General features: G+C 45.4%; 5 protein-coding genes and 3 pseudogenes across 5 annotated transcripts; all 8 read left to right on the top strand.

Moving 5' to 3' along the window:
* LOC147974237 (ACT domain-containing protein ACR10-like) overlaps positions 1–2,533 on the top strand; it is a 3,660-nt pseudogene extending 1,127 nt beyond the window's left edge.
* Positions 2,534–26,210: 23,677 nt separating this feature from the next.
* LOC125554510 (U-box domain-containing protein 33-like) lies at positions 26,211–46,209 on the top strand. Its single transcript, XM_087519426.1, has 9 exons — positions 26,211–26,547; positions 27,175–27,299; positions 27,401–27,546; positions 27,988–28,092; positions 28,227–28,617; positions 43,885–44,016; positions 44,272–44,763; positions 44,887–45,615; positions 45,904–46,209. The coding sequence occupies exons 1-9, from the start codon at positions 26,211–26,213 to the stop codon at positions 46,090–46,092; spliced, it is 2,646 nt and encodes an 881-aa protein (XP_087375552.1). The 3' UTR covers positions 46,093–46,209.
* Positions 40,256–43,959, top strand: LOC147974236 (U-box domain-containing protein 33-like). Its single transcript, XM_087519427.1, has 5 exons — positions 40,256–40,641; positions 40,753–40,877; positions 40,985–41,097; positions 42,920–43,024; positions 43,155–43,959. Exons 1-5 carry the CDS (start codon positions 40,425–40,427, stop codon positions 43,609–43,611), a joined length of 1,017 nt encoding a protein of 338 aa, XP_087375553.1. The 5' UTR covers positions 40,256–40,424; the 3' UTR covers positions 43,612–43,959.
* Positions 46,210–62,500: 16,291 nt separating the features above from the next.
* LOC147974234 (U-box domain-containing protein 33-like) lies at positions 62,501–82,503 on the top strand. The gene is made up of 9 exons (XM_087519424.1): positions 62,501–62,837; positions 63,465–63,589; positions 63,692–63,837; positions 64,279–64,383; positions 64,518–64,908; positions 80,179–80,310; positions 80,566–81,057; positions 81,181–81,909; positions 82,198–82,503. The coding sequence occupies exons 1-9, from the start codon at positions 62,501–62,503 to the stop codon at positions 82,384–82,386; spliced, it is 2,646 nt and encodes an 881-aa protein (XP_087375550.1). The 3' UTR covers positions 82,387–82,503.
* LOC147974235 (U-box domain-containing protein 33-like) lies at positions 76,550–80,253 on the top strand. Its single transcript, XM_087519425.1, has 5 exons — positions 76,550–76,935; positions 77,047–77,171; positions 77,279–77,391; positions 79,214–79,318; positions 79,449–80,253. Exons 1-5 carry the CDS (start codon positions 76,719–76,721, stop codon positions 79,903–79,905), a joined length of 1,017 nt encoding a protein of 338 aa, XP_087375551.1. The 5' UTR covers positions 76,550–76,718; the 3' UTR covers positions 79,906–80,253.
* A 16,290-nt stretch (positions 82,504–98,793) lies between the features above and the next one.
* LOC147974232 (U-box domain-containing protein 33-like) lies at positions 98,794–118,910 on the top strand (annotated as a pseudogene).
* Positions 112,806–116,538, top strand: LOC147974233 (U-box domain-containing protein 33-like). Its single transcript, XM_087519423.1, has 5 exons — positions 112,806–113,220; positions 113,332–113,456; positions 113,564–113,676; positions 115,499–115,603; positions 115,734–116,538. Exons 1-5 carry the CDS (start codon positions 113,004–113,006, stop codon positions 116,188–116,190), a joined length of 1,017 nt encoding a protein of 338 aa, XP_087375549.1. The 5' UTR covers positions 112,806–113,003; the 3' UTR covers positions 116,191–116,538.
* Positions 118,911–142,405: 23,495 nt separating the features above from the next.
* LOC125554509 (ACT domain-containing protein ACR10-like) overlaps positions 142,406–144,179 on the top strand; it is a 2,064-nt pseudogene continuing 290 nt past the window's right edge.

The following is a 144,179-nucleotide window of genomic DNA, read 5'->3' as shown; positions in this document are numbered from 1 at the left end:
TACGAGTTAATAAAATGCACTTTAATGAATAATAGGTAGTTGCGGCAAAACAATTCCCAGCCGCCACATTCCACCTGTCTCTCTGGCCGGTTGGTAATCCTGTGAGGATAAGAAACATGGCCAACTTGTTTCCTTTCAGATCTCCTATGGCTGGTTCTCCTATCAGCGAATCAAATCTCCTTTTTGTCTCAGATCTCCTACGGCCGGTACGACGTGGGGAGAAAGGGTGACTACGAGGTGGACCTGTTCGTGGTGCGCCCGAACGGGAAGAAGATCATCGATGAGATCGAGAAGAGCGCATTGTGCTCCTGCCTACGGGTGGAGCTCCGACACCCGCTGCATGTGGCGATGGTGAACCGGGACCGCAACACAGAGCTCCTAGTGGCAAACCCAGTGGAGGACCCCGGGAAGGGTCGGCCGCTAGTGTTGCACGACATAACCCTCATTCTTAAGAACCTCGAGAAGCGCATCTTCTTGGTGCGCATGCATTGGAAACGGCGAAGCTGCATCTCTATACACACCCATGACCATCCATTTCTAGTGACTACAATACACACCTATTATCGTAGCATCGATGTGATTCTTGTGGTGGATGGTGGTTTTGTAAGCGGAGATCGGAAGGCATGTGGTGGATGACGGAGAGTGGGAGGTGTAGAGGGTGCACTTGGGTGAGGACGACTGCAAGCTCACTTGTGCAACGAGGAGTAGGATCGTCGACAGTATCACCAGCATGCTCATGGTTTGGGACCGATCTCGCTTGCTGCGCCTCTTCTTTGTACATCCTGATATCAGTGGCTACTTTGCTGAGCTGCTCATGCTTGGGTTTGTTAACTTGTCCTCTACAAACATGCTTGCAAGCGTGTTATCTCGTGTTGATATTTCATGTGGTGTCACACCAAAATATCTAAAGTCGGTATCCTACCAGGTTTTGGTTTAAAACAGACATGTACGGTGTAATTTGTTTGGCATGTAGATAATAATACTACGAAGGTTCTTCGTTATGGAGCAAACATAGGTCGCTGGTCAAGGAACTCGTTTGTGCAGTGTCGTATGTGTCCGCCGGGATCAGGAATGTCGCGCAAAGATCCTAATATAATATGGAAAAAATTAGGAGTGAGCTAGTCAAAGTAGTCACTGGAGAATGCATGAGGTGCAACACACACACACACACACAGAGACACACACACACACACACACACACACACACACACACACACACACACACACACACACACTTGTACACATCCTCCATAGGAAGAAGACATCGCCACCAATCCGCACATCCTTCTTCATGCTGGCATGAGCACCAGTCATGGGGATGGGAATGTGTGGGAGGAGGGCTAGATGGAATCCGACTGCCGCTATGGCCGTTCCATCCATCTTTATTTTCCCTCTCTCATCCTGGTTGGCCCCGTAAGCATCGTCCTCATCGCCCAGGGAATTGCATTCAAATAAGTCAGCGTGGCCGGAGCTGGTGGTGATGCATGGCGGCGACGCTTATTGGAATTATCGACATGGAGCGGCCAGACGTGTTTGCTCTTCTGAGGATGGAGGGAGAACCGGAGCCGCCGACCATTGAACTTGACCGGGTCTACGTCTGGTGCTACTGCGTCGGGCAGCCAATTGTCTCCCGGACTCCGGTCATTGGATAGACTGCATGTTGTGTCGTTATGGATCAAATAAACTACATGAAGGAGTAAATCCAAGTTACAGAGCTTTGGTAATAATGCAAGCAAATCTGATACCATTTGCCATGCATTCAGACTTTATTTCTAGTGGACCTAGTTATAGCTGCTTGTAGGCTTGAAGTACATTGATGGTTTGTGGCACCTAATTAATATGTATGAAACAATAAATAAATTTCCCCTTCTCCCATTTGAGAGCTACTCTATTTTATCTAGATTTATGATTAGGTTGAGTGACAAGTGCAGTTTGTCAATATTTCTCTAACTCGTTGGGTGTGCAACCGTCTAGAATGAATTTCTATGACATACTACCGTAGCCATAAAGAAATTCAATTGTGAAGGCGCAAGAGGAGATAAAGGAGTTTAATGGCGAGGTATTTTTCATCGTTAAGTGTAACACGTGTTGTCAGATGAAAACAAGTAAAATGGTGCATCTAAATATGTGAATTTCCAATATATTATAGGTACAAACACTTCGTAGGATGAGGCATCCGAACCTTGTGACCCTGATAGGAGTGTGCATGGAGGCCAAATCATCGATCTTCGAATTCTTGTTGAACGGAAGCCTAGAGGACTGTCTACGGTGCGATGAAAAAATCGCTGCTGACATCTGCACTCGACTTATCTTCCTCCACTCCAACAAGCCAAAAAGCATTGCACATGGTGATGTCAAGCCTGAAAATGTGCTTCTCGACGCCAGCTTTCTATGCAAACTGGCAGACTTTGGGATCTCTCATCACTTGAATGTAAACAACACCACTATCACCCCGTATCACCAAACAAACCAGCTCAAGAGCACAATGGGATACATGGACCTGGCATACATGGCCTCTACTCCTATGGAGTAGTGTTAATGCGGTTGCTAACTAATAAGAGTCCCCTAGGCCTTCCGCATGTTGTGGAGGCAGCCATTAGAGAAGGCACGTTGCGAGATCTAATTGATACTTCTGCAGGGGAATGGCCACCTGAGTGTGCTGAAGAGTTGGCAAGACTAGCACCGCGTTGTTACTGGTTAGAACGAAAGGAGCGGCCTAATCTTGCAAAGGAGGTCTGGGGTGTCTTGCAAGCTATAATGAAGTGTCAAGACCAGAAATGTGGGCCACCAATATTTTTCATCTGTCCGATGACACAGGTCCGTTAACTAAACAAAGAAATGAAGCACCAGAAGCGCGTGAGTCGATTTTCCACTGAGAGTGGATTTTCTACTCCCGGGTGCACCTACACCCCCATGAGCAGTAAATTTGAAACAAAAAATACAAAACAAAATTGAAAAAATCTGGAATGTCAGGACATGAAGCATGATCAAACATTTCATGCTCTTGCAAAGTTTCAACTACAAAAAATATTCAAAGGACCTTCACCCAAAAAACAAAATCAGTGTAGAAAGGTTTTATGAACTTTTGAGCAGTAATTTTGTTTTGATTTTTTGGTGAGCGGAACTCATTTTATTTGTGGCTGAAAAAAACTCAGTGTAGATAGTTTTATGCACTTTTGAGCAGTAAAATGTTTGATAAAGTTTGATTTCCTGAAATTTCAGACTTGTTTGGTATTTTTGGTTTTCTTTCCGAATTTACTATTCACTTGGATGCACCTATATCCGGGAGCAACCACACATTTCTCTTGCCCGATTAAGCACTTGCAACCTTTACGATCCAGTCATTGACTTGGTTTGATATAACCTTGCATCCTTACATAATATTTTCAGGAGATCATGAGGGATCCACACATTGCTGCTGATGGATTCACATATGAAGGTGATGCCATAAAGAACTGGTTTCAAATGGGGAATAAAATTTCCCCCATGGCCTACTTCAACTCTGCGCACCATGAGTTGATACCGAACAATGCCCTTCGTATTGCAATTCAAGAATGGCAAAGGCGACAACAAACGTGACATTTTAACCTTCCATTTTATTTATATGATGCCATGTTTATGATGCGAAACAAATGACTCTTATATTAAGTGTGTACAGACAACTTTTTACTGTGCCTTCTTAATTGGAAGCTACCATTTCCTGATTGTTTAGGACCACAAATTAGGAATTATGCACATGCTTTCACTAACATGTGACTGGAAATTGGAATGAACTGGCATGGTTGGTTTTCAAGTTGAATGAAAAAGTGATGTGTACACCCATTATAATCTCCAATCCTTGGCTTCTCCGAAGCTAGGGGTTACGGCAGATCAGCACGGTTTCTAAAAAAACACAATGGATCAGCAATCAGATAAACTAGAAGTTGGATGGTTGAGCATAGGCGGCTTATAATGATGGGGTTGGTTACATGAGAAATAAGCTATGAATGTTGGATCCTTGCCGTATATACTGGCAGCGTATGCTGCCATTTTATAAGAGATAATAAGTACTACCAGGTCGGTGGGAACTGTGTGGGCAAAGTCATTTAGCTGCCCATGTCCGCTCGCTTCAACTTCCAAAGGAAACTGAGGAGCATAGTGACACGGGAATGCCCACTAGGGAGGCCCACGACGACTAGGTCCGGTCCTGAGGATTCGGTGGCCCGGGGCCAAACTAGAACCCCAGGCCCTTAAGTAAACAATCAATAACAATAAACATAAGTTTTATGTGAGGATTATCAATAAACACTTAAAAGTGTATCCAATAGCTATATTTGTATGAAACATATGTATGCCGGCTTACGGAGAACACCTAGCCCAATACATGGGTTGAAGATGTGCCAAACAGAGCAATTGTTGATTCTTCTGGAGCAAGACATAAATCCAGCTGGTATGCTTGTTAGGTTAACATTAGGCCTGTGTTCACAATAATTTGAGGTGTGTACGGATGCTTTGTGAATTTTAGCTAGGTTCCAATAATTTTACCTACATGAAAACCCAATAATATAGACCGGGTTCTACTAGGACAGAGTTAGGACCCAAAAAAATCGAGGCTGAAATAAGTAAGTTGCTATTGGGGGAAGTATATTGCTATCTTGACGTTATTCAGGCTGAAATTTTACTTGATGAAAGCATAACGACTAGCATGGCATTAACAAAATAATTGGTTGCAGTTGATTAACCTGAAAGCCGACATATTTATCATACCTGTCCGAATTTATAGACATTGGTGGATATGTTTTCAGAGCAAATGGATCCACATGGCTACCAAACATTGCATGCCCAGTCAATTCCAATCCTAGTAGATGAGCTTGACATGGTGATGGGGCGTTTCCAGCTCCGCACAGACCAAGCATCGATGCAGCCACCTACGGCGATCTCATCTTGGCTTGAAGCTTTCTTGCTCCTAACCATGTGAGTATGTGACACATGTGGTAAGCAATCAAAACTATTCAGAAAAAAAAAACAGAACCAGCCTACTTGGCCTCCCGCTAGCCGGCTTGTGTTGTGCTGATTTGGGCCAGACGTTGTTTGTAATGCAGAGTGCATCCAAGGCCAGGCTTGGCGCCGACATATGGCCCAGTTAAAGGCTCGGGCAAATGAAGATTGCAAACCATGGGACAACCTAGCAGGGGTCACTTTCCGGTCGAAGTCAGGCCTCGTGTTGGGCATCTTTCCTCCAGACGGTCCAAGATAGACAAACAACGAGTCGACTATCGGAGGCGTCGCCCAACGACAAACGGCCAGTTGATGATTTTCACCACGTTTTAAACACAGGTGTTACCCAACGACTATATTGCTTGTTAACTACAACTGCTATTTCTTAGTTACGCTAGAAATAATCGGATGTTCATGGGCCACTATTACCCGCAATAATACCAGCCTATCATGGAACCCCTCCTGACGCACTCTATATAAGATGGGAGAGGTGCACCGGCTCAGCATTGAACATCATTGTAAGCCTTTCATGCAAGAGCAAGAACAGCACACAAGAGTAAAGTATTACCTCTAGAGACGACTTCAACCTATAATTCCTGATGCGTACTACCATCTACATCTTTCCGTAGTCACTACGCTCCTCCCTACACAGTCCGTCCTAAATGTATTTTCAGTGAAATAACCATGACACATAGCGTATATAAACTTGTAAGTTAACAATGACCACAACAAAAATGGTTTTCCGATGAGTTCTGACTTCTGAGTAAAGATAGGATATGTTCATTGGTGGCATGACAAGGCAAGTAGGAGCATAGGAGGTGGAGCATCCATGGGTGATGGTGATGAGAGCAGCAGCTCGCACCATCAGAAAAGAAAACAATAGAATTTAGGATATATTTTCACTAGGAACGCTGTTTCCCTCCCTCTCTGCTTTTATTTCACTAGGAACGATGTTCCTCTTGGCTGTGAAGCAATGCCGGAAGATACGCAAGACCTTTTGGTCAGCTCGGGCATGCACGGCAGGCACCCATGGTTGAGCACGACCGAGGCATCGGACCTCGCTGGAGCGAGCCCACCAGTGGGTTGTGGCTGCCCATGCACAAACAGCAGGGCGCACCGGAGTGCACGAGGTGCAGGTTGCGGAGGACTGGGCGAGCTTGCCCAAGGCGGCTATGGCCATGGCAAGCAGGCGCTTGGTGAGCTCGGCAAGGGACAGGACGCATGTGTGTGTGTGTGTGTGTCAGAGTGTGTGTGTGTGTGTGTGTGTGTGTGTGTGTGTGTGTGTGTGTGTGTGTGTGCCGGCGCGATGCACATGTGTGCACAGGTGTGCGTGTGGGTACGAGCATGTATGTGGTGAGGTGGGCCGGCGTGGCCCGACAACGCGGCAGCGGAGGCTCGGCGGTGCGGCGGTGGCCTGGCATGGCGGCTAGGCGCGCGAGGGTCTTCTGTGAAATTTCAGGCGGATCTCCAATCTGCCAAATTATACGTAAAGGATCATCTTCCCGTAAACACAGAGAAAGTTTCAAAAAATGTATGGAATCCCGTAAAAGAAATTGAATATACGGAAGCTGTTGGAGGGCTGTTTTTTGCTCAACCCTCTAAACGGTAGTTTTTTTTAGGATACGGTGGAGAGGCAGTTTCATCAACTTTGCTTGGAAATTAAGCTGTAGCTGCTAGTTCCGGCTTGCTTAGAAGCTAGAGATCGTACGTGCTGCCAAGGTGATTCGTTTCCGGTGGTGGCACAATTGAATTGCTTCTGTGGTGGAGTTGTGTTCCTGGCACTGATTAAAATCGCCGGAGAAAATATTTAGCAGCAACATAAATTGCAGCAGAAGTTGCATCTCAAAAAGAATACACCATTAGAAACTGCATATGTTATATTTTTTGATGGTATAACTTTTGTGATACAAAATTTGTATTATATGGACCAAAATTGAGTATCTAGGGATACACGTGCGTCTTTTAAACCGGAGGAAAGGAGGAAGTAAAAAAACCCCGCAGATTTGGGCCCTGGGAGTGGATACGCGTTGCAGGTATAAATTGTGTAGAGAAAACACATGCAAAACTCGCGGAAACAGCTCAAACGGCAAAGGTACCCAACAATTTATGCATGCATATGCATGGAGGGTTTGTTGGGATTGTTTTCTGCAACCAATCCAACGGCACACCTGGTTTAGGCAAATTACAAAAAGCCGTTCTGGGCAGACTCCATTCTAATCAAGAAGCAGAGTCCTGCCGTGTCCCTAAAAACAATCTCGAGAAGCCAACGGATACTTTCTTTTTCCTTTCCTTTTTGCGATGGAGCAGCGGCTTTATTGCCCGTGGTAATCGGCGGCCAAAAGGTGTGCCAGAGGAGCATCCTCCAGTCACGAATCGGTCCGCTGCGAAATGTACAGCTATGGCGCTTCCGAGGCCAAGCAAAGGAAAGAATCACACTTGGCCAGGCACTCCCGGCGCTCGGCACACAGAAGAGCTAGCCTCGATACCGATGCCAGAGACGAGGAGGCCACCGCCATCTTGGAGGGTGACGGGAAGACCGAGGAGGATGGTGGTGGCGACGGAGGCGGAGGCGGAGGAGGAGGAGGAGGGAGGCTGTATGTAGCCGTCGGGAAGGACGAAGAGGATGGTAGGTCCAACCTCCTATGGGCCGCTCGGAATCTCCTCGCCGGTGATGAGAAGCTTGTGTTGCTGCACGTCCACCAGCCCGTACACAGAATCATGACTGGTAAAATTAAGATCCAAACTCTCTGCACAAAGTAGTGAAGATACACAATAAAATGTTTTGCTTCTCCACACTGCATAGTACTTATATTGCTGTTGCTTTTGTCTTCAGTCACTTGCTTAATTAGTACTTCCTCCGTTTCTTTTTAGTCTGCATATAAAATTTGGTCAAAGTCAAGCTTTGTTATCTTTGACTAAGTTTGTAGAAAAAAATGTTAAGATTCACAATATGAAATCAATATTGTTAGATGCATCATGAAATTACTTTGCATACCATATAGCTTTATTATTGTAGATGTTGATATTTTCTTCTACAAAGTTGGTCAAACTTTAGAAAGTTTGACTTTGAACAAATCTTATATGCAGACTAAAAAGAAACGGAGGGAGTACTACAATCTATCTCTCAGTTCCTAAATATAAGTCTTTCTAGAAATCCCAACAAGTGACTACATACGAAGCAAAATGACTTATGTTGTACTCCATTTAAAATGTCTAAAAAGACTTATATTTAGGAACGGAGGGAGTATATGTCTGTCTCTCTATCTATGTATCTATCTATTTATATGTCTGCCTGTCTGTCTATATATGTATTTATCTATCCATCTTTGCTGATCAAATTCTTCTGTCGCAGGATTCCACACGGTTGATGCAAGCCAGCTCCATGAGAAGGAGCTCAAGGCGTACAGGATGGATGAGCAGGAGGAGATGAACACACTTTTGAACCACTACCTCGACTTTTGCAGAGATTCTCTCATGGTCTGCTCAGCTTAAAACCGGCCAATTCCATTCTGAAAATCATGATGCATGTATTTTATTCACTTCTTGTTGATTCAGATGAAGAATTTTTTTTTTTTACAGATGCAAGCCGAAACGCTGGTGACCGAGAAGAACAGTACTGCGAATGGCATCATCAAGCTCATCGAACAGAATCACATCACAAACCTTGTCATGGGAACATCCTTATTCTCACCTGACATCCAGACCAAATACACCTTCGTAATGAGGTTTTCATTGATAAACACACACACTGCGGTCTAAGCTTGTTTCTGTGCATAGATATATAGGGGAAAGGACCGCGATAGTTGTGCAATTATATGTAAATTTCTTATTTCCTGTACGTGAATTAATGTCTGCGCTATTGTAAACAAGCGGCCATAAAATAGCTAGGCTGCACAACCAATTAATCGGTATAATTCGCTGCCCTTGTGTAAGTTGCCACACAATCCAAAATGTGTCTTCCTTGTGTAGTAGTATTACTTACTTAGCAAATAACAATTAATCACAATAAACTCCCAATACCAAAACACTACTAGTATATATGGTAATATGGCTTTACTACTTATCATCTCCCCTCCCCCACTCTCTGCAGTATAAATTACAAGTCAAATACTCCATTTAGTAACCTGATTTATGTATGTTGATTGTAAAATCTTTCATGTGGACAGGAAGAGCAAAGCACCAAATTCAAGAGTTGCAGCAATTGTGCATCAACAAGCCAAACCATATTGCCAGATCTTCTACATTTGCAACGAGACTCTTGCTTGCTCTAGGTATGACTGTCATGCATGCATTGGAGCCCTCAAGTCAACATAAAAAATATTGCTACATAGAATCTGCAAATTTCAGCTCGAGCGACTACCCAAAGTTATTTCCAGATGACAAAACAATGGTTCATCATTTTCAGGGAGGCCACTCTGTGTTTGACAAAAGTAGAGTTAGCGCAAAGCAACTACACGAGCAATGATTCAGACAGATCCGAGTTCCCTGCAAGATCCCAATCACTATCACCAGGGCATACGGGTTTCTTCGGCTCTACAGATCAGCAAGCCCTTGAACGACGATCCAAGCAGATAGTTAGCTATACATATCCTCTGTTAGCAACGATAACAAATAGCAAGGACAACATATCAGGTGCAAAGGGACAGTCAATTCATACGACGACGACAGAGTTCTCCCTGAATCCCAGCCAGCAAAGCTTTGGAGGACCTTCACCAGCTCTCAAGGATTTCAACAGCATGAATGGTTCATTGATGCCTGTTTCAGTTGCAAGCTCTAAAGAACATCAACACTCTATGGTAAGCCATTTTGGACCGAGCAAGTTTATCTAAGCATAGCCACACCTTTTTCATTTGAATTGTCGTATTTATAGCGAGACATATTGGTCGCCCATTATCCAAAAAACAAAAACTACTAATGGGAATCAAGTACTGCATTGTTCAAAATGTGTACACGATATAGTCCGCTTGCTTATGTGAACATCGGAGATGTGCCACTTGCTTCTAATTATAGTAAGGTAGTTTTATAATTGATGTATTCCATAAGCAACAACAGTCAATATTAGAACATTTTTTCAAAGTCCTCATTAGTATCGAGATGTGCATGTCGTTTTTCAGAGGCACAATCAAGGACTGAATTGGAGACACCTAGTTCTGAAAAGAGACATTTGGGTGTTGCTTGTTGGTTTTCCTTTTGATAAAAGAGATATTCATGAAATAGAGAATGCCATCAGGAGCTTTGGGAAGATGCTGCTTTGGGACAGAGCTAGGAGTACTAAGGCTGCATTGATGGTTCAGATTAGAGTGGATGAACTCAGAGATGTGCCAGTTAGCATTGTGATTGGAGACTCTGAAAATCCGAACTCTGAATCCTGGATAGTGCATGTTGTTATGGTGCAGCAAGAGGCTTTGGGGGAGGGACCTCCAGATGAAGATCCTATTCCCATAGATGGCAACTCTCATCCACAACCTGTAAACCCTTTTTTTCACCCAAATGAGCTCAACCACTTTCTGGGACCTGTTGCTCTATACCAAGCTCAGGATATCATGCATAACAACCAGGGCAACTTCCATCAGCAAGTCCTGCGGAAGGCTGATGTAGGTGATGACAATCATGAAGAAGAGGAAGAATATCTGCCTGGGTGGGGACACTTGGCCATGGGAGCAGAAATTGATCATGAACTTGAAGGAGAATTTCTGGAATTAGCTGAGTTAATGCAACCACTAGATGAACAGCAAGTACCTGAGGAAATGCCAGACATGGATGCTAACGATGATATCACCATATCTGTTGGCTCAAATGGGGCTGATCTTGCTCACCAGGAGGGGGATGTGCCACAACTTTTGGTGGGAAATGATAACTTAAACCCATTGGGCCCTGTTCAAGAAATTCTCAATGGCCCTCCAGACCTCAACTTAATGCTTGGGCCACCTGAGGCCCATCAACTAGTCCAGAATGTGCTCCCCCCACTACAGAATGTGCTTTACCCATATGTTTTCCATTTGGAGCCACAGAATGTGCTCCCCCCACATGTTCTCCATTTGAATCCAGCAGTGCCTGCTGTAAGTTCTCAGCTGCAGTCCACTGATGCATCTTATGCAGCGGAGCCACCCCTTGGATCTAAGAAGAACTTTCTAGTTGATCTTAATTTAGACTCAGAAACTAATCAACCTGTTAATCCACCTCAGCCTGTCCATTATGCTGCATCTGAAGAGGACAATTCTTTCTTTGCTCTGAACTTAGCTGCAGGAGATGACACTGTTATTCAGCTTGCTGATCTTACTTCTGTTCCTCTGAACTGGGAGGTTAAATCTGAAGATAGCGAATCTGTAGATGAAGAGATTGAAATCAATGAGCTTAGCCCTGACATCAACTCCAGACTTTCAGCCAACTCTACAAGCAATGAGTTTTCTCAAGAAGGTTCCGATTCTAGCTGCTCTCCCCCACCAGGTTTTTCCATCAAAGGCAAACATAATTTTGTACCCCCACTTAACACTATTTCAGCTAATCACATTATTGTTGCTGAAAGCCTTGGGGCTTGGAAGCCTCACTTTGCTGATGCTGCTAAAGATCTGCCAGCCACCAAGGTACCATTGGATTGGATTAACTTTTTTTTGCTCCATCTTGTTAACCCCAGATACATTTGATTGGGCGAAAATGTTTCTGCAATCCTCAATGTGGCAGATTATATTAGAAGGAAGCAATTGCAAAGAATTCCTAGATTTTTTCATTACTAATTCATGCCCTACTAACTTGGCTCCTGTCTATTCCCAGGCAGTCATAGAGAGTAATAGGAGCCCCTTCTCCACTCGAGGAAAAGATGGAGCACCATCTCCACCTAGCAACCAAAAGCTCAAAGGGAAGAGAAAGGAACGTCCTCTTGTGGTGGAATCTGAGGTAAGGAGAAGTGAGAGATTGCAACACATTAACAAAGGTTTAAAAAAAGACTTGCCAAGATGTCAATTGTATGGCCTGTCTAGCTCAACCTCCAGCTTGCAATAGCAAAATCATTAAAAATCTAAATATCTCTTATTGCAAGGTTGATGCAAAGAACTGCACCGAAGAAAACCTTCAGAAGAAAAAAGTTACGAAAGGAGGAAAGCCACCAGCATGGAAGGACTAAAAAGATGCATGATGCTGTTGAGAAGAAGAAGAAACAAGCTGCTGTTGGGTGCCAACAATAGCTTTAGGGGACATACTTTCATATGCCCTATTTCTGCCCCTGTACTAAGCACTTTTGCTTGCATGTTTCTGATAGTTTGGACTATACTTATGTGGAACCTTATTTTGGCAACATGGACCATGAATGTTGAACATGTCTGTTGGACTGTTGGATATATGTTTATATGGAACCACTTATTATCTGTCTGGTGCTCCTGGTCTTTTGGGGAACAGTGTCCAATCATTGGTATAATGAGCTGCTATACAAATGGTTTTTAACCCCTTTCCGCAAAGGCATTTTAAACCGTCGCCAAGTGAGTGTGGGAGATAGGGGGATCCTTCCCACACGACCCAAAAACTGTCAGGGATAGGTAGTAGGAATGCGGGCATCTATCCCAAACGCCATTCTTCACACAACTGTTTGTGATATATCGAATACCCCAGATGCTCCATACTTGCTACTCGTGTGTGCTGGCATTACCATCGCAGTCGGTATTTTGTGGTGCTACATTTACGATGCGCGAACCGTCACAAACAGTTCACGGTTATAGAACATGTATGATAACTAGACAATCACACACATTCACTTTTCACTAACCGTACGCGCTAACTAATTAAGAAGATTAGCTCATCATCATATGAGTGTCGGATAGGATTACAAAACATCAAACCGTCGTAACAGTGTTGTACATGATAACTATCACACACGCTATTCTTTGGTGCAATGTTTGCGATGTGTACCACATCAGAAACAATTCATGATTGTAACTCATGTACGATATGACAACTATCACAAATATTTAGTTTGCTCAAACTGTTTGTGATATTATCTGACATCACACACGCTTTGCAAATGGCAACTGTGTGCATGCTCGCACACTTTTCCTCTTTGTGAACTGTGTCGGATTATGGTGTATATCACACATGTTTGTATTTTACCGATCATGTGCGTTGTAATGACCTATAGAGTGTAATTTCACCCAAATTTAATTGTCGCTATTTAAAAATGTATCAAATTTGAATTTGAAAGTATGTTATAGCTTTATTCATATCCATCAGGTTCAAACAACCAATTCATTATTCGATTCATGGGTACGTATGTTCAAGAATTACATAAGCACCAAATAAAGAATGATGAACCACAGTTGTATACTTGTACTATTAAAGACGATAAAGAAAGAGGCGAAATACGTTATGGTTACTGAACAGGGTGAAGTGGAATGCCCATATTGTGCCCTCCTCCATGCAGAAAGCATGCACGACTCTAGTCCAACCGCTTGTTATGGCCGACCTCCCATCATTTACTGTCTTCATGAACACATCTAGATAGTCATCGTGTTCTGGTACAAATACTTTAACCTTTGGATGCTCATCAATCATGTAGTTTGAGAGGTAATCTTGAGTAAACTGTTTTGGGAACAACTACAAAGGAAAAGGATCGAGACGTTGTCATCTAACACAACTCATTATGGGTAGTAAAAATAAGGTTGCAGTGTTCTTACAATCTTACTTACCATCTTGCAGTTTGCTATTGTCTTGGATAAAGTGTATATAAATAGTTTAATTGCCTTCTTTTCACCCATTTTACTAACAATTTTTATCAGCTTCCTCACTAGATGATGGTTCATCAATATCTCAGTGTCCATACGTAGAAAGGGTCGAAGCATGGATCTTTACCGATGACATATGTACCTAAAAGCACCAAGTTCATATTAGAAGATCAACAACCACTACTACAGAAACATGCATTAACGACAGTGCCCAAAAAACTGTTGGTCGTTAAACACCCGAGTTGAGTTCCCGCATGATTGGATCAGTCTACGTAATACCTTCAACAACCACCAGATTGCCCGTTGCTAAGTAAGCGGTTGTTATTGTTGTGATATTGTTTTGCGCGTACAATGCTCTAACAAACTCACCTCTCAGTGTGTTAAAAAATATTCACCTCTCCTTTATCTCTCCTCCCATCTAAAAGAGAGCGGGACAGTTGAATATTTTTAGCGCAAAGTGCTGGCAATTTCCATCAGATAACCCTCTATAACAGCCAACAAATATTTATAATCTGTTAGGATCCCATCCCTCTGCATCTCTTTCTCCTCGCCTCCCCTACCGTGCTCAATCCACGACACCTCTACAATCCATGGATCGCATCTTCCTTCTGTTCTACACCTATCCGTGCTGCATCCTGCACCTCGCCGGTCGCCTCGACCCTGGCCCAGGAGCGTCCGCGCTGCCGTCTGAACGTTGTCGGTAGCCTTGACCCCGTAGCGCCCGCGCTGCTGCCTGTACCTCGCCGGTCGCCTCAACCCTAGCCTGGTCAGGCGCGTCCGCGCTGCCATCTGTACGTTGCCCTCGACCCCAGTGTGCCCGTGCTGCCGTCTGCACATCCACCAACGCGATTCCGTTGCAGGTTTGTTGGTATTCCAGTATTCGTCCTTTGTTTTTTTGTTGCACGGGGTCTTCATGTACTGTATTGATTGGTCGGTTAATTTATTTTTCTACATAGTCAACTAATTTTTGCATTACCATATTAATTAATCTTTGTATTATTGTAGTGAGTACTCCAGTAGTCATGATGGATATTCACTGCAACAATTTACCACCATGTGGAACCAGAAGTTCAATCAGTGGTTCAAAGAGAAGGTAAGACAAAATGTTCCAGAATAATGTGTGTATTTACGCACATATGCAAGTACATTTCTGTATCTCCGTATGAAGATGGTAGCATAGCTATCTATTACTCCATAGGTAGCTAGCTTGCACGAACATGATAACATGTTTTACTGGCTATGGCATGAATAGATTTAGATATCGTGTTTAGATTTGAGATAGACTCCTCTGCACACAGAACAATGGGGTGGTTGTACTTTTAGAAGAAGGGGATAATGGTAATACAGTAGAATATTCTGGCATATTGACACTTTGACTGGATTCACGTATTTAACAAAGAGCATGGGATGAAGAAAGACAACAAACATGGAATCCTTAGTCTTAACCTGCAGTGTTTGCTTCGAACAGATGAGCCTTTTAGTCTGGCTAGCCAAGTTTCCTTTTTTTTGTCAAGGACAATCTTATTAATTCTCTGGTTACTTTCCTTTAGCTTACTGCTTAGGGTGTTCATAGCCTTGCTAGTTTGCTTGTTTTTTGCCGCTAACTTGTACTTATACCCCCCCCCCCCCTGATAACTCCCTCACTAGTCTCTTGTAAATATGTGACCCTCTATACGTTGTTGCTTTATTTTAAAGGTCAGTGGGAGCCACTCCCACTGTCACAAAGTTCCAAAAAAAATAAACGTATGGCATGCGGTAATGAAACATCCATCACGCCATTCTTATAATGTACCACATGGATAGTCCAATGATGAAGCCTCTGAACCCGAGCCTGACGACAATGGCGACGAAGATGACTTGCTTCAAAATTCGACAACAACATCGCATAGAAAGAGAACAACATGATGCCACGAATTTATGCAAGTCTTAATCTGTAGTAATCAATTTGCTTCATATTTTTTCTTTCACCTTATTAATAAATAGTGACACAAGTAGTTCTGTACTTACTTTATTTGATTTAGCATTCAGTAATTCATTTTCAGTACATAAATATTCACTATTTAATTTAACTATACTTTGTACAACCTTTGTGCACACTTTAGAATAACGCTTTATGTATAGGTTATCCGACTGAGTTAGCAAAGAAATCAAGTGAGTAGCAGATTTTAGTAGAAAAAGGGTTACACACAGGCTCATATGCAAGAAGAGGAAGTGGTCAGAAGAAGTACGAGTTGGCTACAAAAGGTACTAGTCAAACATAAAAATATTATTCAAGCTATCTTCTACTGGATGATATAATGTGGTTGCTTGTTTTCATAGATGTGATTGATGCACCGACAAATAGACAAGGCTTGTTTAGTACAAATTGGGATGCAGATGATTCTGAAAGTGAGTTTCTAGGTAGCATGTATTGTCCCTAGAATTATTTCTATGCTTTATTGTCTTCAAGTTACTCATAATATATTACAGGTATGAATGATGAAGTTGATGCCAGCAATGATAGTGACATGGGAGATGATATGGATGAATTTTATGGTATGAAAAATGTCATTTTTTATATTTTATTCCTTCATCCACCCTACTACAGATTGGTTGTGTGCTTCCAGACACTGCAAATGGTGTAGATGAGTTAATAGTTGATGAAAATATTGAATGTGAATAATCCCAGGCTAACCATGGCCTTGCAGCTACCACCAAGACTAGTAAGCACAACAATGGAACTGGATCTGTTTACGAAAATCTGGAATTAGAGCAAGATATTTGTGAGGACCAGCATTAAGTAACGCTATTTTGTTCTTCTAAACTAAAAGCTTCCGAGCAAGACAAACAAGTACTTGTAGAAAAGTACAATGGCATGGTGCAAGAAGTGTCAGAAACTAAGCGTCTTATGTCTGAGTTCTCATGAAAGGCAACATGATCAAGTTGTTCTTGTACATTGATTTTCTATGCATTTATAATTCGTGCCAATTTATTTACAAGGACTGACTTTCATAAACTACTCAACATTTTGTAGGATTGATGGTCCACGGCAAGATATAGAAGCATCAGACGGTGTTGTATTCACCGATGAAGAATGATATCCATTCAAACAATGATGGTGTCCCATGATTGAAGATTGATTAATATTATATTTTCTAGTTGTCTTGTTTTCCAAATAGATATGAGCAAGTATATTGGTCATATAAGGAGTGCTTTTGACTCAAATGTCTTAAATGACATTTTAATTGAAGAATTGTATGTCAGAATTTTTGTATTTCTATTAATAAAGAGGCTATGATCCTTTCAGTTCAGATTATTGTGTTTCTATATTATTATGGATGTTAAAATTCAAATGTTGGATGTTGTGTAAAGCGGTCGTTGAACGGAAAGTTATACTAAATATAAATGGTTTTCAAGTATATCAAAGTGGTGAAGAGAGTGGTCGGCAATGATACTTTGGTCCCCATGATAATATTATTAGCATCCTTTGGTCACCATGATAATATTATTAGCGATGGCAAAACTTGTTGTTAATACCATAATTGTGGTTGTTATTGCCTTGGGATTGACGACGACACACCCTCTCGTCGTTATAAGAATAACGACTGCAAAAGGTATGTGGTCGTTATACTTTTAACGACGGGGCCTACTATGACCAGCAGATTGTGGTCGTTATTGACCTTTAACGACCACAATCGGACTTTCAGCGACCACATTTACCGTTGTTGAAGACTGTTTTCCTAGTAGTGAACTATTGCACAATGATGTAGTATAACACTCCCTCCGTCCCATTACATAATACTCCCTCCGTCCCAAAATAAGTGTCTCAACTCTAGTACTAAAGTTAGTACAAAGTTAAGACACTTATTTTGGGACAGAGGAAGTATCTTACAACATTGTGGTATTGATCCATGCTCTTTCGTGCCCATCCCTGTTTTCGTTTCAAGCAGGAGAGGCGTCCGACGACTCTGACAAGTCCCAGTCTGAGGTGAGCGACGAGGACAACGAAAGCAATGTGAGACCATCATGATCCATCTGCCAACTTTTTCCCCATGATCCCCTAACTGCTCAACATGTTCTGAATATCTGAAAACTTGTTGTGGTTAGGGGGACTTGTGATGCGGCACGCAAAGCAGCAGCTGGGGGAGGGGGTCTCTAAAATGTCGCCGCTTTCGCTCATTGCTAGTGTCACCGATTGATTATGGATGGTTGCTGTTAGTTTAGCTCCTTAGTAGTACCTCCTAGTCTTTCAGGAGGCTGATGCTGGTAGCTATAGTCTGTTCACCGATTGATGATGGGTTGTTGAATGTACTTACTGTTGTACCCGTGGCTGTTTAAGGAATACTTTCGCGTTGAAAGAAATAAAATGGTCTTGATACATGCTTGTTTGAAATCCTTGTATCTCACTGTCGCTGGAACAACGCTCGTCAAGTTTGTGAATGTTTGCTATGGAGCCCAAAATTGAAATGGACTACAAAAAGTTTGAGGCCCAAAAAATAAATGAATCATATAAGGCCGCGTCCTATAAAATAAAAAGGCTGAATTCTTGGGCTCGGCCCATGTAGTTGACACAAATTGCTTGAAAAAATATATAATAAATGGGCTTGGCCCACAAAGACGGTTGAACTGGACCGGGCTGAATATTGTCAGTGATCTTTTCAATTGGTTGCAATTTTGCCACGTCAGATTGCCACGTCGGATCCGACATGGCCTGGGCAGACAGCCAGTGACCAAAACAAAAGGTCATGGGTTCAACGACTTTCTGTTTTGGTCGTAAATGTCTACGACCTTCTCACAGAGAAGGTCGTTAATTTCAGTTTACGACAGTCAGCTTTTGACCTTCTATTTTTGGTCACAAAATGGTCACAAATGAAAAACAATGACCTTTCAGTGACCAATAGTCAAGGTCACAAGTTGACATATTTCTTGTAGTGATTTCACCCACTTATCCTGCCAGTGGCACGTCATTGGACGATGTTGGGCGAGCCAATCCATCCCCAGAATGCCGTCGTACGCTCCTATCTCCAGCTCGCGCATGGGTGTCGTGAAGGTGTGGCCCTGCATCCACCACTTGAGGCCGGGCACCATGAGGTTGCAGGTGAGTTTGTCGCCATTGGCCATGCGCACCTCCGTCGGCGGCATCTCTTCGGTGGCGAGGCCGAGGCGATCGACGAACGCCTTGTTGACGAAGTTGTGGGTACTACCCGAGTCGAGCAGCAGCAGCATGACCTGATTTCCCACGAGCGCGCGCAACCTGATCGTGGTCGCCGAATCCGTGTCGTCGAGCGCCTGCGACGAGAGGAGGCAGCACTCTGGCGCGTCCATGGCCTGAGCAGGGGGTTGCGCCACTGGGCTCGGGTCGTCGAGCAACTGCAGGGCGTGGATGGTGTCGTCCGAGAGCACCTCGCCTTGGTCGCCCACGTTGATGGTGTGCAGCTGCACGCGTTTGGCGCAGCGATGCTCTCTGGAGTAACGATCCCCGCACTTGAAATAGAGGTTGTTCGCACGACGGAAATCGCGCAGCTGCCGCTCCCGCGCGTAGTCGTCTCCTTGTGCACGGATCGGCGTGGCCGCGGCGCGCTGTGGTGGTGCCACTATGGCTGCTGGAGGTGGTCAACCCGCCGGCGTGATGCGAGGGCGTGCACGGGTCGTGCCCAGTTCTTCCTCTTGGATGCGTGCGAGCACCGAGGCGCGCGTGATGCTAGAGGGTGCCTGGAGGCACACCGGGGCGCGCGGCTCGTCCTTCAGGCCGAGGAGGAACTGCGTCACGAAGAATTTGGTGTTGATCGACCGATCGAGCGCGAGCAGGTGCTACATCTGTTCGTCGAACGCGGCGCGCTACTCGGTGACGGTGCCTGTTTAGCGTAGTTGCAGCAACTTGTGCATCACCACTTCAAACTCGTCGATGCCAAACTCCTCCGGGGTCGCCGCAGTGAAGAGATCTCACGTGATGTCGCGATGCGTTTGTTGGAACGCCTGGAGCCAGTGTGCAGCCTGGCCGTTGATGTAGAGCGCCGCGGTGGCGACCCAATGGTGGGCGGCCACCTTGTAGAGCTCGAAGTGTAGGCGAGGCAGCGGTTCAGCCACAAATATGACGCCGTGCCGTCGAACTTGGGAAAATCGTGCTTCGGAGGCTTGTGGTACTCGTTGGTGTGGTAGACCGTCGGAGACGCGGTCCCCGCAGCGACGAATCCGCCCTGTGGCGGCAAAGGTAAGAGCGGCGGCCGGTGGTCGCCCAGGCACGTGTCCGACGAACACGGGGGCGCTGGATCCGGCACCGGGCGCGGGGACGGTGGAGGAGGAGGAGGCGGAGGAGGTTGCTGCTGCGGGTGGGCGGGCTAGTGAAGGTGCGTGGTGACCGAGCCCGTCGGAGAGGCCGACCCTTCCACCGTCTTGCGCGTGAGATCGAGGTCCGCTTGGGTCAGATCGAGTTGCCGCGATAGACCGCGCACCTCCTGTGAGATCTGGGCGTTGAAGGCGGCCTGGAGCTCGATCTGCTTCTCGTGTGCCACCTTCTAGGCGTCGACCTTGGCGAGCAAAGCCTCGAGCAAAGCCTCGAGCATCTGGACGTGCGGAAATTTGTCTTTTTCACGAGAGGTGGATCAAAACTTTTTACACCCAACCATTTTGTCAATTGTGCAATAAATATGTCCTAGTATTTTAGAAAAATGATTTGGTCCAATTTTGCAACAATTATTTTGGAGGTCCTTCACAAAAAAAAACTCCTTTTGGGCACTCGAATAATGGAAAATGGTTTTTTCGTCCAAAGAAAATGAAAACTTCCTTAGGCAACATTGTTTGCCATTCCAATATGCACCCTTGTGCACAATATGAGACCATTTGAACAAACTATGCCATGAATGTGGCCATAAGATTGATCATTTGGCTTGAAAGCCATTGATCTCCACACGTGATAGCTCGTTTTTGAGAACACTTTTTTTAAAATAATTGTCGTATTACAAGTTTGTTATTTTTCCTGGGAACTTGGCCACATATAATGACACAATGCGAAGGTTTCCCAATTTTTTAAATTTTTTTGATTTTTTTATGCCCGTTTCAAAATGCGGTCAAAACGGCGGGAATGACCGTTCCTAGCTAGTGGTTGAATCTTGGAATTTTTTTGGTGTTTCTATGATTAAATAGATACTTATGTACCTAGAAATGTTTTTTGGAAAAAATAAATAGCAAACTATGAGGCAGCTGCAGTTCAAATTTGACCCGCTTCCTTCTAAATCGACGGAATTTTGTCTTTTTCACCAGAGATGGATCAAAACTTTTTACACCCAACCATTTGGTCAACTGCACATTAAATATGACCTAGTATTTTAGAAAAATTATTTGGTCCAATTTTGCAAGAATTATTTGGTAGGTCCTTCACAAAAAAACCTCATTTGGGGCACTTGGAAAATGGAAAATGAATTTTCCGTGCATAGAAAATGAAAACTTCCTTAGGCAACATTATTTGCCATTCCAAGATGCACCCTTTTGCACAATATGAGATCATTTGAACAAACTATGCCACGAATGTGGCCATAAGATTGATCATTTGGCTTGAAAGCCATGAATCTTCACGCATGATAGCTCATTTCTGATAATACTTTTTTAAAATAATTTTTGTATTACAAGTTTATTATTTTTCCTGGAAACTTGGTCACATATAATGACACAATGCGAAGGTTTTCCAATTTTTTGATTTTTTTGAATTTTTTATGCCCGTTTCAAAATGCGGTCAAAACGGTGGGCTCGACCGTTCCTAGCTAGTGGTTGAATCTTGGAAAACTTTTGATATTTCTCTGATTAAATAGATATTTATGTACCTAGAAATGATTTTTGGAAAAAATAAAGAGGAAACAATGAGGCAGCTGTAGTTCAAATTTGACCCGCTTCCAACTGAATCGGCGGGAATTTGTCTTTTTCACCAGAGGTGGATAAAAACTTTTTACACCCAACTATTTGGTCAATTGTGCATTAAATATGGCCTAGTATTTTATTAAAATGATTTGGTCCAATTTTGCAACAATTATTTGGTAGGTCCTTCACAAAAAAACCTCATTTCGGGCACTCAGAAAATGGAAAATGATTTTTTCGTCCAAAGAAAATGAAAGTTTCCTTAGGCAACATTGTTTGCCATTCCAGTATGCACCTTGTGTACAATATGAGATCATCTGAACAAACTATGCCATGAATGTGGCTATAAGATTGATCATTTGGCTTGAAGCCATTGATCTCCACATATGATAGCTCGTTTCTGAGAACACTTTTTTTTAAAGAATTGCCGTATTATAAGTTTATTATTTTTCCTCGTAACTTGGTCACATATAATGACACAATGCGAAGGTTTTATAATTTTTTGATTTATTTTTGGAATTTTTATGCCCGTTTCAAAATGCGGTCAAACGGCGGGCTTAACCGTTCCTAGCTAGTGGTTGAATCTTGGAAAAAAAATTATGTTTCTCTTATTAAATAGATACCTATGTACCTAGAAATGATTTTTGGAAAAAATAAAAAGCAAACAATGAGGTAGCCGCAGTTCAAATTTGACCCGCTTCCAACTAAATCGACGGAAATTTGTCTTTTTCACCAGAGGTGGATCGAATCTTTTGACACCCAACCATTTGGTCAATTGTGCATTAAATATGTCCTAGTATTTTAGAAAATTGATTTGGTCCAATTTTGCAACAAATATATTATAGGTCCTTCACAAAAAAACTCATTTTGGACACTCGAAAAATGAAAAAATGATTTAAGAGAACTCATTTCTCATAACTCTTTAAAAAATATTTGCCTTATTTCAATTTGTGATTATTCCTGAAAACTATAGTCAAATTTGCTGACACAATGAGAAGTTTTTTTTTCATATTTTCAGGTCATAATAAAATAGCTAACATGATTTAGCACCTTACTTTTAGTCAATTATGACCAATTTAAATGGTCAAAATATCATACCTGTATACCACGTTTTGATTGGTCCAAAGGCCTCTCACGCGGATCATGGATAAACCACCGTCGGATCCTCCTGGATCCAACGGCCCTCACCTCACCCACCGCGAGTTACCCCTCAAAAAAAAACCACCGCACACCACTCCACTCTCTCCCCACGCACCAAACCCTAGCGCTCTCACCCTCTCCCTCTCTCTGGATCCACCGTCGCCGCACACCACTCCTCCTTCTAGATCCCCCGCCGCCGTCCCCAACCTCACTCCCTCCCTCTGGATCTCGACGCGCCGCCGCCCCCGCCCCACTCCTCCGGCGTTCCCCCCACATGGTCACCGCTCGGCCCTCCCCATGGCGCTCCTGATCCAGATCCCTTCCCTCCCCACTCTTAGATCCAACTGGCCCGAGAAGGAGGCCGTCGTGGACATGGTCACCACCACCGACCGGGAGTGGGGGTCCTGGTCCTCTCCCTCGTCGTCCTCGGCGGCGGCATCTGGCTGAGCCACCGGACGTGACGCCGGCTAAGTTTTATGTGAGGATTATCAATAAACACTTAAAAGTGTATCCAATAGCTATATTTGTATGAAACATATGTATGCCGGCTTACGGAGAACACCTAGCCCAATACATGGGTTGAAGATGTGCCAAACAGAGCAATTGTTGATTCTTCTGGAGCAAGACATAAATCCAGCTGGTATGCTTGTTAGGTTAACATTAGGCCTGTGTTCACAATAATTTGAGGTGTGTACGGATGCTTTGTGAATTTTAGCTAGGTTCCAATAATTTTACCTACATGAAAACCCAATAATATAGAACGGGTTCTACTAGGACAGAGTTAGGACCCAAAAAAATCGAGGCTGAAATAAGTAAGTTGCTATTGGGGGAAGTATATTGCTATCTTGACGTTATTCAGGCTGAAATTTTACTTGATGAAAGCATAACGACTAGCATGGCATTAACAAAATAATTGGTTGCAATTGATTAACCTGAAAGCCGACATATTTATCATACCTGTCCGAATTTATAGACATTGGTGGATATGTTTTCAGAGCAAATGGATCCACATGGCTACCAAACATTGCATGCCCAGTCAATTCCAATCCTAGTAGATGAGCTTGACATGGTGATGGGGCGTTTCCAGCTCCGCACAGACCAAGCATCGATGCAGCCACCTACGGCGATCTCATCTTGGCTTGAAGCTTTCTTGCTCCTAACCATGTGAGTATGTGACACATGTGGTAAGCAATCAAAACTATTCAGAAAAAAAACAGAACCAGCCTACTTGGCCTCCCGCTAGCCGGCTTGTGTTGTGCTGATTTGGGCCAGACGTTGTTTGTAATGCAGAGTGCATCCAAGGCCAGGCTTGGCGCCGACATATGGCCCAGTTAAAGGCTCGGGCAAATGAAGATTGCAAACCATGGGACAACCTAGCAGGGGTCACTTTCCGGTCGAAGTCAGGCCTCGTGTTGGGCATCTTTCCTCCAGACGGTCCAAGATAGACAAACAACGAGTCGACTATCGGAGGCGTCGCCCAACGACAAACGGCCAGTTGATGATTTTCACCACGTTTTAAACACAGGTGTTACCCAACGACTATATTGCTTGTTAACTACAACTGCTATTTCTTAGTTACGCTAGAAATAATCGGATGTTCATGGGCCACTATTACCCGCAATAATACCAGCCTATCATGGAACCCCTCCTGACGCACTCTATATAAGATGGGAGAGGTGCACCGGCTCAGCATTGAACATCATTGTAAGCCTTTCATGCAAGAGCAAGAACAGCACACAAGAGTAAAGTATTACCTCTAGAGACGACTTCAACCTATAATTCCTGATGCGTACTACCATCTACATCTTTCCGTAGTCACTACGCTCCTCCCTACACAGTCCGTCCTAAATGTATTTTCAGTGAAATAACCATGACACATAGCGTATATAAACTTGTAAGTTAACAATGACCACAACAAAAATGGTTTTCCGATGAGTTCTGACTTCTGAGTAAAGATAGGATATGTTCATTGGTGGCATGACAAGGCAAGTAGGAGCATAGGAGGTGGAGCATCCATGGGTGATGGTGATGAGAGCAGCAGCTCGCACCATCAGAAAAGAAAACAATAGAATTTAGGATATATTTTCACTAGGAACGCTGTTTCCCTCCCTCTCTGCTTTTATTTCACTAGGAACGATGTTCCTCTTGGCTGTGAAGCAATGCCGGAAGATACGCAAGACCTTTTGGTCAGCTCGGGCATGCACGGCAGGCACCCATGGTTGAGCACGACCGAGGCATCGGACCTCGCTGGAGCGAGCCCACCAGTGGGTTGTGGCTGCCCATGCACAAACAGCAGGGCGCACCGGAGTGCACGAGGTGCAGGTTGCGGAGGACTGGGCGAGCTTGCCCAAGGCGGCTATGGCCATGGCAAGCAGGCGCTTGGTGAGCTCGGCAAGGGACAGGACGCATGTGTGTGTGTGTGTCAGTGTGTGTGTGTGTGTGTGTGTGTGTGTGTGTGTGTGTGTGTGCCGGCGCGATGCACATGTGTGCACAGATGTGCGTGTGGGTACGAGCATGTATGTGGTGAGGTGGGCCGGCGTGGCCCGACAACGCGGCAGCGGAGGCTCGGCGGTGCGGCGGTGGCCTGGCATGGCGGCTAGGCGCGCGAGGGTCTTCTGTGAAATTTCAGGCGGATCTCCAATCTGCCAAATTATACGTAAAGGATCATCTTCCCGTAAACACAGAGAAAGTTTCAAAAAATGTATGGAATCCCGTAAAAGAAATTGAATATACGGAAGCTGTTGGAGGGCTGTTTTTTGCTCAACCCTCTAAACGGTAGTTTTTTTTAGGATACGGTGGAGAGGCAGTTTCATCAACTTTGCTTGGAAATTAAGCTGTAGCTGCTAGTTCCGGCTTGCTTAGAAGCTAGAGATCGTACGTGCTGCCAAGGTGATTCGTTTCCGGTGGTGGCACAATTGAATTGCTTCTGTGGTGGAGTTGTGTTCCTGGCACTGATTAAAATCGCCGGAGAAAATATTTAGCAGCAACATAAATTGCAGCAGAAGTTGCATCTCAAAAAGAATACACCATTAGAAACTGCATATGTTATATTTTTTGATGGTATAACTTTTGTGATACAAAATTTGTATTATATGGACCAAAATTGAGTATCTAGGGATACACGTGCGTCTTTTAAACCGGAGGAAAGGAGGAAGTAAAAAAACCCCGCAGATTTGGGCCCTGGGAGTGGATACGCGTTGCAGGTATAAATTGTGTAGAGAAAACACATGCAAAACTCGCGGAAACAGCTCAAACGGCAAAGGTACCCAACAATTTATGCATGCATATGCATGGAGGGTTTGTTGGGATTGTTTTCTGCAACCAATCCAATGGCACACCTGGTTTAGGCAAATTACAAAAAGCCGTTCTGGGCAGACTCCATTCTAATCAAGAAGCAGAGTCCTGCCGTGTCCCTAAAAACAATCTCGAGAAGCCAACGGATACTTTCTTTTTCCTTTCCTTTTTGCGATGGAGCAGCGGCTTTATTGCCCGTGGTAATCGGCGGCCAAAAGGTGTGCCAGAGGAGCATCCTCCAGTCACGAATCGGTCCGCTGCGAAATGTACAGCTATGGCGCTTCCGAGGCCAAGCAAAGGAAAGAATCACACTTGGCCAGGCACTCCCGGCGCTCGGCACACAGAAGAGCTAGCCTCGATACCGATGCCAGAGACGAGGAGGCCACCGCCATCTTGGAGGGTGACGGGAAGACCGAGGAGGATGGTGGTGGCGACGGAGGCGGAGGCGGAGGAGGAGGAGGAGGGAGGCTGTATGTAGCCGTCGGGAAGGACGAAGAGGATGGTAGGTCCAACCTCCTATGGGCTGCTCGGAATCTCCTCGCCGGTGATGAGAAGCTTGTGTTGCTGCACGTCCACCAGCCCGTACACAGAATCATGACTGGTAAAATTAAGATCCAAACTCTCTGCACAAAGTAGTGAAGATACACAATAAAATGTTTTGCTTCTCCACACTGCATAGTACTTATATTGCTGTTGCTTTTGTCTTCAGTCACTTGCTTAATTAGTACTTCCTCCGTTTCTTTTTAGTCTGCATATAAAATTTGGTCAAAGTCAAGCTTTGTTATCTTTGACTAAGTTTGTAGAAAAAAATGTTAAGATTCACAATATGAAATCAATATTGTTAGATGCATCATGAAATTACTTTGCATACCATATAGCTTTATTATTGTAGATGTTGATATTTTCTTCTACAAAGTTGGTCAAACTTTAGAAAGTTTGACTTTGAACAAATCTTATATGCAGACTAAAAAGAAACGGAGGGAGTACTACAATCTATCTCTCAGTTCCTAAATATAAGTCTTTCTAGAAATCCCAACAAGTGACTACATACGAAGCAAAATGACTTATGTTGTACTCCATTTAAAATGTCTAAAAAGACTTATATTTAGGAACGGAGGGAGTATATGTCTGTCTCTCTATCTATGTATCTATCTATTTATATGTCTGCCTGTCTGTCTATATATGTATTTATCTATCCATCTTTGCTGATCAAATTCTTCTGTCGCAGGATTCCACACGGTTGATGCAAGCCAGCTCCATGAGAAGGAGCTCAAGGCGTACAGGATGGATGAGCAGGAGGAGATGAACACACTTTTGAACCACTACCTCGACTTTTGCAGAGATTCTCTCATGGTCTGCTCAGCTTAAAACCGGCCAATTCCATTCTGAAAATCATGATGCATGTATTTTATTCACTTCTTGTTGATTCAGATGAAGAATTTTTTTTTTTACAGATGCAAGCCGAAACGCTGGTGACCGAGAAGAACAGTACTGCGAATGGCATCATCAAGCTCATCGAACAGAATCACATCACAAACCTTGTCATGGGAACATCCTTATTCTCACCTGACATCCAGACCAAATACACCTTCGTAATGAGGTTTTCATTGATAAACACACACACTGCGGTCTAAGCTTGTTTCTGTGCATAGATATATAGGGGAAAGGACCGCGATAGTTGTGCAATTATATGTAAATTTCTTATTTCCTGTACGTGAATTAATGTCTGCGCTATTGTAAACAAGCGGCCATAAAATAGCTAGGCTGCACAACCAATTAATCGGTATAATTCGCTGCCCTTGTGTAAGTTGCCACACAATCCAAAATGTGTCTTCCTTGTGTAGTAGTATTACTTACTTAGCAAATAACAATTAATCACAATAAACTCCCAATACCAAAACACTACTAGTATATATGGTAATATGGCTTTACTACTTATCATCTCCCCTCCCCCACTCTCTGCAGTATAAATTACAAGTCAAATACTCCATTTAGTAACCTGATTTATGTATGTTGATTGTAAAATCTTTCATGTGGACAGGAAGAGCAAAGCACCAAATTCAAGAGTTGCAGCAATTGTGCATCAACAAGCCAAACCATATTGCCAGATCTTCTACATTTGCAACGAGACTCTTGCTTGCTCTAGGTATGACTGTCATGCATGCATTGGAGCCCTCAAGTCAACATAAAAAATATTGCTACATAGAATCTGCAAATTTCAGCTCGAGCGACTACCCAAAGTTATTTCCAGATGACAAAACAATGGTTCATCATTTTCAGGGAAGCCACTCTGTGTTTGACAAAAGTAGAGTCAGCGCAAAGCAACTACACGAGCAATGATTCAGACAGATCCGAGTTCCCTGCAAGATCCCAATCACTATCACCAGGGCATACGGGTTTCTTCGGCTCTACAGATCAGCAAGCCCTTGAACGACGATCCAAGAAGATAGTTAGCTATACATATCCTCTGTTAGCAACGATAACAAATAGCAAGGACAACATATCAGGTGCAAAGGGACAGTCAATTCATACGACGACGACAGAGTTCTCCCTGAATCCCAGCCAGCAAAGCTTTGGAGGACCTTCACCAGCTCTCAAGGATTTCAACAGCATGAATGGTTCATTGATGCCTGTTTCAGTTGCAAGCTCTAAAGAACATCAACACTCTATGGTAAGCCATTTTGGACCGAGCAAGTTTATCTAAGCATAGCCACACCTTTTTCATTTGAATTGTCGTATTTATAGCGAGACATATTGGTCGCCCATTATCCAAAAACAAAAACTACTAATGGGAATCAAGTACTGCATTGTTCAAAATGTGTACACGATATAGTCCGCTTGCTTATGTGAACATCGGAGATGTGCCACTTGCTTCTAATTATAGTAAGGTAGTTTTATAATTGATGTATTCCATAAGCAACAACAGTCAATATTAGAACATTTTTTCAAAGTCCTCATTAGTATCGAGATGTGCATGTCGTTTTTCAGAGGCACAATCAAGGACTGAATTGGAGACACCTAGTTCTGAAAAGAGACATTTGGGTGTTGCTTGTTGGTTTTCCTTTTGATAAAAGAGATATTCATGAAATAGAGAATGCCATCAGGAGCTTTGGGAAGATGCTGCTTTGGGACAGAGCTAGGAGTACTAAGGCTGCATTGATGGTTCAGATTAGAGTGGATGAACTCAGAGATGTGCCAGATAGCATTGTGATTGGAGACTCTGAAAATCCGAACTCTGAATCCTGGATAGTGCATGTTGTTATGGTGCAGCAAGAGGCTTTGGGGGAGGGACCTCCAGATGAAGATCCTATTCCCATAGATGGCAACTCTCATCCACAACCTGTAAACCCTTTTTTTCACCCAAATGAGCTCAACCACTTTCTGGGACCTGTTGCTCTATACCAAGCTCAGGATATCATGCATAACAACCAGGGCAACTTCCATCAGCAAGTCCTGCGGAAGGCTGATGTAGGTGATGACAATCATGAAGAAGAGGAAGAATATCTGCCTGGGTGGGGACACTTGGCCATGGGAGCAGAAATTGATCATGAACTTGAAGGAGAATTTCTGGAATTAGCTGAGTTAATGCAACCACTAGATGAACAGCAAGTACCTGAGGAAATGCCAGACATGGATGCTAACGATGATATCGCCATATCTGTTGGCTCAAATGGGGCTGATCTTGCTCACCAGGAGGGGGATGTGCCACAACTTTTGGTGGGAAATGATAACTTAAACCCATTGGGCCCTGTTCAAGAAATTCTCAATGGCCCTCCAGACCTCAACTTAATGCTTGGGCCACCTGAGGCCCATCAACTAGTCCAGAATGTGCTCCCCCCACTACAGAATGTGCTTTACCCATATGTTTTCCATTTGGAGCCACAGAATGTGCTCCCCCCACATGTTCTCCATTTGAATCCAGCAGTGCCTGCTGTAAGTTCTCAGCTGCAGTCCACTGATGCATCTTATGCAGCGGAGCCACCCCTTGGATCTAATAAGAACTTTCTAGTTGATCTTAATTTAGACTCAGAAACTAATCAACCTGTTAATCCACCTCAGCCTGTCCATTATGCTGCATCTGAAGAGGACAATTCTTTCTTTGCTCTGAACTTAGCTGCAGGAGATGACACTGTTATTCAGCTTGCTGATCTTACTTCTGTTCCTCTGAACTGGGAGGTTAAATCTGAAGATAGCGAATCTGTAGATGAAGAGATTGAAATCAATGAGCTTAGCCCTGACATCAACTCCAGACTTTCAGCCAACTCTACAAGCAATGAGTTTTCTCAAGAAGGTTCCGATTCTAGCTGCTCTCCCCCACCAGGTTTTTCCATCAAAGGCAAACATAATTTTGTACCCCCACTTAACACTATTTCAGCTAATCACATTATTGTTGCTGAAAGCCTTGGGGCTTGGAAGCCTCACTTTGCTGATGCTGCTAAAGATCTGCCAGCCACCAAGGTACCATTGGATTGGATTAACTTTTTTTTGCTCCATCTTGTTAACCCCAGATACATTTGATTGGGCGAAAATGTTTCTGCAATCCTCAATGTGGCAGATTATATTAGAAGGAAGCAATTGCAAAGAATTCCTAGATTTTTTCATTACTAATTCATGCCCTACTAACTTGGCTCCTGTCTATTCCCAGGCAGTCATAGAGAGTAATAGGAGCCCCTTCTCCACTCGAGGAAAAGATGGAGCACCATCTCCACCTAGCAACCAAAAGCTCAAAGGGAAGAGAAAGGAACGTCCTCTTGTGGTGGAATCTGAGGTAAGGAGAAGTGAGAGATTGCAACACATTAACAAAGGTTTAAAAAAAGACTTGCCAAGATGTCAATTGTATGGCCTGTCTAGCTCAACCTCCAGCTTGCAATAGCAAAATCATTAAAAATCTAAATATCTCTTATTGCAAGGTTGATGCAAAGAACTGCACCGAAGAAAACCTTCAGAAGAAAAAAGTTACGAAAGGAGGAAAGCCACCAGCATGGAAGGACTAAAAAGATGCATGATGCTGTTGAGAAGAAGAAGAAACAAGCTGCTGTTGGGTGCCAACAATAGCTTTAGGGGACATACTTTCATATGCCCTATTTCTGCCCCTGTACTAAGCACTTTTGCTTGCATGTTTCTGATAGTTTGGACTATACTTATGTGGAACCTTATTTTGGCAACATGGACCATGAATGTTGAACATGTCTGTTGGACTGTTGGATATATGTTTATATGGAACCACTTATTATCTGTCTGGTGCTCCTGGTCTTTTGGGGAACAGTGTCCAATCATTGGTATAATGAGCTGCTATACAAATGGTTTTTAACCCCTTTCCGCAAAGGCATTTTAAACCGTCGCCAAGTGAGTGTGGGAGATAGGGGGATCCTTCCCACACGACCCAAAAACTGTCAGGGATAGGTAGTAGGAATGCGGGCATCTATCCCAAACGCCATTCTTCACACAACTGTTTGTGATATATCGAATACCCCAGATGCTCCATACTTGCTACTCGTGTGTGCTGGCATTACCATCGCAGTCGGTATTTTGTGGTGCTACATTTACGATGCGCGAACCGTCACAAACAGTTCACGGTTATAGAACATGTATGATAACTAGACAATCACACACATTCACTTTTCACTAACCGTACGCGCTAACTAATTAAGAAGATTAGCTCATCATCATATGAGTGTCGGATAGGATTACAAAACATCAAACCGTCGTAACAGTGTTGTACATGATAACTATCACACACGCTATTCTTTGGTGCAATGTTTGCGATGTGTACCACATCAGAAACAATTCATGATTGTAACTCATGTACGATATGACAACTATCACAAATATTTAGTTTGCTCAAACTGTTTGTGATATTATCTGACATCACACACGCTTTGCAAATGGCAACTGTGTGCATGCTCGCACACTTTTCCTCTTTGTGAACTGTGTCGGATTATGGTGTATATCACACATGTTTGTATTTTACCGATCATGTGTGTTGTAATGACCTATAGAGTGTAATTTCACCCAAATTTAATTGTCGCTATTTAAAAATGTATCAAATTTGAATTTGAAAGTATGTTATAGCTTTATTCATATCCATCAGGTTCAAACAACCAATTCATTATTCGATTCATGGGTACGTATGTTCAAGAATTACATAAGCACCAAATAAAGAATGATGAACCACAGTTGTATACTTGTACTATTAAAGACGATAAAGAAAGAGGCGAAATACGTTATGGTTACTGAACAGGGTGAAGTGGAATGCCCATATTGTGCCCTCCTCCATGCAGAAAGCATGCACGACTCTAGTCCAACCGCTTGTTATGGCCGACCTCCCATCATTTACTGTCTTCATGAACACATCTAGATAGTCATCGTGTTTTGGTACAAATACTTTAACCTTTGGATGCTCATCAATCATGTAGTTTGAGAGGTAATCTTGAGTAAACTGTTTTGGGAACAACTACAAAGGAAAAGGATCGAGACGTTGTCATCTAACACAACTCATTATGGGTAGTAAAAATAAGGTTGCAGTGTTCTTACAATCTTACTTACCATCTTGTTTGCTATTGTCTTGGATAAAGTGTATATAAATAGTTTAATTGCCTTCTTTTCACCCATTTTACTAACAATTTTTATCAGCTTCCTCACTAGATGATGGTTCATCAATATCTCAGTGTCCATACGTAGAAAGGGTCGAAGCACGGATCTTTACCGATGACATATGTACCTAAAAGCACCAAGTTCATATTAGAAGATCAACAACCACTACTACAGAAACATGCATTAACGACAGTGCCCAAAAAACTGTTGGTCGTTAAACACCCGAGTTGAGTTCCCGCATGATTGGATCAGTCTACGTAATACCTTCAACAACCACCAGATTGCCCGTTGCTAAGTAAGCGGTTGTTATTGTTGTGATATTGTTTTGCGCGTACAATGCTCTAACAAACTCACCTCTCAGTGTGTTAAAAAATATTCACCTCTCCTTTATCTCTCCTCCCATCTAAAAGAGAGCGGGACAGTTGAATATTTTTAGCGCAAAGTGCTGGCAATTTCCATCAGATAACCCTCTATAACAGCCAACAAATATTTATAATCTGTTAGGATCCCATCCCTCTGCATCTCTTACTCCTCGCCTCCCCTACCGTGCTCAATCCACGACACCTCTACAATCCATGGATCGCATCTTCCTTCTGTTCTACACCTATCCGTGCTGCATCCTGCACCTCGCCGGTCGCCTCGACCCTGGCCCAGGAGCGTCCGCGCTGCCATCTGAACGTTGTTGGTAGCCTTGACCCCGTAGCGCCCGCGCTGCTGCCTGTACCTCGCCGGTCGCCTCAACCCTAGCCTGGTCAGGCGCGTCCGCGCTGCCATCTGTACGTTGCCCTCGACCCCAGTGTGCCCGTGCTGCCGTCTGCACATCCACCAACGCGATTCCGTTGCAGGTTTGTTGGTATTCCAGTATTCGTCCTTTGTTTTTTTGTTGCACGGGGTCTTCATGTACTGTATTGATTGGTCGGTTAACTTATTTTTCTACATAGTCAACTAATTTTTGCATTACCATATTAATTAAGCTTTGTATTATTGTAGTGAGTACTCCAGTAGTCATGATGGATATTCACTGCAACAATTTACCACCATGTGGAACCAGAAGTTCAATCAGTGGTTCAAAGAGAAGGTAAGACAAAATGTTCCAGAATAATGTGTGTATTTACGCACATATGCAAGTACATTTCTATATCTCCGTATGAAGATGGTAGCATAGCTATCTATTACTCCATAGGTAGCTAGCTTGCACGAACATGATAACATATTTTACTGGCTATGGCATGAATAGATTTAGATATCGTGTTTAGATTCGAGATAGACTCCTCTGCACACAGAACAATGGGGTGGTTGTAGTTTTAGAAGAAGGGGATAACGGTAATACAGTAGAATATTCTGGCATATTGACACTTCGACTGGATTCACGTATTTAACAAAGAGCATGGGATGAAGAAAGACAACAAACATGGAATCCTTAGTCTTAACCTGCAGTGTTTGCTTCGAACAGATGAGCCTTTTAGTCTGGCTAGCCAAGTTTCCTTTTTTTTGTCAAGGACAATCTTATTAATTCTCTGGTTACTTTCCTTTAGCTTACTGCTTAGGGTGTTCATAGCCTTGCTAGTTTGCTTGTTTTTTGCCGCTAACTTGTACTTATACCCCCCCCCCCCCCCGATAACTCCCTCACTAGTCTCTTGTAAATATGTGACTCTCTATACATTGTTGCTTTATTTTAAAGGTCAGTGGGAGCCACTCCCACTGTCACAAAGTTCCAAAAAAAAATAAACGTATGGCATGCGGTAATGAAACATCCATCACGCCATTCTTATAATGTACCACATGGATAGTCCAATGATGAAGCCTCTGAACCCGAGCCTGACGACAATGGCGACGAAGATGACTTGCTTCAAAATTCGACAACAACATCGCATAGAAAGAGAACAACATGATGCCACGAATTTATGCAAGTCTTAATCTGTAGTAATCAATTTGCTTCATATTTTTTCTTTCACCTTATTAATAAATAGTGACACAAGTAGTTCTGTACTTACTTTATTTGATTTAGCATTCAGTAATTCATTTTCAGTACATAAATATTCACTATTTAATTTAACTATACTTTGTACAACCTTTGTGCACACTTTAGAATAACGCTTTATGTATAGGTTATCCGACTGAGTTAGCAAAGAAATCAAGTGAGTAGCAGATTTCAGTAGAAAAAGGGTTACACACAGGCTCATATGCAAGAAGAGGAAGTGGTCAGAAGAAGTACGAGTTGGCTACAAAAGGTACTAGTCAAACATAAAAATATTATTCAAGCTATCTTCTACTGGATGATATAATGTGGTTGCTTGTTTTCATAGATGTGATTGATGCACCGACAAATAGACAAGGCTTGTTTAGTACAAATTGGGATGCAGATGATTCTGAAAGTGAGTTTCTAGGTAGCATGTATTGTCCCTAGAATTATTTCTATGCTTTATTGTCTTCAAGTTACTCATAATATATTACAGGTATGAATGATGAAGTTGATGCCAGCAATGATAGTGACATGGGAGATGATATGGATGAATTTTATGGTATGAAAAATGTCATTTTTTATATTTTATTCCTTCATCCACCCTACTACAGATTGGTTGTATGCTTCCAGACACTGCAAATGGTGTAGATGAGTTAATAGTTGATGAAAATATTGAATGTGAATAATCCCAGGCTAACCATGGCCTTGCAGCTACCACCAAGACTAGTAAGCACAACAATGGAACTGGATCTGTTTACGAAAATCTGGAATTAGAGCAAGATATTTGTGAGGACCAGCATTAAGTAACGCTATTTTGTTCTTCTAAACTAAAAGCTTCCGAGCAAGACAAACAAGTACTTGTAGAAAAGTACAATGGCATGGTGCAAGAAGTGTCAGAAACTAAGCGTCTTATGTCTGAGTTCTCATGAAAGGCAACATGATCAAGTTGTTCTTGTACATTGATTTTCTATGCATTTATAATTCGTGCCAATTTATTTACAAGGACTGACTTTCATAAACTACTCAACATTTTGTAGGATTGATGGTCCACGGCAAGATATAGAAGCATCAGACGGTGTTGTATTCACCGATGAAGAATGATATCCATTCAAACAATGATGGTGTCCCATGATTGAAGATTGATTAATATTATATTTTCTAGTTGTCTTGTTTTCCAAATAGATATGAGCAAGTATATTGGTCATATAAGGAGTGCTTTTGACTCAAATGTCTTAAATGACATTTTAATTGAAGAATTGTATGTCAGAATTTTTGTATTTCTATTAATAAATAGGCTATGATCCTTTCAGTTCAGATTATTGTGTTTCTATATTATTATGGATGTTAAAATTCAAATGTTGGATGTTGTGTAAAGCGGTCGTTGAAGGGAAAGTTATACTAAATATAAATGGTTTTCAAGTATATCAAAGTGGTGAAGAGAGTGGTCGGCAATGATACTTTGGTCCCCATGATAATATTATTAGCATCCTTTGGTCACCATGATAATATTATTAGCGATGGCAAAACTTGTTGTTAATACCATAATTGTGGTTGTTATTGCCTTGGGATTGACGACGACACACCCTCTCGTCGTTATAAGAATAACGACTGCAAAAGGTATGTGGTCGTTATACTTTTAACGACGGGGCCTACTATGACCAGCAGATTGTGGTCGTTATTGACCTTTAACGACCACAATCGGACTTTCAGCGACCACATTTACCGTCGTTGAAGACTGTTTTCCTAGTAGTGAACTATTGCACAATGATGTAGTATAACACTCCCTCCGTCCCATTACATAATACTCCCTCCGTCCCAAAATAAGTGTCTCAACTCTAGTACTAAAGTTAGTACAAAGTTAAGACACTTATTTTGGGACAGAGGAAGTATCTTACAACATTGTGGTATTGATCCATGCTCTTTCGTGCCCATCCCTGTTTTCGTTTCAAGCAGGAGAGGCGTCCGACGACTCTGACAAGTCCCAGTCTGAGGTGAGCGACGAGGACGACGAAAGCAATGTGAGACCATTATGATCCATCTGCCAACTTTTTCCCCATGATCCCCTAACTGCTCAACATGTTCTGAATATCTGAAAACTTGTTGTGGTTAGGGGGACTTGTGATGCGGCACGCAAAGCAGCAGCTGGGGCAGGGGGTCTCTAAAATGTCGCCGCTTTCGCTCATTGCTAGTGTCACCGATTGATTATGGATGGTTGCTGTTAGTTTAGCTCCTTAGTAGTACCTCCTAGTCTTTCAGGAGGCTGATGCTGGTAGCTATAGTCTGTTCACCGATTGATGATGGGTTGTTGAATGTACTTACTGTTGTACCCGTGGCTATTTAAGGAATACTTTCGCGTTGAAAGAAATAAAATGGTCTTGATACATGCTTGTTTGAAATCCTTGTATCTCACTGTCGCTGGAACAACGCTCGTCAAGTTTGTGAATGTTTGCTATGGAGGCCCAAAATTGAAATGGACTACAAAAAGTTTGAGGCCCAAAAAATAAATGAATCATATAAGGCCGCGTCCTATAAAATAAAAAGGCTGAATTCTTGGGCTCGGCCCCTGTAGTTGACACAAATTGCTTGAAAAAATATATAATAAATGGGCTTGGCCCACAAAGACGGTTGAACTGGACCGGGCTGAATATTGTCAGTGACCTTTTCAATTGGTTGCAATTTTGCCACGTCAGATTGCCACGTCGGATCCGACATGGCCTGGGCAGACAGCCAGTGACCAAAACAAAAGGTCATGGGTTCAACGACTTTCTGTTTTGGTCATAAATGTCTACGACCTTCTCACAGAGAAGGTCGTTAATTTCAGTTTACGACAGTCAGCTTTTGACCTTCTATTTTTGGTCACAAAATGGTCACAAATGAAAAACAATGACCTTTCAGTGACCAATAGTCAAGGTCACAAGTTGACATATTTCTTGTAGTGATTTCACCCACTTATCCTGCCAGTGGCACGTCACTGGACGATGTTGGGCGAGCCAATCCATCCCCAGAATGCCGTCGTACGCTCCTATCTCCAGCTCGCGCATGGGTGTCGTGAAGGTGTGGCCCTGCATCCACCACTTGAGGCCGGGCACCATGAGGTTGCAGGTGAGTTTGTCGCCATTGGCCATGCGCACCTCCGTCGGCGGCATCTCTTCGGTGGCGAGGCCGAGGCGATCGACGAACGCCTTGTTGACAAAGTTGTGGGTACTACCCGAGTCGAGCAGCAGCAGCATGACCTGATTTCCCACGAGCGCGCGCAACCTGATCGTGGTCGCCGAATCCGTGTCGTCGAGCGCCTGCGACGAGAGGAGGCAGCACTCTGGCGCGTCCATGGCCTGAGCAGGGGGTTGCGCCACTGGGCTCGGGTCGTCGAGCAACTGCAGGGCGTGGATGGTGTCGTCCGAGAGCACCTCGCCTTGGTCGCCCACGTTGATGGTGCGCAGCTGCACGCGTTTGGCGCAGCGATGCTCTCTGGAGTAACGATCCCCGCACTTGAAATAGAGGTTGTTCGCACGACGGAAATCGCGCAGCTGCCGCTCCCGCGCGTAGTCGTCTCCTTGTGCACGGAGCGGCGTGGCCGCGGCGCGCTGTGGTGGTGCCACTATGGCTGCTGGAGGTGGTCAACCCGCCGGCGTGATGCGAGGGCGTGCACAGGTCGTGCCCAGTTCTTCCTCTTGGATGCGTGCGAGCACCGAGGCGCGCGTGATGCTGGAGGGTGCCTGGAGGCGCACCGGGGCGCGCGGCTCGTCCTTCAGGCCGAGGAGGAACTGCGTCACGAAGAATTTGGTGTTGATCGACCGATCGAGCGCGAGCAGGTGCTACATCTGTTCGTCGAACGCGGCGCGCTACTCGGTGACGGTGCCTGTTTAGCGTAGTTGCAGCAACTTGTGCATCACCACTTCAAACTCGTCGATGCCAAACTCCTCCGGGGTCGCCGCAGTGAAGAGATCTCACGTGATGTCGCGATGCGTTTGTTGGAACGCCTGGAGCCAGTGTGCAGCCTGGCCGTTGATGTAGAGCGCCGCGGTGGCGACCCAATGGTGGGCGGCCACCTTGTAGAGCTCGAAGTGTAGGCGAGGCAGCGGTTCAGCCACAAATATGACGCCGTGCCGTCGAACTTGGGAAAATCGTGCTTCGGAGGCTTGTGGTACTCGTTGGTGTGGTAGACCGTCGGAGACGCGGTCCCCGCAGCGACGAATCCGCCCTGTGGCGGCAAAGGTAAGAGCGGCGGCCGGTGGTCGCCCAGGCACGTGTCCGACGAACACGGGGGCGCTGGATCCGACACCGGGCGCGGGGACGGTGGAGGAGGAGGAGGCGGAGGAGGTTGCTGCTGCGGGTGGGCGGGCTAGTGAAGGTGCGTGGTGACCGAGCCCGTCGGAGAGGCCGACCCTTCCACCGTCTTGCGCGTGAGATCGAGGTCCGCTTGGGTCAGATCGAGTTGCCGCGATAGACCGCGCACCTCCTGCGAGATCTGGGCGTTGAAGGCGGCCTGGAGCTCGATCTGCTTCTCGTGCGCCACCTTCTGGTCGTCGACCTTGGCGAGCAAAGCCTCGAGCATCTTGGTAATGTTGGTGTTCCCTCCGCCCATGGCGATGAGAACTTGCCGCGTCGCCACCGAGGCCTTGGAAGGAGCCGTGGTCCTATGCTGAAGGGGATCGAACCCCACGACGAGATTTTGTGCGGCTCGCCGAGGCATTTCGCGCCGGCGCGGTGGATGTTACCCATCCTCAATCGAACACCAGGAAGAAAAAAATTCGGCAGAATTTGGCTTTGATTACCAGCTATAATACCCCAGGGAGAGGGAGAGGATCTAGATCGAGCAACAGGACGCGAGGAGCAGGAGAAGGCTTGAAGAGGAAGGAGGATTCGATTGCAGAGGGAAGTTAGATACAGAGAAGTGTCAACACACGCATGCCACTCACGGCCTCCTTTAACGTCACCCACACTCGCCACTTGGCCGGCCAGCTGGCTGGGCCCACCAGTCAGCTCTAGTGCACACCAACCATAGGTTAGGTGTGACACCTGGGGCCTCCTCAAGGAGAGGCTGGCCGAGCTTTGCCCTGTGCCCGTGCCCTTGGGCATCGACAGCTCCTACCTTGCTGCTGCCGGCCTCCTTGACAACCACATGCCCAGCGCGCCACAGCTCTTCTTGCTCAAGTTCTGCTGCTATGACCGGATGGGCCTCCTGCACGGTAGGTGTCAATTTAACCACATAACCATGCTACTGCTCAATTTTTTATGGATACGCGTTAAAAAAAATTAAAAAAATCTAACGGCTACGAATTTCGAAGTCTAACAATCAATGATCAGATCTTTCTGATTATTGTGGGAATTTCTAGCTAATTTCTCTATTTTTTATCCGTATTTTCTTTTAATATATTAATAATAGATTAGTTTGTTTCATTATGCTTATGGTGGAACCCAGCTTCTGTTTTGGAGGCGTCCTATAATTATGAGTATAAAAATTGCACTTGAGAAGAGAAAAACACGTGAAATTAAATGTGGGCTGGCCAAACTGAGAAACGGCAAGGGTGGCGTGTGCAGCCACTGAGCTGCATACTCACGCCAACCCAACAATGGAGATGGAGGGGTTTGTTAAGACAGTTTTCTGCAACCAATTCAACGGCACACCCACTCTAGGCAGATCAGTTTCTTCTTCATCGTCGAAGCGGCAATCTTTTTAATTGAGACAATAATGGCTATTCTTTTTCTTTTTGCGACGAAGCCTCACGAGCTTTACTAGCCGCCGTGTCAAAGTGCCAGAAGAGCATCCTGCAACCACAAATCGGTCGGGTGCTTGATCTTGTGATCCAGCTGGGAGGGCTCTATTGAGAGAAATTTATCCATCTATTTGACGATCTTGGTCCTGCGAATTTGCAAGAGTTTGTAAGCCTAAGCCTGCTTCATCATCATCTGGCAGCGTGATGTACAGCTACGGTGCGAGGAAAGAATCCTACCTGGCCAAGATCAGGCACTCCCGGAGGTCGTCGTCCAGCAGCCTAGGGAAGCTATATGTGGCCGTCGGGAAGGATGAAGAGGACGGTCAGTCCAACCTCCTGTGGGCGGCTCGGAACCTCCTCGCCGGCGGCGACAAGCTGGTCCTGCTACACGTTCACCAGCCCGCCGACAGAATCATGATCGGTAAAAGCTCCAAACTTTGACAATCCGCATAATTAAATGTTTTCTATCCGTCTGTCTATCTATCTATCTATCTATCTATCTATCTATGCTGATAAAATTCTTGTGTCGCAGGATTCCGCAAGATCGATGCAAGCCAGCTCCAGGAGAAAGAACTCAGGGCATACAGGTTGTCTGAGAAGGAGAAGATGAACACACTTTTAGACCAGTACCTCGATTTCTGCATTTCTTCTCTCCAGGTCAGTAAGCTAACTCATTCTGAAAGCATAGAGCATAGACTTGGTGATTGCTCTTCTAGTTCATCTCATCTCGCGCATGACTGTTCTCTCAACAAACAAATTTACAGATGCAAGCTGAAGCGATGGTGATCGAGAGTAACAGCCCCACGAATGGCATCGTCAAGCTCATCGATCAGAATCACATCACAAACTTTGTCATGGGAACATCTTCCTTCTCACCGTATGTCCAGACCAAATACAGCTTCATAACGAGGTTTCATCGATAAACACGCACATCGAAATTGTCAGCGGGTAGCGCTGCAGTTTCTATATATACACTAGAGCAAATCACTGTGTTAGTTATATGTATATGTAAATTTCTTATTTCTTATGAATTCTCTGCTATTCTAACAAGCTACAAGAAGTGACGATAAAATAGGCGGATTAACTCCCAATAATTAGTTAGCAAAGGGCAATCATGAATTGACATTAAACACCGAATAAACAAACACTACTTCCTCCGTTCCATAATGTAGTGCATATAGATTTTATGAAAAGTCAAACTTTACAAACTTTGACCAAGTCTATAAAGAAAATTATTTATATCTAGAATGAGTTCTTTTACTGTACCCTGGAATCAATATAAGCCCTCCATTTCGCCTAATCCAATGGCTGATCTTATCTGATACTCCAACCTAACTACTAAGGAGTACTACCAGAAGACACTTGGGAGTACCTTGAGCTTAGGGGTAAAAACGTAATCATTTAGGCAGTTATGCCTGATCTTTTTATCCACATTAAATCTGAGTGCGTTACGGCTGATGCACATCACCTAGACTCAGTCAATCGCTGTTGGTTATTTCTGAACTCTTTACGAAGCGGGAGAGACGCCAGCGATCAGCCTGTTCTACGCGCACTGGAACCGTAGAATCTGCGCCAACCATGGTTGGCCGTCGGCGTGCTTGCTTGAGCGACGACTACCGGCTGGGCAAAAGATTGGCGTCAACCGTACCGTCGCCACCAGAATAGGGCCGCGCTAAACGGTGATGGACACAACGACATGAGGTCGCATGGCTGGGGCTCTGTCGCGTGGGCATCTGCGGGAGTTGAATTGTTGTAGCTTCCACGTATAGACGCACACACCAGACTCTACCTAAATTTAATTGGACCGCGAAGACAATTTCTGAACACATTGACTAGAGAACTGATGAGCAGCGCAAACGAGTTCACTATTTTCCTCTGTTCTTCGCTGCAGATTGTGAATTTCTGTTTCAATTTCCCATGTACATGTTAATATCCACTCATCAATTTTGTCTACGGAGCAAATGATGTGATTATTAAACTGCACACAATTATCTAGTAGTGGCAGACTGCTGGGTATATCGCATGATTGAGATCCAGCAATGGCAGGCAGAAGGGTATATCACTTGATTGTGATCCAACAATGGCGTGCACGAAGGAGATTTGGCGGCTGCGGGGTGGTCGCCATAGGTTTGGGATTAGGGAGGACGATGCAGACACGCGTGCAAGTGGCACCGGCCCGTGTGGCCATGGTGGCGCAAAAGAACAAACAGGTGGCCATGAGCGATACCCTGGAGTTTCGCTTCTGGGAGCCGAGATTTATGATCAGATTGGGATTTTTTTTCGAGATAGATCAGCGATTAGATGAGGTCAAACAAAAATGACTAAACTGCCCTTTTAAATAAAGGGCTAGATTTAAGTGGTACTTCTGCCTCTGCTTAGGGAGTACCAGGGTACCGTAAAAGTTCTCATCTACAATACCAAATATATATAATATGAGATTATGTCTTGTAATGTATCCAATGTTTTCTACGTATTTGGTGTTATAGATGTATATTTTTTTTTCTCTCCAAATTTGGTCAAAGTTTGTAAAATTTGATTTTTCAAAAATCTAGATGCACTACATTGTGGAACGGAGGGAGTACTAGCTAGCATGGCTTCCTTTACTAACTATTATCTCCCACTCTGTCTAAAGTCTTAAGTCGAGTACTCTAGTTAACAATCTGAGTTATTTATGTTGATTCTGAATCTTTCACGTACAGGAAGAGGAAAGTGCCGAAATCAAAAGTCGCAGCCATCGTGCATCTACAGGCCAAACCATATTGCCGGATCTTCTATGTTTGCAACGAGACTCTTGCTTGCTCCAGGTATGACGACTGACATGCAGCCCTCAAGCTAACATAAAGAAAACACCTTACGTTATTTCAGCTCGAGCGACTACCGTAAGTTATTTCCAGCTGACAAAAAAATGGTGTCATGGTTCATCATTTTTGTTAGGGAGACCACTCAGCTTACTTCAAAAGTAGAGTCACCTCGAAGCAGCAGCAGCAGCACTGATTCCTATCAATCTGAGTTCCCTGCAAGACCCCAGTCACTATCACCAGGGCATCCAAGTTTCTTCGGCTCCACCGATCGACAAGCCCATCAACGACCGACCATGCCAGTTAGTTATACTTATCCCTCGCCTGGATCGACAACAGGCGTAGTGGAAAACATATCGGGTGCAAGGCGGCAGTCAGTTGATATGACACAAACAAGTTGCTCACTGATTTCCGGGCAGCAAAGCACTGCAGGATCCAGTTCATGTTTCTCTCTGAAGGATTTGAACGGTATGAATGCTCCTCCCGTACATGCAAGCTCTAAAGAACAACGACACTCTATGGTAAGCCACATTAATTGGACTCAGCAGAGTTATCTAAGCATAGCCACACCGTTTTCGTTTGAATCATATTAATTTTATGGCTGTGTGCAGAAGCTGCAGCTAGGATAATTTTATGTATGTCTGTGTCTGTGTGTACAGACGCCAGGAGAACTATTCTTCCATTATCTGAAACCAAAAACTGTTATGCGGAAATCAAGTATGCTTTTAAATATAAATATGCATTATAGGCTAATAATAAGATATGAACATCAGAGATGTACCATTTGCTTCGTACTTTTAATAATACTTATTTGGATAATGTTGTCATGCATACCTAGAATTCAAAGCAAACACAATGTTTTATAGGTAGAAACTGATGTGCAACATGATGTGATTGAGCAACTGCGCCGAGTCCACAATGAGCTGGAGCGCTCAAAAAAAGAAGCATCCGAGGGCCAGCAGAAAGGCGAGAGGAATATGTTTGAAGCTTCTATGATGGTATATATGTTATTTGTAATTGCCACATGCCTTTATGTATCCATTATTGATGCCTAATGCACTATATTTTTTTCCCGAATTTTCTCTTGTCTAAACACATACTCCCTCCGTCTAAAAAAACTTGTCCCAAGCTTATCTCTCTGGTGCTAGATACATTCATTTGGGGGACAAGCTATTTCGGACGGAAAGAGTAGCATTTATATTCCATGGTGCATCTGTCTCTCAGTCTCAGCTAAGTGAACTGTTTCCTTGCAGTTCATGGCACGGGAGAATGCACTCCGCAAAGAAAAAACGGAGGTAGAGGAGAGACTGGGCAGAGAAAATACTGGACTCCGGAAGGAGCACCTCCAAATATGCAACGAACTGCACAAGGCAAATGAGAAAAGAGCGGAGCTGGAGGAGATGCTTCTCCAGAAAAATTACCTAGTGGCAGAGCTCGAGCAGTCGCAAGGAGAGCTGCAACGCGAGAAAGACCATGTCACAAAGCAAGTTGAGCAGATGTGCCAAGCAAACAGTAGCAGCGTCTTTGTATTTGGCTCTGCCTCTACCACTACTACTAGTGCCATTCCATTAACAGAGTTCAGCCACATGGAGATAAAAGAAGCGACAGCCAACTTTGATGACTCCAAAAAGATCGGGCAAGGTGGGTGTGGAACCGTCTACAAGGGATTTCTCCGTCATACTACCGTAGCCGTAAAGAGATTGAACCGTGAAGGCACAACAGGAGATAAAGAGTTCAATGACGAGGTATGTAATTTAATTTTCATCATCGTATATATTGAGAGCAACACATGCTGCGAGATGAGGAAAACTAGTAAACGGTGCATCTAACTAACTATGTGATTTTCCTCTGATCGATACATGTTACAGGTAGAAACACTTTGTAAGATGAGGCATCCGAACCTTGTCACCCTGATAGGAGTGTGCAGGGAGGCCAACGTGCTGGTCTTCGAGTTCTTGTCAAATGGAAGCCTAGAGGACTGCCTGCAGCACGACCACCAAAGAGAGGCGCTCTCATGGCGAATGCGCGTGAGAATTGCTGCCGAGATCTGCACGGGACTTATCTTTCTCCACTCCAACAGACCAAAAGGCATTGCCCATGGTGATCTCAAGCCCGACAATGTCCTTCTCGACGCCAGCTTTGGCTGCAAACTGGCAGACTTTGGGATCTCCCGTCCCTTGAATGTGACAAACACAACAATCACCCCTTACCACCGAACAAACCTACTCAAAGGCACAATGGGATACATGGACCCGGCATACATTGCCTCAGGGGAGCTCACAGCACAGTATGACGTCTACTCCTTTGGGGTGGTCCTTATGCGGCTGATAACTAATAAGAGCCCCCTAGGCCTTCCTCATGCCGTGGAGGCAGCCCTAAGAACTAACAAGTTGCCAGATATAGTTGATACTTCTGCAGGGGAATGGCCATCTGAGCCTACTGAAGAGTTGGCAAGACTAGCACTCAGATGTTGTCGGTATGAGAGAAAAGAGCGACCTGATCTTGAAAATGAGGTCTGGGATGTGATTCAAGCTATGTTGAACTATCCAGAGGATAAATGCAAGCCACCAACATTTTTCATCTGTCCAATGACACAGGTTCGTTAACCAATCAAAGAAACGATGAAGCACTAGCTAGCTTGGATCGTGTGATGCCTTGAGTCTCATCAACAATTATCTTATGTTTGCCTACAGTCTTTACAATTCAGTCAACACTTTTGTCAATGTCTACTAGCTACTCCCTCCGTTCCGAATTACTTGTCGCAAGTATGGATGTATCTAGATGTATTTTAGTTCTAGATACATCCATTTCTGCGACGAATATTTTGGAACGGAGGGAGTAGTTTGATATTAAGCTTGCATCATTTCTTATACTAATATTTTCAGGAGATCATGAGGGATCCATGCATCGCTGCTGATGGATTTACATATGAACGTGAGGCCATCAAGGACTGGCTTGCAATGGGGAACAAAATGTCCCCCATGGCCTACCTCAGTTTGGCACACCATGAGTTGACACCGAACAATGCCCTTCGCTTTGCAATTCAAGAATGGCAAAAGCGACAGCAACAATGATTTTTTAACCTTCCATTTAATTTGTATGATGCCACGTTTATGGTGTGAACCAAACGATTCTGAAGTGTGTACAGACAGTGTTAGAACGGAGAGAGAGGGATTGTTGCGGAATATAATGGATGTGTTATTGAGCCTCGAGGGTGAGTATATATCAAAGTTTTAAATCGCGGGCTAAACCATTTCGCGGCAAGCTCATTCAAACGCTACAGGCGCTATAGCTGGAGATAGCGGCCGCTAACCCGTTTCGCGGCTACAGTGCATGTGCACGCATATCCCACGTTCAAACTAGTACATGTGCACATTTTTCTCAGAAAACAGGGGATTTTTTTACAGAAAACAGAGGATTTTCAGGGTAAATTCAAACATAACAAGTATAATAGAGTTCTGCACCAGTTCAACACATACATATCAATATAAATCAAAGTCTGCAGCAGGCATAACATCACCAGTTCAGCAGTTAAGTTCAGTTACAGAATAACATCACAGCACGTCCATTACCCGAACCTAGACGTCTGCAATGCAATCTCCAGAGCCTGTCATGTGCATCTGTTGAATCAACAAACAAATAAAAGATGGATAGAATCAGAGGGCTCCTGTACCTCCTGGCGATGTCGACAGAGCGAGTGTTGGAGCCGTGTGAGACTGAGATGTCATGGTCGTGGCCGGCGGCGTGCCCATGGTCGCTGCCTTTGCCTCCTCCCCATAACTGAATCCGGCTTGCGGCAAAGAAGAAGCCTGCCGGCCGCCGTAGCTAGCAAGAACAGCAGCCGCCGCAACCTTTTCAGATGGGAGGCGGAGAAGGGAATGGGGACTGGGACACGCTTCTATGTTTACTGGAGGAGCTGCTATATGTATCTGGAGATATTTGGGCCGTTTCTGGTCTGTTTGGGCCCTTTTGGTTCAGACTTTTGGCCCATCCTGCGAAACTGCGGCGACCGCGACCCCAAATCGCGCCGTTTCGCGCGCGATCGCCCGGTTAGCGGCAGATCGCGGAAATTGATCGATTGCGTCGCGGGGAGGCTCCCAGCCCGCGATAGCGGCGCTATCGCGCAATTTTCGCCGGCGATCTTAAACTTTGGTATATATTGAGTACAAGACTTGGAGGGTGAGTATATATTGCCAGACGGTCGGACTGGAGAGAATAACGGCCGACGGGCTGACATCCCCCGCCTGTCGTAGCGGGAGCAACGTGGACGGTGTCGCGTCGCGGACGCGTTGACTGTAGAGGAAGCCGGCGAGTTGCTCAAGTGGATAATAGCCCTTTGTGCCGATGGCGAGGTAGCCGAGAGCTTAGGATGGTGTAGCCGTGGTCGAGGTAGCCGTGCAAAGAATGCTGGGGGATGTCGAGTCGGGGGTGACCGGTGTCGAGGAAGTCGCCGTGGAGCCACGGGCGCAAGGAGGCGTTGTGTTAGTCATGGGCGCAGTAGTGTCGAAGTAGTGATGCACCGAGTAGAGGACGGTGTTGATGAGGCATCGCGCCGGGTTTGCCAAGCCCAGGGACACGTCGTGGACGAAGGCACACATCGGTGTTGCCAGCACCGGGCATGCGTAGACAGACGAAGACGAAGTTGACAAAGCGCCGCACCAGGCTTGCCAGACCCGGGGACATGTCGTGGACGAAGGCACGCATCGGTGTTGCCAGCACCGGGCATGAGTAGACGATGGACCTGCACGAGCCGTACGCCATGTCGAAGAAGCCGGAGAGGACAGCAGAGAATGACTCAACGACGGTTGCCGCGCCAATCAGCGCGGGGCCAAGGTCGCCCGCTGTTGTCGGAGTAGACGAAGTGGTCGGGGTAGATGATGGCGACGCTGGCGACAAGCTGATGCTGGACGAAGACGAAGGAGGTGGACAGGCAGCGGCGGCTATGGGGATAGCGGCGGCATCGCCCAAAGTAGAGCGGCGGCGGCGGCCTGACGGTGGCAGCGGCTAGGTTAGGAGCGCGGCGACGGTGCTCGAAATAGGCGAAGAACCCTAACAGCGTGACGAAGACCAGCGCGGACGGTTGCGTTCCTGCACCAAAGGAGGCGGAGCGGCGCATGCCACGGGAAGTCGACGCGCGGGTACGGCGGTGGACCGTGGGCCGCGACACTACGACCCGAAGGGGCGACGCAATGGCGGCGGGTAGGTCGGCGCGACGGTGGGAAGACCTCGGGGTGGCGGTGGGGACCGCGGGCCGCGGCGCTACAGCCTGAAGAGGCGGCGCAGCGGCGAAGAGCGGGTCGATGCAACCGTGGGGACGGCCTCGGGGCGACGGGGACCGTGTATCGCGGCACTACGGCCCGAAGGGGCGACGCACGAGTCGTTGCAGTCGTCAGGAGAATCACATGGCGGCGGCGCTGCGGCACGACGGGGGCGACGCGGCGGCAGCCTGTTGCTCGATCGGTGGAGGGGTGCGCTGAACTCAGGGACGATCTTCACGGGATCTGCGGAGACGCGCGCAAGCAACTGGCCAGGTCGGTCACACGATGTAGATAAAACGAATCATGGGCGGACGAGTAATCAATCCGATCGCTCGCGAGATCGAAGTGTCTACTGGATCAGATGAGGTGGCCGGTCATGACAAAAGCAGGCAACCGAACAGAACACACGTTATACAGGAACGCGATCACCATGGCCAAGCCAAGACGTGTACGAACAGGTTGTCCGGGCCAACACCTGCACATGAACACACACCTGCATGAACATGTGAGCTAGTCCAAGCGGCGTGGATCGGTCATTGGCCCATCGCCCATTGCACACCTGCACGTTGCGAGGGCGGCCGGAAGCAGACCTAGCCTAGCAGACGTTCCAGTCCAATCCGGCGCGCGCCACTCAGTCGCTGACGTCACGAAGGCTTCGGCTGATACCACGACGTCGAGTGTCCATAATTGTCCCCGCGTAGATGGTTAGTGCGTATAGGCCAGTGGCCAGACTCAGATCAAATACCAAGATCTCATTAAATGTGTTAAGTATCCGCGAACGTCGACCAGGGCCAGGCCCACCTCTCTCCTAGGTGGTCTCAACCTGCCCTGTCTCTCCGCCACAAAGTAACAGTCGGGGGCCGTCGGGAACCCAGGCCCACTTCTGCCGGGATGGAGCCACTGAAGGAAATATGCCCTAGACGCAATAATAAAGTTATTATTTATTTCCTTATATCATGATAAATGTTTATTATTCATGCTACAATTATATTAACCGGAAACATAATACATGTGTGAATACATAGACAAACAGAGTGTCACTAGTATGCCTCTACTTGACTAGCTCGTTAATCAAAGATGGTTATGTTTCCCAACCATGAACAAAGAGTTGTTATTTGATTAACGAGGTCACATCATTAGTTGAATGATCTGATTGACATGACCCATTCCATTAGCTTAGCACCCGATCGTTTAGTATGTTGCTATTGCTTTCTTCATGACTTATACATGTTCCTATAACTATGAGATTATGCAACTCCCGTTTGCCGGAGGAACACTTTGGGTGCTACCAAACGTCACAACGTAACTGGGTGATTATAAAGGAGCATTACAGGTGTCTCCAAAGGTAGATGTTGGGTTGGCGTATTTCGAGATTAGGATTTGTCACTCCGATTGTCGGAGAGGTATCTCTGGGCCCTCTCGGTAATACACATCACATAAGCCTTGCAAGCATTGCAACTAATGAGTTAGTTGCGGGATGATGTATTACAGAACGAGTAAAGAGACTTGCCAGTAACGAGATTGAACTAGGTATTGGATACCGACGATCGAATCTCGGGCAAGTAACATACCGATGACAAAGGGAACAACGTATGTAGTTATGCGGTCTGACCGATAAAGATCTTCGTAGAATATGTGGGAGCCAATATGGGCATCCAGGTCCCGCTATTGGTTATTGACCGGAGATATGTCTCGGTCATGTCTACATTGTTCTCGAACCATAGGGTCCGCACGCTTAACGTTGCGATGACAGTTATTATGAGTTTATGCATTTTGATGTACCGAAGTCAGTTCGGAGTCCCGAATGTGATCACGGACATGACGAGGAGTCTCGAAATGGTCGAGACATAAAGATTGATATATTGGAAGCCTATGTTTGGATATCGGAAGTGTTCCGGGTGAAATCGGGATTCTACCGGATTACCGGGAGGTTACCGGAACCCCTCGGGAGCCATATGGGCCTTATTGGGCTTTAGTGGAAAGGTGAAAGGGGCTGCCCATGGTGGGCTGCGCGCCTCCTCCCCTAGTCCTATTAGGACTAGGAGAGGTGGCCGGCCACCTCTCTCTCTCTTTCCCCCTTGGGAATCCTATTTGGAATAGGATTGGGGGGGAGTCCTACTCCCGGTAGGAGTAGGACTCCTCCTGCGCCTCCATAGGGCTGGCCGCACCCCTCCCCCTTGGCTCCTTTATATACGAAGGCGGGGGGCACCTCTAAACACACAAGTTGATCATTGATATCATTCCTTAGCCGTGTGCGGTGCCCCCTGCCACCATATTCCACCTCGATCATATCGTTGTAGTGCTTAGGCGAAGCCCTGCGTCGGTAGAACATCAAGATCGTCACCACGCCGTCGTGCTGACGGAACTCCTCCCCGAAGCTTTGCTGGATCGGAGCCCGGGGATCGTCATCGAGCTGTACGTGTGCTAAGAACTCGGAGGTGCCGGAGTAACGGTGCCTGGATCGGTCGGATCGGGAAGAAGACGTACGACTACTTCCTCTACGTTGTGTCAACGCTTCCGTTGCGATCTACAAGGGTACGTAGATCATACTCTCCCCTCGTTGCTATGCATCACCATGATCTTGCGTGTGCGTAGGAAATTTTTTGAAATTACTACGTTCCCCAACAGTGGCATCTGAGCCTAGGTTTTATGGTTTGATGTTATTTGCACGAGTAGAACACAAGTGATTTGTGGGCGATATAAGTCATACTGCCTACCAGCATGTCATACTTTGGTTCGGCGGTATTGTTGGACGAGACGACCCGGACCAACATTACGCGTACGCTTACGCGAGACCGGTTCTCCCGACGTGCTTTGCACACAGGTGGCTTGCGGGCGACTGTCTCTCCAACTTTAGTTGAACCAAGTGTGGCTATGCCCGATCCTTGCGAAGGTTAAAACGGAGTCTATTTGACAAACTATCGTTGTGGTTTTGATGCGTAGGTGAGATTGGTTCTTGCTTAAGCCCGTAGCAGCCACGTAAAACTTGCAACAACAAAGTAGAGGACGTCTAACTTGTTTTTGCAGGGCATGTTGTGATGTGATATGGTCAAGGCATGATGCTAAATTTTATTGTATGAGATGATCATGTTTTGTAACCGAGTTATCGGCAACTGGCAGGAGCCATATGGTTGTCGCTTTATTGTATGCAATGCAAACGCGATGTAATGCTTTACTTTATTACTAAGCGGTAGTGATAGTCGTGGAAGCATAAGATTGGCGAGACGACAACGATGCTACGATGGAGATCAAGGTGTCGCGCCGGTGACGATGGTGATCATGACGGTGCTTCGGAGATGGAGATCACAAGCACAAGATGATGATGGCCATATCATATCACTTATATTGATTGCATGTGATGCTTATCCTTTTATGCATCTTATCTTGCTTTGATTGACGGTAGCATTATAAGATGATCTCTCACTAAATTATCAAGAAGTGTTCTCCCTGAGTATGCACCGTTGCGAAAGTTCTTCGTGCTGAGACACCGCGTGATGATCGGGTGTGATAGGCTCTACGTTCAAATACAACGGGTGCACAACAGTTGCACACACGGAATACTCAGGTTATACTTGACGAGCCAAGCATATACAGATATGGCCTCGGAACACGGAGACCGAAAGGTCGAGCGTGAATCATATAGTAGATATGATCAACATAATGATGTTCACCGATGAAACTACTCCATCTCACGTGATGATCGGACATGGTTTAGTTGATTTGGATCACGTAATCACTTAGAGGATTAGAGGGATGTCTATCTAAGTGGGAGTTCTTAAGTAATATGATTAATTGAACTTAAATTTATCATGAACTTAGTACCTGATAGTATCTTGCTTGTTTATGTTGATTGTAGATAGATGGCTCGTGCTGTTGTTCCGTTGAATTTTAATGCGTTCCTTGAGAAAGCAAAGTTGAAAGATGATGGTAGCAATTACACGGACTGGGTCCGTAACTTGAGGATTATCCTCATTGCTGCTCAGAAGAATTACGTCCTGGAAGCACTGCTGGGTGCCAGGCCTGCTGCTGGAGCAACACCAGATGTTATGAATGTTTGGCAGAGGAAAGCTGATGACTACTCGATATTTCAGTGTGCCATGCTTTACGTCTTAGAATCGGGACTTCAACGACGTTTTGAACGTCATGGAGCATATGAGATGTTCCAGGAGTTGAAGTTAATATTTCAAGCAAATGCCCGGATTGAGAGATATGAAGTCTCCAATAAGTTCTATAGCTGCAAGATGGAGGAGAACAGTTCTGTCAGTGAGCATATACTCAAAATGTCTGGGTATAATAATCACTTGATTCAATTGGGAGTTAATCTTCCAGATGATTGCGTCATTGACAGAATTCTCCAATCACTGCCACCAAGCTACAAGAGCTTCGTGATGAACTATAATATGCAAGGGATGAATAAGACTATTCCCGAGCTCTTCGCAATGCTGAAAGCTGCGGAGGTAGAAATCAAGAAGGAGCATCAAGTGTTGATGGTCAACAAGACCACTAGTTTCAAGAAAAAGGGCAAAGGGAAGAAAAAGGGGAACTTCAAGAAGAACGGCAAGCAAGTTGCTGCTCAAGAGAAGAAACCCAAGTCTGGACCTAAGCCTGAAACTGAGTGCTTCTACTGCAAGCAGACTGGTCACTGGAAGCGGAACTGCCCCAAGTATTTGGCGGATAAGAAGGATGGCAAGGTGAACAAAGGTATATGTGATATACATGTTATTGATGTGTACCTTACTAATGCTCGCAGTAGCACCTGGGTATTTGATACTGGTTCTGTTGCTAATATTTGCAACTCGAAACAGGGGCTACGGATTAAGCGAAGATTGGCTAAGGACGAGGTGACGATGCGTGTGGGAAACGGTTCCAAAGTCGATGTGATCGCGGTCGGCACGCTACCTATACATCTACCTTCGGGATTAATATTAGACCTAAATAATTGTTATTTGGTGCCAGCGTTGAGCATGAACATTATATCTGGATCTTGTTTAATGCGAGACGGTTATTCATTTAAATCAGAGAATAATGGTTGTTCTATTTATATGAGTAATATCTTTTATGGTCACGCACCTTTGAAAGAGTGGTCTATTCTTATTGAATCTCGATAGTAGTGATACACATATTCATAATGTTGAAGCCAAAAGATGCAGAGTTGATAATGATAGTGCAACTTATTTGTGGCACTGCCATTTAGGTCATATCGGTGTAAAGCGCATGAAGAAACTCCATACTGATGGACTTTTGGAACCACTTGATTATGAATCACTTGGTACTTGCGAACCGTGCCTCATGGGCAAGATGACTAAAACACCGTTCTCCGGTACTATGGAGAGAGCAACAGATTTGTTGGAAATCATACATACAGATGTATGTGGTCCGATGAATATTGAGGCTCGTGGCGGATATCGTTATTTTCTCACCTTCACAGATGATTTAAGCAGATATGGGTATATCTACTTAATGAAACATAAGTCTGAAACATTTGAAAAGTTCAAAGAATTTCAGAGTGAAGTGGAAAATCATCGTAACAAGAAAATAAAGTTTCTACGATCTGATCGTGGAGGAGAATATTTGAGTTACGAGTTTGGTGTACATTTGAAAAATTGTGGAATAGTTCCAAACTCACGCCACCCGGAACACCATAGCATAATGGTGTGTCCGAACGTCGTAATCGTACTTTACTAGATATGGTGCGATCTATGATGTCTCTTACTGATTTACCGCTATCGTTTTGGGGATACGCTCTAGAGACGGCCGCATTCACGTTAAATAGGGCACCATCAAAATCCGTTGAGACGACGCCTTATGAACTGTGGTTTGGCAAGAAACCAAAGTTGTCGTTTCTGAAAGTTTGGGGCTGCGATGCTTATGTGAAAAAGCTTCAACCTGATAAGCTCGAACCCAAATCGGAGAAATGTGTCTTCATAGGATATCCAAAGGAAACTATTGGATACACCTTCTATCACAAATCCGAAGGCAAGACTTTTGTTGCTAAATTCGGAAACTTTCTGGAGAAGGAGTTTCTCTCGAAAGAAGTGAGTGGGAGGAAAGTAGAACTTGACGAGGTATCTGTACCTGCTCCCTTATTGGAAAGTAGTACATCGCAGAAAACTGTTTCTGCAATGCCTACACCAATTAGTGAGGAAGCTAATGATGATGATCATGAAACTTTAGATCAAGATACTACTGAACCTCGTAGATCAACCAGAGTGAGATCCGCACCAGAGTGGTACGGTAATCCTGTTCTGGAAGTCATGCTACTAGATCATGATGAACCTACGAACTATGAAGAAGCGATGGTGAGCCCAGATTCCGCAAAATGGCTTGAAGCCATGAAATCTGAGATGGGATCCATGTATGAGAACAAAGTATGGACTTTGGTTGACTTGCCTGATGATCGGCAAGCAATTGAGAATAAATGGATCTTCAAGAAGAAGACTGACGCTGATGGTAATATTACTGTCTACAAAGCTCGACTTGTCGCAAAAGGTTTTCGACAAGTTCAAGGGGTTGACTACGATGAGACCTTCTCACCCGTAGCGATGCTTAAGTCTGTCCGAATCATGTTAGCAATTGCCGCATTTTATGATTATGAAATTTGGCAGATGGATGTCAAAACTGCATTCCTGAATGGATTTCTGGAAGAAGAGTTGTATATGATGCAACCAGAAGGTTTTGTAGATCCAAAGGGAGCTAACAAAGTGTGCAAGCTCCGGCGATCCATTTATGGACTGGTGCAAGCCTCTCGGAGTTGGAATAAACGCTTTGATAGTGTGATCAAAGCATTTGGTTTTATACAGACTTTCGGAGAAGCCTGTATTTACAAGAAAGTGAGTGGGAGCTCTGTAGCATTTCTGATATTATATGTGGATGACATATTACTGATTGGAAATAATATAGAATTTCTGGATAGCATAAAGGGATACTTGAATAAGAGTTTTTCGATGAAAGACCTCGGGGAAGCTGCTTACATATTGGGCATTAAGATCTATAGAGATAGATCGAGACGCTTAATTGGACTTTCACAAAGCACATACCTTGACAAAGTTTTGAAAAAGTTCAAAATGGATCAAGCGAAGAAAGGGTTCTTGCCTGTGTTACAAGGTGTGAGATTGAGTAAGACTCAAAGCCCGACCACTGCAGAAGATAGAGAGAAAATGAAAGATGTTCCCTATGCTTCAGCCATAGGCTCTATCATGTATGCAATGCTGTGTACCAGACCTGATGTGTGCCTTGCTATAAGTTTAGCAGGGAGGTACCAAAGTAATCCAGGAGTGGATCACTGGACAGCGGTCAAGAACATCCTGAAGTACCTGAAAAGGACCAAAGATATGTTTCTCGTATATGGAGGTGACAAAGAGCTCATCGTAAACGGTTACGTTGATGCAAGCTTTGACACTGATCCGGACGATTCTAAATCGCAAACCGGATACGTGTTTACATTAAACGGTGGAGCTGTCAGTTGGTGCAGTTCTAAACAAAGCGTCTTAGCGGGATCTACATGTGAAGCGGAGTACATAGCTGCTTCGGAAGCAGCAAATGAAGGAGTCTGGATGAAGGAGTTCATATCCGATCTAGGTGTCATACCTAGTGCATCGGGTCCAATGAAAATCTTTTGTGACAATACTGGTGCAATTGCCTTGGCAAAGGAATCCAGATTTCACAAAAGAACCAAGCACATCAAGAGACGCTTCAATTCCATCCGGGATCTAGTCCAGGTGGGAGACATAGAGATTTGCAAGATACATACGGATCTGAATGTTGCAGACCCGTTGACTAAGCCTCTTCCACGAGCAAAACATGATCAGCACCAAGTCTCCATGGGTGTTAGAATCATTACTGTATAATCTAGATTATTGACTCTAGTGCAAGTGGGAGACTGAAGGAAATATGCCCTAGAGGCAATAATAAAGTTATTATTTATTTCCTTATATCATGATAAATGTTTATTATTCATGCTAGAATTGTATTAACCGGAAACATAATACATGTGTGAATACATAGAGAAACAGAGTGTCACTAGTATGCCTCTACTTGACTAGCTCATTAATCAAAGATGGTTATGTTTCCCAACCATGAACAAAGAGTTGTTATTTGATTAACAAGGTCACATCATTAGTTGAATGATCTGATTGACATGACCCATTCCATTCGCTTAGCACCCGATCGTTTAGTATGTTGCTATTGCTTTCTTCATGACTTATACATGTTCCTATAACTATGAGATTATGCAACTCCCGTTTGCCGGAGGAACACTTTGGGTGCTACCAAACGTCACAACGTAACTGGGTGATTATAAAGGAGCATTACAGGTGTCTCCAAAGGTAGATGTTGGGTTGGCGTATTTCGAGATTAGGATTTGTCACTCCGATTGTCGGAGAGGTATCTCTGGGCCCTCTCGGTAATACACATCACATAAGCCTTGCAAGCATTGCAACTAATGAGTTAGTTGCGGGATGATGTATTACAGAACGAGTAAAGAGACTTGCCAGTAACGAGATTGAACTAGGTATTGGATACCGACGATCGAATCTCGGGCAAGTAACATACCGATGACAAAGGGAACAACGTATGTTGTTATGCGGTCTGACCGATAAAGATCTTCGTAGAATATGTGGGAGCCAATATGGGCATCTAGGTCCCGCTATTGGTTATTGACTGGAGATATGTCTCGGTCATGTCTACATTGTTCTCGAACCGTAGGGTCCGCACGCTTAACGTTGCGATGACAGTTATTATGAGTTTAGGCATTTTGATGTACCGAAGTCATTTCGGAGTCCCGGATGTGATCACGGACATGACGAGGAGTCTCGAAATGGTCGAGACATAAAGATTGATATATTGGAAGCCTATGTTTGGATATCGGAAGTGTTCCGGGTGAAATCGGGATTTTACCGGATTACCGGGAGGTTACCGGAACCCCCCGGGAGCCATATGGGCCTTATTGGGCTTTAGTGGAAAGGTGAAAGGGGCTGCCCATGGTGGGCTGCACGCCTCCCCCCCTCCCCTAGTCCTATTAGGACTAGGAGAGGTGGCCGGCCACCTCTCTCTCTCTTTCCCCCTTGGGAATCCTATTTGGAATAGGATTGGGGGGGAGTCCTACTCCCGGTAGGAGTAGGACTCCTCCTGCGCCTCCATAGGGCTGGCCGCACCCCTCCCCCTTGGCTCCTTTATATACGGAGGCAGGGGGCACCTCTAAACACACAAGTTGATCATTGAGATCGTTCCTTAGCCGTGTGCGGTGCCCCCTGCCACCATATTCCACCTCGATCATATCGTTGTAGTGCTTAGGCGAAGCCCTGCGTCGGTAGAACATCAAGATCGTCACCACGCCGTCGTGCTGACGGAACTCCTCCCCGAAGCTTTGCTGGATCGGAGCCCGGGGATCGTCATCGAGTTATACGTGTGCTAAGAACTCGGAGGTGCCGGAGTAACGGTGCCTGGATCGGTCGGATCGGGAAGAAGACGTACGACTACTTCCTCTACGTTGTGTCAACGCTTCCGTTGCGATCTACAAGGGTACGTAGATCATACTCTCCCCTCGTTTCTATGCATCACCATGATCTTGCGTGTGCGTAGGAAATTTTTTGAAATTACTACGTTCCCCAGCAGCCACCTGGCCCTTCAGCCCCCATCTCCGAATAGTATCATAAGTAATGTAACAGTATAAAGTGTATAACATATGCCCGTGATCACCTCCCGAAGTGATCACGGCCCGGTAGTATAGCATGGCAGACGGACAAGAGTGTAGGGCCACTGATGGAACACTAGCATCCTATACTAAGCAGTAGGATAGTAGGTAAAGGTAATAACAGTAGTAGGAAGGACAGGCTATGCAGCAGTATAGGATTAACTGAAAGCAGTATCATGCTACACTACTCTAATGCAAGCAGTATAGAGAAGAGTAGGCGATATCTGGTGATCAAGGGGGGGCTTGCCTGGTTGCTCTGGCAAGGAGGGGTCATCTTCGATGTAGTCGAACACACGGACATCGGCAGCAGTCTCGGAGAGTACCGGAAAGGAGTAACGGAGAGGGAAAACAATAAATAATAGAGCAATCAAATGTAACACAAAGCAAGTCGCGGCAATACATTGTGCTAGGGGTGACCTAACTTAGGGATAGGCGATATCGGCGAAGGGGGGAAACATCCGGGAAAGTATTCCCGGTGTTTCGTGTTTTCGGACCGGTGAACCGGAGGGGGAAAGTTGCGTGTCTGCTATGCTAGGGATGTGTGGCGGACTAACGGGTTGCGTATCCGGATTCGTCTCGTCGTTTTGAGCAACTTTCATATACAAAGTTTTTTTATCCGAGTTACGGTTTATTTTCTATGATTTATTAAAGTTTTATGTATTTCTGAAATTTATTTAATTAATTAAATCGAACATTATCCAGAACAGTGAAAGGTGACGTCAGCATGACATCACCATGACGTCAGCAAGTCAAACCCAGCTGACCAGAGTCAAACCTGACCAGTGGGTCCAGTGGGACCCACCTGTCATTGAGACAAAGGTGACGGACCCACCTGTCATTGACTGCCTAGTTAACTAACAGTTTTAGTTAGACTAATTCGGTAGTTAACAGGTTAATTAACAGGATTAATTAGAATAATTAATTCATTTAGTTAATTAATCAACTAATTATTTTAATTATTATATCTTTTATTTATTTATTGTTTATTCTTTTTAACAGTGGGCGTGGGGCCCCACGGTCAGTGGCACAGGGGCCAGTGGGCATGCGGTTACGGGCGAATGGGCACTGGGGTTCAGGCGCTGGGCGTCGGATGCCGGAGCGCTCGATGCGCGCGGTCGGGCGCTGGAGGCGATGGCATGGTGGAGCAACGGCAAGCCAGAGCGGGGGGGGACGCGGGTGGCTAGGGGTCGAGCGGAGCAGAGGGAAGGGGTGGCCGGCGCGCTGAGCACGGCAATGCAGCGGCAGCGGCCGCGGGCATGGGCGAGGTCACGGGGAGCGAGGCGTGCGGGCTGCGGGGCTGGCGGCGGCCGAGAGCCACCACGGTGGGCTAGGACGCAGAGGAGGCATCGGCCACAAGTAGCGAAGGGCAGGGACGCGGACACGACCAAGGCACGGGCGGCACGGGCAGGGCTCAGGGGGGCGTGGCCGGAGCGCGACGCGGACGGCGGCGGCGCGAGCATGCATGGGAGACATCGAGGAGGGGGTAAGCTCACTTTCGTTGCAGGGGAACAGGGGGCGGCGAGGCTCGTTGTAGCCATTGGGGAGGAGGACGGGGACGGCGACGCGGTGGCGGTGACGACGGACGACGGTGTCAGATCGACGACGACGCGAGGCCGCGGCCTCAGGCGGGCGTTGCGCGAGGGAGAGGATGGGTGAGGGGGAGTCCGGGAGCCGGCTGGCGGCTTGCATCGGCCGCGGGCGTGCGGGAGTTGGGGACGAACAGGGGCGCCCCGGCGAGGGCGTCGATCCGTGCGGCGGCAGCATCGAGCGCCGAGGCGCAGTCGTTTCCCCGATCTGGATCGGGGAGGAGGGGGCGAACGTGGGGGAGGAGTGGACCGAGAGGGGTAGGGTTTCCCTCCCTGGTGGGGGGTTATGGAGGGGGGGGGTGGGCCGGTTGGTGGCCTGGCCAGCTGGGCCGTCTGGTGCAGTGGGGGGCTGCGTTTCCTTTTTGTTTGTTTTTTATTTATTTCCTCTTTTCTGTTTTCTTTTATTGTTTTATTTTAGTTTCTCTCTTACTTTAGTTTTACAAATTATAAAAGTAGCCCCTAAACTAGTGTTAATAAATATGCTATGACCCCAAACATTTTGGCACCTTAAATAAAGTATATTTCATTTATTATTATTTTAAATGCATTTTAAATAATTGTTTTATCATTGTTATAATTAATTTAGTGCATTGGAACATTTTATAAATAGATGATTTCTCCACCAATATTACTTCCGATTTATTTGCCACGTTTCGAACACTTTAGTTTTGACTTTTGAAAACTTTAATTGTTTGACTTGATTTTAAATTTGAAATTTGACGGGATTTGAATCATCGCAAGATTAACAACAGTAACCGTGGTGACGTGGCATCATTAGCGAAGGGTTACTGTAGCTCGAATATCCGGGCGTCACTATTCTCCTCCACTACAAGAAATCTCGTCCTGAGATTTAAGAGGGGGGCAAGGGGGAAGGGATTTGGTTACGAAATTCTAACGGGTCTTCTCGGTGTTGGTTGCTCTTCTCGAAGAGGTCAATCCAATACGTTGATGTTTTCATTCCTCTGCTCCAGGTCATCATGATGAAGTCGTCCTCCTTTCTTCGGAGTCTTCATTGTATGTATCAAGGACAAGGGGTAACTTCGGAAGAACGGATTTCTGAAGGGTTTACTATCTGGGTGATAACATCGGGATGGTGGCCAAAAGTAACTCTCGACTGGAAACTTAAGATAATATCGAGAGCAAAGTAAGTAGGTACCATGAGAAGTTTTGAGCGGGTAGGCAATTGTTCGATGCCTGAAACAAAGTGTGAAAGGGGTCCAGAGCAACGAGAATAAGTATTGCGTCTGATACCAGATTAGATCGTCTCTAGGAAGGTGGTTGGTGATCTTCATACGAAGCCAATCGTGAGGAATAACTTCGGAGATATGGGTGTACCGGAGAGTCAGGTTTCGATCCTGTGGAACTGTGGGTTATGGGCCCACCATGTGGGTTAAAAGAAGGAAGGGCATTGACATCTTGCACGGTCGTGATAGCAAGGCATGTCAGAGAATAACCGGTCAGTTATGTTGGCAACATCATTGGTACCAAGGGCGAGGGACGAAGAGAACCATTTTCCTGCTCGTTGAAACGAGGCGGACCAATAGGCAAAGTTCTCGGTGGTTACCGAAATGTCATCAACAATTGCAACAAGGTCTTATTGACAGAGTGGTACAACGAGGTGTTTACATAAGCAGGGAAATATTACTGCTTATATAATATAGATCACAAGGAGGTTTAAACAAACCAATGGAAAGGAAAAGTAATTATCAGGTTTAAACAGAACAATGGAAAGGAAAATGTGTATACACACATATTTCAAGGGTATATCCTTCCCAAGGACAAGCAGAGCATAATATCCATGACATGATAATATGTAGAAAACTCTTTAGGTACGGGGAAGAATTTTCATGACATTACCCATACAACGGTGTTTGGATGATTTGATAAAGAAGTTTAGCATTGTGCTTCAAATGTTCTTATTGAAAAATCGGAGTACCAAAGACATGCTTCGAGATAGCATTGACATTGTCATTGGGTAAAGATCATACTTTGGATACACAAAGGATCCATCAGGAACAACTTATAGAATAAGTCTTACAATTTCCTCATGGAAGAATGAATAACCTTACTAAAATGAAAACTATAACAATAGGTCCTCCCGCCAGGTGTGCTAGGCATGACATCACCTTATCGGAGGGCTGTTTTTTGCTCAACCCTCTAAACGGTAGTTTTTTTTAGGATACGGTGGAGAGGCAGTTTCATCAACTTTGCTTGGAAATTAAGCTGTAGCTGCTAGTTCCGGCTTGCTTAGAAGCTAGAGATCGTACGTGCTGCCAAGGTGATTCGTTTCCGGTGGTGGCACAATTGAATTGCTTCTGTGGTGGAGTTGTGTTCCTGGCACTGATTAAAATCGCCGGAGAAAATATTTAGCAGCAACATAAATTGCAGCAGAAGTTGCATCTCAAAAAGAATACACCATTAGAAACTGCATATGTTATATTTTTTGATGGTATAACTTTTGTGATACAAAATTTGTATTATATGGACCAAAATTGAGTATCTAGGGATACACGTGCGTCTTTTAAACCGGAGGAAAGGAGGAAGTAAAAAAACCCCGCAGATTTGGGCCCTGGGAGTGGATACGCGTTGCAGGTATAAATTGTGTAGAGAAAACACATGCAAAACTCGCGGAAACAGCTCAAACGGCAAAGGTACCCAACAATTTATGCATGCATATGCATGGAGGGTTTGTTGGGATTGTTTTCTGCAACCAATCCAACGGCACACCTGGTTTAGGCAAATTACAAAAAGCCGTTCTGGGCAGACTCCATTCTAATCAAGAAGCAGAGTCCTGCCGTGTCCCTAAAAACAATCTCGAGAAGCCAACGGATACTTTCTTTTTCCTTTCCTTTTTGCGATGGAGCAGCGGCTTTATTGCCCGTGGTAATCGGCGGCCAAAAGGTGTGCCAGAGGAGCATCCTCCAGTCACGAATCGGTCCGCTGCGAAATGTACAGCTATGGCGCTTCCGAGGCCAAGCAAAGGAAAGAATCACACTTGGCCAGGCACTCCCGGCGCTCGGCACACAGAAGAGCTAGCCTCGATACCGATGCCAGAGACGAGGAGGCCACCGCCATCTTGGAGGGTGACGGGAAGACCGAGGAGGATGGTGGTGGCGACGGAGGCGGAGGCGGAGGAGGAGGAGGAGGGAGGCTGTATGTAGCCGTCGGGAAGGACGAAGAGGATGGTAGGTCCAACCTCCTATGGGCCGCTCGGAATCTCCTCGCCGGTGATGAGAAGCTTGTGTTGCTGCACGTCCACCAGCCCATACACAGAATCATGACTGGTAAAATTAAGATCCAAACTCTCTGCACAAAGTAGTGAAGATACACAATAAAATGTTTTGCTTCTCCACACTGCATAGTACTTATATTGCTGTTGCTTTTGTCTTCAGTCACTTGCTTAATTAGTACTTCCTCCGTTTCTTTTTAGTCTGCATATAAAATTTGGTCAAAGTCAAGCTTTGTTATCTTTGACTATGTTTGTAGAAAAAAATGTTAAGATTCACAATATGAAATCAATATTGTTAGATGCATCATGAAATTACTTTGCATACCATATAGCTTTATTATTGTAGATGTTGATATTTTCTTCTACAAAGTTGGTCAAACTTTAGAAAGTTTGACTTTGAACAAATCTTATATGCAGACTAAAAAGAAACGGAGGGAGTACTACAATCTATCTCTCAGTTCCTAAATATAAGTCTTTCTAGAAATCCCAACAAGTGACTACATACGAAGCAAAATGACTTATGTTGTACTCCATTTAAAATGTCTAAAAAGACTTATATTTAGGAACGGAGGGAGTATATGTCTGTCTCTCTATCTATGTATCTATCTATTTATATGTCTGCCTGTCTGTCTATATATGTATTTATCTATCCATCTTTGCTGATCAAATTCTTCTGTCGCAGGATTCCACACGGTTGATGCAAGCCAGCTCCATGAGAAGGAGCTCAAGGCGTACAGGATGGATGAGCAGGAGGAGATGAACACACTTTTGAACCACTACCTCGACTTTTGCAGAGATTCTCTCATGGTCTGCTCAGCTTAAAACCGGCCAATTCCATTCTGAAAATCATGATGCATGTATTTTATTCACTTCTTGTTGATTCAGATGAAGAATTTTTTTTTTTTACAGATGCAAGCCGAAACGCTGGTGACCGAGAAGAACAGTACTGCGAATGGCATCATCAAGCTCATCGAACAGAATCACATCACAAACCTTGTCATGGGAACATCCTTATTCTCACCTGACATCCAGACCAAATACACCTTCGTAATGAGGTTTTCATTGATAAACATACACACTGCGGTCTAAGCTTGTTTCTGTGCATAGATATATAGGGGAAAGGACCGCGATAGTTGTGCAATTATATGTAAATTTCTTATTTCCTGTACGTGAATTAATGTCTGCGCTATTGTAAACAAGCGGCCATAAAATAGCTAGGCTGCACAACCAATTAATCGGTATAATTCGCTGCCCTTGTGTAAGTTGCCACACAATCCAAAATGTGTCTTCCTTGTGTAGTAGTATTACTTACTTAGCAAATAACAATTAATCACAATAAACTCCCAATACCAAAACACTACTAGTATATATGGTAATATGGCTTTACTACTTATCATCTCCCCTCCCCCACTCTCTGCAGTATAAATTACAAGTCAAATACTCCATTTAGTAACCTGATTTATGTATGTTGATTGTAAAATCTTTCATGTGGACAGGAAGAGCAAAGCACCAAATTCAAGAGTTGCAGCAATTGTGCATCAACAAGCCAAACCATATTGCCAGATCTTCTACATTTGCAACGAGACTCTTGCTTGCTCTAGGTATGACTGTCATGCATGCATTGGAGCCCTCAAGTCAACATAAAAAATATTGCTACATAGAATCTGCAAATTTCAGCTCGAGCGACTACCCAAAGTTATTTCCAGATGACAAAACAATGGTTCATCATTTTCAGGGAGGCCACTCTGTGTTTGACAAAAGTAGAGTCAGCGCAAAGCAACTACACGAGCAATGATTCAGACAGATCCGAGTTCCCTGCAAGATCCCAATCACTATCACCAGGGCATACGGGTTTCTTCGGCTCTACAGATCAGCAAGCCCTTGAACGACGATCCAAGCAGATAGTTAGCTATACATATCCTCTGTTAGCAACGATAACAAATAGCAAGGACAACATATCAGGTGCAAAGGGACAGTCAATTCATACGACGACGACAGAGTTCTCCCTGAATCCCAGCCAGCAAAGCTTTGGAGGACCTTCACCAGCTCTCAAGGATTTCAACAGCATGAATGGTTCATTGATGCCTGTTTCAGTTGCAAGCTCTAAAGAACATCAACACTCTATGGTAAGCCATTTTGGACCGAGCAGGTTTATCTAAGCATAGCCACACCTTTTTCATTTGAATTGTCGTATTTATAGCGAGACATATTGGTCGCCCATTATCCAAAAAACAAAAACTACTAATGGGAATCAAGTACTGCATTGTTCAAAATGTGTACACGATATAGTCCGCTTGCTTATGTGAACATCGGAGATGTGCCACTTGCTTCTAATTATAGTAAGGTAGTTTTATAATTGATGTATTCCATAAGCAACAACAGTCAATATTAGAACATTTTTTCAAAGTCCTCATTAGTATCGAGATGTGCATGTCGTTTTTCAGAGGCACAATCAAGGACTGAATTGGAGACACCTAGTTCTGAAAAGAGACATTTGGGTGTTGCTTGTTGGTTTTCCTTTTGATAAAAGAGATATTCATGAAATAGAGAATGCCATCAGGAGCTTTGGGAAGATGCTGCTTTGGGACAGAGCTAGGAGTACTAAGGCTGCATTGATGGTTCAGATTAGAGTGGATGAACTCAGAGATGTGCCAGTTAGCATTGTGATTGGAGACTCTGAAAATCCGAACTCTGAATCCTGGATAGTGCCTGTTGTTATGGTGCAGCAAGAGGCTTTGGGGGAGGGACCTCCAGATGAAGATCCTATTACCATAGATGGCAACTCTCATCCACAACCTGTAAACCCTTTTTTTCACCCAAATGAGCTCAACCACTTTCTGGGACCTGTTGCTCTATACCAAGCTCAGGATATCATGCATAACAACCAGGGCAACTTCCATCAGCAAGTCCTGCGGAAGGCTGATGTAGGTGATGACAATCATGAAGAAGAGGAAGAATATCTGCCTGGGTGGGGACACTTGGCCATGGGAGCAGAAATTGATCATGAACTTGAAGGAGAATTTCTGGAATTAGCTGAGTTAATGCAACCACTAGATGAACAGCAAGTACCTGAGGAAATGCCAGACATGGATGCTAACGATGATATCGCCATATCTGTTGGCTCAAATGGGGCTGATCTTGCTCACCAGGAGGGGGATGTGCCACAACTTTTGGTGGGAAATGATAACTTAAACCCATTGGGCCCTGTTCAAGAAATTCTCAATGGCCCTCCAGACCTCAACTTAATGCTTGGGCCACCTGAGGCCCATCAACTAGTCCAGAATGTGCTCCCCCCACTACAGAATGTGCTTTACCCATATGTTTTCCATTTGGAGCCACAGAATGTGCTCCCCCCACATGTTCTCCATTTGAATCCAGCAGTGCCTGCTGTAAGTTCTCAGCTGCAGTCCACTGATGCATCTTATGCAGCGGAGCCACCCCTTGGATCTAAGAAGAACTTTCTAGTTGATCTTAATTTAGACTCAGAAACTAATCAACCTGTTAATCCACCTCAGCCTGTCCATTATGCTGCATCTCAAGAGGACAATTCTTTCTTTGCTCTGAACTTAGCTGCAGGAGATGACACTGTTATTCAGCTTGCTGATCTTACTTCTGTTCCTCTGAACTGGGAGGTTAAATCTGAAGATAGCGAATCTGTAGATGAAGAGATTGAAATCAATGAGCTTAGCCCTGACATCAACTCCAGACTTTCAGCCAACTCTACAAGCAATGAGTTTTCTCAAGAAGGTTCCGATTCTAGCTGCTCTCCCCCACCAGGTTTTTCCATCAAAGGCAAACATAATTTTGTACCCCCACTTAACACTATTTCAGCTAATCACATTATTGTTGCTGAAAGCCTTGGGGCTTGGAAGCCTCACTTTGCTGATGCTGCTAAAGATCTGCCAGCCACCAAGGTACCATTGGATTGGATTAACTTTTTTTTGCTCCATCTTGTTAACCCCAGATACATTTGATTGGGCGAAAATGTTTCTGCAATCCTCAATGTGGCAGATTATATTAGAAGGAAGCAATTGCAAAGAATTCCTAGATTTTTTCATTACTAATTCATGCCCTACTAACTTGGCTCCTGTCTATTCCCAGGCAGTCATAGAGAGTAATAGGAGCCCCTTCTCCACTCGAGGAAAAGATGGAGCACCATCTCCACCTAGCAACCAAAAGCTCAAAGGGAAGAGAAAGGAACGTCCTCTTGTGGTGGAATCTGAGGTAAGGAGAAGTGAGAGATTGCAACACATTAACAAAGGTTTAAAAAAAGACTTGCCAAGATGTCAATTGTATGGCCTGTCTAGCTCAACCTCCAGCTTGCAATAGCAAAATCATTAAAAATCTAAATATCTCTTATTGCAAGGTTGATGCAAAGAACTGCACCGAAGAAAACCTTCAGAAGAAAAAAGTTACGAAAGGAGGAAAGCCACCAGCATGGAAGGACTAAAAAGATGCATGATGCTGTTGAGAAGAAGAAGAAACAAGCTGCTGTTGGGTGCCAACAATAGCTTTAGGGGACATACTTTCATATGCCCTATTTCTGCCCCTGTACTAAGCACTTTTGCTTGCATGTTTCTGATAGTTTGGACTATACTTATGTGGAACCTTATTTTGGCAACATGGACCATGAATGTTGAACATGTCTGTTGGACTGTTGGATATATGTTTATATGGAACCACTTATTATCTGTCTGGTGCTCCTGGTCTTTTGGGGAACAGTGTCCAATCATTGGTATAATGAGCTGCTATACAAATGGTTTTTAACCCCTTTCCGCAAAGGCATTTTAAACCGTCGCCAAGTGAGTGTGGGAGATAGGGGGATCCTTCCCACACGACCCAAAAACTGTCAGGGATAGGTAGTAGGAATGCGGGCATCTATCCCAAACGCCATTCTTCACACAACTGTTTGTGATATATCGAATACCCCAGATGCTCCATACTTGCTACTCGTGTGTGCTGGCATTACCATCGCAGTCGGTATTTTGTGGTGCTACATTTACGATGCGCGAACCGTCACAAACAGTTCACGGTTATAGAACATGTATGATAACTAGACAATCACACACATTCACTTTTCACTAACCGTACGCGCTAACTAATTAAGAAGATTAGCTCATCATCATATGAGTGTCGGATAGGATTACAAAACATCAAACCGTCGTAACAGTGTTGTACATGATAACTATCACACACGCTATTCTTTGGTGCAATGTTTGCGATGTGTACCACATCAGAAACAATTCATGATTGTAACTCATGTACGATATGACAACTATCACAAATATTTAGTTTGCTCAAACTGTTTGTGATATTATCTGACATCACACACGCTTTGCAAATGGCAACTGTGTGCATGCTCGCACACTTTTCCTCTTTGTGAACTGTGTCGGATTATGGTGTATATCACACATGTTTGTATTTTACCGATCATGTGTGTTGTAATGACCTATAGAGTGTAATTTCACCCAAATTTAATTGTCGCTATTTAAAAATGTATCAAATTTGAATTTGAAAGTATGTTATAGCTTTATTCATATCCATCAGGTTCAAACAACCAATTCATTATTCGATTCATGGGTACGTATGTTCAAGAATTACATAAGCACCAAATAAAGAATGATGAACCACAGTTGTATACTTGTACTATTAAAGACGATAAAGAAAGAGGCGAAATACGTTATGGTTACTGAACAGGGTGAAGTGGAATGCCCATATTGTGCCCTCCTCCATGCAGAAAGCATGCACGACTCTAGTCCAACCGCTTGTTATGGCCGACCTCCCATCATTTACTGTCTTCATGAACACATCTAGATAGTCATCGTGTTTTGGTACAAATACTTTAACCTTTGGATGCTCATCAATCATGTAGTTTGAGAGGTAATCTTGAGTAAACTGTTTTGGGAACAACTACAAAGGAAAAGGATCGAGACGTTGTCATCTAACACAACTCATTATGGGTAGTAAAAATAAGGTTGCAGTGTTCTTACAATCTTACTTACCATCTTGTTTGCTATTGTCTTGGATAAAGTGTATATAAATAGTTTAATTGCCTTCTTTTCACCCATTTTACTAACAATTTTTATCAGCTTCCTCACTAGATGATGGTTCATCAATATCTCAGTGTCCATACGTAGAAAGGGTCGAAGCACGGATCTTTACCGATGACATATGTACCTAAAAGCACCAAGTTCATATTAGAAGATCAACAACCACTACTACAGAAACATGCATTAACGACAGTGCCCAAAAAACTGTTGGTCGTTAAACACCCGAGTTGAGTTCCCGCATGATTGGATCAGTCTACGTAATACCTTCAACAACCACCAGATTGCCCGTTGCTAAGTAAGCGGTTGTTATTGTTGTGATATTGTTTTGCGCGTACAATGCTCTAACAAACTCACCTCTCAGTGTGTTAAAAAATATTCACCTCTCCTTTATCTCTCCTCCCATCTAAAAGAGAGCGGGACAGTTGAATATTTTTAGCGCAAAGTGCTGGCAATTTCCATCAGATAACCCTCTATAACAGCCAACAAATATTTATAATCTGTTAGGATCCCATCCCTCTGCATCTCTTTCTCCTCGCCTCCCCTACCGTGCTCAATCCACGACACCTCTACAATCCATGGATCGCATCTTCCTTCTGTTCTACACCTATCCGTGCTGCATCCTGCACCTCGCCGGTCGCCTCGACCCTGGCCCAGGAGCGTCCGCGCTGCCGTCTGAACGTTGTTGGTAGCCTTGACCCCGTAGCGCCCGCGCTGCTGCCTGTACCTCGCCGGTCGCCTCAACCCTAGCCTGGTCAGGCGCGTCCGCGCTGCCATCTGTACGTTGCTCTCGACCCCAGTGTGCCCGTGCTGCCGTCTGCACATCCACCAACGCGATTCCGTTGCAGGTTTGTTGGTATTCCAGTATTCGTCCTTTGTTTTTTTGTTGCACGGGGTCTTCATGTACTGTATTGATTGGTCGGTTAACTTATTTTTCTACATAGTCAACTAATTTTTGCATTACCATATTAATTAAGCTTTGTATTATTGTAGTGAGTACTCCAGTAGTCATGATGGATATTCACTGCAACAATTTACCACCATGTGGAACCAGAAGTTCAATCAGTGGTTCAAAGAGAAGGTAAGACAAAATGTTCCAGAATAATGTGTGTATTTACGCACATATGCAAGTACATTTCTATATCTCCGTATGAAGATGGTAGCATAGCTATCTATTACTCCATAGGTAGCTAGCTTGCACGAACATGATAACATATTTTACTGGCTATGGCATGAATAGATTTAGATATCGTGTTTAGATTCGAGATAGACTCCTCTGCACACAGAACAATGGGGTGGTTGTAGTTTTAGAAGAAGGGGATAACGGTAATACAGTAGAATATTCTGGCATATTGACACTTCGACTGGATTCACGTATTTAACAAAGAGCATGGGATGAAGAAAGACAACAAACATGGAATCCTTAGTCTTAACCTGCAGTGTTTGCTTCGAACAGATGAGCCTTTTAGTCTGGCTAGCCAAGTTTCCTTTTTTTTGTCAAGGACAATCTTATTAATTCTCTGGTTACTTTCCTTTAGCTTACTGCTTAGGGTGTTCATAGCCTTGCTAGTTTGCTTGTTTTTTGCCGCTAACTTGTACTTATACCCCCCCCCCCCCCCCCCGATAACTCCCTCACTAGTCTCTTGTAAATATGTGACTCTCTATACATTGTTGCTTTATTTTAAAGGTCAGTGGGAGCCACTCCCACTGTCACAAAGTTCCAAAAAAAAATAAACGTATGGCATGCGGTAATGAAACATCCATCACGCCATTCTTATAATGTACCACATGGATAGTCCAATGATGAAGCCTCTGAACCCGAGCCTGACGACAATGGCGACGAAGATGACTTGCTTCAAAATTCGACAACAACATCGCATAGAAAGAGAACAACATGATGCCACGAATTTATGCAAGTCTTAATCTGTAGTAATCAATTTGCTTCATATTTTTTCTTTCACCTTATTAATAAATAGTGACACAAGTAGTTCTGTACTTACTTTATTTGATTTAGCATTCAGTAATTCATTTTCAGTACATAAATATTCACTATTTAATTTAACTATACTTTGTACAACCTTTGTGCACACTTTAGAATAACGCTTTATGTATAGGTTATCCGACTGAGTTAGCAAAGAAATCAAGTGAGTAGCAGATTTCAGTAGAAAAAGGGTTACACACAGGCTCATATGCAAGAAGAGGAAGTGGTCAGAAGAAGTACGAGTTGGCTACAAAAGGTACTAGTCAAACATAAAAATATTATTCAAGCTATCTTCTACTGGATGATATAATGTGGTTGCTTGTTTTCATAGATGTGATTGATGCACCGACAAATAGACAAGGCTTGTTTAGTACAAATTGGGATGCAGATGATTCTGAAAGTGAGTTTCTAGGTAGCATGTATTGTCCCTAGAATTATTTCTATGCTTTATTGTCTTCAAGTTACTCATAATATATTACAGGTATGAATGATGAAGTTGATGCCAGCAATGATAGTGACATGGGAGATGATATGGATGAATTTTATGGTATGAAAAATGTCATTTTTTATATTTTATTCCTTCATCCACCCTACTACAGATTGGTTGTATGCTTCCAGACACTGCAAATGGTGTAGATGAGTTAATAGTTGATGAAAATATTGAATGTGAATAATCCCAGGCTAACCATGGCCTTGCAGCTACCACCAAGACTAGTAAGCACAACAATGGAACTGGATCTGTTTACGAAAATCTGGAATTAGAGCAAGATATTTGTGAGGACCAGCATTAAGTAACGCTATTTTGTTCTTCTAAACTAAAAGCTTCCGAGCAAGACAAACAAGTACTTGTAGAAAAGTACAATGGCATGGTGCAAGAAGTGTCAGAAACTAAGCGTCTTATGTCTGAGTTCTCATGAAAGGCAACATGATCAAGTTGTTCTTGTACATTGATTTTCTATGCATTTATAATTCGTGCCAATTTATTTACAAGGACTGACTTTCATAAACTACTCAACATTTTGTAGGATTGATGGTCCACGGCAAGATATAGAAGCATCAGACGGTGTTGTATTCACCGATGAAGAATGATATCCATTCAAACAATGATGGTGTCCCATGATTGAAGATTGATTAATATTATATTTTCTAGTTGTCTTGTTTTCCAAATAGATATGAGCAAGTATATTGGTCATATAAGGAGTGCTTTTGACTCAAATGTCTTAAATGACATTTTAATTGAAGAATTGTATGTCAGAATTTTTGTATTTCTATTAATAAAGAGGCTATGATCCTTTCAGTTCAGATTATTGTGTTTCTATATTATTATGGATGTTAAAATTCAAATGTTGGATGTTGTGTAAAGCGATCGTTGAACGGAAAGTTATACTAAATATAAATGGTTTTCAAGTATATCAAAGTGGTGAAGAGAGTGGTCGGCAATGATACTTTGGTCCCCATGATAATATTATTAGCATCCTTTGGTCACCATGATAATATTATTAGCGATGGCAAAACTTGTTGTTAATACCATAATTGTGGTTGTTATTGCCTTGGGATTGACGACGACACACCCTCTCGTCGTTATAAGAATAACGACTGCAAAAGGTATGTGGTCATTATACTTTTAACGACGGGGCCTACTATGACCAGCAGATTGTGGTCGTTATTGACCTTTAACGACCACAATCGGACTTTCAGCGACCACATTTACCGTCGTTGAAGACTGTTTTCCTAGTAGTGAACTATTGCACAATGATGTAGTATAACACTCCCTCCGTCCCATTACATAATACTCCCTCCGTCCCAAAATAAGTGTCTCAACTCTAGTACTAAAGTTAGTACAAAGTTAAGACACTTATTTTGGGACAGAGGAAGTATCTTACAACATTGTGGTATTGATCCATGCTCTTTCGTGCCCATCCCTGTTTTCGTTTCAAGCAAGAGAGGCGTCCGACGACTCTGACAAGTCCCAGTCTGAGGTGAGCGACGAGGACAACGAAAGCAATGTGAGACCATCATGATCCATCTGCCAACTTTTTCCCCATGATCCCCTAACTGCTCAACATGTTCTGAATATCTGAAAACTTGTTGTGGTTAGGGGGACTTGTGATGCGGCACGCAAAGCAGCAGCTGGGGGAGGGGGTCTCTAAAATGTCGCCGCTTTCGCTCATTGCTAGTGTCACCGATTGATTATGGATGGTTGCTGTTAGTTTAGCTCCTTAGTAGTACCTCCTAGTCTTTCAGGAGGCTGATGCTGGTAGCTATAGTCTGTTCACCGATTGATGATGGGTTGTTGAATGTACTTACTGTTGTACCCGTGGCTGTTTAAGGAATACTTTCGCGTTGAAAGAAATAAAATGGTCTTGATACATGCTTGTTTGAAATCCTTGTATCTCACTGTCGCTGGAACAACGCTCGTCAAGTTTGTGAATGTTTGCTATGGAGCCCAAAATTGAAATGGACTACAAAAAGTTTGAGGCCCAAAAAATAAATGAATCATATAAGGCCGCGTCCTATAAAATAAAAAGGCTGAATTCTTGGGCTCGGCCCATGTAGTTGACACAAATTGCTTGAAAAAATATATAATAAATGGGCTTGGCCCACAAAGACGGTTGAACTGGACCGGGCTGAATATTGTCAGTGATCTTTTCAATTGGTTGCAATTTTGCCACGTCAGATTGCCACGTCGGATCCGACATGGCCTGGGCAGACAGCCAGTGACCAAAACAAAAGGTCATGGGTTCAACGACTTTCTGTTTTGGTCGTAAATGTCTACGACCTTCTCACAGAGAAGGTCGTTAATTTCAGTTTACGACAGTCAGCTTTTGACCTTCTATTTTTGGTCACAAAATGGTCACAAATGAAAAACAATGACCTTTCAGTGACCAATAGTCAAGGTCACAAGTTGACATATTTCTTGTAGTGATTTCACCCACTTATCCTGCCAGTGGCACGTCATTGGACGATGTTGGGCGAGCCAATCCATCCCCAGAATGCCGTAGTACGCTCCTATCTCCAGCTCGCGCATGGGTGTCGTGAAGGTGTGGCCCTGCATCCACCACTTGAGGCCGGGCACCATGAGATTGCAGGTGAGTTTGTCGCCATTGGCCATGCGCACCTCCGTCGGCGGCATCTCTTCGGTGGCGAGGCCGAGGCGATCAACGAACGCCTTGTTGACGAAGTTGTGGGTACTACCCGAGTCGAGCAGCAGCAGCATGACCTGATTTCCCACGAGCGCGCGCAACCTGATCGTGGTCGCCGAATCCGTGTCGTCGAGCGCCTGCGACGAGAGGAGGCAGCACTCTGGCGCGTCCATGGCCTGAGCAGGGGGTTGCGCCACTGGGCTCGGGTCGTCGAGCAACTGCAGGGCGTGGATGGTGTCGTCCGAGAGCACCTCGCCTTGGTCGCCCACGTTGATGGTGAGCAACTGCACGCGTTTGGCGCAGCGATGCTCTCTGGAGTAACGATCCCCGCACTTGAAATAGAGGTTGTTCGCACGACGGAAATCGTGCAGCTGCCGCTCCCGCGCGTAGTCGTCTCCTTGTGCACGGATCGGCGTGGCCGCGGCGCGCTGTGGTGGTGCCACTATGGCTGCTGGAGGTGGTCAACCCGCCGGCGTGATGCGAGGGCGTGCACGGGTCGTGCCCAGTTCTTCCTCTTGGATGCGTGCGAGCACCGAGGCGCACGTGATGCTGGAGGGTGCCTGGAGGCGCACCGGGGCGCGCGGCTCGTCCTTCAGGCCGAGGAGGAACTGCGTCACGAAGAATTTGGTGTTGATCGACCGATCGAGCGCGAGCAGGTGCTACATCTGTTCGTCAAACGCGGCGCGCTACTCGGTGACGGTGCCTGTTTAGCGTAGTTGCAGCAACTTGTGCATCACCACTTCAAACTCGTCGATGCCAAACTCCTCCAGGGTCGCCGCAGTGAAGAGATCTCATGTGATGTCGCGATGCGTTTGTTGGAACGCCTGGAGCCAGTGTGCAGCCTGGCCGTTGATGTAGAGCGCCGCGGTGGCGACCCAGTGGTGGGCGGCCACCTTGTAGAGCTCGAAGTGTAGGCGAGGCAGCGGTTCAGCCACAAATATGACGCCGTGCCGTCGAACTTGGGAAAATCGTGCTTCGGAGGCTTGTGGTACTCGTTGGTGTGGTAGACCGTCGGAGACGCGGTCCCCGCAGCGACGAATCCGCCCTGTGGCGGCAAAGGTAAGAGCGGCGGCCGGTGGTCGCCCAGGCACGTGTCCGACGAACACGGGGGCGCTGGATCTGGCACCGGGCGCGGGGACGGTGGAGGAGGAGGAGGCGGAGGAGGTTGCTGCTGCGGGTGGGCGGGCTAGTGAAGGTGCGTGGTGACCGAGCCCGTCGGAGAGGCCGACCCTTCCACCGTCTTGCGCGTGAGATCGAGGTCCGCTTGGGTCAGATCGAGTTGCCGCGATAGACCGCGCACCTCCTGCGAGATCTGGGCGTTGAAGGCGGCCTGGAGCTCGATCTGCTTCTCGTGCGCCACCTTCTGGTCGTCGACCTTGGCGAGCAAAGCCTCGAGCATCTTGGTAATGTTGGTGTTCCCTCCGCCCATGGCGATGAGAACTTGCCGCGTCGCCACCGAGGCCTTGGAAGGAGCCGTGGTCCTATGCTGAAGGGGATCGAACCCCACGACGAGATTTTGTGCGGCTCGCCGAGGCATTTCGCGCCGGCGCGGTGGATGTTACCCATCCTCAATCGAACACCAGGAAGAAAAAAATTCGGCAGAATTTGGCTTTGATTACCAGCTATAATACCCCAGGGAGAGGGAGAGGATCTAGATCGAGCAACAGGACGCGAGGAGCAGGAGAAGGCTTGAAGAGGAAGGAGGATTCGATTGCAGAGGGAAGTTAGATACAGAGAAGTGTCAACACACGCATGCCACTCACGGCCTCCTTTAACGTCACCCACACTCGCCACTTGGCCGGCCAGCTGGCTGGGCCCACCAGTCAGCTCTAGTGCACACCAACCATAGGTTAGGTGTGACACCTGGGGCCTCCTCAAGGAGAGGCTGGCCGAGCTTTGCCCTGTGCCCGTGCCCTTGGGCATCGACAGCTCCTACCTTGCTGCTGCCGGCCTCCTTGACAACCACATGCCCAGCGCGCCACAGCTCTTCTTGCTCAAGTTCTGCTGCTATGACCGGATGGGCCTCCTGCACGGTAGGTGTCAATTTAACCACATAACCATGCTACTGCTCAATTTTTTATGGATACGCGTTAAAAAAAATTAAAAAAATCTAACGGCTACGAATTTCGAAGTCTAACAATCAATGATCAGATCTTTCTGATTATTGTGGGAATTTCTAGCTAATTTCTCTATTTTTTATCCGTATTTTCTTTTAATATATTAATAATAGATTAGTTTGTTTCATTATGCTTATGGTGGAACCCAGCTTCTGTTTTGGAGGCGTCCTATAATTATGAGTATAAAAATTGCACTTGAGAAGAGAAAAACACGTGAAATTAAATGTGGGCTGGCCAAACTGAGAAACGGCAAGGGTGGCGTGTGCAGCCACTGAGCTGCATACTCACGCCAACCCAACAATGGAGATGGAGGGGTTTGTTAAGACAGTTTTCTGCAACCAATTCAACGGCACACCCACTCTAGGCAGATCAGTTTCTTCTTCATCGTCGAAGCGACAATCTTTTTAATTGAGACAATAATGGCTATTCTTTTTCTTTTTGCGACGAAGCCTCACGAGCTTTACTAGCCGCCGTGTCAAAGTGCCAGAAGAGCATCCTGCAACCACAAATCGGTCGGGTGCTTGATCTTGTGATCCAGCTGGGAGGGCTCTATTGAGAGAAATTTATCCATCTATTTGACGATCTTGGTCCTGCGAATTTGCAAGAGTTTGTAAGCCTAAGCCTGCTTCATCATCATCTGGCAGCGTGATGTACAGCTACGGTGCGAGGAAAGAATCCTACCTGGCCAAGATCAGGCACTCCCGGAGGTCGTCGTCCAGCAGCCTAGGGAAGCTATATGTGGCCGTCGGGAAGGATGAAGAGGACGGTCAGTCCAACCTCCTGTGGGCGGCTCGGAACCTCCTCGCCGGCGGCGACAAGCTGGTCCTGCTACACGTTCACCAGCCCGCCGACAGAATCATGATCGGTAAAAGCTCCAAACTTTGACAATCCGCATAATTAAATGTTTTCTATCCGTCTGTCTATCTATCTATCTATCTATCTATCTATCTATGCTGATAAAATTCTTGTGTCGCAGGATTCCGCAAGATCGATGCAAGCCAGCTCCAGGAGAAAGAACTCAGGGCATACAGGTTGTCTGAGAAGGAGAAGATGAACACACTTTTAGACCAGTACCTCGATTTCTGCATTTCTTCTCTCCAGGTCAGTAAGCTAACTCATTCTGAAAGCATAGAGCATAGACTTGGTGATTGCTCTTCTAGTTCATCTCATCTCGCGCATGACTGTTCTCTCAACAAACAAATTTACAGATGCAAGCTGAAGCGATGGTGATCGAGAGTAACAGCCCCACGAATGGCATCGTCAAGCTCATCGATCAGAATCACATCACAAACTTTGTCATGGGAACATCTTCCTTCTCACCGTATGTCCAGACCAAATACAGCTTCATAACGAGGTTTCATCGATAAACACGCACATCGAAATTGTCAGCGGGTAGCGCTGCAGTTTCTATATATACACTAGAGCAAATCACTGTGTTAGTTATATGTATATGTAAATTTCTTATTTCTTATGAATTCTCTGCTATTCTAATAAGCTACAAGAAGTGACGATAAAATAGGCGGATTAACTCCCAATAATTAGTTAGCAAAGGGCAATCATGAATTGACATTAAACACCGAATAAACAAACACTACTTCCTCCGTTCCATAATGTAGTGCATATAGATTTTATGAAAAGTCAAACTTTACAAACTTTGACCAAGTCTATAAAGAAAATTATTTATATCTAGAATGAGTTCTTTTACTGTACCCTGGAATCAATATAAGCCCTCCATTTCGCCTAATCCAATGGCTGATCTTATCTGATACTCCAACCTAACTACTAAGGAGTACTACCAGAAGACACTTGGGAGTACCTTGAGCTTAGGGGTAAAAACGTAATCATTTAGGCAGTTATGCCTGATCTTTTTATCCACATTAAATCTGAGTGCGTTACGGCTGATGCACATCACCTAGACTCAGTCAATCGCTGTTGGTTATTTCTGAACTCTTTACGAAGCGGGAGAGACGCCAGCGATCAGCCTGTTCTACGCGCACTGGAACCGTAGAATCTGCGCCAACCATGGTTGGCCGTCGGCGTGCTTGCTTGAGCGACGACTACCGGCTGGGCAGAAGATTGGCGTCAACCGTACCGTCGCCACCAGAATAGGGCCGCGCTAAACGGTGATGGACACAACGACATGAGGTCGCATGGCTGGGGCTCTGTCGCGTGGGCATCTGCGGGAGTTGAATTGTTGTAGCTTCCACGTATAGACGCACACACCAGACTCTACCTAAATTTAATTGGACCGCGAAGACAATTTCTGAACACATTGACTAGAGAACTGATGAGCAGCGCAAACGAGTTCACTATTTTGCTCTGTTCTTCGCTGCAGATTGTGAATTTCTGTTTCAATTTCCCATGTACATGTTAATATCCACTCATCAATTTTGTCTACGGAGCAAATGATGTGATTATTAAACTGCACACAATTATCTAGTAGTGGCAGACTGCTGGGTATATCGCATGATTGAGATCCAGCAATGGCAGGCAGAAGGGTATATCACTTGATTGTGATCCAACAATGGCGTGCACGAAGGAGATTTGGCGGCTGCGGGGTGGTCGCCATAGGTTTGGGATTAGGGAGGACGATGCAGACACGCGTGCAAGTGGCACCGGCCCGTGTGGCCATGGTGGCGCAAAAGAACAAACAGGTGGCCATGAGCGATACCCTGGAGTTTCGCTTCTGGGAGCCGAGATTTATGATCAGATTGGGATTTTTTTTCGAGATAGATCAGCGATTAGATGAGGTCAAACAAAAATGACTAAACTGCCCTTTTAAATAAAGGGCTAGATTTAAGTGGTACTTCTGCCTCTGCTTAGGGAGTACCAGGGTACCGTAAAAGTTCTCATCTACAATACCAAATATATATAATATGAGATTATGTCTTGTAATGTATCCAATGTTTTCTACGTATTTGGTGTTATAGATGTATATTTTTTTTTCTCTCCAAATTTGGTCAAAGTTTGTAAAATTTGATTTTTCAAAAATCTAGATGCACTACATTGTGGAACGGAGGGAGTACTAGCTAGCATGGCTTCCTTTACTAACTATTATCTCCCACTCTGTCTAAAGTCTTAAGTCGAGTACTCTAGTTAACAATCTGAGTTATTTATGTTGATTCTGAATCTTTCACGTACAGGAAGAGGAAAGTGCCGAAATCAAAAGTCGCAGCCATCGTGCATCTACAGGCCAAACCATATTGCCGGATCTTCTATGTTTGCAACGAGACTCTTGCTTGCTCCAGGTATGACGACTGACATGCAGCCCTCAAGCTAACATAAAGAAAACACCTTACGTTATTTCAGCTCGAGCGACTACCGTAAGTTATTTCCAGCTGACAAAAAAATGGTGTCATGGTTCATCATTTTTGTTAGGGAGACCACTCAGCTTACTTCAAAAGTAGAGTCACCTCGAAGCAGCAGCAGCAGCACTGATTCCTATCAATCTGAGTTCCCTGCAAGACCCCAGTCACTATCACCAGGGCATCCAAGTTTCTTCGGCTCCACCGATCGACAAGCCCATCAACGACCGACCATGCCAGTTAGTTATACTTATCCCTCGCCTGGATCGACAACAGGCGTAGTGGAAAACATATCGGGTGCAAGGCGGCAGTCAGTTGATATGACACAAACAAGTTGCTCACTGATTTCCGGGCAGCAAAGCACTGCAGGATCCAGTTCATGTTTCTCTCTGAAGGATTTGAACGGTATGAATGCTCCTCCCGTACATGCAAGCTCTAAAGAACAACGACACTCTATGGTAAGCCACATTAATTGGACTCAGCAGAGTTATCTAAGCATAGCCACACCGTTTTCGTTTGAATCATATTAATTTTATGGCTGTGTGCAGAAGCTGCAGCTAGGATAATTTTATGTATGTCTGTGTCTGTGTGTACAGACGCCAGGAGAACTATTCTTCCATTATCTGAAACCAAAAACTGTTATGCGGAAATCAAGTATGCTTTTAAATATAAATATGCATTATAGGCTAATAATAAGATATGAACATCAGAGATGTACCATTTGCTTCGTACTTTTAATAATACTTATTTGGATAATGTTGTCATGCATACCTAGAATTCAAAGCAAACACAATGTTTTATAGGTAGAAACTGATGTGCAACATGATGTGATTGAGCAACTGCGCCGAGTCCACAATGAGCTGGAGCGCTCAAAAAAAGAAGCATCCGAGGGCCAGCAGAAAGGCGAGAGGAATATGTTTGAAGCTTCTATGATGGTATATATGTTATTTGTAATTGCCACATGCCTTTATGTATCCATTATTGATGCCTAATGCACTATATTTTTTTCCCGAATTTTCTCTTGTCTAAACACATACTCCCTCCGTCTAAAAAAACTTGTCCCAAGCTTATCTCTCTGGTGCTAGATACATTCATTTGGGGGACAAGCTATTTCGGACGGAAAGAGTAGCATTTATATTCCATGGTGCATCTGTCTCTCAGTCTCAGCTAAGTGAACTGTTTCCTTGCAGTTCATGGCACGGGAGAATGCACTCCGCAAAGAAAAAACGGAGGTAGAGGAGAGACTGGGCAGAGAAAATACTGGACTCCGGAAGGAGCACCTCCAAATATGCAACGAACTGCACAAGGCAAATGAGAAAAGAGCGGAGCTGGAGGAGATGCTTCTCCAGAAAAATTACCTAGTGGCAGAGCTCGAGCAGTCGCAAGGAGAGCTGCAACGCGAGAAAGACCATGTCACAAAGCAAGTTGAGCAGATGTGCCAAGCAAACAGTAGCAGCGTCTTTGTATTTGGCTCTGCCTCTACCACTACTACTAGTGCCATTCCATTAACAGAGTTCAGCCACATGGAGATAAAAGAAGCGACAGCCAACTTTGATGACTCCAAAAAGATCGGGCAAGGTGGGTGTGGAACCGTCTACAAGGGATTTCTCCGTCATACTACCGTAGCCGTAAAGAGATTGAACCGTGAAGGCACAACAGGAGATAAAGAGTTCAATGACGAGGTATGTAATTTAATTTTCATCATCGTATATATTAAGAGCAACACATGCTGCGAGATGAGGAAAACTAGTAAACGGTGCATCTAACTAACTATGTGATTTTCCTCTGATCGATACATGTTACAGGTAGAAACACTTTGTAAGATGAGGCATCCGAACCTTGTCACCCTGATAGGAGTGTGCAGGGAGGCCAACGTGCTGGTCTTCGAGTTCTTGTCAAATGGAAGCCTAGAGGACTGCCTGCAGCACGACCACCAAAGAGAGGCGCTCTCATGGCGAATGCGCGTGAGAATTGCTGCCGAGATCTGCACGGGACTTATCTTTCTCCACTCCAACAGACCAAAAGGCATTGCCCATGGTGATCTCAAGCCCGACAATGTCCTTCTCGACGCCAGCTTTGGCTGCAAACTGGCAGACTTTGGGATCTCCCGTCCCTTGAATGTGACAAACACAACAATCACCCCTTACCACCGAACAAACCTACTCAAAGGCACAATGGGATACATGGACCCGGCATACATTGCCTCAGGGGAGCTCACAGCACAGTATGACGTCTACTCCTTTGGGGTGGTGCTTATGCGGCTGATAACTAATAAGAGCCCCCTAGGCCTTCCTCATGCCGTGGAGGCAGCCCTAAGAACTAACAAGTTGCCAGATATAGTTGATACTTCTGCAGGGGAATGGCCATCTGAGCCTACTAAAGAGTTGGCAAGACTAGCACTCAGATGTTGTCGGTATGAGAGAAAAGAGCGACCTGATCTTGAAAATGAGGTCTGGGATGTGATTCAAGCTATGTTGAACTATCCAGAGGATAAATGCAAGCCACCAACATTTTTCATCTGTCCAATGACACAGGTTCGTTAACCAATCAAAGAAACGATGAAGCACTAGCTAGCTTGGATCGTGTGATGCCTTGAGTCTCATCAACAATTATCTTATGTTTGCCTACAGTCTTTACAATTCAGTCAACACTTTTGTCAATGTCTACTAGCTACTCCCTCCGTTCCGAATTACTTGTCGCAAGTATGGATGTATCTAAATGTATTTTAGTTCTAGATACATCCATTTCTGCGACGAATATTTTAGAACGGAGGGAGTAGTTTGATATTAAGCTTGCATCATTTCTTATACTAATATTTTCAGGAGATCATGAGGGATCCATGCATCGCTGCTGATGGATTTACATATGAACGTGAGGCCATCAAGGACTGGCTTGCAATGGGGAACAAAATGTCCCCCATGGCCTACCTCAGTTTGGCACACCATGAGTTGACACCGAACAATGCCCTTCGCTTTGCAATTCAAGAATGGCAAAAGCGACAGCAACAATGATTTTTTAACCTTCCATTTAATTTGTATGATGCCACGTTTATGGTGTGAACCAAACGATTCTGAAGTGTGTACAGACAGTGTTAGAACGGAGAGAGAGGGATTGTTGCGGAATATAATGGATGTGTTATTGAGCCTCGAGGGTGAGTATATATCAAAGTTTTAAATCGCGGGCTAAACCATTTCGCGGCAAGCTCATTCAAACGCTACAGGCGCTATAGCTGGAGATAGCGGCCGCTAACCCATTTCGCGGCTACAGTGCATGTGCACGCATATCCCACGTTCAAACTAGTACATGTGCACATTTTTCTCAGAAAACAGGGGATTTTTTTACAGAAAACAGAGGATTTTCAGGGTAAATTCAAACATAACAAGTATAATAGAGTTCTGCACCAGTTCAACACATACATATCAATATAAATCAAAGTCTGCAGCAGGCATAACATCACCAGTTCAGCAGTTAAGTTCAGTTACAGAATAACATCACAGCACGTCCATTACCCGAACCTAGACGTCTGCAATGCAATCTCCAGAGCCTGTCATGTGCATCTGTTGAATCAACAAACAAATAAAAGATGGATAGAATCAGAGGGCTCCTGTACCTCCTGGCGATGTCGACAGAGCGAGTGTTGGAGCCGTGTGAGACTGAGATGTCATGGTCGTGGCCGGCGGCGTGCCCATGGTCGCTGCCTTTGCCTCCTCCCCATAACTGAATCCGGCTTGCGGCAAAGAAGAAGCCTGCCGGCCGCCGTAGCTAGCAAGAACAGCAGCCGCCGCAACCTTTTCAGATGGGAGGCGGAGAAGGGAATGGGGACTGGGACACGCTTCTATGTTTACTGGAGGAGCTGCTATATGTATCTGGAGATATTTGGGCCGTTTCTGGTCTGTTTGGGCCCTTTTGGTTCAGACTTTTGGCCCATCCTGCGAAACTGCGGCGACCGCGACCCCAAATCGCGCCGTTTCGCGCGCGATCGCCCGGTTAGCGGCAGATCGCGGAAATTGATCGATTGCGTCGTGGGGAGGCTCCCAGCCCGCGATAGCGGCGCTATCGCGCAATTTTCGCCGGCGATCTTAAACTTTGGTATATATTGAGTACAAGACTTGGAGGGTGAGTATATATTGCCAGACGGTCGGACTGGAGAGAATAACGGCCGACGGGCTGACATCCCCCGCCTGTCGTAGCGGGAGCAACGTGGACGGTGTCGCGTCGCGGACGCGTTGACTGTAGAGGAAGCCGGCGAGTTGCTCAAGTGGATAATAGCCCTTTGTGCCGATGGCGAGGTAGCCGAGAGCTTAGGATGGTGTAGCCGTGGTCGAGGTAGCCGTGCAAAGAATGCTGGGGGATGTCGAGTCGGGGGTGACCGGTGTCGAGGAAGTCGCCGTGGAGCCACGGGCGCAAGGAGGCGTTGTGTTAGTCATGGGCGCAGTAGTGTCGAAGTAGTGATGCACCGAGTAGAGGACGGTGTTGATGAGGCATCGCGCCGGGTTTGCCAAGCCCAGGGACACGTCGTGGACGAAGGCACACATCGGTGTTGCCAGCACCGGGCATGCGTAGACAGACGAAGACGAAGTTGACAAAGCGCCGCACCAGGCTTGCCAGACCCGGGGACATGTCGTGGACGAAGGCACGCATCGGTGTTGCCAGCACCGGGCATGAGTAGACGATGGACCTGCACGAGCCGTACGCCATGTCGAAGAAGCCGGAGAGGACAGCAGAGAATGACTCAACGACGGTTGCCACGCCAATCAGCGCGGGGCCAAGGTCGCCCGCTGTTGTCGGAGTAGACGAAGTGGTCGGGGTAGATGATGGCGACGCTGGCGACAAGCTGATGCTGGACGAAGACGAAGGAGGTGGACAGGCAGCGGCGGCTATGGGGATAGCGGCGGCATCGCCCAAAGTAGAGCGGCGGCGGCGGCCTGACGGTGGCAGCGGCTAGGTTAGGAGCGCGGCGACGGTGCTCGAAATAGGCGAAGAACCCTAACAGCGTGACGAAGACCAGCGCGGACGGTTGCGTTCCTGCACCAAAGGAGGCGGAGCGGCGCATGCCACGGGAAGTCGACGCGCGGGTACGGCGGTGGACCGTGGGCCGCGACACTACGACCCGAAGGGGCGACGCAATGGCGGCGGGTAGGTCGGCGCGACGGTGGGAAGACCTCGGGGTGGCGGTGGGGACCGCGGGCCGCGGCGCTACAGCCTGAAGAGGCGGCGCAGCGGCGAAGAGCGGGTCGGTGCAACCGTGGGGACGGCCTCGGGGCGACGGGGACCGTGTATCGCGGCACTACGGCCCGAAGGGGCGACGCACGAGTCGTTGCAGTCGTCAGGAGAATCACATGGCGGCGGCGCTGCGGCACGACGGGGGCGACGCGGCGGCAGCCTGTTGCTCGATCGGTGGAGGGGTGCGCTGAACTCAGGGACGATCTTCACGGGATCTGCGGAGACGCGCGCAAGCAACTGGCCAGGTCGGTCACACGATGTAGATAAAGCGAATCATGGGCGGACGAGTAATCAATCCGATCGCTCGCGAGATCGAAGTGTCTACTGGATCAGATGAGGTGGCCGGTCATGACAAAAGCAGGCAACCGAACAGAACACACGTTATACAGGAACGCGATCACCATGGCCAAGCCAAGACGTGTACGAACAGGTTGTCCGGGCCAACACCTGCACATGAACACACACCTGCATGAACATGTGAGCTAGTCCAAGCGGCGTGGATCGGTCATTGGCCCATCGCCCATTGCACACCTGCACGTTGCGAGGGCGGCCGGAAGTAGACCTAGCCTAGCAGACGTTCCAGTCCAATCCGGCGCGCGCCACTCAGTCGCTGACGTCACGAAGGCTTCGGCTGATACCACGACGTCGAGTGTCCATAATTGTCCCCGCGTAGATGGTTAGTGCGTATAGGCCAGTGGCCAGACTCAGATCAAATACCAAGATCTCATTAAATGTGTTAAGTATCCGCGAACGTCGACCAGGGCTAGGCCCACCTCTCTCCTAGGTGGTCTCAACCTGCCCTGTCTCTCCGCCACAAAGTAACAGTCGGGGGCCGTCGGGAACCCAGGCCCACTTCTGCCGGGATGGAGCCACTGAAGGAAATATGCCCTAGACGCAATAATAAAGTTATTATTTATTTCCTTATATCATGATAAATGTTTATTATTCATGCTACAATTATATTAACCGGAAACATAATACATGTGTGAATACATAGACAAACAGAGTGTCACTAGTATGCCTCTACTTGACTAGCTCGTTAATCAAAGATGGTTATGTTTCCCAACCATGAACAAAGAGTTGTTATTTGATTAACGAGGTCACATCATTAGTTGAATGATCTGATTGACATGACCCATTCCATTAGCTTAGCACCCGATCGTTTAGTATGTTGCTATTGCTTTCTTCATGACTTATACATGTTCCTATAACTATGAGATTATGCAACTCCCGTTTGCCGGAGGAACACTTTGGGTGCTACCAAACGTCACAACGTAACTGGGTGATTATAAAGGAGCATTACAGGTGTCTCCAAAGGTAGATGTTGGGTTGGCGTATTTCGAGATTAGGATTTGTCACTCCGATTGTCGGAGAGGTATCTCTGGGCCCTCTCGGTAATACACATCACATAAGCCTTGCAAGCATTGCAACTAATGAGTTAGTTGCGGGATGATGTATTACAGAACGAGTAAAGAGACTTGCCAGTAACGAGATTGAACTAGGTATTGGATACCGACGATCGAATCTCGGGCAAGTAACATACCGATGACAAAGGGAACAACGTATGTAGTTATGCGGTCTGACCGATAAAGATCTTCGTAGAATATGTGGGAGCCAATATGGGCATCCAGGTCCCGCTATTGGTTATTGACCGGAGATATGTCTCGGTCATGTCTACATTGTTCTCGAACCATAGGGTCCGCACGCTTAACGTTGCGATGACAGTTATTATGAGTTTATGCATTTTGATGTACCGAAGTCAGTTCGGAGTCCCGAATGTGATCACGGACATGACGAGGAGTCTCGAAATGGTCGAGACATAAAGATTGATATATTGGAAGCCTATGTTTGGATATCGGAAGTGTTCCGGGTGAAATCGGGATTTTACCGGATTACCGGGAGGTTACCGGAACCCCTCGGGAGCCATATGGGCCTTATTGGGCTTTAGTGGAAAGGTGAAAGGGGCTGCCCATGGTGGGCTGCGCGCCTCCTCCCCTAGTCCTATTAGGACTAGGAGAGGTGGCCGGCCACCTCTCTCTCTCTTTCCCCCTTGGGAATCCTATTTGGAATAGGATTGGGGGGGAGTCCTACTCCCGGTAGGAGTAGGACTCCTCCTGCGCCTCCATAGGGCTGGCCGCACCCCTCCCCCTTGGCTCCTTTATATACGAAGGCGGGGGGCACCTCTAAACACACAAGTTGATCATTGAGATCATTCCTTAGCCGTGTGCGGTGCCCCCTGCCACCATATTCCACCTCGATCATATCGTTGTAGTGCTTAGGCGAAGCCCTGCGTCGGTAGAACATCAAGATCGTCACCACGCCGTCGTGCTGACGGAACTCCTCCCCGAAGCTTTGCTGGATCGGAGCCCGGGGATCGTCATCGAGCTGTACGTGTGCTAAGAACTCGGAGGTGCCGGAGTAACGGTGCCTGGATCGGTCGGATCGGGAAGAAGACGTACGACTACTTCCTCTACGTTGTGTCAACGCTTCCGTTGCGATCTACAAGGGTACGTAGATCATACTCTCCCCTCGTTGCTATGCATCACCATGATCTTGCGTGTGCGTAGGAATTTTTTTGAAATTACTACGTTCCCCAACAGTGGCATCTGAGCCTAGGTTTTATGGTTTGATGTTATTTGCACGAGTAGAACACAAGTGATTTGTGGGCGATATAAGTCATACTGCCTACCAGCATGTCATACTTTGGTTCGGCGGTATTGTTGGACGAGACGACCCGGACCAACATTACGCGTACGCTTACGCGAGACCGGTTCTCCCGACGTGCTTTGCACACAGGTGGCTTGCGGGCGACTGTCTCTCCAACTTTAGTTGAACCAAGTGTGGCTATGCTCGATCCTTGCGAAGGTTAAAACGGAGTCTATTTGACAAACTATCGTTGTGGTTTTGATGCGTAGGTGAGATTGGTTCTTGCTTAAGCCCGTAGCAGCCACGTAAAACTTGCAACAACAAAGTAGAGGACGTCTAACTTGTTTTTGCAGGGCATGTTGTGATGTGATATGGTCAAGGCATGATGCTAAATTTTATTGTATGAGATGATCATGTTTTGTAACCGAGTTATCGGCAACTGGCAGGAGCCATATGGTTGTCGCTTTATTGTATGCAATGCAAACGCGATGTAATGCTTTACTTTATTACTAAGCGGTAGTGATAGTCGTGGAAGCATAAGATTGGCGAGACGACAACGATGCTACGATGGAGATCAAGGTGTCGCGCCGGTGACGATGGTGATCATGACGGTGCTTCGGAGATGGAGATCACAAGCACAAGATGATGATGGCCATATCATATCACTTATATTGATTGCATGTGATGCTTATCCTTTTATGCATCTTATCTTGCTTGGATTGACGGTAGCATTATAAGGTGATCTCTCACTAAATTATCAAGAAGTGTTCTCCCTGAGTATGCACCGTTGCGAAAGTTCTTCGTGCTGAGACACCGCGTGATGATCGGGTGTGATAGGCTCTACGTTCAAATACAACGGGTGCACAACAGTTGCACACGCGGAATACTCAGGTTATACTTGACGAGCCAAGCATATACAGATATGGCCTCGGAACACGGAGACCGAAAGGTCGAGCGTGAATCATATAGTAGATATGATCAACATAATGATGTTCACCGATGAAACTACTCCATCTCACGTGATGATCGGACATGGTTTAGTTGATTTGGATCACGTAATCACTTAGAGGATTAGAGGGATGTCTATCTAAGTGGGAGTTCTTAAGTAATATGATTAATTGAACTTAAATTTATCATGAACTTAGTACCTGATAGTATCTTGCTTGTTTATGTTGATTGTAGATAGATGGCTCGTGCTGTTGTTCCGTTGAATTTTAATGCGTTCCTTGAGAAAGCAAAGTTGAAAGATGATGGTAGCAATTACACGGACTGGGTCCGTAACTTGAGGATTATCCTCATTGCTGCTCAGAAGAATTACGTCCTGGAAGCACTGCTGGGTGCCAGGCCTGCTGCTGGAGCAACACCAGATGTTATGAATGTCTGGCAGAGCAAAGCTGATGACTACTCGATATTTCAGTGTGCCATGCTTTACGTCTTAGAATCGGGACTTCAACGACGTTTTGAACGTCATGGAGCATATGAGATGTTCCAGGAGTTGAAGTTAATATTTCAAGCAAATGCCCGGATTGAGAGATATGAAGTCTCCAATAAGTTCTATAGCTGCAAGATGGAGGAGAACAGTTCTGTCAGTGAGCATATACTCAAAATGTCTGGGTATAATAATCACTTGATTCAATTGGGAGTTAATCTTCCAGATGATTGCGTCATTGACAGAATTCTCCAATCACTGCCACCAAGCTACAAGAGCTTCGTGATGAACTATAATATTCAAGGGATGAATAAGACTATTCCCGAGCTCTTCGCAATGCTGAAAGCTGCGGAGGTAGAAATCAAGAAGGAGCATCAAGTGTTGATGGTCAACAAGACCACTAGTTTCAAGAAAAAGGGCAAAGGGAAGAAAAAGGGGAACTTCAAGAAGAACGGCAAGCAAGTTGCTGCTCAAGAGAAGAAACCCAAGTCTGGACCTAAGCCTGAAACTGAGTGCTTCTACTGCAAGCAGACTGGTCACTGGAAGCGGAACTGCCCCAAGTATTTGGCGGATAAGAAGGATGGCAAGGTGAACAAAGGTATATGTGATATACATGTTATTGATGTGTACCTTACTAATGCTCGCAGTAGCACCTGGGTATTTGATACTGGTTCTGTTGCTAATATTTGCAACTCGAAACAGGGGCTACGGATTAAGCGAAGATTGGCTAAGGACGAGGTGACGATGCGCGTGGGAAACGGTTCCAAAGTCGATGTGATCGCGGTCGGCACGCTACCTATACATCTACCTTCGGGATTAATATTAGACCTAAATAATTGTTATTTGGTGCCAGCATTGAGCATGAACATTATATCTGGATCTTGTTTAATGCGAGACGGTTATTCATTTAAATCAGAGAATAATGGTTGTTCTATTTATATGAGTGATATCTTTTATGGTCACGCACCTTTGAAAGAGTGGTCTATTCTTATTGAATCTCGATAGTAGTGATACACATATTCATAATGTTGAAGCCAAAAGATGCAGAGTTGATAATGATAGTGCAACTTATTTGTGGCACTGCCATTTAGGTCATATCGGTGTAAAGCGCATGAAGAAACTCCATACTGATGGACTTTTGGAACCACTTGATTATGAATCACTTGGTACTTGCGAACCGTGCCTCATGGGCAAGATGACTAAAACACCGTTCTCCGGTACTATGGAGAGAGCAACAGATTTGTTGGAAATCATACATACAGATGTATGTGGTCCGATGAATATTGAGGCTCGTGGCGGATATCGTTATTTTCTCACCTTCACAGATGATTTAAGCAGATATGGGTATATCTACTTAATGAAACATAAGTCTGAAACATTTGAAAAGTTCAAAGAATTTCAGAGTGAAGTGGAAAATCATCGTAACAAGAAAATAAAGTTTCTACGATCTGATCGTGGAGGAGAATATTTGAGTTACGAGTTTGGTGTACATTTGAAAAATTGTGGAATAGTTCCAAACTCACGCCACCCGGAACACCATAGCATAATGGTGTGTCCGAACGTCGTAATCGTACTTTACTAGATATGGTGCGATCTATGATGTCTCTTACTGATTTACCGCTATCGTTTTGGGGATACGCTCTAGAGACGGCCGCATTCACGTTAAATAGGGCACCATCAAAATCCGTTGAGACGACGCCTTATGAACTGTGGTTTGGCAAGAAACCAAAGTTGTCGTTTCTGAAAGTTTGGGGCTGCGATGCTTATGTGAAAAAGCTTCAACCTGATAAGCTCGAACCCAAATCGGAGAAATGTGTCTTCATAGGATATCCAAAGGAAACTATTGGATACACCTTCTATCACAAATCCGAAGGCAAGACTTTTGTTGCTAAATTCGGAAACTTTCTGGAGAAGGAGTTTCTCTCGAAAGAAGTGAGTGGGAGGAAAGTAGAACTTGACGAGGTATCTGTACCTGCTCCCTTATTGGAAAGTAGTACATCGCAGAAAACTGTTTCTGCAACGCCTACACCAATTAGTGAGGAAGCTAATGATGATGATCATGAAACTTTAGATCAAGATACTACTGAACCTCGTAGATCAACCAGAGTGAGATCCGCACCAGAGTGGTACGGTAATCCTGTTCTGGAAGTCATGCTACTAGATCATGATGAACCTACGAACTATGAAGAAGCGATGGTGAGCCCAGATTCCGCAAAATGGCTTGAAGCCATGAAATCTGAGATGGGATCCATGTATGAGAACAAAGTATGGACTTTGGTTGACTTGCCCGATGATCGGCAAGCAATTGAGAATAAATGGATCTTCAAGAAGAAGACTGACGCTGATGGTAATATTACTGTCTACAAAGCTCGACTTGTCGCAAAAGGTTTTCGACAAGTTCAAGGGGTTGACTACGATGAGACCTTCTCACCCGTAGCGATGCTTAAGTCTGTCCGAATCATGTTAGCAATTGCCGCATTTTATGATTATGAAATTTGGCAGATGGATGTCAAAACTGCATTCCTGAATGGATTTCTGGAAGAAGAGTTGTATATGATGCAACCAGAAGGTTTTGTCGATCCAAAGGGAGCTAACAAAGTGTGCAAGCTCCGGCGATCCATTTATGGACTGGTGCAAGCCTCTCGGAGTTGGAATAAACGCTTTGATAGTGTGATCAAAGCATTTGGTTTTATACAGACTTTCGGAGAAGCCTGTATTTACAAGAAAGTGAGTGGGAGCTCTGTAGCATTTCTGATATTATATGTGGATGACATATTACTGATTGGAAATAATATAGAATTTCTGGATAGCATAAAGGGATACTTGAATAAGAGTTTTTCGATGAAAGACCTCGGGGAAGCTGCTTACATATTGGGCATTAAGATCTATAGAGATAGATCGAGACGCTTAATTGGACTTTCACAAAGCACATACCTTGACAAAGTTTTGAAAAAGTTCAAAATGGATCAAGCGAAGAAAGGGTTCTTGCCTGTGTTACAAGGTGTGAGATTGAGTAAGACTCAAAGCCCGACCACTGCAGAAGATAGAGAGAAAATGAAAGATGTTCCCTATGCTTCAGCCATAGGCTCTATCATGTATGCAATGCTGTGTACCAGACCTGATGTGTGCCTTGCTATAAGTTTAGCAGGGAGGTACCAAAGTAATCCAGGAGTGGATCACTGGACAGCGGTCAAGAACATCCTGAAGTACCTGAAAAGGACCAAAGATATGTTTCTCGTATATGGAGGTGACAAAGAGCTCATCGTAAACGGTTACGTTGATGCAAGCTTTGACACTGATCCGGACGATTCTAAATCGCAAACCGGATATGTGTTTACATTAAACGGTGGAGCTGTCAGTTGGTGCAGTTCTAAACAAAGCGTCTTAGCGGGATCTACATGTGAAGCGGAGTACATAGCTGCTTCGGAAGCAGCAAATGAAGGAGTCTGGATGAAGGAGTTCATATCCGATCTAGGTGTCATACCTAGTGCATCGGGTCCAATGAAAATCTTTTGTGACAATACTGGTGCAATTGCCTTGGCAAAGGAATCCAGATTTCACAAAAGAACCAAGCACATCAAGAGACGCTTCAATTCCATCCGGGATCTAGTCCAGGTGGGAGACATAGAGATTTGCAAGATACATACGGATCTGAATGTTGCAGACCCGTTGACTAAGCCTCTTCCACGAGCAAAACATGATCAGCACCAAGTCTCCATGGGTGTTAGAATCATTACTGTATAATCTAGATTATTGACTCTAGTGCAAGTGGGAGACTGAAGGAAATATGCCCTAGAGGCAATAATAAAGTTATTATTTATTTCCTTATATCATGATAAATGTTTATTATTCATGCTAGAATTGTATTAACCGGAAACATAATACATGTGTGAATACATAGACAAACAGAGTGTCACTAGTATGCCTCTACTTGACTAGCTCGTTAATCAAAGATGGTTATGTTTCCCAACCATGAACAAAGAGTTGTTATTTGATTAACGAGGTCACATCATTAGTTGAATGATCTGATTGACATGACCCATTCCATTAGCTTAGCACTCGATCGTTTAGTATGTTGCTATTGCTTTCTTCATGACTTATACATGTTCCTATAACTATGAGATTATGCAACTCCCGTTTGCCGGAGGAACACTTTGGGTGCTACCAAACGTCACAACGTAACTGGGTGATTATAAAGGAGCATTACAGGTGTCTCCAAAGGTAGATGTTGGGTTGGCGTATTTCGAGATTAGGATTTGTCACTCCGATTGTCGGAGAGGTATCTCTGGGCCCTCTCGGTAATACACATCACATAAGCCTTGCAAGCATTGCAACTAATGAGTTAGTTGCGGGATGATGTATTACAGAACGAGTAAAGAGACTTGCCAGTAACGAGATTGAACTAGGTATTGGATACCGACGATCGAATCTCGGGCAAGTAACATACCGATGACAAAGCGAACAACGTATGTTGTTATGCGGTCTGACCGATAAAGATCTTCGTAGAATATGTGGGAGCCAATATGGGCATCTAGGTCCCGCTATTGGTTACTGACCGGAGATATGTCTTGGTCATGTCTACATTGTTCTCGAACCGTAGGGTCCGCACGCTTAACGTTGCGATGACAGTTATTATGAGTTTATGCATTTTGATGTACCGAAGTCAGTTCGGAGTCCCGGATGTGATCACGGACATGACGAGGAGTCTCGAAATGGTCGAGACATAAAGATTGATATATTGGAAGCCTATGTTTGGATATCGGAAGTGTTCCGGGTGAAATCGGGATTTTACCGGATTACCGGGAGGTTACCGGAACCCCCCGGGAGCCATATGGGCCTTATTGGGCTTTAGTGGAAAGGTGAAAGGGGCTGCCCATGGTGGGCTGCACGCCTCCCCCCCTCCCCTAGTCCTATTAGGACTAGGAGAGGTGGCCGGCCACCTCTCTCTCTCTTTCCCCCTTGGGAATCCTATTTGGAATAGGATTGGGGGGGAGTCCTACTCCCGGTAGGAGTAGGACTCCTCCTGCGCCTCCATAGGGCTGGCCGCACCCCTCCCCCTTGGCTCCTTTATATACGGAGGCAGGGGGCACCTCTAAACACACAAGTTGATCATTGAGATCGTTCCTTAGCCGTGTGCGGTGCCCCCTGCCACCATATTCCACCTCGATCATATCGTTGTAGTGCTTAGGCGAAGCCCTGCGTCGGTAGAACATCAAGATCGTCACCACGCCGTCGTGCTGACGGAACTCCTCCCCGAAGCTTTGCTGGATCGGAGCCCGGGGATCGTCATCGAGTTATACGTGTGCTAAGAACTCGGAGGTGCCGGAGTAACGGTGCCTGGATCGGTCGGATCGGGAAGAAGACGTACGACTACTTCCTCTACGTTGTGTCAACGCTTCCGTTGCGATCTACAAGGGTACGTAGATCATACTCTCCCCTCGTTTCTATGCATCACCATGATCTTGCGTGTGCGTAGGAAATTTTTTGAAATTACTACGTTCCCCAGCAGCCACCTGGCCCTTCAGCCCCCATCTCTGAATAGTATCATAAGTAATGTAACAGTATAAAGTGTATAACATATGCCCGTGATCACCTCCCGAAGTGATCACGGCCCGGTAGTATAGCATGGCAGACGGACAAGAGTGTAGGGCCACTGATGGAACACTAGCATCCTATACTAAGCAGTAGGATAGTAGGTAAAGGTAATAACAGTAGTAGGAAGGACAGGCTATGCAGCAGTATAGGATTAACTGAAAGCAGTATCATGCTACACTACTCTAATGCAAGCAGTATAGAGAAGAGTAGGCGATATCTGGTGATCAAGGGGGGGCTTGCCTGGTTGCTCTGGCAAGGAGGGGTCATCTTCGATGTAGTCGAACACACGGACATCGGCAGCAGTCTCGGAGAGTACCGGAAAGGAGTAACGGAGAGGGAAAACAATAAATAATAGAGCAATCAAATGTAACACAAAGCAAGTCGCGGCAATACATTGTGCTAGGGGTGACCTAACTTAGGGATAGGCGATATCGGCGAAGGGGGGAAACATCCGGGAAAGTATTCCCGGTGTTTCGTGTTTTCGGACCGGTGAACCGGAGGGGGAAAGTTGCGTGTCTGCTATGCTAGGGATGTGTGGCGGACTAACGGGTTGCGTATCCGGATTCGTCTCGTCGTTTTGAGCAACTTTCATATACAAAGTTTTTTTATCCGAGTTACGGTTTATTTTCTATGATTTATTAAAGTTTTATGTATTTCTGAAATTTATTTAATTAATTAAATCGAACATTATCCAGAACAGTGAAAGGTGACGTCAGCATGACATCACCATGACGTCAGCAGGTCAAACCCAGCTGACCAGAGTCAAACCTGACCAGTGGGTCCAGTGGGACCCACCTGTCATTGAGACAAAGGTGACGGACCCACCTGTCATTGACTGCCTAGTTAACTAACAGTTTTAGTTAGACTAATTCGGTAGTTAACAGGTTAATTAACAGGATTAATTAGAATAATTAATTCATTTAGTTAATTAATCAACTAATTATTTTAATTATTATATCTTTTATTTATTTATTGTTTATTCTTTTTAACAGTGGGCGTGGGGCCCCACGGTCAGTGGCACAGGGGCCAGTGGGCATGCGGTTACGGGCGAATGGGCACTGGGGTTCAGGCGCTGGGCGTCGGATGCCGGAGCGCTCGATGCGCGCGGTCGGGCGCTGGAGGCGATGGCATGGTGGAGCAACGGCAAGCCAGAGCGGGGAGGGACGCGGGTGGCTAGGGGTCGAGCGGAGCAGAGGGAAGGGGTGGCCGGCGCGCTGAGCACGGCACTGCAGCGGCAGCGGCCGCGGGCATGGGCGAGGTCACGGGGAGCGAGGCGTGCGGGCTGCGGGGCTGGCGGCGGCCGAGAGCCACCACGGTGGGCTAGGACGCAGAGGAGGCATCGGCCACAAGTAGCGAAGGGCAGGGACGCGGACACGACCAAGGCACGGGCGGCACGGGCAGGGCTCAGGGGGGCGTGGCCGGAGCGCGACGCGGACGGCGGCGGCGCGAGCATGCATGGGAGACATCGAGGAGGGGGTAAGCTCACTTTCGTTGCAGGGGAACAGGGGGCGGCGAGGCTCGTTGTAGCCATTGGGGAGGAGGACGGGGACGGCGACGCGGTGGCGGTGACGACGGACGACGGTGTCAGATCGACGACGACGCGAGGCCGCGGCCTCAGGCGGGCGTTGCGCGAGGGAGAGGATGGGTGAGGGGGAGTCCGGGAGCCGGCTGGCGGCTTGCATCGGCCGCGGGCGTGCGGGAGTTGGGGACGAACAGGGGCGCCCCGGCGAGGGCGTCGATCCGTGCGGCGGCAGCATCGAGCGCCGAGGCGCAGTCGTTTCCCCGATCTGGATCGGGGAGGAGGGGGCGAACGTGGGGGAGGAGTGGACCGAGAGGGGTAGGGTTTCCCTCCCTGGTGGGGGGTTATGGAGGGGGGGGTGGGCCGGTTGGTGGCCTGGCCAGCTGGGCCGTCTGGTGCAGTGGGGGGCTGCGTTTCCTTTTTGTTTGTTTTTTATTTATTTCCTCTTTTCTGTTTTCTTTTATTGTTTTATTTTAGTTTCTCTCTTACTTTAGTTTTACAAATTATAAAAGTAGCCCCTAAACTAGTGTTAATAAATATGCTATGACCCCAAACATTTTGGCACCTTAAATAAAGTATATTTCATTTATTATTATTTTAAATGCATTTTAAATAATTGTTTTATCATTGTTATAATTAATTTAGTGCATTGGAACATTTTATAAATAGATGATTTCTCCACCAATATTACTTCCGATTTATTTGCCACGTTTGGAACACTTTAGTTTTGACTTTTGAAAACTTTAATTGTTTGACTTGATTTTAAATTTGAAATTTGACGGGATTTGAATCATCGCAAGATTAACAACAGTAACCGTGGTGACGTGGCATCATTAGCGAAGGGTTACTGTAGCTCGAATATCCGGGCGTCACTATTCTCCTCCACTACAAGAAATCTCGTCCTGAGATTTAAGAGGGGGGCAAGGGGGAAGGGATTTGGTTACGAAATTCTAACGGGTCTTCTCGGTGTTGGTTGCTCTTCTCGAAGAGGTCAATCCAATACGTTGATGTTTTCATTCCTCTGCTCCAGGTCATCATGATGAAGTCGTCCTCCTTTCTTCGGAGTCTTCATTGTATGTATCAAGGACAAGGGGTAACTTCGGAAGAACGGATTTCTGAAGGGTTTACTATCTGGGTGATAACATCGGGATGGTGGCCAAAAGTAACTCTCGACTGGAAACTTAAGATAATATCGAGAGCAAAGTAAGTAGGTACCATGAGAAGTTTTGAGCGGGTAGGCAATTGTTCGATGCCTGAAACAAAGTGTGAAAGGGGTCCAGAGCAACGAGAATAAGTATTGCGTCTGATACCAGATTAGATCGTCTCTAGGAAGGTGGTTGGTGATCTTCATACGAAGCCAATCGTGAGGAATAACTTCGGAGATATGGGTGTACCGGAGAGTCAGGTTTCGATCCTGTGGAACTGTGGGTTATGGGCCCACCATGTGGGTTAAAAGAAGGAAGGGCATTGACATCTTGCACAGTCGTGATAGCAAGGCATGTCAGAGAATAACCGGTCAGTTATGTTGGCAACATCATTGGTACCAAGGGCGAGGGACGAAGAGAACCATTTTCCTGCTCGTTGAAACGAGGCGGACCAATAGGCAAAGTTCTCGGTGGTTACCGAAATGTCATCAACAATTGCAACAAGGTCTTATTGACAGAGTGGTACAACGAGGTGTTTACATAAGCAGGGAAATATTACTGCTTATATAATATAGATCACAAGGAGGTTTAAACAAACCAATGGAAAGGAAAAGTAATTATCAGGTTTAAACAGAACAATGGAAAGGAAAATGTGTATACACACATATTTCAAGGGTATATCCTTCCCAAGGACAAGCAGAGCATAATATCCATGACATGATAATATGTAGAAAACTCTTTAGGTACGGGGAAGAATTTTCATGACATTACCCATACAACGGTGTTTGGATGATTTGATAAAGAAGTTTAGCATTGTGCTTCAAATGTTCTTATTGAAAAATCGGAGTACCAAAGACATGCTTCGAGATAGCATTGACATTGTCATTGGGTAAAGATCATACTTTGGATACACAAAGGATCCATCAGGAACAACTTATAGAATAAGTCTTACAATTTCCTCATGGAAGAATGAATAAACTTACTAAAATGAAAACTATAACAATAGGTCCTCCCGCCAGGTGTGCTAGGCATGACATCACCTTATCGGAGGGCTGTTTTTTGCTCAACCCTCTAAACGGTAGTTTTTTTTAGGATACGGTGGAGAGGCAGTTTCATCAACTTTGCTTGGAAATTAAGCTGTAGCTGCTAGTTCCGGCTTGCTTAGAAGCTAGAGATCGTACGTGCTGCCAAGGTGATTCGTTTCCGGTGGTGGCACAATTGAATTGCTTCTGTGGTGGAGTTGTGTTCCTGGCACTGATTAAAATCGCCGGAGAAAATATTTAGCAGCAACATAAATTGCAGCAGAAGTTGCATCTCAAAAAGAATACACCATTAGAAACTGCATATGTTATATTTTTTGATGGTATAACTTTTGTGATACAAAATTTGTATTATATGGACCAAAATTGAGTATCTAGGGATACACGTGCGTCTTTTAAACCGGAGGAAAGGAGGAAGTAAAAAAACCCCGCAGATTTGGGCCCTGGGAGTGGATACGCGTTGCAGGTATAAATTGTGTAGAGAAAACACATGCAAAACTCGCGGAAACAGCTCAAACGGCAAAGGTACCCAACAATTTATGCATGCATATGCATGGAGGGTTTGTTGGGATTGTTTTCTGCAACCAATCCAACGGCACACCTGGTTTAGGCAAATTACAAAAAGCCGTTCTGGGCAGACTCCATTCTAATCAAGAAGCAGAGTCCTGCCGTGTCCCTAAAAACAATCTCGAGAAGCCAACGGATACTTTCTTTTTCCTTTCCTTTTTGCGATGGAGCAGCGGCTTTATTGCCCGTGGTAATCGGCGGCCAAAAGGTGTGCCAGAGGAGCATCCTCCAGTCACGAATCGGTCCGCTGCGAAATGTACAGCTATGGCGCTTCCGAGGCCAAGCAAAGGAAAGAATCACACTTGGCCAGGCACTCCCGGCGCTCGGCACACAGAAGAGCTAGCCTCGATACCGATGCCAGAGACGAGGAGGCCACCGCCATCTTGGAGGGTGACGGGAAGACCGAGGAGGATGGTGGTGGCGACGGAGGCGGAAGCGGAGGAGGAGGAGGAGGGAGGCTGTATGTAGCCGTCGGGAAGGACGAAGAGGATGGTAGGTCCAACCTCCTATGGGCCGCTCGGAATCTCCTCGCCGGTGATGAGAAGCTTGTGTTGCTGCACGTCCACCAGCCCATACACAGAATCATGACTGGTAAAATTAAGATCCAAACTCTCTGCACAAAGTAGTGAAGATACACAATAAAATGTTTTGCTTCTCCACACTGCATAGTACTTATATTGCTGTTGCTTTTGTCTTCAGTCACTTGCTTAATTAGTACTTCCTCCGTTTCTTTTTAGTCTGCATATAAAATTTGGTCAAAGTCAAGCTTTGTTATCTTTGACTAAGTTTGTAGAAAAAAATGTTAAGATTCACAATATGAAATCAATATTGTTAGATGCATCATGAAATTACTTTGCATACCATATAGCTTTATTATTGTAGATGTTGATATTTTCTTCTACAAAGTTGGTCAAACTTTAGAAAGTTTGACTTTGAACAAATCTTATATGCAGACTAAAAAGAAACGGAGGGAGTACTACAATCTATCTCTCAGTTCCTAAATATAAGTCTTTCTAGAAATCCCAACAAGTGACTACATACGAAGCAAAATGACTTATGTTGTACTCCATTTAAAATGTCTAAAAAGACTTATATTTAGGAACGGAGGGAGTATATGTCTGTCTCTCTATCTATGTATCTATCTATTTATATGTCTGCCTGTCTGTCTATATATGTATTTATCTATCCATCTTTGCTGATCAAATTCTTCTGTCGCAGGATTCCACACGGTTGATGCAAGCCAGCTCCATGAGAAGGAGCTCAAGGCGTACAGGATGGATGAGCAGGAGGAGATGAACACACTTTTGAACCACTACCTCGACTTTTGCAGAGATTCTCTCATGGTCTGCTCAGCTTAAAACCGGCCAATTCCATTCTGAAAATCATGATGCATGTATTTTATTCACTTCTTGTTGATTCAGATGAAGAATTATTTTTTTTTACAGATGCAAGCCGAAACGCTGGTGACCGAGAAGAACAGTACTGCGAATGGCATCATCAAGCTCATCGAACAGAATCACATCACAAACCTTGTCATGGGAACATCCTTATTCTCACCTGACATCCAGACCAAATACACCTTCGTAATGAGGTTTTCATTGATAAACACACACACTGCGGTCTAAGCTTGTTTCTGTGCATAGATATATAGGGGAAAGGACCGCGATAGTTGTGCAATTATATGTAAATTTCTTATTTCCTGTACGTGAATTAATGTCTGCGCTATTGTAAACAAGCGGCCATAAAATAGCTAGGCTGCACAACCAATTAATCGGTATAATTCGCTGCCCTTGTGTAAGTTGCCACACAATCCAAAATGTGTCTTCCTTGTGTAGTAGTATTACTTACTTAGCAAATAACAATTAATCACAATAAACTCCCAATACCAAAACACTACTAGTATATATGGTAATATGGCTTTACTACTTATCATCTCCCCTCCCCCACTCTCTGCAGTATAAATTACAAGTCAAATACTCCATTTAGTAACCTGATTTATGTATGTTGATTGTAAAATCTTTCATGTGGACAGGAAGAGCAAAGCACCAAATTCAAGAGTTGCAGCAATTGTGCATCAACAAGCCAAACCATATTGCCAGATCTTCTACATTTGCAACGAGACTCTTGCTTGCTCTAGGTATGACTGTCATGCATGCATTGGAGCCCTCAAGTCAACATAAAAAATATTGCTACATAGAATCTGCAAATTTCAGCTCGAGCGACTACCCAAAGTTATTTCCAGATGACAAAACAATGGTTCATCATTTTCAGGGAGGCCACTCTGTGTTTGACAAAAGTAGAGTCAGCGCAAAGCAACTACACGAGCAATGATTCAGACAGATCTGAGTTCCCTGCAAGATCCCAATCACTATCACCAGGGCATACGGGTTTCTTCGGCTCTACAGATCAGCAAGCCCTTGAACGACGATCCAAGCAGATAGTTAGCTATACATATCCTCTATTAGCAACGATAACAAATAGCAAGGACAACATATCAGGTGCAAAGGGACAGTCAATTCATACGACGACGACAGAGTTCTCCCTGAATCCCAGCCAGCAAAGCTTTGGAGGACCTTCACCAGCTCTCAAGGATTTCAACAACATGAATGGTTCATTGATGCCTGTTTCAGTTGCAAGCTCTAAAGAACATCAACACTCTATGGTAAGCCATTTTGGACCGAGCAGGTTTATCTAAGCATAGCCACACCTTTTTCATTTGAATTGTCGTATTTATAGCGAGACATATTGGTCGCCCATTATCCAAAAAACAAAAACTACTAATGGGAATCAAGTACTGCATTGTTCAAAATGTGTACACGATATAGTCCGCTTGCTTATGTGAACATCGGAGATGTGCCACTTGCTTCTAATTATAGTAAGGTAGTTTTATAATTGATGTATTCCATAAGCAACAACAGTCAATATTAGAACATTTTTTCAAAGTCCTCATTAGTATCGAGATGTGCATGTCGTTTTTCAGAGGCACAATCAAGGACTGAATTGGAGACACCTAGTTCTGAAAAGAGACATTTGGGTGTTGCTTGTTGGTTTTCCTTTTGATAAAAGAGATATTCATGAAATAGAGAATGCCATCAGGAGCTTTGGGAAGATGCTGCTTTGGGACAGAGCTAGGAGTACTAAGGCTGCATTGATGGTTCAGATTAGAGTGGATGAACTCAGAGATGTGCCAGTTAGCATTGTGATTGGAGACTCTGAAAATCCGAACTCTGAATCCTGGATAGTGCCTGTTGTTATGGTGCAGCAAGAGGCTTTGGGGGAGGGACCTCCAGATGAAGATCCTATTACCATAGATGGCAACTCTCATCCACAACCTGTAAACCCTTTTTTTCAGCCAAATGAGCTCAACCACTTTCTGGGACCTGTTGCTCTATACCAAGCTCAGGATATCATGCATAACAACCAGGGCAACTTCCATCAGCAAGTCCTGCGGAAGGCTGATGTAGGTGATGACAATCATGAAGAAGAGGAAGAATATCTGCCTGGGTGGGGACACTTGGCCATGGGAGCAGAAATTGATCATGAACTTGAAGGAGAATTTCTGGAATTAGCTGAGTTAATGCAACCACTAGATGAACAGCAAGTACCTGAGGAAATGCCAGACATGGATGCTAACGATGATATCGCCATATCTGTTGGCTCAAATGGGGCTGATCTTGCTCACCAGGAGGGGGATGTGCCACAACTTTTGGTGGGAAATGATAACTTAAACCCATTGGGCCCTGTTCAAGAAATTCTCAATGGCCCTCCAGACCTCAACTTAATGCTTGGGCCACCTGAGGCCCATCAACTAGTCCAGAATGTGCTCCCCCCACTACAGAATGTGCTTTACCCATATGTTTTCCATTTGGAGCCACAGAATGTGCTCCCCCCACATGTTCTCCATTTGAATCCAGCAGTGCCTGCTGTAAGTTCTCAGCTGCAGTCCACTGATGCATCTTATGCAGCGGAGCCACCCCTTGGATCTAAGAAGAACTTTCTAGTTGATCTTAATTTAGACTCAGAAACTAATCAACCTGTTAATCCACCTCAGCCTGTCCATTATGCTGCATCTGAAGAGGACAATTCTTTCTTTGCTCTGAACTTAGCTGCAGGAGATGGCACTGTTATTCAGCTTGCTGATCTTACTTCTGTTCCTCTGAACTGGGAGGTTAAATCTGAAGATAGCGAATCTGTAGATGAAGAGATTGAAATCAATGAGCTTAGCCCTGACATCAACTCTAGACTTTCAGCCAACTCTACAAGCAATGAGTTTTCTCAAGAAGGTTCCGATTCTAGCTGCTCTCCCCCACCAGGTTTTTCCATCAAAGGCAAACATAATTTTGTACCCCCACTTAACACTATTTCAGCTAATCACATTATTGTTGCTGAAAGCCTTGGGGCTTGGAAGCCTCACTTTGCTGATGCTGCTAAAGATCTGCCAGCCACCAAGGTACCATTGGATTGGATTAACTTTTTTTTGCTCCATCTTGTTAACCCCAGATACATTTGATTGGGCGAAAATGTTTCTGCAATCCTCAATGTGGCAGATTATATTAGAAGGAAGCAATTGCAAAGAATTCCTAGATTTTTTCATTACTAATTCATGCCCTACTAACTTGGCTCCTGTCTATTCCCAGGCAGTCATAGAGAGTAATAGGAGCCCCTTCTCCACTCGAGGAAAAGATGGAGCACCATCTCCACCTAGCAACCAAAAGCTCAAAGGGAAGAGAAAGGAACGTCCTCTTGTGGTGGAATCTGAGGTAAGGAGAAGTGAGAGATTGCAACACATTAACAAAGGTTTAAAAAAAGACTTGCCAAGATGTCAATTGTATGGCCTGTCTAGCTCAACCTCCAGCTTGCAATAGCAAAATCATTAAAAATCTAAATATCTCTTATTGCAAGGTTGATGCAAAGAACTGCACCGAAGAAAACCTTCAGAAGAAAAAAGTTACGAAAGGAGGAAAGCCACCAGCATGGAAGGACTAAAAAGATGCATGATGCTGTTGAGAAGAAGAAGAAACAAGCTGCTGTTGGGTGCCAACAATAGCTTTAGGGGACATACTTTCATATGCCCTATTTCTGCCCCTGTACTAAGCACTTTTGCTTGCATGTTTCTGATAGTTTGGACTATACTTATGTGGAACCTTATTTTGGCAACATGGACCATGAATGTTGAACATGTCTGTTGGACTGTTGGATATATGTTTATATGGAACCACTTATTATCTGTCTGGTGCTCCTGGTCTTTTGGGGAACAGTGTCCAATCATTGGTATAATGAGCTGCTATACAAATGGTTTTTAACCCCTTTCCGCAAAGGCATTTTAAACCGTCGCCAAGTGAGTGTGGGAGATAGGGGGATCCTTCCCACACGACCCAAAAACTGTCAGGGATAGGTAGTAGGAATGCGGGCATCTATCCCAAACGCCATTCTTCACACAACTGTTTGTGATATATCGAATACCCCAGATGCTCCATACTTGCTACTCGTGTGTGCTGGCATTACCATCGCAGTCGGTATTTTGTGGTGCTACATTTACGATGCGCGAACCGTCACAAACAGTTCACGGTTATAGAACATGTATGATAACTAGACAATCACACACATTCACTTTTCACTAACCGTACGCGCTAACTAATTAAGAAGATTAGCTCATCATCATATGAGTGTCGGATAGGATTACAAAACATCAAACCGTCGTAACAGTGTTGTACATGATAACTATCACACACGCTATTCTTTGGTGCAATGTTTGCGATGTGTACCACATCAGAAACAATTCATGATTGTAACTCATGTACGATATGACAACTATCACAAATATTTAGTTTGCTCAAACTGTTTGTGATATTATCTGACATCACACACGCTTTGCAAATGGCAACTGTGTGCATGCTCGCACACTTTTCCTCTTTGTGAACTGTGTCGGATTATGGTGTATATCACACATGTTTGTATTTTACCGATCATGTGTGTTGTAATGACCTATAGAGTGTAATTTCACCCAAATTTAATTGTCGCTATTTAAAAATGTATCAAATTTGAATTTGAAAGTATGTTATAGCTTTATTCATATCCATCAGGTTCAAACAACCAATTCATTATTCGATTCATGGGTACGTATGTTCAAGAATTACATAAGCACCAAATAAAGAATGATGAACCACAGTTGTATACTTGTACTATTAAAGACGATAAAGAAAGAGGCGAAATACGTTATGGTTACTGAACAGGGTGAAGTGGAATGCCCATATTGTGCCCTCCTCCATGCAGAAAGCATGCACGACTCTAGTCCAACCGCTTGTTATGGCCGACCTCCCATCATTTACTGTCTTCATGAACACATCTAGATAGTCATCGTGTTTTGGTACAAATACTTTAACCTTTGGATGCTCATCAATCATGTAGTTTGAGAGGTAATCTTGAGTAAACTGTTTTGGGAACAACTACAAAGGAAAAGGATCGAGACGTTGTCATCTAACACAACTCATTATGGGTAGTAAAAATAAGGTTGCAGTGTTCTTACAATCTTACTTACCATCTTGTTTGCTATTGTCTTGGATAAAGTGTATATAAATAGTTTAATTGCCTTCTTTTCACCCGTTTTACTAACAATTTTTATCAGCTTCCTCACTAGATGATGGTTCATCAATATCTCAGTGTCCATACGTAGAAAGGGTCGAAGCACGGATCTTTACCGATGACATATGTACCTAAAAGCACCAAGTTCATATTAGAAGATCAACAACCACTACTACAGAAACATGCATTAACGACAGTGCCCAAAAAACTGTTGGTCGTTAAACACCCGAGTTGAGTTCCCGCATGATTGGATCAGTCTACGTAATACCTTCAACAACCACCAGATTGCCCGTTGCTAAGTAAGCGGTTGTTATTGTTGTGATATTGTTTTGCGCGTACAATGCTCTAACAAACTCACCTCTCAGTGTGTTAAAAAATATTCACCTCTCCTTTATCTCTCCTCCCATCTAAAAGAGAGCGGGACAGTTGAATATTTTTAGCGCAAAGTGCTGGCAATTTCCATCAGATAACCCTCTATAACAGCCAACAAATATTTATAATCTGTTAGGATCCCATCCCTCTGCATCTCTTTCTCCTCGCCTCCCCTACCGTGCTCAATCCACGACACCTCTACAATCCATGGATCGCATCTTCCTTCTGTTCTACACCTATCCGTGCTGCATCCTGCACCTCGCCGGTCGCCTCGACCCTGGCCCAGGAGCGTCCGCGCTGCCGTCTGAACGTTGTTGGTAGCCTTGACCCCGTAGCGCCCGCGCTGCTGCCTGTACCTCGCCGGTCGCCTCAACCCTAGCCTGGTCAGGCGCGTCCGCGCTGCCATCTGTACGTTGCCCTCGACCCCAGTGTGCCCGTGCTGCCGTCTGCACATCCACCAACGCGATTCCGTTGCAGGTTTGTTGGTATTCCAGTATTCGTCCTTTGTTTTTTTGTTGCACGGGGTCTTCATGTACTGTATTGATTGGTCGGTTAACTTATTTTTCTACATAGTCAACTAATTTTTGCATTACCATATTAATTAAGCTTTGTATTATTGTAGTGAGTACTCCAGTAGTCATGATGGATATTCACTGCAACAATTTACCACCATGTGGAACCAGAAGTTCAATCAGTGGTTCAAAGAGAAGGTAAGACAAAATGTTCCAGAATAATGTGTGTATTTACGCACATATGCAAGTACATTTCTATATCTCCGTATGAAGATGGTAGCATAGCTATCTATTACTCCATAGGTAGCTAGCTTGCACGAACATGATAACATATTTTACTGGTATGGCATGAATAGATTTAGATATCGTGTTTAGATTCGAGATAGACTCCTCTGCACACAGAACAATGGGGTGGTTGTAGTTTTAGAAGAAGGGGATAACGGTAATACAGTAGAATATTCTGGCATATTGACACTTCGACTGGATTCACGTATTTAACAAAGAGCATGGGATGAAGAAAGACAACAAACATGGAATCCTTAGTCTTAACCTGCAGTGTTTGCTTCGAACAGATGAGCCTTTTAGTCTGGCTAGCCAAGTTTCCTTTTTTTTGTCAAGGACAATCTTATTAATTCTCTGGTTACTTTCCTTTAGCTTACTGCTTAGGGTGTTCATAGCCTTGCTAGTTTGCTTGTTTTTTGCCGCTAACTTGTACTTATACCCCCCCCCCCCGATAACTCCCTCACTAGTCTCTTGTAAATATGTGACTCTCTATACATTGTTGCTTTATTTTAAAGGTCAGTGGGAGCCACTCCCACTGTCACAAAGTTCCAAAAAAAATAAACGTATGGCATGCGGTAATGAAACATCCATCATGCCATTCTTATAATGTACCACATGGATAGTCCAATGATGAAGCCTCTGAACCCGAGCCTGACGACAATGGCGACGAAGATGACTTGCTTCAAAATTCGACAACAACATCGCATAGAAAGAGAACAACATGATGCCACGAATTTATGCAAGTCTTAATCTGTAGTAATCAATTTGCTTCATATTTTTTCTTTCACCTTATTAATAAATAGTGACACAAGTAGTTCTGTACTTACTTTATTTGATTTAGCATTCAGTAATTCATTTTCAGTACATAAATATTCACTATTTAATTTAACTATACTTTGTACAACCTTTGTGCACACTTTAGAATAACGCTTTATGTATAGGTTATCCGACTGAGTTAGCAAAGAAATCAAGTGAGTAGCAGATTTCAGTAGAAAAAGGGTTACACACAGGCTCATATGCAAGAAGAGGAAGTGGTCAGAAGAAGTACGAGTTGGCTACAAAAGGTACTAGTCAAACATAAAAATATTATTCAAGCTATCTTCTACTGGATGATATAATGTGGTTGCTTGTTTTCATAGATGTGATTGATGCACCGACAAATAGACAAGGCTTGTTTAGTACAAATTGGGATGCAGATGATTCTGAAAGTGAGTTTCTAGGTAGCATGTATTGTCCCTAGAATTATTTCTATGCTTTATTGTCTTCAAGTTACTCATAATATATTACAGGTATGAATGATGAAGTTGATGCCAGCAATGATAGTGACATGGGAGATGATATGGATGAATTTTATGGTATGAAAAATGTCATTTTTTATATTTTATTCCTTCATCCACCCTACTACAGATTGGTTGTATGCTTCCAGACACTGCAAATGGTGTAGATGAGTTAATAGTTGATGAAAATATTGAATGTGAATAATCCCAGGCTAACCATGGCCTTGCAGCTACCACCAAGACTAGTAAGCACAACAATGGAACTGGATCTGTTTACGAAAATCTGGAATTAGAGCAAGATATTTGTGAGGACCAGCATTAAGTAACGCTATTTTGTTCTTCTAAACTAAAAGCTTCCGAGCAAGACAAACAAGTACTTGTAGAAAAGTACAATGGCATGGTGCAAGAAGTGTCAGAAACTAAGCGTCTTATGTCTGAGTTCTCATGAAAGGCAACATGATCAAGTTGTTCTTGTACATTGATTTTCTATGCATTTATAATTCGTGCCAATTTATTTACAAGGACTGACTTTCATAAACTACTCAACATTTTGTAGGATTGATGGTCCACGGCAAGATATAGAAGCATCAGACGGTGTTGTATTCACCGATGAAGAATGATATCCATTCAAACAATGATGGTGTCCCATGATTGAAGATTGATTAATATTATATTTTCTAGTTGTCTTGTTTTCCAAATAGATATGAGCAAGTATATTGGTCATATAAGGAGTGCTTTTGACTCAAATGTCTTAAATGACATTTTAATTGAAGAATTGTATGTCAGAATTTTTGTATTTCTATTAATAAAGAGGCTATGATCCTTTCAGTTCAGATTATTGTGTTTCTATATTATTATGGATGTTAAAATTCAAATGTTGGATGTTGTGTAAAGCGATCGTTGAACGGAAAGTTATACTAAATATAAATGGTTTTCAAGTATATCAAAGTGGTGAAGAGAGTGGTCGGCAATGATACTTTGGTCCCCATGATAATATTATTAGCATCCTTTGGTCACCATGATAATATTATTAGCGATGGCAAAACTTGTTGTTAATACCATAATTGTGGTTTTTATTGCCTTGGGATTGACGACGACACACCCTCTCGTCGTTATAAGAATAACGACTGCAAAAGGTATGTGGTCATTATACTTTTAACGACGGGGCCTACTATGACCAGCAGATTGTGGTCGTTATTGACCTTTAACGACCACAATCGGACTTTCAGCGACCACATTTACCGTCGTTGAAGACTGTTTTCCTAGTAGTGAACTATTGCACAATGATGTAGTATAACACTCCCTCCGTCCCATTACATAATACTCCCTCCGTCCCAAAATAAGTGTCTCAACTCTAGTACTAAAGTTAGTACAAAGTTAAGACACTTATTTTGGGACAGAGGAAGTATCTTACAACATTGTGGTATTGATCCATGCTCTTTCGTGCCCATCCCTGTTTTCGTTTCAAGCAAGAGAGGCGTCCGACGACTCTGACAAGTCCCAGTCTGAGGTGAGCGACGAGGACAACGAAAGCAATGTGAGACCATCATGATCCATCTGCCAACTTTTTCCCCATGATCCCCTAACTGCTCAACATGTTCTGAATATCTGAAAACTTGTTGTGGTTAGGGGGACTTGTGATGCGGCACGCAAAGCAGCAGCTGGGGGAGGGGGTCTCTAAAATGTCGCCGCTTTCGCTCATTGCTAGTGTCACCGATTGATTATGGATGGTTGCTGTTAGTTTAGCTCCTTAGTAGTACCTCCTAGTCTTTCAGGAGGCTGATGCTGGTAGCTATAGTCTGTTCACCGATTGATGATGGGTTGTTGAATGTACTTACTGTTGTACCCGTGGCTGTTTAAGGAATACTTTCGCGTTGAAAGAAATAAAATGGTCTTGATACATGCTTGTTTGAAATCCTTGTATCTCACTGTCGCTGGAACAACGCTCGTCAAGTTTGTGAATGTTTGCTATGGAGCCCAAAATTGAAATGGACTACAAAAAGTTTGAGGCCCAAAAAATAAATGAATCATATAAGGCCGCGTCCTATAAAATAAAAAGGCTGAATTCTTGGGCTCGGCCCATGTAGTTGACACAAATTGCTTGAAAAAATATATAATAAATGGGCTTGGCCCACAAAGACGGTTGAACTGGACCGGGCTGAATATTGTCAGTGATCTTTTCAATTGGTTGCAATTTTGCCACGTCAGATTGCCACGTCGGATCCGACATGGCCTGGGCAGACAGCCAGTGACCAAAACAAAAGGTCATGGGTTCAACGACTTTCTGTTTTGGTCGTAAATGTCTACGACCTTCTCACAGAGAAGGTCGTTAATTTCAGTTTACGACAGTCAGCTTTTGACCTTCTATTTTTGGTCACAAAATGGTCACAAATGAAAAACAATGACCTTTCAGTGACCAATAGTCAAGGTCACAAGTTGACATATTTCTTGTAGTGATTTCACCCACTTATCCTGCCAGTGGCACGTCATTGGACGATGTTGGGCGAGCCAATCCATCCCCAGAATGCCGTAGTACGCTCCTATCTCCAGCTCGCGCATGGGTGTCGTGAAGGTGTGGCCCTGCATCCACCACTTGAGGCCGGGCACCATGAGATTGCAGGTGAGTTTGTCGCCATTGGCCATGCGCACCTCCGTCGGCGGCATCTCTTCGGTGGCGAGGCCGAGGCGATCAACGAACGCCTTGTTGACGAAGTTGTGGGTACTACCCGAGTCGAGCAGCAGCAGCATGACCTGATTTCCCACGAGCGCGCGCAACCTGATCGTGGTCGCCGAATCCGTGTCGTCGAGCGCCTGCGACGAGAGGAGGCAGCACTCTGGCGCGTCCATGGCCTGAGCAGGGGGTTGCGCCACTGGGCTCGGGTCGTCGAGCAACTGCAGGGCGTGGATGGTGTCGTCCGAGAGCACCTCGCCTTGGTCGCCCACGTTGATGGTGAGCAACTGCACGCGTTTGGCGCAGCGATGCTCTCTGGAGTAACGATCCCCGCACTTGAAATAGAGGTTGTTCGCACGACGGAAATCGTGCAGCTGCCGCTCCCGCGCGTAGTCGTCTCCTTGTGCACGGATCGGCGTGGCCGCGGCGCGCTGTGGTGGTGCCACTATGGCTGCTGGAGGTGGTCAACCCGCCGGCGTGATGCGAGGGCGTGCACGGGTCGTGCCCAGTTCTTCCTCTTGGATGCGTGCGAGCACCGAGGCGCACGTGATGCTGGAGGGTGCCTGGAGGCGCACCGGGGCGCGCGGCTCGTCCTTCAGGCCGAGGAGGAACTGCGTCACGAAGAATTTGGTGTTGATCGACCGATCGAGCGCGAGCAGGTGCTACATCTGTTCGTCAAACGCGGCGCGCTACTCGGTGACGGTGCCTGTTTAGCGTAGTTGCAGCAACTTGTGCATCACCACTTCAAACTCGTCGATGCCAAACTCCTCCAGGGTCGCCGCAGTGAAGAGATCTCATGTGATGTCGCGATGCGTTTGTTGGAACGCCTGGAGCCAGTGTGCAGCCTGGCCGTTGATGTAGAGCGCCGCGGTGGCGACCCAGTGGTGGGCGGCCACCTTGTAGAGCTCGAAGTGTAGGCGAGGCAGCGGTTCAGCCACAAATATGACGCCGTGCCGTCGAACTTGGGAAAATCGTGCTTCGGAGGCTTGTGGTACTCGTTGGTGTGGTAGACCGTCGGAGACGCGGTCCCCGCAGCGACGAATCCGCCCTGTGGCGGCAAAGGTAAGAGCGGCGGCCGGTGGTCGCCCAGGCACGTGTCCGACGAACACGGGGGCGCTGGATCCGGCACCGGGCGCGGGGACGGTGGAGGAGGAGGAGGCGGAGGAGGTTGCTGCTGCGGGTGGGCGGGCTAGTGAAGGTGCGTGGTGACCGAGCCCGTCGGAGAGGCCGACCCTTCCACCGTCTTGCGCGTGAGATCGAGGTCCGCTTGGGTCAGATCGAGTTGCCGCGATAGACCGCGCACCTCCTGCGAGATCTGGGCGTTGAAGGCGGCCTGGAGCTCGATCTGCTTCTCGTGCGCCACCTTCTGGTCGTCGACCTTGGCGAGCAAAGCCTCGAGCATCTTGGTAATGTTGGTGTTCCCTCCGCCCATGGCGATGAGAACTTGCCGCGTCGCCACCGAGGCCTTGGAAGGAGCCGTGGTCCTATGCTGAAGGGGATCGAACCCCACGACGAGATTTTGTGCGGCTCGCCGAGGCATTTCGCGCCGGCGCGGTGGATGTTACCCATCCTCAATCGAACACCAGGAAGAAAAAAATTCGGCAGAATTTGGCTTTGATTACCAGCTATAATACCCCAGGGAGAGGGAGAGGATCTAGATCGAGCAACAGGACGAGAGGAGCAGGAGAAGGCTTGAAGAGGAAGGAGGATTCGATTGCAGAGGGAAGTTAGATACAGAGAAGTGTCAACACACGCATGCCACTCACGGCCTCCTTTAACGTCACCCACACTCGCCACTTGGCCGGCCAGCTGGCTGGGCCCACCAGTCAGCTCTAGTGCACACCAACCATAGGTTAGGTGTGACACCTGGGGCCTCCTCAAGGAGAGGCTGGCCGAGCTTTGCCCTGTGCCCGTGCCCTTGGGCATCGACAGCTCCTACCTTGCTGCTGCCGGCCTCCTTGACAACCACATGCCCAGCGCGCCACAGCTCTTCTTGCTCAAGTTCTGCTGCTATGACCGGATGGGCCTCCTGCACGGTAGGTGTCAATTTAACCACATAACCATGCTACTGCTCAATTTTTTATGGATACGCGTTAAAAAAAATTAAAAAAATCTAACGGCTACGAATTTCGAAGTCTAACAATCAATGATCAGATCTTTCTGATTATTGTGGGAATTTCTAGCTAATTTCTCTATTTTTTATCCGTATTTTCTTTTAATATATTAATAATAGATTAGTTTGTTTCATTATGCTTATGGTGGAACCCAGCTTCTGTTTTGGAGGCGTCCTATAATTATGAGTATAAAAATTGCACTTGAGAAGAGAAAAACACGTGAAATTAAATGTGGGCTGGCCAAACTGAGAAACGGCAAGGGTGGCGTGTGCAGCCACTGAGCTGCATACTCACGCCAACCCAACAATGGAGATGGAGGGGTTTGTTAAGACAGTTTTCTGCAACCAATTCAACGGCACACCCACTCTAGGAAAATCAGTTTCTTCTTCATCGTCGAAGCGGCAATCTTTTTAATTGAGACAATAATGGCTATTCTTTTTCTTTTTGCGACGAAGCCTCACGAGCTTTATTAGCCGCCGTGTCAAAGTGCCAGAAGAGCATCCTGCAACCACAAATCGGTCGGGTGCTTGATCTTGTGATCCAGCTGGGAGGGCTCTATTGAGAGAAATTTATCCATCTATTTGACGATCTTGGTCCTGCGAATTTGCAAGAGTTTGTAAGCCTAAGCCTGCTTCATCATCATCTGGCAGCGTGATGTACAGCTACGGTGCGAGGAAAGAATCCTACCTGGCCAAGATCAGGCACTCCCGGAGGTCGTCGTCCAGCAGCCTAGGGAAGCTATATGTGGCCGTCGGGAAGGATGAAGAGGACGGTCAGTCCAACCTCCTGTGGGCGGCTCGGAACCTCCTCGCCGGCGGCGACAAGCTGGTCCTGCTACACGTTCACCAGCCCGCCGACAGAATCATGATCGGTAAAAGCTCCAAACTTTGACAATCCGCATAATTAAATGTTTTCTATCCGTCTGTCTATCTATCTATCTATCTATCTATCTATCTATGTTGATAAAATTCTTGTGTCGCAGGATTCCGCAAGATCGATGCAAGCCAGCTCCAGGAGAAAGAACTCAGGGCATACAGGTTGTCTGAGAAGGAGAAGATGAACACACTTTTAGACCAGTACCTCGATTTCTGCATTTCTTCTCTCCAGGTCAGTAAGCTAACTCATTCTGAAAGCATAGAGCATAGACTTGGTGATTGCTCTTCTAGTTCATCTCATCTCGCGCATGACTGTTCTCTCAACAAACAAATTTACAGATGCAAGCTGAAGCGATGGTGATCGAGAGTAACAGCCCCACGAATGGCATCGTCAAGCTCATCGATCAGAATCACATCACAAACTTTGTCATGGGAACATCTTCCTTCTCACCGTATGTCCAGACCAAATACAGCTTCATAACGAGGTTTCATCGATAAACACGCACATCGAAATTGTCAGCGGGTAGCGCTGCAGTTTCTATATATACACTAGAGCAAATCACTGTGTTAGTTATATGTATATGTAAATTTCTTATTTCTTATGAATTCTCTGCTATTCTAACAAGCTACAAGAAGTGACGATAAAATAGGCGGATTAACTCCCAATAATTAGTTAGCAAAGGGCAATCATGAATTGACATTAAACACCGAATAAACAAACACTACTTCCTCCGTTCCATAATGTAGTGCATATAGATTTTATGAAAAGTCAAACTTTACAAACTTTGACCAAGTCTATAAAGAAAATTATTTATATCTAGAATGAGTTCTTTTACTGTACCCTGGAATCAATATAAGCCCTCCATTTCGCCTAATCCAATGGCTGATCTTATCTGATACTCCAACCTAACTACTAAGGAGTACTACCAGAAGACACTTGGGAGTACCTTGAGCTTAGGGGTAAAAACGTAATCATTTAGGCAGTTATGCCTGATCTTTTTATCCACATTAAATCTGAGTGCGTTACGGCTGATGCACATCACCTAGACTCAGTCAATCGCTGTTGGTTATTTCTGAACTCTTTACGAAGCGGGAGAGACGCCAGCGATCAGCCTGTTCTACGCGCACTGGAACCGTAGAATCTGCGCCAACCATGGTTGGCCGTCGGCGTGCTTGCTTGAGTGACGACTACCGGCTGGGCAGAAGATTGGCGTCAACCGTACCGTCGCCACCAGAATAGGGCCGCGCTAAACGGTGATGGACACAACGACATGAGGTCGCATGGCTGGGGCTCTGTCGCGTGGGCATCTGCGGGAGTTGAATTGTTGTAGCTTCCACGTATAGACGCACACACCAGACTCTACCTAAATTTAATTGGACCGCGAAGACAATTTCTGAACACATTGACTAGAGAACTGATGAGCAGCGCAAACGAGTTCACTATTTTGCTCTGTTCTTCGCTGCAGATTGTGAATTTCTGTTTCAATTTCCCATGTACATGTTAATATCCACTCATCAATTTTGTCTACGGAGCAAATGATGTGATTATTAAACTGCACACAATTATCTAGTAGTGGCAGACTGCTGGGTATATCGCATGATTGAGATCCAGCAATGGCAGGCAGAAGGGTATATCACTTGATTGTGATCCAACAATGGCGTGCACGAAGGAGATTTGGCGGCTGCGGGGTGGTCGCCATAGGTTTGGGATTAGGGAGGACGATGCAGACACGCGTGCAAGTGGCACCGGCCCGTGTGGCCATGGTGGCGCAAAAGAACAAACAGGTGGCCATGAGCGATACCCTGGAGTTTCGCTTCTGGGAGCCGAGATTTATGATCAGATTGGGATTTTTTTTCGAGATAGATCAGCGATTAGATGAGGTCAAACAAAAATGACTAAACTGCCCTTTTAAATAAAGGGCTAGATTTAAGTGGTACTTCTGCCTCTGCTTAGGGAGTACCAGGGTACCGTAAAAGTTCTCATCTACAATACCAAATATATATAATATGAGATTATGTCTTGTAATGTATCCAATGTTTTCTACGTATTTGGTGTTATAGATGTATATTTTTTTTTCTCTCCAAATTTGGTCAAAGTTTGTAAAATTTGATTTTTCAAAAATCTAGATGCACTACATTGTGGAACGGAGGGAGTACTAGCTAGCATGGCTTCCTTTACTAACTATTATCTCCCACTCTGTCTAAAGTCTTAAGTCGAGTACTCTAGTTAACAATCTGAGTTATTTATGTTGATTCTGAATCTTTCACGTACAGGAAGAGGAAAGTGCCGAAATCAAAAGTCGCAGCCATCGTGCATCTACAGGCCAAACCATATTGCCGGATCTTCTATGTTTGCAACGAGACTCTTGCTTGCTCCAGGTATGACGACTGACATGCAGCCCTCAAGCTAACATAAAGAAAACACCTTACGTTATTTCAGCTTGAGCGACTACCGTAAGTTATTTCCAGCTGACAAAAAAATGGTGTCATGGTTCATCATTTTTGTTAGGGAGACCACTCAGCTTACTTCAAAAGTAGAGTCACCTCGAAGCAGCAGCAGCAGCACTGATTCCTATCAATCTGAGTTCCCTGCAAGACCCCAGTCACTATCACCAGGGCATCCAAGTTTCTTCGGCTCCACCGATCGACAAGCCCATCAACGACCGACCATGCCAGTTAGTTATACTTATCCCTCGCCTGGATCGACAACAGGCGTAGTGGAAAACATATCGGGTGCAAGGCGGCAGTCAGTTGATATGACACAAACAAGTTGCTCACTGATTTCCGGGCAGCAAAGCACTGCAGGATCCAGTTCATGTTTCTCTCTGAAGGATTTGAACGGTATGAATGCTCCTCCCGTACATGCAAGCTCTAAAGAACAACGACACTCTATGGTAAGCCACATTAATTGGACTCAGCAGAGTTATCTAAGCATAGCCACACCGTTTTCGTTTGAATCATATTAATTTTATGGCTGTGTGCAGAAGCTGCAGCTAGGATAATTTTATGTATGTCTGTGTCTGTGTGTACAGACGCCAGGAGAACTATTCTTCCATTATCTGAAACCAAAAACTGTTATGCGGAAATCAAGTATGCTTTTAAATATAAATATGCATTATAGGCTAATAATAAGATATGAACATCAGAGATGTACCATTTGCTTCGTACTTTTAATAATACTTATTTGGATAATGTTGTCATGCATACCTAGAATTCAAAGCAAACACAATGTTTTATAGGTAGAAACTGATGTGCAACATGATGTGATTGAGCAACTGCGCCGAGTCCACAATGAGCTGGAGCGCTCAAAAAAAGAAGCATCCGAGGGCCAGCAGAAAGGCGAGAGGAATATGTTTGAAGCTTCTATGATGGTATATATGTTATTTGTAATTGCCACATGCCTTTATGTATCCATTATTGATGCCTAATGCACTATATTTTTTTCCCGAATTTTCTCTTGTCTAAACACATACTCCCTCCGTCTAAAAAAACTTGTCCCAAGCTTATCTCTCTGGTGCTAGATACATTCATTTGGGGGACAAGCTATTTCGGACGGAAAGAGTAGCATTTATATTCCATGGTGCATCTGTCTCTCAGTCTCAGCTAAGTGAACTGTTTCCTTGCAGTTCATGGCACGGGAGAATGCACTCCGCAAAGAAAAAACGGAGGTAGAGGAGAGACTGGGCAGAGAAAATACTGGACTCCGGAAGGAGCACCTCCAAATATGCAACGAACTGCACAAGGCAAATGAGAAAAGAGCGGAGCTGGAGGAGATGCTTCTCCAGAAAAATTACCTAGTGGCAGAGCTCGAGCAGTCGCAAGGAGAGCTGCAACGCGAGAAAGACCATGTCACAAAGCAAGTTGAGTAGATGTGCCAAGAAAACAGTAGCAGCGTCTTTGTATTTGGCTCTGCCTCTACCACTACTACTAGTGCCATTCCATTAACAGAGTTCAGCCACATGGAGATAAAAGAAGCGACAGCCAACTTTGATGACTCCAAAAAGATCGGGCAAGGTGGGTGTGGAACCGTCTACAAGGGATTTCTCCGTCATACTACCGTAGCCGTAAAGAGATTGAACCGTGAAGGCACAACAGGAGATAAAGAGTTCAATGACGAGGTATGTAATTTAATTTTCATCATCGTATATATTAAGAGCAACACATGCTGCGAGATGAGGAAAACTAGTAAACGGTGCATCTAACTAACTATGTGATTTTCCTCTGATCGATACATGTTACAGGTAGAAACACTTTGTAAGATGAGGCATCCGAACCTTGTCACCCTGATAGGAGTGTGCAGGGAGGCCAACGTGCTGGTCTTCGAGTTCTTGTCAAATGGAAGCCTAGAGGACTGCCTGCAGCACGACCACCAAAGAGAGGCGCTCTCATGGCGAATGCGCGTGAGAATTGCTGCCGAGATCTGCACGGGACTTATCTTTCTCCACTCCAACAGACCAAAAGGCATTGCCCATGGTGATCTCAAGCCCGACAATGTCCTTCTCGACGCCAGCTTTGGCTGCAAACTGGCAGACTTTGGGATCTCCCGTCCCTTGAATGTGACAAACACAACAATCACCCCTTACCACCGAACAAACCTACTCAAAGGCACAATGGGATACATGGACCCGGCATACATTGCCTCAGGGGAGCTCACAGCACAGTATGACGTCTACTCCTTTGGGGTGGTGCTTATGCGGCTGATAACTAATAAGAGCCCCCTAGGCCTTCCTCATGCCGTGGAGGCAGCCCTAAGAACTAACAAGTTGCCAGATATAGTTGATACTTCTGCAGGGGAATGGCCATCTGAGCCTACTAAAGAGTTGGCAAGACTAGCACTCAGATGTTGTCGGTATGAGAGAAAAGAGCGACCTGATCTTGAAAATGAGGTCTGGGATGTGATTCAAGCTATGTTGAACTATCCAGAGGATAAATGCAAGCCACCAACATTTTTCATCTGTCCAATGACACAGGTTCGTTAACCAATCAAAGAAACGATGAAGCACTAGCTAGCTTGGATCGTGTGATGCCTTGAGTCTCATCAACAATTATCTTATGTTTGCCTACAGTCTTTACAATTCAGTCAACACTTTTGTCAATGTCTACTAGCTACTCCCTCCGTTCCGAATTACTTGTCGCAAGTATGGATGTATCTAGATGTATTTTAGTTCTAGATACATCCATTTCTGCGACGAATATTTTGGAACGGAGGGAGTAGTTTGATATTAAGCTTGCATCATTTCTTATACTAATATTTTCAGGAGATCATGAGGGATCCATGCATCGCTGCTGATGGATTTACATATGAACGTGAGGCCATCAAGGACTGGCTTGCAATGGGGAACAAAATGTCCCCCATGGCCTACCTCAGTTTGGCACACCATGAGTTGACACCGAACAATGCCCTTCGCTTTGCAATTCAAGAATGGCAAAAGCGACAGCAACAATGATTTTTTAACCTTCCATTTAATTTGTATGATGCCACGTTTATGGTGTGAACCAAACGATTCTGAAGTGTGTACAGACAGTGTTAGAACGGAGAGAGAGGGATTGTTGCGGAATATAATGGATGTGTTATTGAGCCTCGAGGGTGAGTATATATCAAAGTTTTAAATCGCGGGCTAAACCATTTCGCGGCAAGCTCATTCAAACGCTACAGGCACTATAGCTGGAGATAGCGGCCGCTAACCCATTTCGCGGCTACAGTGCATGTGCACGCATATCCCACGTTCAAACTAGTACATGTGCACATTTTTCTCAGAAAACAGGGGATTTTTTTACAGAAAACAGAGGATTTTCAGGGTAAATTCAAACATAACAAGTATAATAGAGTTCTGCACCAGTTCAACACATACATATCAATATAAATCAAAGTCTGCAGCAGGCATAACATCACCAGTTCAGCAGTTAAGTTCAGTTACAGAATAACATCACAGCACGTCCATTACCCGAACCTAGACGTCTGCAATGCAATCTCCAGAGCCTGTCATGTGCATCTGTTGAATCAACAAACAAATAAAAGATGGATAGAATCAGAGGGCTCCTGTACCTCGACAGAGCGAGTGTTGGAGCCGTGTGAGACTGAGATGTCATGGTCGTGGCCGGCGGCGTGCCCATGGTCGCTGCCTTTGCCTCCTCCCCATAACTGAATCCGGCTTGCGGCAAAGAAGAAGCCTGCCGGCCGCCGTAGCTAGCAAGAACAGCAGCCGCCGCAACCTTTTCAGATGGGAGGCGGAGAAGGGAATGGGGACTGGGACACGCTTCTATGTTTACTGGAGGAGCTGCTATATGTATCTGGAGATATTTGGGCCGTTTCTGGTCTGTTTGGGCCCTTTTGGTTCAGACTTTTGGCCCATCCTGCGAAACTGCGGCGACCGCGACCCCAAATCGCGCCGTTTCGCGCGCGATCGCCCGATTAGCGGCAGATCGCGGAAATTGATCGATTGCGTCGCGGGGAGGCTCCCAGCCCGCGATAGCGGCGCTATCGCGCAATTTTCGCCGGCGATCTTAAACTTTGGTATATATTGAGTACAAGACTTGGAGGGTGAGTATATATTGCCAGACGGTCGGACTGGAGAGAATAACGGCCGACGGGCTGACATCCCCCGCCTGTCGTAGCGGGAGCAACGTGGACGGTGTCGCGTCGCGGACGCGTTGACTGTAGAGGAAGCCGGCGAGTTGCTCAAGTGGATAATAGCCCTTTGTGCCGATGGCGAGGTAGCCGAGAGCTTAGGATGGTGTAGCCGTGGTCGAGGTAGCCGTGCAAAGAATGCTGGGGGATGTCGAGTCGGGGGTGACCGGTGTCGAGGAAGTTGCCGTGGAGCCACGGGCGCAAGGAGGCGTTGTGTTAGTCATGGGCGCAGTAGTGTCGAAGTAGTGATGCACCGAGTAGAGGACGGTGTTGATGAGGCATCGCGCCGGGTTTGCCAAGCCCAGGGACACGTCGTGGACGAAGGCACACATCGGTGTTGCCAGCACCGGGCATGCGTAGACAGACGAAGACGAAGTTGACAAAGCGCCGCACCAGGCTTGCCAGACCCGGGGACATGTCGTGGACGAAGGCACGCATCGGTGTTGCCAGCACCGGGCATGAGTAGACGATGGACCTGCACGAGCCGTACGCCATGTCGAAGAAACCGGAGAGGACAACAGAGAATGACTCAACGACGGTTGCCGCGCCAATCAGCGCGGGGCCAAGGTCGCCCGCTGTTGTCGAAGTAGACGAAGTGGTCGGGGTAGATGATGGCGACGCTGGCGACAAGCTGATGCTGGACGAAGACGAAGGAGGTGGACAGGTAGCGGCGGCTATGGGGATAGCGGCGGCATCGCCCAAAGTAGAGCGGCGGCGGCGGCCTGACGGTGGCAGCGGCTAGGTTAGGAGCGCGGCGACGGTGCTCGAAATAGGCGAAGAACCCTAACAGCGTGACGAAGACCAGCGCGGACGGTTGCGTTCCTGCACCAAAGGAGGCGGAGCGGCGCATGCCACGGGAAGTCGACGCGCGGGTACGGCGGTGGACCGTGGGCCGCGACACTACGACCCGAAGGGGCGACGCAATGGCGGCGGGTAGGTCGGCGCGACGATGGGAAGACCTCGGGGTGGCGGTGGGGACCGCGGGCTGCGGCGCTACAGCCTGAAGAGGCGGCGCAGCGGCGAAGAGCGGGTCGGTGCAACCGTGGGGACGGCCTCGGGGCGACGGGGACCGTGTATCGCGGCACTACGGCCCGAAGGGGCGACGCACGAGTCGTTGCAGTCGTCAGGAGAATCACATGGCGGCGGCGCTGCGGCACGACGGGGGGCGACGCGGCGGCAGCCTGTTGCTCGATCGGTGGAGGGGTGCGCTGAACTCAGGGACGATCTTCACGGGATCTGCGGAGACGCGCGCAAGCAACTGGCCAGGTCGGTCACACGATGTAGATAAAGCGAATCATGGGCGGACGAGTAATCAATCCGATCGCTCGGGAGATCGAAGTGTCTACTGGATCAGATGAGGTGGCCGGTCATGACAAAAGCAGGCAACCGAACAGAACACACGTTATACAGGAACGCGATCACCATGGCCAAGCCAAGACGTGTACGAACAGGTTGTCCGGGCCAACACCTGCACATGAACACACACCTGCATGAACATGTGAGCTAGTCCAAGCGGCGTGGATCGGTCATTGGCCCATCGCCCATTGCACACCTGCACGTTGCGAGGGCGGCCGGAAGCAGACCTAGCCTAGCAGACGTTCCAGTCCAATCCGGCGCGCGCCACTCAGTCGCTGACGTCACGAAGGCTTCGGTTGATACCACGACGTCGAGTGTCCATAATTGTCCCCGCGTAGATGGTTAGTGCGTATAGGCCAGTGGCCAGACTCAGATCAAATACCAAGATCTCATTAAATGTGTTAAGTATCCGCGAACGTCGACCAGGGCCAGGCCCACCTCTCTCCTAGGTGGTCTCAACCTGCCCTGTCTCTCCGCCACAAAGTAACAGTCGGGGGCCGTCGGGAACCCAGGCCCACTTCTGCCGGGATGGAGCCACTGAAGGAAATATGCCCTAGACGCAATAATAAAGTTATTATTTATTTCCTTATATCATGATAAATGTTTATTATTCATGCTAGAATTATATTAACCGGAAACATAATACATGTGTGAATACATAGACAAACAGAGTGTCACTAGTATGCCTCTACTTGACTAGCTCGTTAATCAAAGATGGTTATGTTTCCCAACCATGAACAAAGAGTTGTTATTTGATTAACGAGGTCACATCATTAGCTGAATGATCTGATTGACATGACCCATTCCATTAGCTTAGCACCCGATCGTTTAGTATGTTGCTATTGCTTTCTTCATGACTTATACATGTTCCTATAACTATGAGATTATGCAACTCCCGTTTGCCGAAGGAACACTTTGGGTGCTACCAAACGTCACAACGTAACTTGGTGATTATAAAGGAGCATTACAGGTGTCTCCAAAGGTAGATGTTGGGTTGGCGTATTTCGAGATTAGGATTTGTCACTCCGATTGTCGGAGAGGTATCTCTGGGCCCTCTCGGTAATACACATCACATAAGCCTTGCAAGCATTGCAACTAATGAGTTAGTTGCGGGATGATGTATTACAGAACGAGTAAAGAGACTTGCCAGTAACGAGATTGAACTAGGTATTGGATACCGACGATCGAATCTCGGGCAAGTAACATACCGATGACAAAGGAACAACGTATGTTGTTATGCGGTCTGACCGATAAAGATCTTCGTGGAATATGTGGGAGCCAATATGGGCATCCAGGTCCCGCTATTGGTTATTGACCGGAGATATGTGGAAAAATTGTGGAATAGTTCCAAACTCACACCACCCGGAACACCACAGCGTAATGGTGTGTCCGAACTTCGTAATCGTACTTTACTAGATATGGTGCGATCTATGATGTCTCTTACTGATTTACCGCTATCATTTTGGGGATACGCTCTAGAGACGGCCGCATTCACGTTAAATAGGGCACCATCAAAATCCGTTGAGACGACGCCTTATGAACTGTGGTTTGGCAAGAAACCAAAGTTGTCGTTTCTGAAAGTTTGGGGCTGCGATGCTTATGTGAAAAAGCTTCAACCTGATAAGCTCGAACCCAAATCGGAGAAATGTGTCTTCATAGGATATCCAAAGGAAACTATTGGATACACCTTCTATCACAAATCCGAAGGCAAGACTTTTGTTGCTAAATTCGGAAACTTTCTGGAGAAGGAGTTTCTCTCGAAAGAAGTGAGTGGGAGGAAAGTAGAACTTGACGAGGTATCTGTACCTGCTCCCTTATTGGAAAGTAGTACATCGCAGAAAACTGTTTCTGCAACGCCTACACCAATTAGTGAGGAAGCTAATGATGATGATCATGAAACTTTAGATCAAGATACTACTGAACCTCGTAGATCAACCAGAGTGAGATCCGTACCAGAGTGGTACGGTAATCCTGTTCTGGAAGTCATGCTACTAGATCATGATGAACCTACGAACTATGAAGAAGCGATGGTGAGCCCAGATTCCGCAAAATGGCTTGAAGCCATGAAATCTGAGATGGGATCCATGTATGAGAACAAAGTATGGACTTTGGTTGACTTGCCCGATGATCGGCAAGCAATTGAGAATAAATGGATCTTCAAGAAGAAGACTGACGCTGATGGTAATATTACTGTCTACAAAGCTCGACTTGTCGCAAAAGGTTTTCGACAAGTTCAAGGGGTTGACTACGATGAGACCTTCTCACCCGTAGCGATGCTTAAGTCTGTCCGAATCATGTTAGCAATTGCCGCATTTTATGATTATGAAATTTGGCAGATGGATGTCAAAACTGCATTCCTGAATGGATTTCTGGAAGAAGAGTTGTATATGATGCAACCAGAAGGTTTTGTCGATCCAAAGGGAGCTAACAAAGTGTGCAAGCTCCAGCGATCCATTTATGGACTGGTGCAAGCCTCTCGGAGTTGGAATAAACGCTTTGATAGTGTGATCAAAGCATTTGGTTTTATACAGACTTTCGGAGAAGCCTGTAGCATTTCTGATATTATATGTGGATGACATATTACTGATTGGAAATAATATAGAATTTCTGGATAGCATAAAGGGATACTTGAATAAGAGTTTTTCGATGAAAGACCTCGGTGAAGCTGCTTACATATTGGGCATTAAGATCTATAGAGATAGATTGAGACGCTTAATTGGACTTTCACAAAGCACATACCTTGACAAAGTTTTGAAAAAGTTCAAAATGGATCAAGCAAAGAAAGGGTTCTTGCCTGTGTTACAAGGTGTGAGATTGAGTAAGACTCAAAGCCCGACCACTGCAGAAGATAGAGAGAAAATGAAAGATGTTCCCTATGCTTCAGCCATAGGCTCTATCATGTATGCAATGCTGTGTACCAGACCTGATGTGTGCCTTGCTATAAGTTTAGCAGGGAGGTACCAAAGTAATCCAGGAGTGGATCAGTGGACAGCGGTCAAGAACATCCTGAAGTACCTGAAAAGGACCAAAGATATGTTTCTCGTATATGGAGGTGACAAAGAGCTCATCGTAAACGGTTACGTTGATGCAAGCTTTGACACTGATCCGGACGATTCTAAATCGCAAACCGGATACGTGTTTACATTAAACGGTGGAGCTGTCAGTTGGTGCAGTTCTAAACAAAGCGTCTTAGCGGGATCTACATGTGAAGCGGAGTACATAGCTGCTTCGGAAGCAGCAAATGAAGGAGTCTGGATGAAGGAGTTCATATCCGATCTAGGTGTCATACCTAGTGCATCGGGTCCAATGAAAATCTTTTGTGACAATACTGGTGCAATTGCCTTGGCAAAGGAATCCAGATTTCACAACAGAACCAAGCACATCAAGAGACGCTTCAATTCCATCCGGGATCTAGTCCAGGTGGGAGACATAGAGATTTGCAAGATACATACGGATCTGAATGTTGCAGACCCGTTGACTAAGCCTCTTCCACGAGCAAAACATGATCAGCACCAAGTCTCCATGGGTGTTAGAATCATTACTGTATAATCTAGATTATTGACTCTAGTGCAAGTGGGAGACTGAAGGAAATATGCCCTAGAGGCAATAATAAAGTTATTATTTATTTCCTTATATCATGATAAATGTTTATTATTCATGCTAGAATTGTATTAACCGGAAACATAATACATGTGTGAATACATAGAGAAACAGAGTGTCACTAGTATGCCTCTACTTGACTAGCTCATTAATCAAAGATGGTTATGTTTCCCAACCATGAACAAAGAGTTGTTATTTGATTAACAAGGTCACATCATTAGTTGAATGATCTGATTGACATGACCCATTCCATTAGCTTAGCACCCGATCGTTTAGTATGTTGCTATTGCTTTCTTCATGACTTATACATGTTCCTATAACTATGAGATTATGCAACTCCCGTTTGCCGGAGGAACACTTTGGGTGCTACCAAACGTCACAACGTAACTGGGTGATTATAAAGGAGCATTACAGGTGTCTCCAAAGGTAGATGTTGGGTTGGCGTATTTCGAGATTAGGATTTGTCACTCCGATTGTCGGAGAGGTATCTCTGGGCCCTCTCGGTAATACACATCACATAAGCCTTGCAAGCATTGCAACTAATGAGTTAGTTGCGGGATGATGTATTACAGAACGAGTAATGAGACTTGCCAGTAACGAGATTGAACTAGGTATTGGATACCGACGATCGAATCTCGGGCAAGTAACATACCGATGACAAAGGGAACAACGTATGTTGTTATGCGGTCTGACCGATAAAGATCTTCGTAGAATATGTGGGAGCCAATATGGGCATCCAGGTCCCGCTATTGGTTATTGACCGGAGATATGTCTCGGTCATGTCTACATTGTTCTCGAACCGTAGGGTCCGCACGCTTAACGTTGCGATGACAGTTATTATGAGTTTATGCATTTTGATGTACCGAAGTCAGTTCGGAGTCCCGGATGTGATCACGGACATGACGAGGAGTCTCGAAATGGTCGAGACATAAAGATTGATATATTGGAAGCCTATGTTTGGATATCGGAAGTGTTCCGGGTGAAATCGGGATTTTACCGGATTACCGGGAGGTTACTGGAACCCCCCGGGAGCCATATGGGCCTTATTGGGCTTTAGTGGAAAGGTGAAAGGGGCTGCCCATGGTGGGCTGCACGCCTCCCCCCCTCCCCTAGTCCTATTAGGACTAGGAGAGGTGGCCGGCCACCTCTCTCTCTCTTTCCCCCTTGGGAATCCTATTTGGAATAGGATTGGGGGGGAGTCCTACTCCCGGTAGGAGTAGGACTCCTCCTGCGCCTCCATAGGGCTGGCCGCACCCCTCCCCCTTGGCTCCTTTATATACGGAGGCAGGGGGCACCTCTAAACACACAAGTTGATCATTGAGATCGTTCCTTAGCCGTGTGCGGTGCCCCCTGCCACCATATTCCACCTCGATCATATCGTTGTAGTGCTTAGGCGAAGCCCTGCGTCGGTAGAACATCAAGATCGTCACCACGCCGTCGTGCTGACGGAACTCCTCCCCGAAGCTTTGCTGGATCGGAGCCCGGGGATCGTCATCGAGTTATACGTGTGCTAAGAACTCGGAGGTGCCGGAGTAACGGTGCCTGGATCGGTCGGATCGGGAAGAAGACGTACGACTACTTCCTCTACGTTGTGTCAACGCTTCCGTTGCGATCTACAAGGGTACGTAGATCATACTCTCCCCTCGTTTCTATGCATCACCATGATCTTGCGTGTGCGTAGGAAATTTTTTGAAATTACTACGTTCCCCAGCAGCCACCTGGCCCTTCAGCCCCCATCTCCGAATAGTATCATAAGTAATGTAACAGTATAAAGTGTATAACATATGCCCGTGATCACCTCCCGAAGTGATCACGGCCCGGTAGTATAGCATGGCAGACGGACAAGAGTGTAGGGCCACTGATGGAACACTAGCATCCTATACTAAGCAGTAGGATAGTAGGTAAAGGTAATAACAGTAGTAGGAAGGACAGGCTATGCAGCAGTATAGGATTAACTGAAAGCAGTATCATGCTACACTACTCTAATGCAAGCAGTATAGAGAAGAGTAGGCGATATCTGGTGATCAAGGGGGGGCTTGCCTGGTTGCTCTGGCAAGGAGGGGTCATCTCCGATGTAGTCGAACACACGGACATCGGCAGCAGTCTCGGAGAGTACCGGAAAGGAGTAACGGAGAGGGAACACAATAAATAATAGAGCAATCAAATGTAACACAAAGCAAGTCGCGGCAATACATTGTGCTAGGGGTGACCTAACTTAGGGATAGGCGATATCGGCGAAGGGGGGAAACATCCGGGAAAGTATTCCCGGTGTTTCGCGTTTTCGGACCGGTGAACCGGAGGGGGAAAGTTGCGTGTCTGCTATGCTAGGGATGTGTGGCGGACTAACGGGTTGCGTATCCGGATTCGTCTCGTCGTTTTGAGCAACTTTCATATACAAAGTTTTTTTATCCGAGTTACGGTTTATTTTCTATGATTTATTAAAGTTTTATGTATTTCTGAAATTTATTTAATTAATTAAATCAAACATTATCCAGAACAGTGAAAGGTGACGTCAGCATGACATCACCATGACGTCAGCAGGTCAAACCCAGCTGACCAGAGTCAAACCTGACCAGTGGGTCCAGTGGGACCCACCTGTCATTGAGACAAAGGTGACGGACCCACCTGTCATTGACTGCCTAGTTAACTAACAGTTTTAGTTAGACTAATTCGGTAGTTAACAGGTTAATTAACAGGATTAATTAGAATAATTAATTCATTTAGTTAATTAATCAACTAATTATTTTAATTATTATATCTTTTATTTATTTATTTATTTATTGTTTATTCTTTTTAACAGTGGGCGTGGGGCCCCACGGTCAGTGGCACAGGGGCCAGTGGGCATGCGGTTACGGGCAAATGGGCACTGGGGTTCAGGCGCTGGGCGTCGGATGCCGGAGCGCTCGATGCGCGCGGTCGGGCGCTGGAGGCGATGGCATGGTGGAGCAACGGCAAGCCAGAGCGGGGAGGGACGCGGGTGGCTAGGGGTCGAGCGGAGCAGAGGGAAGGGGTGGCCGGCGCGCTGAGCACGGCGCTGCAGCGGCAGCGGCCGCGGGCATGGGCGAGGTCACGGGGAGCGAGGCGTGCGGGCTGCGGGGCTGGCGGCGGCCGAGAGCCACCACGGTGGGCTAGGACGCAGAGGAGGCATCGGCCACAAGTAGCGAAGGGCAGGGACGCGGACACGACCAAGGCACGGGCGGCACGGGCAGGGCTCAGGGGGGCGTGGCCGGAGCGCGACGCGGACGGCGGCGGCGCGAGCATGCATGGGAGACATCGAGGAGGGGGTAAGCTCACTTTCGTTGCAGGGGAACAGGGGGCGGCGAGGCTCGTTGTAGCCATTGGGGAGGAGGACGGGGACGGCGACGCGGTGGTGGTGACGACGGACGACGGTGTCAGATCGACGACGACGCGAGGCCGCGGCCTCAGGCGGGCGTTGCGCGAGGGAGAGGATGGGTGAGGGGGAGTCCGGGAGCCGGCTGGCGGCTTGCATCGGCCGCGGGCGTGCGGGAGTTGGGGACGAACAGGGGCGCCCCGGCGAGGGCGTCGATCCGTGCGGCGGCAGCATCGAGCGCCGAGGCGCAGTCGTTTCCCCGATCTGGATCGGGGAGGAGGGGGCGAACGTGGGGGAGGAGTGGACCGAGAGGGGTAGGGTTTCCCTCCCTGGTGGGGGGTTATGGAGGGGGGGGTGGGCCGGTTGGTGGCCTGGCCGGCTGGGTCGTCTGGTGCAGTGGGGGGCTGCGTTTCCTTTTTGTTTGTTTTTTTATTTATTTCCTCTTTTCTGTTTTCTTTTATTGTTTTATTTTAGTTTCTCTCTTACTTTAGTTTTACAAATTATAAAAGTAGCCCCTAAACTAGTGTTAATAAATATGCTATGACCCCAAACATTTTGGCACCTTAAATAAAGTATATTTCATTTATTATTATTTTAAATGCATTTTAAATAATTGTTTTATCATTGTTATAATTAATTTAGTGCATTGGAACATTTTATAAATAGATGATTTCTCCACCAATATTACTTCCGATTTATTTGCCACGTTTCGAACACTTTAGTTTTGACTTTTGAAAACTTTAATTGTTTGACTTGATTTTAAATTTGAAATTTGACGGGATTTGAATCATCGCAAGATTAACAACAGTAACCGTGGTGACGTGGCATCATTAGCGAAGGGTTACTGTAGCTCGAATATCCGGGCGTCACTATTCTCCTCCACTACAAGAAATCTCGTCCTGAGATTTAAGAGGGGGGCAAGGGGGGAGGGATTTGGTTACGAAATTCTAACGGGTCTTCTCGGTGTTGGTTGCTCTTCTCGAAGAGGTCAATCCAATACGTTGATGTTTTCATTCCTCTGCTCCAGGTCATCATGATGAAGTCGTCCTCCTTTCTTCGGAGTCTTCATTGTATGTATCAAGGACAAGGGGTAACTTCGGAAGAACGGATTTCTGAAGGGTTTACTATCTGGGTGATAACATCGGGATGGTGGCCAAAAGTAACTCTCGACTGGAAACTTAAGATAATATCGAGAGCAAAGTAAGTAGGTACCATGAGAAGTTTTGAGCGGGTAGGCAATTGTTCGATGCCTGAAACAAAGTGTGAAAGGGGTCCAGAGCAACGAGAATAATTATTGCGTCTGATACCAGATTAGATCGTCTCTAGGAAGGTGGTTGGTGATCTTCATACCAGAGCAACGAGAATAAAACTCATGCACGCCCTTAATGTACTCGCGGGTGTGTCTGTCACCGTACATCCATTGCCGGTTCATCTGCGTGCATTATATATAATTAAGTGTCCAAATTAATAGAAGTTCATCATCACATTAAAACCAAAGTGCATACATAGTTCTCATCTAACAACATATAGCTCTCCAGAGCATCTAATTAATTAAAACTATGTAAAACATTTCAATGCGAAAACAAATGCGATCATAATCGCAACCAAGGTAACAATTGATCCAACGGCATAATGATACCAAGCCTTGGTATGAATGGCATATTTTCTAATCTTTCTAATCTTCAAGCGCATTGCATCCATCTTGATCTTGTGATCATCGACGACATCCGCAACATGCAACTCCAATATCATCTTCTCCTCCTCAATTTTTTTAATTTTTTCCTTCAACAAATTGTTTTCTTCTTCAACTAAATTTAACCTCTCGACAATAGGGTCGGTTGGCATTTCCGATTCACATACATCCTAGATAAATAAAATCTATGTCACGTTGGTCGGCATAATTTTCATAAACAATAAATGAACCAATAGTTATGAAGATAATATACATACCAAATCCGAATCATAGACAGGACGAGGGCCGACGGGGGCGGATACCAAAACCATCGCACTATATAAGATGCAATAATAAATGTAAGAAAATGATACAAGTATCTATCTAAACAGACAAGTAAGAATATTTTTCCTCTCAGAAAGAAGATAAGAACAAGAGGCTCACCACGGTGGTGTCGGTGATGAGATCAGCGCGGGTGATCGACGGCGGTGAAGACGGGGACGGGGCGTGACGGACCGCTAAATCTAGACAAATCTCGAGGAAAATGGAGCTTGGAGGTCGAGCTTCGAGAGGAGAAAGTTTAAGTAGTGTGGCTCGGGCATTCCATCGAACAACACATGTGCATAGGAGGTGAGCTAGAGCACCACAAACCCCTCCCCTCGCCGGCCAGAGAAAAACAGAGCACTGGAGTGCTCTGCTCGTGGGCGAGGGTATATATAGGCACCTCATTGGTCCCGGTTTGTGGCAAGAACCGGGACTAAAGGGGAGCCTTTGGTCCCGGTTCAGGCCACCAACCGGGACCAATGGTGGTGGGCCAGGAGCGAGGCCCATTGGTCCCGGTTCGTCCCACCAACCGGGACCAAAAGGTCCAGACAAACCGGGACCAATGGCCCACGTGGTACGGCCGGCCCCCTGGGCTCACGAACCGGGACCAATGCCCACATTAGTCCCGGTTCTACACTGAACCGGGACTAATGGGCTGAGCCGGCCTGGACCATAGCCCTGTTTTCTACTAGTGAACCACCGAATACGAAGATCTGGTCGGGGAGAAAAACCTCCCCTAGGACAGCATCTTTGCAGATGATGGATGGAGCCATCGAACCTTCTGATGGCGACACTGTGGAACTCTCAATGAAAGCACGAATGCCGGTGTCAAAACCGGCGGATCTCGGGTAGGGGGTCCCGAACTGTGCATCTAAGGTCGATGGTAACAGGAGACAGGGGACACGAAGTTTTACCCAGGTTTGGGCCCTCTTGATGGAGGTAATACCCTACATCCTGCTTGATTGATATTGATGAGTATAAGGATTACAAGAGTTGATCTACCACGAGATCGTAATGGCTAAAACCCTAGAAGTCTAGCCTGTATGATTATGATTGTCTCTACAGAGTAATCCCTCCAGTTTATATAGACACGGGAGGAGGCTAGGGTTGTACAAAGTCGGTTATAGAGAAAGGAATCTTCATATCCGAATGCCAGGCTTGCCATCCACGCCAAGGAGAGTTCCATCCGGACACGGGAGAGAGTCTTATGGCTTGTATCTTCACGGCCCATCAGTCCGGCCCATGTCCAACAGGTCGGGCGCCCGAGGACCCCGTAATTCAGGACTCCCTCAGTGTGCCTATCCCTAAGGAATCGGACTTCGGGTCAGTGGTCAATTGGCTCATGCCCCGTTCAAGGCTATTGTGTGGTATGCCTGCCTTGCGTAGCATGATACGTCTCCTTCGTATCTGCTTTTTCAAACACTTTTGCTCATATTTTGGACTCTAATTTGCATGATTTGAATGAAACTAACCCAGACTGGCGTTGTTTTTACCAGAATTGTCATGGTGTTGTTTTTTGTAGAAATCAAAGTTCTCGAATTGACCTAAAAATTTATGAAGAATTTTTATGAAAAATATAAAATACTGGTTGAAAAATATACAAAGGGGGGCCACCCAGGAGCCACAAGATCAGGGGCACCCTACGAGCTTGTGAGCCCCCTGGACCTCCAGCAACAATAACTCCGACTCCATATGTTCCTATTCGCCAAGAAAAAAACCAGAGAGAAAGATTCATCGCGTTTCATGATACAAAGCCGCCGCCACCTCCTGTTCTTCATCGGGAGGGCTGATCTGGAGACGTTCGGGGCTCTGGAGAGGGAAAATCGACACCGTCGTCATCATCAACCATCCTCCATCATCGGTTTCTTGTTGCTCACCGTCGGGAGTGATTAGTTCCTTTGTAGGTTTAATAGACGGTGATGGATTTGATAAAACTTATCATGTAATCGAGTTAGTTTTGTTAGGGCTTGATCCCTAGTATCCACTATGTTCTGAGATGATGTTGCTATGACTTTGCTATGCTTAATGCTTGTTATTAGGGCTCGAGTGCCATGATTTCAGATCTGAATGTATTATGTTTTCATGAATATATGTGTGTTCTTGATCCTACCTTGCAAGTTATGTGCACCTATTATGTGTTATGATCCGCATACCCCAAGGTGACACTAATTGGGATTTTTTCCCAGTGATTACCGTGGTTTCAGGAGTTCACGTATTCACTAAGTGCTAGTGTGTTGGGGAACATTGCATGGAAAACAAAAAATATATACGCACACGCAAGATCTATCCATGGAGATGCATAGCTATGAGAGTGGAGAGTGTATCTACGTAGACCGTTAAGCTGAAGTGTTTGTCAACGCGGTTGATGTAGTCGAACACCTTCGCTATCCAACCGATCAAGTATCGAACGTGCGGCACCTCCACATTCAGCACACGTTCAACTCAATGACGTCCTCGTCTTCTTGATCCAGCAACACGGGCGAAGTATAGTAGATGAGTTCCGGCAGCACGACGGTGTGCTGACGATGATGGTGAACTTGTTCCCTCAGTGCTTCGCTGTGCACTGCGGAAAACTAGACTGAGGGCTAAACTATGGAGAGGGGCGCCACACACGGCCAAGAGTTTGTCGTCCATTTGTGTGGCGCCTAATACGTCTCCAAATGTATCTATAATTTTTTATCATTCCATGATGTTATATTATCAATCTTGGATGTTTTATAATCATCTTATAGTCATTTTACATCATTTTTTGGTACTAATCTATTGACATAGTGCCAAGTGCCAGTTGCCGTTTCTCCATGTTTTTTACATCGCAGAAAATCAATATCAAACGGAGTCCAAATACCACGAAACTTTACAGAGAATTTTTATGGGCCAAAAGAAACACAACGGATCCTGGCTGCACCTGGGGGTGCCCCGAGGAAGGCACAATCCACCAGGGCGCGCCCTTGTGAGTTGTGCCCAAAACAGATAATATAATAGCATGGAACAATCAAAAATTATAAATACGTTGGAGACGTATCAGACGTTGATTGGATCAAGTGGCCTCGAATCACCCGCAACGTCGTGCGTCAGCTGGATCCCCTCACAGACGATCGCCAACATCACGTGTCGGCTCGATCCCCTCCTTTCTCCCTCTCAAACCGGTCACTCACATCGGATGGATCGAGCGATCCACAATCATCGCATCAACCGTGCAGCGTAAAAACATGGATTGTAAAATGTGTAAGGATAAGGTGTGCAGTAATTACGAACCCAAACACAATTTCAGAATATGAAATACAAAAAAAGTCCTAGTACAAAGCTCCAAGATGCATCGAAATCAGTCGAGTACAGTCAATATACATGAATCGTAAATTTCATAACTGAACTCAAAAGAGGAAACCTACCAAAGCATATGATGTACAAGATGTTGTGCTGCAGAGAATGGAGAGGACAAACAAAGAGTGGCAGCGTAGGAAGTATATATACTCCTCGGCGGCGGAAAAGGATCGACACATCGCCCGCCATGAATGCGCACTCAAAAACTAAAGTAGGATTGTGTCTATCTAGTCTCAGCGGAGCAGTTTTGATCAGCTAAGGCATCAGCCTTCATCTCCTGTATCCCCTCACTTTGTCCCTCGCAGCCTAGCTGACGACGTCGACTGGATCGAGCGGCCCCTGAATCACCCGCAACGCATGCGTCGGCTGGATTCCATCACAGACGATCTGCCACGTTGGATGGACTATGTCACCATCCGTGAGCCTCGATCCCCTCTGTCACTGATGACCAGTCCGTTCCTCTCCTGTTTTGTCGAGCGCTCTTTTTATCGGAGACGGGGGTGGAAGCACGAGGACAGATAACTCTGTACCGTTGTCGGTTAGCTAACTAGGCTGGGGAACCGGCTCACTATACCCGAAGGCTTCGATTTTTCTCTCGGAGCAGTAGCTCATTAGGATAGTTGGGACATGAATTTTTAACCGTGCTGGCGACTGTAGACACAGCAGATCCGACGGCCACAAACACCCCAATCACTAAAACGAACGGCTGGTTTATGTACAGTTTTACTGTCCTAAATTGGATCCACCCTTATAGCACTTACTGGATTATCCACGGAGGTGTTGCGGCTGAGCCCCAATAAACTCATTTCATATACATTCGACATGTTGGGCCTGTTGAGTTTAGTCCCGCATGGGTTGTGGGAGGCGATAGAACACGACTTATATGGATGGGGGTGTCAGATTTTCTCTTATTAATGTCTTGATTAAATGGTACTAATTCAGATCTACCATAGCTGTCATAAAGAATACATTTTTGTTCCAATGATGTGTTTATTGTGTATGGTACCTTGTCATTTTGAGCAATATTTTGAAAGTACCATATCATTTTTCTCTCCTTACATATATGACTTTGTATGTTTTTGATCATTTCATTCTAAGTGGACAATAAAAAATAATTCAAACTTTTCTATTTTTTGTGCAGCGATGATCATACTCAAGGTATGTAAAATCCGCCCATCAAATCCGGTCATGGGGTGCACAGTTGAGATTTGATGTCAGAAATATCAATAGAGCAATTCAGATCTACCACATAGTTGTCACAAATATTACATTTTGGTTCCAATGACGTGTTTATTATGCAATGAGACCTCTTCATTCTGTTGAACTCCTTTTGCTGTTGTTGTCGTCGTCGTTTTGTTGTTTACATGTGAAGTGGGCAATCTGGAGCATCGTCTGATGCGGACCTGTTGCAAACATTGTCCACTATCAGTTTACTAGAGAGCTCATCTAAAAATAAGTTTGCTAGAGAGCTTTGGTGTCTCGTCATTGCCCAGGAGCAAATGATGCCCAGGGTCGCCCCAGTGGTGACTGACCACTGCCACGTCACTCGGTGGCAGTGTAGCTAAGCAAGTCTATTACCTGACAAGGCTAAGTCATGGAGATCGACTATTGCTCTGCTCTGGTGGAACATCTCGAAGGAAAGGAATCCTCAGATCGTTTATATCTTAGATATAATGCGAATATTTAAGAAAGCTTCAGCTCGAAGCAATGATGTTGTTCGATGCTGGGAATAGACGCGTTCTATCTGTCTCACAGAGACCTTGCGAACAAGACTAGCCTAGCACAGTCCTTTAGTTTCTTCTCCGTTTTCTTTTTCTATTGGTCCTTGTAACCGTGTTCAATTACTTCTAATGGCAATGAAAGCAGTGCTGACTACCCTTTGCCAAAAATAATACTATTCAAATTGAACTGGCCATTTATATGCTTTTATTTGCAGCCTGCTGGTCAACATTATCATGCCCTTTTTAGTTAGTACTTCTGAGTATACAAGGAAAAGACTACCAACAATGAACAATGCATGCAGAGAGTATCATTACATCAGACTAGGACATACTCAGTATATAATTTCATGCATATAGTATATGTCTCTGGCGGTTGACGCGAAGCATAGTTGCTTAATTTAGATTACACGTACAGGCGATCATTGCATAGGCATAGTATTATGCATTGTTGCCATCGTCACCCTAGCTATCAACGCATGAAATAGATGTAATACGCACATTATGCCTATCAATGTGTATGTATATGTATATATAGCGAGAGCACTTAGCCTACCAACGTAACACAAGCTAGCCTGCAGCGGCACTTCAGTCAGATCTTGGCTCAACTTCTTACTCTCGCCGATCTTCAGGTTTGCTTCCCCTGACCACTACTCCCATTCATGGATCCAACCCTACAAGAAACAAGCAATCCTCTCTCTCTCTCTCTCTGTCTATGATGCATGCATGCATTTGTAACCCTTTTCAATATAAAACTATGTTATTTCACATATTTAGGGAGAGATATGACGAGGCTACGACCCTCAAAGTCAGCATGGCCAGAACTAGTGGGGTGGCATGACGGCGATGCTAGTCATGTCATCTTTGAAGAGCGGCCAGATCTGTTTGTTCTAGTGAGGCGGGAGGGTGACCCGGAGCCGCCAACATACCAGTATGACCGTGTCTTCCTATGGTGCAATCAAACTGATGTTGGTGCCTTCATCGTCTCCCGGATTCCGGTCATTGGATAAACCATATGTCCTGTTATGGCATTATGGCTCGAATAAAGGAATAAATCATCTACCACTAGCCATGAATTCAAGATTTATGTGGACCTAACTATATCTGCTTGCATGGATGTTGTAAACCTTTCCTCTATAATACATGATACATCTAGTGTTTGTGGTACGTGCGTAATAAATAATTACCACCTCTTCCATTTGCAACATAATGTATGTTGCATGGATTTATCATTGCTTTTGGTTGACAAATCCTTGTTAATCGCTGCTCTAGTTTGCAATTGGTAGGACCCAAAGAACAACGGGTATGATGGGTCCAATGGGTTTACAATCTGTTGGGCTGCAATTAATGTTTGATTTCCAATGATGCACAAGCATAATACCTCGGCCATGCTGCATGATAACCCTCACCTGTCCTGGCTATCGGACTAGCTCAATGGATCAATGGTGACATGGATGAGGGTCGACTATCCACACCAATGTCCAAGCTGTCACACACACACACACACACACACACACACACACACACACACACATATATAGGGTTGCGCTATTCGTCACTCTAGGTGAGGAATAATTATTCTTCACCCCTCTCTATTTTACCATCAATGCACCGTAATTTTACGTTTCGTAAGTTTTGTCTTATTTTCGACGCAAAAAGAGACCGTAAGAAAATATATAATTGCCGTAAAAAAATATTTTATGTTATGTAAAATTACAAACATAAAAACATAGTCTAAAATACACATAAACTGTAAATTTTCTTGTCTTATGACCTATATTTTTATTTTTCTTATGTCAAATTTTACGTAGTGAATCAATACGAATATAACTATTTGAATTCGAAACGTAATTTAATTATGAAATGATCGTAAGATTACCTCGGGTGAAGAATAACTTATTCTGCACCCTGGATGATGAATAGTAACACTATATATATATATATATATATATATATATATAATTATCGCACTGTTGACGGATTATTAGAGCATCCTTATTGGTCCTAACTACATGCTACTGGGATGTTAAAGTATCCACTGGTTATTACTATGTGCAGATAGAAATCAGCTACTGGGAAAGTTGTGTCTGAGGTTGCATGTAGCTGCACGCTCTATCTGACCCCTTGACTTGTACCGTGATATATGAACACAACTCACCTCGATTCGGCATCTTATAATTAACACGCATTGATCACCCCCTTTTTTTAAGACAACCATGACCAAACCATTACAACATATGACACCTACGACTAAGCCGACTTCCGAGCCACATGGATGTTGACCAGCTGGCCCTATGTGAGTATAGTAATTAAAGAGAATTAGAGAATATGGTAAATGTACCCATTCGCACCCCTAATGCACATAGTTTAGGATGTACCAATCAAGGGACACATGGGTGACAAGGACGGAGGGCCACCGGTTTGTACTCCGGTAATTCTAATTTAAGAGATGCCACCACACCCCTACCCGAGAAGAAGAAGAGGACAAACCACGGGCAGACGACGATGACGACAAACAGAGCATATACAGTGATTCAAAGTTTCGTGGTGGTGGTCAGGAAATTGAGAAAAGCAGGAATATATGAGAAATTTTCTAAAAAAAATAAAGATGTGAAACATTTTAGATTTTATTTAATTACATGTATCTCAAAATATTTCTTAATGTTTGAATATTTTTTGTTTTTATCATGTTATATATTTTCCAAGTATTCATTAAATGTATAAGACCAAAATTTATATTCAATTTTAATGTTTTAAATTCATTCATTTCTCCTTAATGGATTGCCATGTGTGTCAATCGGTGGTGTATCATCCTCAAAGCCTTTCAGAGTTGGGTATTTGATTGAATCTAGAGGGTCTTGGGATTTTAATGATCAAGAATGTGCTCTACATTAGTTTAAGAACCAAATCTAGACCTCTACATACTTGAACTACTAAAAAGGACCGTACCTATAGAATAAGTTTCATGGTCTCATGAAATTCCAAATAACTACCAATTACATACACATAGATGTCAATACATTTTAAGTGATATGAAACTTTAGCGATTGTTTTTAAGACATTATAGAAGGGAATGTGAATATTATTATGATATTAATATGTAAATTAGTTTTTCAAGTAATGATTCCAGACATTATAGGTGTTGCCTGCGCATTTGCATGGGCCACTCTTCTAGTCACTCAATAAAAATAAAAATACTCCCTCTGTTTTAGAACGAGTTGCTTATTTTGCCTTGCTGCAATAAGTTTTTTTGACATTGTTTCAAACTAACTATTGTTGTACAAAATCATGACCTACAAGAATAATGCTTTTCACCATGAGCATGATGATGTCCATTTGATGTCACATAAATCTGTAGACTGATAGAGTTATGTTTCCTAGACTTTGCTCAATGAAAAATATTTTTATTTCCAACCTTTTCTCGATAATGTAAACAAATAAAAACCTGGCTGACCTGGGTGTATGTAATCCATGCATGCATCATGGACGACTCGAACGTTGGTGACAATAACCTACTCCGGAACAGAAGAAAGCATTCAGGGACATCAGAGCAAGTATATTGATCTAGCCAACGCCTTGTCTCTACTGCCACCACATTGCATTCCATTCGATTCCACTAAGTGCTAAATTCAAGAGAGCCACGCAGGCCACATAGAGGATGAGTGCAACTTGGACGGAGCGTATATATACAGCAGTAATGCTACACGTACAAATAAGTTACAGGGTTTTACAGAGTGAGTTAACTTGATTGGTTAATAGGGAAGAGGAGGACAAACCACGGCCAGCCTAGACGGCGACGTGAATGAGTACATGCATGGTTGATGTTGGCACCGCCTCCTCGCAGCGCCCCTTCTTCTTCTACCTCGAGCTGCCTCACACAACTCTATCTCTCTCTTTTGTCTCACACAAGAACACACACCAGGGAAAGACTCAACACACACACACGCGCATATACCAAGTAGAGCACACAAACTTTGCCAGAGGCACTCTTACTTGGCAGCCACAAACACTACATTGTTTTCCCAGCCCTCACGGCCTTTTCTCATTTCTCATTGTAGCATATATATACAAACGGCCAGACTCATGCCACTAACCTACGCTCGCACGCACTAGGCTGACCGGCACACTCAGCCACTATCCTACACACGTCTGCATAACACCATCTCCTCCTAGAATCTCTCCAGAATATGCATCACCTGCTAACTAACTCTACACTCGGTCATGCACAAACAGACTCAACGCATGCACGGCTACATGACCAACCTTTTAGCTAGCCCACTAACCAACCTATACATGCAGCTAATGACGACTCCATGCATGCAAACTAACCCACCGTCCAGCCGGCCAGTCTCGCTTCAACCATCTACGTGTGTGCCGTATCACACGACCTTGCCGCCTCGTGCAGCACTGCGGCTTCACGCCGCCATCGGCATCTCGCAGGACTTGCTGTATCTCATGGCGGTCTGACATCTCGCCTTCTCCACACATCTTCATTCAAGCTCCGACGACTAGCTAGTACGTAGACCCTCTAAGTTACATGCACAACAAAACTAAATATGCAGATACATGAAATCAAGATTAGTGCCAACAGTTGATTTTTTAAACAAAAATGATTTGGCTTGACTGGCTTGTGGCGCGGGCGCTGCACACGTTTGTTTGATTGTCCGGACAAAGCCATTTTGTAGGTCATAGTCATACAATGCATTGGGTATTCCTGTTGCGCGTCCGTGAAAATCATTAGTCACTCACGACAATGACGACGAATTTTCTTACGTGCGGGTTCCAAGCTTGAAATCACTAGTCACTCAAGGCCACTGTCCATCTCCATCTCCATCGCCATGCACTTTGCAGGTGGCAGACCTACGCTATTTTTGCCATCGCCGTTGCCCGTAAAACCACACACTCATATATATACAAGCCAACATATCACTCTTGTTTGATGTGGATCCCAAGTTTGAAATTTTCAAATCTTTTGGCTTGGCCAAATATATATATTTTCTGTGACGAAAACAAAAATATATTTCACAATGAAAGACAATGTTACAAAACGTAAAATGTATTTGCCTTAGGAGAAGGAAGTTATCAAATATATTTGGAAACGAAAGACAGTGTGTCGCAACTTGCACCTTGTATCCAAAGTTGAATATTTGACACTATTTTACACTGCTCGGCCTTGATAAGTCTAGGCTTGGCCCAATCATCGCCTTGCCATTTAATGCATGCATCATACTGCCTCCGGTCCTAAATACTTGTCTTTTTAGAGATTTTAAATGGACTACCACATATGGATGTATATAGACATATTTTAGAGTATAGATTCACACATTTTGCTCCGTATGTAGTCACTTATTGAAATCTCTAGAAAGACAAACATTTAGGAACGGAGGGAGCAGGGAGAGGATTTTTGACACATAGGTATGGGTGCACCGAGTCCCTCATGACTGCTTTTTTTTGGCTTTCGATTTTCAATCTTTCATATCTTTTGAACAAAAAGTCTGAACTAAGTTATGTTTTCATATTCGTGTTTGGCTGGATGAGTGCTTTTAAATAAGATCCAGGTTAAGTACATTTTGAAGAGTTTTTAAAAATTCTGTAAAGTTTCAATATTTAAAATTTAGTAGGACCGGCCGACAAAATTATAGATTTAATGCCTGCGACCAACAAAAAAATCCCTTTAAGATTCAACTCTGAAACTTGATGCGAGCGACCGAGAAAATCATAAGTTTCAGATGCAAAATCTTAAATTTCAAAAATTAAAACTTAAAACTTGTTGTGCCCTCATGCGGGATCCAGGTACTTTGCCGATCGCGAGGCAGTCAGCCGGCGAGGGTGGGCTGGGCAGGTGCATGCTCCAACACCTGCGTGCCCCTGCAAATTTTTCGGAACGAGTTGTATATATACATGATGATGAAATGATCCAGGAAACATGACACTAAAAGATGACGTAGCACCATACGTATAATTCTGATTTGATTGGCGTGTGCAGACACACACACGCAGCTAGCCTGAGATGAGAGAGACCAGCCGAGGACGACGACCATGACAATGACATGCACGTCCCCATGTTTGTTTTGTTTGCACTCAGAATCCTGTTGGCGCAGCTCTCTCTCTCGTAGCTAGGGGTAGAAAAAGGAGGAGCACACGGTACACTGGATTTTCACCCGGTTTCACAGCCCCGTTACTCTTCTCAACAAATATATAGTCACGTCCATAGCTTTATAGTCCTACAGCTACGCAGCGCCCACGTCTCCTGCGCATACATGCACATAGCGGAGCGAGCGATCCGCCCGGCCAACGACGCGCACACAACGCGCTCGATCCATCTGATCGTAACAGCCTCCCTACTGCATGGTGCATGCACACAGCTCCTATGCATGTCAAGCTAACTAACTCCAACACACACACGCACACGGACTCACGCACACACACGCACCTACGAACCTGACCCGGCCACACACCGCCCGCACACACGCGCCACGCTGCTGCGTCACGCACGTTCCGTCCGTCCCGCGCGCCACCGACGTGCCCGACGAGTCCGACGACACCAGTGCATTCCGCTCGTTCCGCGCGCATTCGACGCGCCCGACGAGCCCGATCACACACGCCGTGACTTATTCCAACAAATCCTTCCGTAGTCTCACCACATTGCACTTTGCTCTTGGTAAGCTTAACAGACACCTTATAAAGAAGACCACGACAAACCACTCTAGCTATCTGAGTGCAACATGGACGGAGCTGCGCCGCGCCGGAGCACATACGGTGCATGCAGGGTTGATTATTTAGCCCCAAAAAAGCGGAGCACGCACTTCCTGCTTTGGCGTGACTTGCTTGTGTTGCGGGTGCGGCACATGACAAAGCCACTGTCATCGGTCATCGTCCCCATTTCTGTCGTTGTTGCCGTTGCCGTCGCTGCCTTGGAGGTGGCAGCTATGCGCCGTGCTAGCCCGCCCGTGTAAAACATTGGCCACACACAACCATACAAGCCAACACAAGACTGGTCTTCCAGTGGAAACCAACTTTGAAGTTTGAAATTTTCAAATATCGTTTGAAATTCCCCCCTTGAGCTTAAGGTATTCTCAGTGAAACGTACATGTAATTGGTAGAAGCCGACGGTACCTATATATATATGTGTGACTTTTAGCTGGCTACAAATGCACGCACCAGACCACACCACTAGACTCATAGTACTAGTACCTCCTGTTTAAAGAAGAAAAAGAGGTATATTTTGTTGGGAGGGGGTGATGGGGATACCCAACGATGAGGTGGTGCAAATCCGGCAAGCCGATGCGGTCGGCGACCCGACCATGGTCACAGTCAGCTGCCCCGACAAGATCGGCCTGGGCTGTGACCTCTGCCGCATCGTCCTCCTCTTCGGCCTCAACATCCTCAAGGCGGATAGGAGCACGGACGTACGGGAGGTGGTGCTACATTGTGCTGTGGGTGGCGGCAATGCAGCGGAGTCGGTGGACCATGCATGGCCTGGAACCTCCTCAAGGAGAGGCTGGTTGAGCTCTGCCCTGTGCCCGCGCCGTTTGGCATTGACATCTCCTACCTTGCTGCCGCCGGCCTCCTAGATGACCACGTGCCCCAGGTCTTCTTGCTCAAATTCTGCTGCTTCGACAGCATGGGCCTCCTGCATCGTCGGTTTTAGTTTCACCACCCGAATGATCAGCTACTGCTTCAGATTTTTATGGATATGTTTTGCAGACGTGACACGCGTCTTGTGCGAGATGGAACTCACCATTATGAAAGTGAAGGTCTCCACTACGCCCGATGGGAGAGTGATGGACCTTTGCTTCATCACAGATGGCAGGTTCATTTCCTATCTCCTAAATCCGGATGCATCCTCATCTTACTGATCTTATAACAAACTCATAACGTGTTGGGCTGGTAACATACATTTCAGGGAACTTCCATACACACAGAGTAGGAAGATCTTATAACAAACTCATAACGTCTTGGGCTGGAAACATACATTTCTTATCTCCAAAATCCGGATACATACATTTCAGGGAACTTCCATACACAAAGAGTAGGAAGGACGAGGCCTATGAAAGGCTGCAGAACATCTTGGGCGACTCTGTGATGAGTTGCGAAATAGAGTCTGTGACAGAGGACATGACAGAGGTCATGGAACAAATATTCGGCGTAGAGGAGCAGTTGAGCTGCTCTTGCCTGTCGGTCACCATGGCCAACTCCCTCAGCCCCGCGCACACCCTAATCCAGATGCAGTGCGGTCACCACAAGGGCCTCCTGTACGACATCTTGAGGACACTCAAGGACTGCAACATCCAGGTACTTAGTTGTGCAAAGCCGGGGTCTATGATCGTTTTGCTTTGTGTTCTCTTAATGTGACATTACGAGTTAATAAAATGCACTTTAATGAATAATAGGTAGTTGCGGCAAAACAATTCCCAGCCGCCACATTCCACCTGTCTCTCTGGCCGGTTGGTAATCCTGTGAGGATAAGAAACATGGCCAACTTGTTTCCTTTCAGATCTCCTATGGCTGGTTCTCCTATCAGCGAATCAAATCTCCTTTTTGTCTCAGATCTCCTACGGCCGGTACGACGTGGGGAGAAAGGGCGACTACGAGGTGGACCTGTTCGTGGTGCGCCCGAACGGGAAGAAGATCATCGATGAGATCGAGAAGAGCGCATTGTGCTCCTGCCTACGGGTGGAGCTCCGACACCCGCTGCATGTGGCGATGGTGAACCGGGACCGCAACACAGAGCTCCTAGTGGCAAACCCAGTGGAGGACCCCGGGAAGGGTCGGCCGCTAGTGTTGCACGACATAACCCTCATTCTTAAGAACCTCGAGAAGCGCATCTTCTTGGTGCGCATGCATTGGAAACGGCGAAGCTGCATCTCTATACACACCCATGACCATCCATTTCTAGTGACTACAATACACACCTATTATCGTAGCATCGATGTGATTCTTGTGGTGGATGGTGGTTTTGTAAGCGGAGATCGGAAGGCATGTGGTGGATGACGGAGAGTGGG

This window comes from Triticum urartu, chromosome 4A, assembly GCF_056163025.1.
Source record: "Triticum urartu cultivar PI428250 chromosome 4A, HENAU_Tu73, whole genome shotgun sequence".
Classification (NCBI taxonomy): Eukaryota; Viridiplantae; Streptophyta; class Magnoliopsida; order Poales; family Poaceae; genus Triticum; species Triticum urartu.
Note: the sequence above shows the minus strand (reverse complement) of the source record. Positions and strands in the feature narration are given on the sequence as shown.

Coding starts and splice junctions, on each gene's coding strand:
- LOC147974234 (XM_087519424.1), top strand. CDS start 62,501: ATGTACAGCTATGGCGCTTCCGAGGCCAAGCAAAGGAAAGAATCACAC. Junction 62,838..63,464: donor CATACACAGAATCATGACTG/GTAAAATTAAGA, acceptor CTTCTGTCGCAG/GATTCCACACGGTTGATGCA. Junction 81,910..82,197: donor TCATCTGTCCAATGACACAG/GTTCGTTAACCA, acceptor TAATATTTTCAG/GAGATCATGAGGGATCCATG.
- LOC125554510 (XM_087519426.1), top strand. CDS start 26,211: ATGTACAGCTATGGCGCTTCCGAGGCCAAGCAAAGGAAAGAATCACAC. Junction 27,547..27,987: donor AAATACACCTTCGTAATGAG/GTTTTCATTGAT, acceptor TCATGTGGACAG/GAAGAGCAAAGCACCAAATT. Junction 28,093..28,226: donor GAGACTCTTGCTTGCTCTAG/GTATGACTGTCA, acceptor CATCATTTTCAG/GGAAGCCACTCTGTGTTTGA.
- LOC147974236 (XM_087519427.1), top strand. CDS start 40,425: ATGTACAGCTACGGTGCGAGGAAAGAATCCTACCTGGCCAAGATCAGG. Junction 40,878..40,984: donor TCTGCATTTCTTCTCTCCAG/GTCAGTAAGCTA, acceptor ACAAATTTACAG/ATGCAAGCTGAAGCGATGGT. Junction 43,025..43,154: donor GAGACTCTTGCTTGCTCCAG/GTATGACGACTG, acceptor CATTTTTGTTAG/GGAGACCACTCAGCTTACTT.
- LOC147974235 (XM_087519425.1), top strand. CDS start 76,719: ATGTACAGCTACGGTGCGAGGAAAGAATCCTACCTGGCCAAGATCAGG. Junction 77,392..79,213: donor GGAACATCTTCCTTCTCACC/GTATGTCCAGAC, acceptor TTTCACGTACAG/GAAGAGGAAAGTGCCGAAAT. Junction 79,319..79,448: donor GAGACTCTTGCTTGCTCCAG/GTATGACGACTG, acceptor CATTTTTGTTAG/GGAGACCACTCAGCTTACTT.
- LOC147974233 (XM_087519423.1), top strand. CDS start 113,004: ATGTACAGCTACGGTGCGAGGAAAGAATCCTACCTGGCCAAGATCAGG. Junction 113,221..113,331: donor CGCCGACAGAATCATGATCG/GTAAAAGCTCCA, acceptor CTTGTGTCGCAG/GATTCCGCAAGATCGATGCA. Junction 113,457..113,563: donor TCTGCATTTCTTCTCTCCAG/GTCAGTAAGCTA, acceptor ACAAATTTACAG/ATGCAAGCTGAAGCGATGGT.